Source organism: Corvus cornix, chromosome 1A, assembly GCF_000738735.6.
Source record: "Corvus cornix cornix isolate S_Up_H32 chromosome 1A, ASM73873v5, whole genome shotgun sequence".
Classification (NCBI taxonomy): Eukaryota; Metazoa; Chordata; class Aves; order Passeriformes; family Corvidae; genus Corvus; species Corvus cornix.
The window spans coordinates 59167238-59274285 of NC_047057.1; the positions used below are offsets into that span (position 1 = coordinate 59167238).

Here is a 107048-nt window from a genome sequence, read left to right on the forward strand (position 1 = left end):
AGTTCCATTATCATATAATCCCCTAAGAATTAATACCAAAGATAGTGACGGCAGAATGAACAAATTGGAGAGAAGCTTGGGATACCTCATCCCTCATGTCTTGGGGCTGAAATGAGCCATATTGCCATGTCTCCTATGGCAAAGAGGACTTTCATAGCTGAGAGGCCAGGCAGGAGTCTTGAAATTTCTGTGCAGCAGTCTTGAGGTCTATCCAGATACAGATGGTTGAAGGACTCAAAAGGTGTTATTCCAAGTAACACAGTCCTATGTCTATCCACCATGGCTTTTAATCAGGATTGTGACTTGTTTATCCTCTATTTTGTTGTCCCACCCTCTATTCAGGGCTGTTCAGAGAAGTTGTGTAATAAAACAGAAGAGTTGGTTTGGCTCCAGCTGGTCCTGGTGCCTGTTATCCAGTGTGGGTTTGGTTTAGTTGTGGGCACAACACTTGGGACACAATGAGAGAGAAACTCAAAATAGCTCAGAAGCTTTTGAAGAGCTGAACATTTTATTTACTAGTTAGTTACCACTGCAAATAAAATTTTTAGTACCCAAAATGAGATTAGTTTATCTTTCTGCTGGGAAATTTGTAGCATGCTCCTTTGACTTAAACTGATAGACTCTAAATTTTCTAATAAGCTTCGCTTTTTTGAAAATCAACTGTCTAAAAACAGCAACATGTGAAAGCAAACCAACCCTTCTTATTTTCCCTGTAGGTATAGGCAGAATCCTATCTCCAAACAGCGTTAAAGAAAGTTTTCGATGCCACTTTTCTATTCTTGTTAGTTCAGCATAGCCAACAGTAAAGGCCTTGTTGACATTAGGCAAATGTGCAATGATGCAGCAAAATCAATTTAGTCACACTGAAGCAAATCCCTCACACAGATGTAATGCCTGTGTGCAAAGTAGGGCATTTCTGAATATATGCAATATTTAAAATGAAGTGAAAGAGAGAAATCCTATTCCTCCCAACTGATTCCTTAATGTAATTCATGTAGATGCCCCTGAAAGCCTAAGTTGAAAGAAAGGGACTTTCTGGTCAAAAATAAGGGTTTGTTAGGAGTTAGTGTTGATTGGGAAGGAATATTATGACCTTTAAATTGCAAGCCGCAGAGGCTTAACAGACAGAATAATACTTTAAAAAATACCCTTTATCTTTAAAGTGAGTATATTTGACCTTAAAATCACTAGGAAAAGAAACATGTGATTGCATAACTGCATTATATGGTTACTTTTCAGAAGAGAAGTGAAAATTAATGTGTTTTTGGTCCTGGGCTGGTTTTAGTAATTTAATGTGATCTGCTGTCAACAAGAGGGAAAACAAACCTCTGATGCTCAATAAGACTAAGAAGAGAACAAAATGTACCTACTGTGGGTATTTAGAGTTAAAGTTCTCTGGGCAAAAAATGGCACAGCCTGTGAAGGCATTATTGAAAAACAGGTGGGGTCAGCAAGGGAGGTGACAGTAGGAATACCAGTAATGAGGTAATGACCATCTTCCTTTGCAGTCCGCAGAGGTTTGGGGATTTTTTTTTTCTTTCTCTTTTTTTAAATAAAAATGCTTTAGAAAACTGTAAGGTTGAAGTAAAAGTTTTAGCAATTTTGTAAGTGTCTTTTCCTCCTTTTGGAGGAAAAAAGTTCCAGATACTTCATGTGGCAGTATATAATTTATTTAACATAGTAATAAATGAAATATCAAAATCCAAACAAAATACATGTATTGAAAGCATAGTTTTTAATCAAATCCAGACTATGTTGCAATACTTTTCTTTAAAATTATTTTAAATTTGGGGAAACTCTTTCCCAGTCTGAATGGAAGTGCACATTCTGAAACCTGGGAACCTTTTTGTTAAGAGAATCTTTGATTCTCCTTGCAGCTAAAGACTCATGCTAGGGAAGTGAAAAGATATCATGCAGGGCTTATTTTCCATGTGCATTCACCTACTACCTGACTGTTAAAGCAGCATTTTTCCTCCTCCATTCTCCCTCAAAAGGAAGACTATGAAGTCCGTTTTCAGGAAGGAAGTCAGGGCAGAATCTCACTGTGGTAGATTACAGTCTCCCAGCAGAGCCAGGTGACTTGAGGAAATGCTGTTTTGTTCATACCTTACCAGGAGCTGGCAGTGCTTCATTTTGCTCTAGCAACAGTGCTAACAAAAACCTGAGTAGGAAACCCTCATGAGATAAGGAATCACAGAATATGCTGAGTTGGGAGGCACCCACAAGGATCGTTGAGACAGGGCAAGGGAAGTGCTTAGGCAGGTAGGGAGCTAAGCAATCAATTATTACTGAATTTCAAAGCTACAGGCAATACAACTATACCCCCTGCTTTATAATTACTGAGATTCATCAACAGAAGCTGTGGCCCCCACTGGGCAATTCCCAAGTTCCTTGAAATGAGTCTAATACCCAATGAGGTTACTTGTGCTGCTGCAGAAAGATATTTCTGGCCTTTTATGTGTTAGAAAAGAAACTGAATATGACAGATTTGGAGCTGGCCTGTGATAATTTAGGAATATGGTCTGTTGGCCTGATTATTTGGTTGAATATCTGGGTTTAACTCATCAGAGGTTAGCTTGCAGTTGCATTCTTAAATTATCAGAGCTGATTTGTGCTTGTTACCCTGGGGTGCCCCACTTCCATTGATGCTGCACAGCCAGGGAGCACAGGGACTTTGAAGGGGAAGAGGTTAAATTTTGAACCACAGCATCTCTATATGGACAGGCCTAGCATCCTACTCATCCCTAGGAGAGATACAGGGTTCCAAAGGTCCACTGGGAATTAGAGATGCTACCTGTAAGTGTCTGATAAAACAAGTGGATAGAGCACTGTTGGGAGACATTAACTGGGATATGTTCGTGTATCTCTAGGCTGTTTCCATGTGTTTGTGGTACTTTCTACGATAGTGAACCCTAAAAAATATCTTTTGGAAGAAAAAGAGTTTGTGAATACCACAGTCATTTTCATCATTTTTTATCTAATACTGGGCATTCAGAACTGGCGTGTTGCCTCTCCATTTAGGCAAGCTCCTTTTCACTGAAAGGAAATCTAACAGGATGAACCCAGGGTTAATTTACAAAAGCAGAGTGTCTTCTCTGACCATGAGACCAATAGGAAACGGTGCAGAGGTGATGTTATTCCATAGTTTACAGCATGCTGGGTGGAGAACTGGAAACATGACATGGCAGCTGGCCCACTCCAGAGTGCTGGATCCAGCCTTATCTCTGGTGAGCTTCCAGCTGAAACTGGTAAAGTGAATCTCTTCTCAGTTGTGAAAGTGTCAGTTGTTATTTGCCAGGTGCTGGAGAAATATTTTATTTGGCTAAAGAGCATATATAATAGGACACAAAAAAGGTTTTCAAGAAACCATCCTCCAGCCTGGAAGAAAAGTTTTATGTGTGTGTCTGTGTATGTTAGGTGAGTGAAGTATAGAAAACAGAAAGTTGGGAATCCTAAGAAAATTACCTGAACCTGAGGTTTCTCTCACCCTCTCCTTACTGAAAGGAAAAGTAGTAGTTTACTATAGCTTGATGGGTTCTTGATTGTGGCCAAAAGGCAGCCTACAGATCTAAGCCGTATTCTAGATTAATTCCTAATTCAACCATAAGAGCTAGTGAGGCACTATGCTCAATCATTGGTTGTTCCAGATGTTTTAGTATGTAAAGTTCTCCTTCTTCACTGTTGCTGGAAAGGTTAATATATTACATTTCCCTAACCATGAATTCCTAATGCATTTATCTTGCTTCCAGTGAACATATTTTATATTTTACGGATTTCGCTCAGCAGGAAAACCAACCATATATTAAGATGTCCATTTCTCAAAAGAACACAGACCAGTAAATTCTGTATATTCATCCTCCCAGTGACTGCTTCATGTTGCTGTAATACAGCCTGGCCAAAAAGCTGCCAGATCTACATCCTGGATGACTTCTGTGGCAAGAGCATTTTTTAATGACACATGTGGAGTACTGAGTCTCCTCCCCACCTCCTTCACTGTTGCCACATAAAGGTTAAATTGAGCTGTCACACTGTAAAGCCCCGTGGCTTTATTTTGGTCTGTAAAAAAAAAACTTTGGAAAGAGACTCTTTAGTGTCACACGGCTGTTTTAAGAGGAGGAAGTGCCCATGTTGAGGTTTAGGGGCAATCTGGGAAGGGTTGCATTTGTAAGCCCAAGTGACTGACTGCTAGAAAATCTAGAAATACAGGGAAGAGACAAACTGAACCAGGGACAAAAGGAGGAAATTAGAGCCAGCAAATAAATTCTAAGTGCAAGGAGCTTCTAGTTATGAGATCTCCATTGAGAAGTTCTTCAGTGCAGCTGGCAGCCATTTCTTTCTGCAGCTGAAGTTTCTGAATGATAACATTTTGTGGAGTATATCACAGGAATGTAGATTACAAATGGTAAAGATCTAGATTGCAGCCACAAAGTGTATATCTGAACAGAAGGCAAAATGCTTCTGGAATTTGCTTTAAATGGGATGTCCAGAAGAAGCAGAGGATGTAGTAAAACTCACAAATTGTGAACAGAGGTAACAAGTAGCAGAGCAAGCTTTGAAGTTCTTGTGAGTGTGGAAGAGGGAAGCAACCTCAGTTCTGGATGTTTCCTGTAGCTAGTCATCTTGATTTCTAGCTATCATCTTGTCACCATCTTCATTCTTTCTTCATTGGTTTGACTCATTCCAGTGAAACGCTGGAGAGCCCAAAAAGTTGTCTTCTCAGAAACTACACAAAACCATCAGATGTTTTCAGACTAAAGCAGGTACAGCACATATTGCCTCGTTGAGGGCTTGTCTACGTGACCTTTTCCAACAGCCCCAAGCCAGCTCTGCCTGTGTTCCCTGGTGGCCAGGTGTGGTGTAGCTGTGGCCAAAAGCTGTGCACCCAAGTGACTATAACGGGATGCCACTTCTTTCACGGATCGTTGTCACATTTTGTCTAAACAATGTGGTTACATTTAAAAGCTTTTTCCCTCACTCCCTTGTTTTCACATACTGAATGATTAGTTATCTCAGGGTGGTTTTTTCTGTTCCTCCATTTAGTTCGTCCTTTTAGTTCCTGTCCCATGTACTCCTAATACGATGCTACCACTAACGGGAAGGCTCTACATTTAAATTCAAATTATGCAAGTTCAAACTTTCATTTTAAATCAGATGATGTTCAGATGCCACGCAACTACAGATTTTACAGCACAGTTTGAGCGAGCTTTGCAAACATCCCTGCAAACAAATTTTGCAGGAAACATAATCCTATTATTTTACTAATCTTTGGGACACTGCCTCAGGGGATCATCTTTTGCAACGAAGCGTCTGCTCAGTTCCTTCACAGGGTGATCTTTGTACCATTACACAGTATTGCTATTTTCCTGTGTTGACATCTGTTAGAGAAATAGTTTATACTAGTTATAGAAGCCACCTAGTTTGATGATCTTATGACTTGCTATTACTCCTCACAAATGTATTACTTACCGGGTTTCTGATCATGCTTGCTCTTAATACTAATCAACCATTCTCCAGTTGTTGCCTGTTCCCCAACAGACCCTTTCTAATGTCGTTTTTGATAATTTTCACCTTGCAGAACCTGTACTACTCTCCCTAATTCCAGAACCCATTACATCATTCACACTTGCATGCTCTCAGCCTGTTAGCTCCTGTCACAATGGATTGTTAGCACATCATCATAGGGCGTTGGATAGCCAAACCGGTGGGGGGCAGGAAAGAGAACTACAAGGCTTTATCCTACCACTTGGCGACTCTTAGCAAAGAGACAGAGGTAGCTGAACTGCAAGACAGAAGGTGTACTTCAGGAGACTGCTTCTGGAGGCATTTTTTCCCTATGTGTTGGCAGGTCAAGGGTTGAGAATGCATGGCTTGTCTCCTCCACTGATAGTCAGAGAATGACATTTCCTTCTTAACAATTCCTTGTAAAGCCAAATCCGTTCCTCATCCCCAAAACAACCTGTAGTATCGTTCTCCTGTTATCATGATAAATTATGCATGTGAGACATGCTGAATCATGACAATGCTCCTGTACACAATTGTTCCTTGTGCTGAAGAAATTCATATTTTGTCATGTACAGCTTTTTTTTACGGTCCTATTTATTATGGGACCGATGTTAGGGTCTTGATGAAATTGCAAGGAAGTGGGAAGTATACTAGGTGCTCTGGGAATTTAAGCACAGACATCTGGAGTATTCTGAGGAGCTTGGATCAGTTTATGGTTGACCAATGTGTAGGCAATGCTCTGTGTCTGCATGCATACTTCACAGAATCTCACAGAATCATAGAACAGTTTGGGTTGGAAGAGACCTTAAATATTATCTGCTTCCACCCCACCCTACCATGGGCACATCACCTTCCACTAGACCAGGTTGCTCAAACTCTTGTCCTGATAGATAACACAGAGAACAGAAATTTTCAGTTTCCCTGAAGTTGCTGGATAGAGCTTAAAGACCAACTAACAAGAAAAGATAAAAGAATGTAAAAGTGTGCACACAGGATGATAAATGTAGCTGGAACCAGTAGATAAACAGATAATGAGGAATATAATGGCTTTTTTGGCACACTTATGTAACAAGAGGCAACAGCGCATGCCCCAAGAGAAGTTCAAGGAAAGGTCATCTGTAACATTGGGGGCACTCAGTGAGCACGACCACCTAAGACCCCTTCAGACAACCCTCTAGGACCATTAAAGGACTTCCAGTAGGAGGCAGCTGCATGCAAATTCTATGAAAAGTGATGTTTATGTATTAGGCAGGAAGTACACTGTAATCAATATGTATGATCATGATGGAATAAATATCTTGTTGTACCTTCAGGACACACATCAGATTAATGGAGCTATCTTTCTGATGTGTCCGGTGCAGTAATAAAGAATGTCTGCTGTTTCATACTCAAAATTGTGTTAGAAAGTTTGTTTTCTAGCTGATTTCAGTATCAGTCCAACATTGCCTTGAACACTCCCAGGGATGGGGCATTCACAAATTCTCTGGGCAGCCTGTTCCAGTGTCTCACCAGAACAATACTTAAGGCCTTTGATTAAATAAAATGTTGTGTCTAAACCAGAATTGTACTTTCCTATTGTATCTTTTTAATTGTACCAATCACCAGTTAGCTTCAGTCAGGCACCATGGCCGCATGTGGTGGTATTGCTGTGATCCACCAAGCCAAGCACGGGCCAAAACTTACGGATTCCCACCTGCACACGGGGCAGGGAGAACGGCAACCTCTTTTAATGCCCTGTCCAAGGGACAAAGGTCTTTCACAGAATCACAGAATGGGTCAGGTTGGAAGGGACATCAATGGGTTATCTGGCCCAACCTCCCGTTCTCAATCATGGTCATTCTAGAGCACACGGCATAGGATTGTGTCCAGACGGTTCTTGAGCATCTCCAGTGAGGGAGATTCCATACCCTCTCTGGGCAACCTGTTCCAGAGCACGGTCACCCGCACAGTAAAGAAGTTTTTCCTCACATTCAAGAGGAACTTCCCGCGCTTCGCCTCACCCGGACAGAGCCAGCTTGCCACCCAGCCGAGAGAGGGCGGTCACTGACGGCGGGGAGAAGGCGGTGCTCCCAGGACGGGGCGGGGCTGGCGGGGCGGGGCGGGGCTCCGCGGCCGCCGGGCCGGTTCCTGCGGGGCGGGCGGGGCAGCGCTCGCCGCACGTAGCGGGGGCGGGGGCGCGGTCCCGGCGGGGCGGGGCGGGGCGGGGCGCGGGCGGCCGTTGGCGGCGGGCGCGGCGGGGCGGCCGCTGCCGGGGCGGGCACACAAACACCGCGCGGGCGGGGGCCGGGAGGCGGTGGCGGCGCGGGCGGGAAGCGGCGGGGCTGCCCCGCCTCTCTTCGGCTCTCCGGCGGCGGCCGGCGCAGGACAATGGAAGAGGCGGCAGCGGCGGTAGCAGCCGCGGCGGTGGCGGGGGGGCCGTGCCCGGCGGAGCGACCGGGGGCAGCGGCGGCGGCGCTGAGCGGGGAGAACGAGGCCGAGAGCCGGCAGGGCCCGGCGGAGCGCGGCGGGGACGCGGCCCCGCTCAACCTGTTGGACACTTGCGGTGTGTGCGGCCAGCCCATCCAGAGCCGGCGGCCCAAGCTGCTGCCCTGCCCTGCACTCGGTGTGCCAGCGCTGCCTGCCGCAGCCCGACCGGTACCTCATGCTGCCCCCCGTCCTGACCCTCGCGGCCGCCGCCGCCCCCAAGGAGCCGCCACCGGCGGCGCCTCCCTCCTCGCCCGTCTCTTCGCCGGCCTCACCCCTGCACTGCACGCCCGGTAAGTGGCCCTTCTGCCGTACCCCCCCTTGCCTGCCTGGCCCGTGGGCGCCTGGCTGAGGGCTGCTGCCCCCTCCACCCCGCAACCCGGAGGCATGTGAGTCGCGATTGGTGCGGGGAACGGGGAGCTGTCGCGACCGGGTGCTGTGGGCGGGGTGCGGGTGCCCGGCCGCGGAGCTGCTGGGGCACGGAGCTGTCGGGACGGGCTGTGCTCGCTGCTCGCCAGCGCCAAGGCTGGCGGCGGGGTTGTGCTTTGGTTTGGTTTGTTTTAATCGTTATTTTTTAAATTTCCCACCTCGGAGGGAAGGCAGAACTATTGTGCTTTCCCAGGACCTCTCTGTGTTGATGGAGAGGAGCGGTGAGAGCCGGGCCCCGCTCCCCGCGCCGGGCCGTGTGTGCGGGGCCGGGCAGCCCTTCTCGAGGGGAGCCGGGAGGCTTTGGCCCCTGGCCGGCGGAAAACCTGAACACGGGCTGATAACAGGGGCACAAAAACGTAGCGAGAAAACAGACTTTTTTTGAGTGACGTTTGGAGTGTGGAGCGCGGCCGGAGGGGAGTCCTGCAGGTGTCATCCACCGTGCGCGGCGCTCGGCCGGGAGCGATCCCGCGCCTGGGCGGGGACCGGGGCGGCCGAGCAATAATAACAACACTTGTCCGCGCGATGGGCAGCCTGGATGGCTCTGCTAATGCATTCATGCACCACTTACTTGCTAATTGCCTTGCCGAAGGGAGAATGCCACGAGGAAGTTTTGTTAAGCTCATATACTGACATAGTAGCCTGTGTCAGTGTATTTGAAAAGTGCATATCGCTGTAGAAGATGTGGAATAAACTCCTCCAGTTTGAAACTACTTTCCTAATGTTTTTGATTTTTTTTTTTTCCCTAGCCCTCTTAGGCTAGGTCTAATGGATCACTTAGTTTTGTTAAAGGCAATTTTGTCTTAGAAAAAAGTGCGAACACTCATCCTGTAGTGGAAGCTGGTCAAGGTCTTAGAAAAACGTGAATAGAAGAGAGGAAGTGTGATGGAATGAGCTAATCCATAGGTAATAGAGGAGGTTGTTCTCACTGGGATGTGTAGTGGGGGCTCAAGGGAAAAGTAGTAGCTCCAGGTTGACCGTTCTTAAGTCCTTTAAATGTATCTAGGAAAATTTCACCGCACTGCCAGAGTTCTGACCAAGAGATTACAACTTGAATATGCGAAGTGTTTGCAGCAATTCGTAACGGAAATGCCCTCTTGAGAGAAAGGAATATTTGGGACAGTTAGAGATTTGCTTCAGAATATCGGAGAAATTCCCAAGTATGTTAACAGGATATGCTGAGCCTCTTCATCTGTGCGATTGTCTGTGTTAGTATATTCATTCAGTGTTTAATTTAAGCATGTAATGTATGTCATAGTCAGACTGCCTAATCAAAAGTTACAGAATGGGAAAATCTCTGAGACCTAAAGCCTATATACTTAAGCTTAGTTGATTTACGGCATGTTATTGCTCATGCCTATGAGTAGAAATGGGAAATTCTGCATGGGAGGAACAGAAAAACACAGACTCTGCAGTATGATGAGGTATTTCGAGATTAGATACTTAGAAATAGGAAAGAGGGCATAGATACAAGCTCTGGAGTTCACAACATAGTTTAAGAGGTGATATCATCATCATTGTCGTTTGAGATTTGAGGTCATGAACAGCACAGGTCCATTCCCAGATGCTCCATATAAATATAGCAGAAATAGGGATCTGTAGCTGAATGAGGAATGAGATGTATGATAAGAATGAAAAGATTAGTGCTGTTCAAACATCTGCTTGATAATGAATCATAGCAACAGTAAACTTGTAGCTCTCTTCCCTCCTTTTGATTGTGAGTTGGTTCTGTATGAATGACTTTCACACTACATACTCCTCCTCATTCTACACATACTGCACTTTTGGTGACAATTATTTCTACCCTGTTGACTTATGCTTCCATACTACAGTTCATTGTCCAGTGGGACATTTTTTATATCTTGTCATGTGTTTGCCCTGGTTAAAGTGACAGGGACTGTATATTAGCTAGCTATGGCTGAACCTGGTGATGTGCATTGTCTACTTTCTGTTTTCCAACCGGTACAAAAAAAGCTGTGAACTTGAAGTTAGGATTGGGAAAAAAACTCACCTGTTATTGTCTAAAACTGATTATATAGAGGAAATTTGTTACAGTTGGAGGGGTTCTTAAAATCTTACAACGTGGAAGGAAGGACAAAGCAGTGCAAAACTGTCAGCTCTTCTGGTAATATGTTGTGCAAAATGCTTATGAAAAATGACATGAAGAAATAAACTGAGGAGTATAAACTTAGAAAGTTGGATAACAAATAACTCTTATGATGTAAATTACGAAATTACTGTGACTAAACTGAAGAAATAAACAGCAAGGAAGCTGTCTGCACTGGAAGGAATGTCCTAAGGAAGGAACACAATCAAATTGCAAACTAGGAAATGTCCTGAGAGATAAGCAGGCAGACTGCTTATGCACGTGTGCTGAGCGCTAAGATGCTGCACAAAAAGAAGCTTGAAGAAAGTCCCTCTTGAACAAAAGAGAGGATGTGATTTGAAAAGTGCTTCACCAAACCAGGCTTGAGTGTTGTATCAGTACTGAAATTAGTTGAGAAACAGGTAGCTAAAGAGGTAGAGTTTAAAGTATAATCTGGAGTTACTTTTTGTCTTCATCAAACTGTTTCCAAGAAGAAACATTTGTTCAGTTTAGTAGAATACGGTGTGCCTTCAACTTTCAACACACAGGCAAATTTATTTGGGAAAATGTTGGCTCTCTTTATGTAAAGATTCTAACAACTAATTAGGGAGCTGTGAAAGAAAAGACTTCAAGCTTAAAGATGTAGAGTGAATTAAGAATTCTGGAGTTGCTCACTTGAATACAAGATTCAGCATGGATAACCAGCAGACAAGTGGCAAGACATGCAGAGGAGTTTCATGTGATGGATGTTAGCCAGTATTCCTCCTGCAAAGGCAAACTGGTGGAAAGGCCAGTTGGCATGGATATATTGTATGCTGCCACATGCACTCAGTTTTGAAGAAGAATAGCTTATATAGAAAAGAAAACCTGGAGTTTCTGATTTCTGTACTGTTCCTGAAGTTGGAGGTGTTGAAGAATCATCAGTGTGTCAGACACCAGTAATTTTAGCATTGGAGAGTTCACTGCTTGCTTTCCAAATGTCCAGTGGCAGCTTATTTGCTATAGGTGGTAATTTTGGTGTTGCATTGCCAAAAAATGTGTTGTCAGACAGAACATTATGAACTTCAGGGAGTGCTGCAAGAGCAGCTCTGTAAATGTGACACCCACTTGTGAGCAAGTATCTACAGACACCTCTACTAACTATTTGGCTAAGTTCATGGGGGTTTTCTTTTTGTTTCTCAAATGGCCATTCTTTACTATCTAGTTGTGTGAGTTACAACTGATGCATACAAAAAAAGGCTGTCATTAGAAGTCTGCCATTTGCCCAAATTTTGTCTAAGGTGCACTTCAGTGAGTGAGTACTGTACTTAAAGGGTAGTGTCTGTACTGTGGAGACCCTCATGGTATTCTTCTGGAATTTTCAAATGTGAAACAGGTGCATGAAAGCTGCAAAGTTAGAGATTGAGATTCTATTCCTTTTCAAAACTTTTTAAGTTGCAAGTATCCTTGTTTGTTCTTTATCATAAATCTGTACACGAAATAGACTTGGAAGTGGTGCGCGGAAATACTTGTGAATGGAGCTGCATATAAAAGTTTTATGCAGGTATCATCACAAAATCTTGCTAGGGTCAATGCCAAAACAGTAGACGGAAACATTTTTTTTCTGTAACTCCTCTGTAGCAAAGCTGCTAGCAAGCAAACTTACATGAAGCTGTTAGAAGCTTATAATGTTTGGACAATCCCCTGATCTAAATTCTTGGGGAGTGTCCAGACTAACATTTCAAATATGTTCAATACATGCTGTTAAGTAAGGAATAAATGCTTCAGACTTACTAAACAAGGATTTCAGAGATGTTTATGTTTGAGGTCATTACTTTCCAGAAATACTTGCTTAGCAATACAGTTTAAAGTTCTCTAATGATGGAATGAAGACCTTACCCTTGGCATCCCCTCATATGTGGATGACATCTGCTTTTTTATTATGTCCCACAGTCAGTCCTTTTACAGATAGCTTCAAATTCTTTCAGATTCTCATCTGATCTTTGTATCTGGACTTTCATCACTTCATTTGACCTTGAAAATACAGCTTTTGACATCAACTTAGATTTTGTTACTTGTCTCTTTTGTTACTTTCCTCTTTTAGTTGGATAGTGATTGGGATCCTTATTAGTTAGTTTGAAGGATATAATAGCTTCATTTGAGGTTTCTTATGGTGAAGTTCAATTTTTCTTCCACGCCTTGGTAGTCCAAGAAGACTTAAGATTATTTTTCTACATCTGCTGCTACAAATGATTATTTTCATTTCACCCTTGATATTCTCACTTGCTTAAAGTGAATTCTTTCCATCTTTGCCATTACAAAGAGCCCATGTTTTAGTTGTGTGGCTATACACTCACACTTTCACAAACATCTATGCATCCTTTTCACAAGGATCATGTTGTTTCTGCTGTAGTGCATCAAGAAGTGAATTAACCTCCAGCATAAGGAGATGTGGGAGTACTAATGTTTGGAAATAGTGTATGTTACAGGAGTATGTATAGGAAAGACGTCTAGTTTTCATGTTTTAGATGAAACAAAACATCATGTTTTGGATGAAACATTTTCATGTTCTGATTTCTAGTTATCGTTTTGTGCTTATTTTGAATTGAAAATTCCCAGAGCCCCAGAGATTGCATATGTGAAATGCATTTAGCATTGTTACAGGTGAAATACAGTATTACTGTGTTGATAGCCTGTAACGCACAAATCTCTTGGTTAAAAAGTCACTAAGCTAGTAAAAGCTTAAAATATTAATGAATGAACTACCTAGAGAAAGTTCTAACTTTTCTAGTTATAATACCCTTCTTTTAGAGAAAAGTATGCTCTCGAGAGATGTACAATGGGATGATACTTACTGTACAAGTATAATTTGAAGTAGGGATATATTTGCCAAAAAATTCTGCTTTCTTTTCTACCAGGAATTCCATAAAAATCTGGAGGCCTGCCTATGCAGCCTTTATTAAGGTAGACAACTGCATGTTGTAGAAATAAGCTTGAATCATGGTTGCTCCGATACATGATTAATATAAGTATGTAATAGATGTTTATTATCTTAGGTATATATGCAGAATAGTGTTTCCAGGGTAATTTGGATGCATTTATGTTCTTGCTTCTTTCACTCATAGAAAGTGGGAGATGGAAAAGCTGAAGCCATCAGGAACATCAGATGAGTGTTAAAACAACTGCAGTTGCCAAGCTCATTCCAACTGGAAGCCTTACAGAAATTAAGCTGTACAAGTTATCAAAATAGCTGTATCATTGTGTGAAACTTCTTTTCAGACAAAGATTTCTATCCTCAGAGGCCAACCTAGCTGTGTTTCGATACAAAATCAGCTTAATAATGTCTCTGGTAAGCAATTAGTACTTCTAGCAGGGGAAAAGAATCCTAGATCATAAGGTGAAAGGATCATTAGGAAAGCAAATATGTATTAATGTATTAAAAATTCTCAGGTCTATGTCTAATTGAAAGTGTGTTGGGTTGTTTTAATGCTTATAATAGAGCAATCTCTTAAGAAAATGTCTTGTCTGAAGAGCAAGGGAAAATAGTGGTGTATATGTTCATGAAGAGGCAAGTGGAAGAACGAGTGTCTTCTTTGTGGGCTAGCTCATTCCTAGGAGGAATGTCCTGAAGAACTACTCAGTTATGCAGCAGGCTTTTAGGTTGGTCTGCTGAATTCCGTGTGTACTACAAAGTGACTTCATGCAGTTTGTTAAATTTGAGAAAGAAATTTTGCTGAAACTCTTGATTCCAAAGGTAGTGTTGTTAAAGAAACTTGTCTTTTGTACAGGAAAATCTTTATGCCAGTATTGTGTGTGTTAAGATGCTGTAGGAGGAATTTCCATATTATTTAGTGGAATTTCCCAGTAACGGTAAACTTGTAAAGCTGGTATTTTGCCTGTTGTATCTAATCTAAAAACAAGTCAGGGGAAAACCAAAAGGAACTTAAGGTGAATTCTAAATAGGACTGTATTTCAGGATGAGTAACTGACTAGATTAAAAAATCCATTATTTCTGAAATTGGAAATTTAGACTTTTAAAAGGTTTTTGCAGTAAAATGAAATACTTTAATACAGTAGTGCAGTGGTTTGACCTTGGATGGATGCCAGATTCCCACCAAAGCTGCTCTGTCACTCCATTTCGCAACTGGAAATGGGAGAGAAAATATAAGAAAAGGCTCATGGGTCAAGATAAGGACGGGGGAATCACTCAGCAATTATCATCATGGGCAAAACAGACTTAGTTTGGGGAAATTAATTGAATTTATGACCAATCATAATCTGAGTAGGAAGATGAGGAGAAAAAGCAAACTTAAAAAAACCTTTCCCCCACCCCTCCCTCATTCCCAGGCTTAACTGTATGCTCAATTCACTCCCTCCTCCCCCCTCAGTGGTGCAGGAAGACAGGAATGGGGGTTGTGATCAGTTTGTCACATGGTGTTTCTGCTGCTCCAGTGTGGGGTCCCTCTGACGGGAGACAGCCTTCCACAAACTTTTCCAATGTGAATCCTTCCCACGGGCTGCAGTTGTTTGCACACTGCTTCAGCATGGGTCATTTCCACAGGGTGCAACCCTTCAGGAACAGACTGCTCCACTGTGGGTCCCCCATGGGATCCCAAGCCCTGCCAGCAAGCCTGTTCCGGTGTGGGCTTCTCTCTCCGTAGATCCACAGGTCCTGCCAGGAGCCTGCTCCAGCATGGGTTTCCCATGGGGTCACAGCCTCCTTCAGGCATCCACCTGCTCCAGCACAGGATTCTCCATGGGCTGAAGATGGGTATCTGGCCTCCATAACACACTGGTCAGGCAGGGTTCTTCAGGTGCGTATGGCTGGAAGTGTGGCTTGTGGGCCAGTGTAGATGATCCCTCTGAACTGTTAATAGTATCAAAATCTTCTATTGGACTTACTAATTTTTATTTAACTTTTATGTGCTGTAACAGTTTTATGAAGCATTCTCTTTTCTTTGGCAAATTTAAAGGTCACAGAAAAATTCTTTTCATAGAAAAATTCCAGTGATGCTTTTAAAATTTACCTCAGCAATTAGGTAGCTATGGAGTTGTGTAGTGTTTAAAGTATGTACTTGCAGTTCAAATGTGCTTTGAAGGCATCAGTGCCATAGTTGAACTGACCAAATTATCTACTTTTTTACTTACTGGCCAGAGAGTATGTATAAAACCATAAATGTTTACCATCAAAGAAAGCATGAAACAGTTGTGTGAAGTAAGAAAATGACACCATTTTTAATAGGAAACAGTCTTGTAAAATCAGCTAAGAAACTGAAGGTTGAGCCGAGGAATGTCCCTAATTACTTGATACTGTCTCTCCAGTGATTTAAGTAAATGCTTAGTTGAAGCTTTTATGTGGGAGAAAATTGCATATTACCTTACATACATTACTAACATGATAGAGGACTGATGTTGAACAAGCTTTCTAGTTATTTTTGAAGTTTATCAGTGGGCTGTGGGAAAAAGGATGACAGTAAGCAAGGCTCAGCTCTTTGAACTGCACTCATGGGTTTTGAGGGCCCTTGTTTGTAACATGGATTTGGGTCATGGAGACGTACTCATTTCAAAAAAGAAATCTGCAACTCTAGTGCTAAGTCCTCTGTAAAAGGGGGTACATGGACAGGGGAGCTAAGCCATTTGCCTTCTGAATGTAGAAAGATTTCTGCTTCTGATTAATAACAAGTTGCCACAGGCAACTTTCTATTAAAATGGAGAGTTCCCCTTTCAACTGTAGTCCCTCAAGTGCACATAGTCCAATTTGAATAAAACAAGACTGTAGTGCAAATACCCTTTGAACTAAAGTGATTGCCTAATTTGAAAAGTGGCTGTATAATTTTCCCAATGAGCTGACACATCTGTCTGTATTGTAGCATGTAAAAAAGAAATGGGACTGTATTCACACACATGTTGACTTAGAAAACCCCCTGTATTTTCTAGGATGTCTGCTTGAGGTCAGAAGGCATTTAATAAAACTTACTTGATCGGCTTCATTAATTTCTAGGCATGTGCTGTAGAGTCTGAGCGTGGTCAAGGATGTGTGGAGCTGAAGTTTGTTGACCTAATGCTATAATCCAGCCCTCACGCAAGTTCATATTGTGCTTAGGCAGTTGCTGCTGAACCTGCTATGTCAGGGTACTTGTAACACTGATGCTCTTAGGGGAGGGAATGCTGGCAGCTGCACAGGGAATGAGTAGGTGGAAAGAAAGAGGGAGAGAGCTGCAGCACTGCTGGGACTGGAGAATGAGACATTTAAAGTGGGAGCAAGGTTCTAATTTTAAGTGCTAGGTGCAGTGCCTTGATAAAACAGCCCAGCACCAACAAGTCTGTTACTAGAAATAAGCAGTATGCAAAATTGTCCTGAACAGCAAAAGTGTGGATTGAAATACTTATTTTTTTCTAACCTGGTCTCTGCTGTAAAATGAGTAAACTAGTTGCTGAAATGATGTAGGAGTGTAAATTACATGCTTTCCTCATCAGTTGGTTTAAGGAGAAGGGGTAGTAGCTTTGAATCATCCTTGTCTTTGGAGAAACTTCTGTGACTTGTAACTATTGTTTCAACAGTTTTCAAGTAAAAGTTGAAATTCATAGCATTGCCCAGCTAACAGTAGAACAGAACATCGTTTTAGTCTGAGGACAGTAGAACAGAACAGCACAGCTTTGGAGAAATGGATAAAGAATGTAACTTAGGCAAACAGGAGTCATGCAAAAGGCAAGTAGGATGCCAGCTCAGCTCTGCAAGGCTGACAAAGCAGAAGTTATAGAAAACAATGATATTGTGCTTACTCAAAAGTGGAGGTCGAGGAGCAGCCACCTGAAAAGGACACTGGACATTGAAGACCACTGAAGAAGACCCCCAAAGAACCATGTAAGGACTCCTGATAAGGAGTATGACTATGTCAAATAAAGTAATATGTATGCATCAGGTAAGGGGGGGATAGCTAGTAAGTATGTCATCAGTGTGTATGATGAAAAACTCTGTTTACCTGATGCTCAGGGCACTTGGTTAGAGGAAGAATCTTTCAAGTGACCAGTGCACTGCAATAAAGAGTGCTTGCTTTCTAATACTCTAAACTCTTGTTAGAAAGTTTCTATCTGGCTGATTTCAGTATCACAGCCCCAAAATGCTAAATTAGGTAGCAGGCAACTCATCAGTTATAAACTGAGATAAAGACAATCTGTTTAGCAGACAAGCTTTGTTGAATGAATGTAGAGCTATGTAGTGATGAGTAGTGTCCCATAACAGGGCCTCAGTAATGGCTAAATGTCTGGGAACTTTGAAACCCTGGGGGTATCATACCTCTGGATTAGATTTATCTCTTTTGGGTGTTTGCAGATTCCTACCTTTTCTTGCTTTCAGCACTCAATAGTTCTGTTCCTTATTTGCTTTTGTCTTGTTTGGGGGCTTTCCATCGCACATAAGCAGCTATTGTTCTCACTTGTTTTAACCTATGGACTGTTTGTTGAACTTAACCAACTACAGACTACTTGGCCTTCAATTGTTCAGTTTTCTCTTCCCATTGGGAGTAGGGAGAAGGGACTGTGAAGGTATAACCCACTGGCTAGCATATCTTGGAAATCACTGAATTTAGAGTACTTAGATTTAGTTTAATCATCTGTTAAAGGAACTTTATCTCTTTTGAGAGGTTCTAAACTTTTCCTCAGTCCCTTCTCTATGCAAGAAACTCCAACGTGTTCATGTGTTCAGGGTCCATGTGTTAAATGTTGTCTAAGTATTACCTCAAAACAGAGACATAGAATTCTTTCCTTGGATAAACATAGGTGGTGTTCAGATAGTTTATCTGAACGGGAGTCCAGAGCTACTAGCAGCTCTTTCTTCAAATATTGCACTCCAAGTTGTTAAATAGAATGTTTATTTTCTGCTTCATAGCAAAGGCAGAGTCCAGTGTTGTGAAAGAGTTCAGAAGTTTCTGGAGTGGAACATGTGAGAGGACCTGTTGTCTTCCCAGATCTAGCAGTGAAGTTTAAACAAAAAATGAAACAAAACAAAAACCCCTGGTTTTATCTTGTTTGTCATAACTCCTGTCTATACCATAAGAATGACTTGCAAGTATTGCTTTTATCACTAAGTAAATAGCTATTTGATACATAGACTTTTGGCACTGGCACCATAGGTAAAATTGTGTGCATCTTGATGGATTGTGCAGGGAGACAGGACTCTGTTGCCTTTTGCTTTTCAGAAATGGCCTTACAGCTGGACTAGATACAAGTTAGAAGCAAAGCCATGGTTTGTGGTAGTTTGTGTCTTTTAGATATCACAGCCATTGACACTCAACAGGGAGAATGATCTCACTTCAAAATAATGAGTCTAGAAGCTGTTCTGGCAAAATGAAGATGACCTTATATATAAAGTTGCGTATATATATATACATGTGTATATATATATGGGTATCCCAAATGGATTCAGCTGACAGTCCTCTTTGCTGTATTCCACCCTTTGTGCAAGAGCTGAATGTAATCTGGATTCTTTAAGAGGCTAAATGCTAATCTTGCATCCTTTAAAAGTCCATTTAGCAACAGTATTATTGTATTCTGTTCCAATCTGATTGTATGTATTGTGTGGGTTTTTTTTCTTTTTCCCTGCTCCCAGTTTCACTGAGATGAGGTCAGATTTAATATGGTTTCTTTGGCTGCCTTTTGACTGATACAAATTTTTGAGAGTATAGTGTAGGTGTTGTGAGCTGCAGGATGTCTGACTCAAAACTTTTGCCAGAATCACTGTTGTTCGCTTAAAGTTGTGGCTGTTTGTTTTTGCTTTTCATTTGTCATTATGCCAGACAACTAGACTAAGAACCACAATGTCATGGTGGAACCCTTGTGAATATTCCTTAAAAATAAAGTAGGAATAGAAGTACAGTCCTAGTTCCTTCCCAAACTGGTATTGGATGCTAAGTGTAATATTTTCAGAACTTCATTATCAATCCTTTGAGGCAGTATGGTACCTCAAAGGAAGAAGGTGGAAAAAGATTGAGTGAGTCTAAAGGACAGAAGGTAAATAAATGGCACTTAAGAAGGCCAGTTTTGGTAGAAGATGAATTTTCTTAAGCCTCATTCTTAGTACCGAGAGGGTCATGCTGGGAAAGTGCCTTTGAAGAAGCTCTTCTTTAGTTCTGAGAAAATGGGGGAAACCATAGGAAGATTAGATTTCTTCAGTGGATGTGGATGTTCATTCACATCAGCCAACGGGGTCTGGCTCATGGTTCAGTTATCTACTGCAGATTACAGCAACAGAAGGAGATACACCATGGGAACATAAGTACTATCACTGCTGGCTCTGTAACCTGCTGTTTTCTGAAAGCTGTAGGGCAGCTGTTAGAAATCCCTGTTGTTCTTATTTGATCAATTAGTGCATCTCTTCAACCCAGAAGGAATGTGTTTTATTAGTTACATTCAGTAATTTTCATATTAATGCAGTGTCAGTTGAGAAGATAACACTGCTTCTTAATTAATGCTGGTTCTTGAAGGCTGCATAACCATGTGTGAATCTCACAATGCATATATTGCTCCAGCTTGGTAGTCTTAAAGCTGTGTGGGGTCTGGAAAAAGCTGGGCACCTTGCTTTTTGAACCCTTACAGTGGTGCTGTGGAATACTGGCCATATGTAAGAGAAGACTATAAAGTGAGCTGGCTTTTTATTCCTGAGCATCTACACCCAAAAGGCAATCCCTGTAACTTGCAGGGATATTTGGAGGATATTCTCCTCTCTTAATGACTGGTTTTAGAATATCGGAAGAATTCTTGCAATTGAAGCGGATGCCCAATAACGGATAAGCATATTAGTGTAGTTACTGGAAAGAAGTGGATGTTTTTAAGGTGTGATTCATCTGACCAAGTGTAAACATCTGCTTTAACAATGAGACCACTCATGACCTAACTATTACCTAGGTCTGCAATGACTGTGAAGGGAACTTCGTGTAACATTTAGATGAATCCCACGGAAGGTGTTAAAACTTGGCAACACTGCAAAGAAACTTTATCCATCTTTCAGGTGCAAAATTTTACTCTATGGAGTCAGCATAATAAATCAGTATTAGTTTTGTGCTGCCATTAAGAGTGGCTTTTTCGTAGATGCAAAAATCCTGCCTGTGACAAGCTTTATTGTTGAATAGCTTTTAAATATAACAAGGAGTTAGAATAGACTGGATTTGGGAGTCTTGGGTTGTATTACTTAAATAAATTAAATGGCTTGGAGCCTTACATTTTTATTCCATTAATAGTGTCTTGCAGAGCACTCAGACTTACCTGATGTAAACTGCAGGAAATCGGTATCTTTATTGTTTTCTCTTATTAGAGTGAGAATTTTCATCAAATATTTTTTTTTTTTTTTACTTTTCATTGTCTCTGTCCCTATCCAAGAGCAAGCTTTAAAAAAATAAATCTAGAAAATTTAAAAATACTGCCAGGTTAAAGTATTCGTTGTATAACAGATTTAATTGCAGCACAGATTCAAAATGTACCTTTTAAAATGTTCAGAATTTATTGATTAATACATAAATTCCTCCTTCTTGCTGTTGGGGATTGAAGTGTTGGGCAGTATACTTGGATGGTAAATGTGCTATTACCATACTGTTATTGAAGAATATGTTGAAGAGACATTAATTAGTAAAAAATCTCTTCTTAGTAACAATCAGCCCTTTTTTCTCTCTCCACCCTCTCACCAAACAAAATAACTTAAACAAAGGCAGAGCCTATTATTTTAAATCAGCACATTATTTCTATGTATTTTTGAACATCCATTCCCCACACATATATTTTACAGATAAAGTTGATGGAGTTTTCCATTATATTTTTGCATCACTGTAATCTGTATTTTGAGATAGTTTGAAGGAAACATAATAGAAGTATTGATGACTTCTGAACTCTGTCCTTGAGGATAACCTCAAAATAAATATCCCTATAGCAGAATATGGACAGATGCAGTGAACACTGTAGTTAACAAGTTGATGGCTTTGAATATTGACACTTTAGCGATTTTAACCAAGTTTTCCTGTGGAGCTACAGACTGCAGTTTGTTTGGGTGCAAAGAGCTCTGTGCCTCAATGGTGTTTTCCAACAGGAATTTAAAATCACAATATCAAAAATACATGGTATTGAATAGGCAGGTAAGTTGAAATTCAAGTGTCTGAACTAGAATATCTTCTGCCATTTCTGAATTTTTGCAATGCCTGTAGTATTTTAAAAAGGGCTGGTAGGTGTACTGTACAATCCACAGGAGCCCTATTTCCTTCTGGAATAGTAGCTGGAAGCCAAGCAGGATATTATCCTCAAATTAGGTATGTCTATTTAGGCACCTTAATTGCTCCCCTGAGGCAAGTGGCTGGAAAAATGAGGGCCAAGAGGGTTGTTTGCCAAGTCTCACGGGTAGTTTCCAGTTACTGAGTGGTGAACATATTGAGAATGGAAGGAGACTTGTGAAGGAACAGGTTGCAAGGATGCATCTGAGCACTTGAAGGAGAGCTAGTCAAAGGTCTTGAATTGTGTTATCATTCCTGTTTGGATGACATTTATACTGAAATATTCTGACTAAAGCCTGTTACATACTGTTGTTCCCACTGCTGCTTCTAACTTGGTTCCCTTAATATGATCCAGATTCTTAGAAGTTATTTTTTGAGGCTTTTTTAACCTTCACATCTGCTCAGTGTTGATGGGATCATTAAGGTAGCTGGGGCTAAACAGAAGAAGTGGGCAAAACACTCAAGAGTGTCACATGTTGGAGTATAGTTTTCATCCTTTCAACAAAGAATTAAGAAGAACCAACTCTTTCAGTGCCTGAGAAGGGCTTGGTTCTTCGGGGTGTGACTGGCTCTTAACTGTCCAAATGATACTCTGCTAACCTGCTATTTTTATAACTATGATTTCTGGGAATAGATGCATTGTACTGCAACTACTGAACTAACAGCTGGTGGTAGATAAGAACTCGAAAAGATGAAGACCAGAGTATGAAATGTAGTGCTACAAAGAAATTATTATTAACTGTGTTGTGCTCTAAGGCAGGGTCCATCTTCATACCAGAGATGCTGGCAACAAAATTTTTTTATCCCACTCATCTTTTTTTTTATAATTAGTAATAACATGTTAACATGCTGCTATTTATGGAGAAAGGTACTAATTTCCTTGTTCCAGAAACACATGGATACAAAGGACTTGAGCACTGTTGGCAAGATCTTAAGAGTGTCTGCAAAATGGTATTTCAGTAGAATGTATAAATCTAGACAGCATTAAACCCACTTTCACAATGTTATTTCAAAATTAAATATTTGGCTGATCAGAGAAAATGATGCAAGAATATCACAGAATCTTAAAAATCCTTGCATGTTGTATGTCTGAATTCATTACATACCATTTGGAAATACTTGACAATTTCAGGACTTGAAAGAATGTATTTTAATTTTGATGAAAGAAATGCTCATCACAGTCAGCAGTGACAATTGGCTTAATTGTTGGCAGCTTCTGCATCATCGTTTAAGCACGTTCATTGCAAGACAGTGAGACTTTTTGTTCATCATCTTGTATTTAAACACTGTCTATCCCACAATAACAGTGTTTCCTTTTGTTAACACTATGACACTTCTTGTAATTGTGTTGTTGAAGAAAACGCATTGGACAGCTTCGGACATGAATGTAAACTCTCCCATCAGAATTTCTGAAGGTATTCAGGAGTGGCCAGAGAGTCAATCCTTGAAAATTTACAGTTTTGACGTCTTAACACATGCTATCTAAAATGTTTGAAGATGGGGCACGTATAGCAAAAACAATGAACCATTTCACAGAGCAGCTGAAATATTTTAATTCAGCTCTGCAGTGCTTTCCAAGAAAAGTCAATGTACTGCAGCATAAAAACTGGCCTGTAACACTCTTTCGGAGGGGGGATTACAGCTAATAGTCTTTGTCTGGTTTTCATTTATTTGCATTTTAAAGGATTTTAAATAATTTTGATTAACAGCTAATTAATTATAATTTTAATAAACTTTTTGCTAGATTGGTGGTTGGTTGGAATGTTTATATCTTGGCAGTAGTTGCCAGTTTTCCCTTGAGATGTGCCTGCTTATTGGTTTAACCTATCCCCTCTACTAGCAGCAGCAGGCTGTCACAACTAGATGGGAGCAGCTTTTTCTGGAACAAACTGGTTTGAAGAAGTTGCCAATTTTGCAGCACCAGTAGTGGCTTAATGAGAAGCAAGAGGAAAGCAGTAATTATTTTAAAAATTGATTCAGACGTTATTGCACATGATACTGCCTCTCAAATTAAGTTTTCTAAGTGTTTGTTCTTAACTGGGAAACATGACCTGTGTAAATATAACTAGCTTACCCTCAAACCCATGCATTTTAATGAAAAGGCTTGCAAGTGGTATCTATAGAAAGAGCAAGAGGAGAAAAGAATCTGTAGCTCACAGTTGAAACACCCTAATTTTCTGTGTAGTTATGTTAAAAATCTTATAGCTGGTGCTGCCTTCAATCTGACGTACCTTTTATTAGTTTTCACTAGTGTGCCCATGTTTGAAACATTTTAACTGCATGTGTAACTTGCTGTTAATATTTTTTGTTCTGAAATCTGTACAGTTAGAATCTCAAGCAAAACATCTGTAAAACTGGGAAAGATTGCTGTACGAAACTCTAATTATTTATTCTGTAATGACTATGTCGTTGCAGGTAAAATTGCCAGTTGCTTCTGAGCACTCTATTTAATAAAAAGAGCTCTCTTTCAGAAAACTAGTGGGTTTTTTGACTGATTTGATCTGAAGACAGGGAACTATTAAGGTCTCTTTTTTTAGTAAGGCACTTTGCATCTACAAATAAAAATACCCTCTTGGATCTACAAATGATCATCCAGTGGCTTTATTAAATTGGCTCTGAAACCTGTTTGCAACAGTGAAGACAAAAATGAGCCAAAATTGGGGCAAACCAGAGCAGTCTCCTCCTGGTGTCTCAGGATGCTTCAGTAGTCTTGGATGTACTCCCAGGAAACTGAGATTTGAGTTGGAAATAATACTGTATAAGCTATAAATCCATTCTGCTGAATGGCTTGAGATGCCCTTGTGGATGCAGCGTGTAACTTGTGAAGGAAACTAAGAATGGGCCATGATTTTTCCTACCTAAAATGCAGCCCAGCATTTCATGAAAGAGGTGCACATGTTAGGAGCCTGTAGCCAGTGAGGGGGAACACTTTTTCTCTCCTGGCACAGCCTCACTGAATCCATATTGCAGTCCCTAATCTAGTTCCCTGCGTGGCAGCATAAATCTTTCTGTTGTCATGGGATAGAAATGAATGAGCAAGGGAGCCAGCATTGTTACTTTTGTTAGCAGTGTGGTGTCCTGGCCTGGTTCAAGCAAAATCTGAATGTTAGATTCCACGACTGCTTGGGTTTTGTAAGAATGCTGCTAAGAAGGGTGGAGGTCTTCTCCTTTACTCCTCCTACTCAAGAGCCACATGCTCTTGATGCAGCTCTCTTTACAGCTGAAAAAACAATGCTCCTGGTGCTAAGATCCAACTATTGAGATGTCCCCGTGCCCAAATTAAGGTTCAAACAAGATCATACACTGAAGTCAATAATACGGATTTTATTTAACATGGAATGTCTGGGAGAAAGGTAGAAAGAAATGGAAAAGAGAGCAGAAAGAGATCAGGTAGAAGATAGTCACCACTTGTGGATCCAGTGGTGTCCTTTTGATCCTTCACTCTGGGCTTCTCAGTAGCAGGAATCTTGAGGTCTTTTCCCTATTCATACATTTTAACAAAGAAGTTAATTACTGCTCATTGGGTACACAGTTCTGTTACTCTGTTGGTTAGTTGATGCCCTTGCTTCTAATGCAAATTAGTCCTTGTGCTCAGTCTTCCTCTTTGTTGGGGTTGGTGGGTTTCTGGAGTTGGTGGTCGCGATCTCCCCCTGCCTGAATTACCTTTTACCAAGTCCGAGCTGATTTCAGCACAGTTGCTGAGCTGGCTTTCCTTATGCCCCATAAATGCTGCAGTTGTGTCCATTATCAGTGTTGCATTCTTCTCCCCCAGCTTTGTTAACCTCCCCCTAGATCTGAGATAACACTCAGACAATAGCACCTCCATTATCTTATATCCAGTTCCTGCTTTGTTGGCTTATCTTACAGTCCAAGTTCCAGGTATACAGGGAGGCAGTTTCAGGCGGCTTCAGTGGTTGGTGGTGGTTGCCGATTTTGGCTGTCCCATAATTTAGGATGATCTTTGTTTGACCAGTCATATGCACGTGAGCAGTTGCTTCTTTCCAGAGTTTTCCACAGTGGGAGTGTTTGTCTGGATGCATTACCCAGAATGAGCTAACCAGGTCTCACCTCTGCCAGGCCTGGAGATAGCGCTATACTGTCACTGCATTCTGTGCTTATCTCATGGCAAAGTCCTGTGTGAAACATAGATGTAGAAGAAACACAAAGATTTTAGTTATAGGCTAGCTGTGTTGAAATTAGTTAGAATAGGAAGGAATTTGGGCCCAGCTAGAGTTAATTAAAATAGTTAAGAGAGCTGGACCTGAAATGGGTTTTAAGATGTTCGTACCTGATTACCAAATAACTGATGATCTGTCATTTGTAATGTTTGCTTAGCTGTACTTACAACGAGGAATAGAAACATTGATAAGTTGGTGTAGGGAACAAGGACAATTCCCTCCTTGGTGGGAACCCGTTCAAAAGTCACGCAAGAGGAAACTTGGAGGTCACTAAAGTAATTAGGATTGTTAAAGTTCAGAAAGGCAAAAAGGTCAAACTGAGGAAGATGAGTTACTTCATCTCTTTTGGGACCACTGATCCAATTCAAGACCACCGACTCAATTCAGGACACACACTACGCATGCTTAATGATATTTAAGCTCATTTCCATACGAAGCGGAGAATGGGAGGTGTTAATGTTATGAATATGCATTTGTATTTTGGATATTCATAATATTTGGAAATAAAAAGCTTTGTGTTTGCTTGTATCGGGGCCCTGGGTCTTAGGGAGCTATCCCACGCAGTGCCTGGCGCCAAAAAAACATGCACTTTCTAGCTCTAAACTGTTAGAGAGTTTTTGTCCATCTCAGTTGGATATTGATACTAGATCGATATTTTGGTAAATCATGTGGGTGTAACAATGTTTGGGACCGGCAACTGTGTTCTTTAACTCCTTACACCTGGAACAAAAGAGCAGATAAAAATGTGCGATCTGCTCACTTACTATTCTCACAATTATCATGATGATGATTATGAAACACCTCCCAATTTAAGTAATATGTTTTCAGCCCCCTGTGCTTGCTCCATTAAAAAGAAATAAGAATCTTATAGAATTACTTTGAGGAGTATAAACCCTGATACTTGAGATCTTTTGCTTAAATTCACCATCCTAAGGTTGACTAAACCTGGGTTAAAACTGATTTGTGTAGAGTCATCACTTCAGGATTATAACAAATGCAAGTTTACCCTCACACCGTGGCAGAAGAAACCCCTGACATAAAGCTAGACAGCATAAGGAATTCTAGAAAAGAAAATTCATGAAGATTTTGACAGTCGGCAGTTTTCCTTTTTTTTCCTTCTTCCATCTCACACTAGAAATTCTAAGTGATTTCTTGAGCAGGTAGTTGGCAATATTCTCGTGGTGAAAAGGCACATGAAGCATTTGGTTTATGTTAGTACATTTCCTAATTTCTACCTCCCCTTCCTTGTCGTCCATGTTCTCAATTCAAGCTGACTTAGAAACCCTGGTTAATGCTGCTGATCTGGTTCAGTGGTTCCAGGTTTAATCTTCAGTCGTGGTGTTGTCCCCATCCTTGTGCTGCTTCTCATGTTGCTTCAGTGTAGTCAAGTAGTGCATTTGGTCAGTGAAGCAGAACAGGGGATGAAAGTGAAGCTTGAGAGAGCAGGAAAAATACATCTGTGTCTGAATTGGTTTGCCAGTCTTGTTCTGTGTCTATACCCATCTTCCAAACACGTGCAAAGACCGACTCAGATACCTGTATTGAGCTTGATAAAAGGAACAGAACACAATGATGCCTTACTTGCCCAAATAAGGGAACAGTGTGTTTTAAAGAAGTAGATAAAAGAATGTATACGACACACAGGATGCTCAATGTCGCTGGAACCAGTGGATAAACAGATAATGAGGAATATAGGGGGGTTTGTGGCAGTTATGTAACAAGAGGCAACAGTGCATGCCTTGAGAGAAATTCAGGGAAAGGTCATCTCTAACATTGGGGGCACTCAGTGAGTATAACCACCTAAGACCCCTTCAGACAACCCTCTAGGACAATAAAAGGACTTCTAGTAAGAAGTGGATGCATGCAAATTAGTTCTATGAAAAGTGATGTTTATTAGGCAGGAAGTACATTGTAATCAATATAAATGATCATGATGGAATAAATATCTTGTTGTAAAGTTTTGTGACACATCAGATTAGAGGAAATATCCTCTGGGTGTCCACTGCACTGCAATAAAGAATGCTTCCTTTTTAATACTTCAAATTGTGATAGAAAGTTTCCTCCCTAGCTGATTTCAGTATCAACCCAGAGCACTGTGCTTTGTCAGAGTCAAGAATGAGTAGTGAGGGAACAGAGTGAGGGTGGTTTGTAATTGGTGCTGTTGAAAAATGTAAAAAACAGTCTTTTTTGGCAAGTGTGTAGCTTGAGTATTAGGAGATGTGTTCACTCTTGACTGGGGTAAATTGATTTGCTTAATTAAAGGAGAAATTCAGTACTTGCAGTTCTACTAACTACTTGACTTACCAGAATTGGATTTCTCAATTATCCTTGCAGATGATGGTATAAAAAATATTATAAAAATTGTAGCCAAAATAGGGAATTTGTATATGAAAGGAAGCTGCACAAATGTGTATTGAAATGCAGACTGGTAAAGTGGCACTTAGAGTAAAATCAGGCTTAACATCATAGCTGTTCAGATCAAAGTGAAATGCTTTGATAGCAAGTGAAAAACTGCCTGCTGATTTTCCAGAATGAAGAATTGCTTTAGTAAAACGGGTGGATTTTTATTAGAGCACGCTTTTACTGAGTTGCCAGTTAAATCTTGAGCATCTGTTGAAAGAATCATATGAAAAAGTTACCTAAATCTTGTATGAACCACTTAGAGTAAGGAATTAAGTTCTTCTGCAGAAAGTGAAATATTAACTAGTTTCTGTGCTTCTGCATTTTATTGTGAAAATGAAACAGGAACAGGTTTAAGCCCACACTGGTTCAGTTAAATATGCAAGTGGTGAGTTATATACTGGTGTTGAATTCATTGGGTTAAACAGTGCCTCTGATCTTTTTTAAGGCCCTAAATCTATGTCTCCTCTCAAATAGCAGCTGGAGGTCTAGAATCTATCTCAGTGTGGACTTGCATGACGGTTCTACTGTAGGCTTTTTGCCTGTTATTTCCATGTCGTAAGTGATTATTTCAACCTAACTTAGTTTCAATTCCTTCCTTTTCTGGTTGTAATGACTATGGTAATTTTCTTCAAGCAAGATGTCAGTGCCTAGCATTTTAGAGATATTTCTTAGATATTAAAAACAAGCGTCAGTGCTAATAAGATATTTGTATTTTCTGCAGCTAGAAAAGATGTCTTCTCTAAAATGTTTATATAGATCTTTTCCATTTCAAGCTAGTCTACTCACAGCTCAACTCCAAGTTTTGAACTTTACTTTGTCCTTTTCATTCTGTTGAGAGAACTAACTGTTTAACCCTCTGTGTTACTAGTTCACAGCTCTTTCTTCAGCCTGGAACCTAAGTATGTTGCTGTCTTAGAATTGTGTACCCCATTGTGTCTTGCAGAGGAGAGGAGGGAGAGAACCTTGCTTATTTATTCCTAATTTCTTCTTGCTTTTCCTTGCTTAATGTGAGGGTAGTCATGATATTAATACAGGTCCATTCTTCCTTTCTACAACTCACCTCATTAATTCTGAATGTACTACGTTTCTGTTTCTTGTATGACACGGATGAAGGTCAGTCATGTCACACTGCTGGCATGTATGTATGTGTGTGTATGTAATACCACCCGGTGTCGCTAATTAATATTCCATGCTAATGAGTGTTGGCTTTAATCCATTCTATAACAACAAATTGTCAATGGGAATACATTCCCTTTAGTGTAAAAGGATTAATTTTTTATTAAATTAAGGCAAATTCTTTATGGCATTGAAACAAAGTGTTTGACCTTGGCTGATAGAATATGTCATCAGGGAAGAACAGGTAAATGTTACTTCAGTGATAAAAGAGAATTTGCTTTCTTTTGCTTACACCTTATTGACAGGAAATATTAAAACATCCTTTCAAAAGTATTTATGCTTGCAAGCTCTCTTTGAAGTTGTTTAATATATCTTAGTTTGTACAAGCATAATCAGATATTTTTTTTTCCCCCCAGTCGGTGTTATCCGCTGTCCAATTTGTGGTCAGGAATGTGCAGAGAGACACATCATAGATAACTTTTTTGTGAAGGATACCACAGAGGTTCCCAGTAGCACAGTAGAGAAATCAAATCAGGTAAGTGCATTAACATGTAATCAAGTTAACACCTTTTGGATGCACGTGCATATCCTTGGCTTCTTGCTGTGTGGCCTTTTTGCTGTTTATATGCAGACAGAACTTCAAGTACTTAGACATCACATGGGGTAGCTACTCTAGAAAATCAGTTAAAATGTGTGAAAATGCATGTGAAGAAGGTGGTTCTCTTACCCTAAACTATCTTTAATTGTTGATATAAACTTGCATCTTAATAGCAAAAGATAAAAGTAGGGAATAGGCATTAGAATGGGAATTTCTGTATTTTGGACAGGGTGCTTGAAGCACTCTTTGGAGCAGAGACTTGAATAACATTACATCAGGAGATCTAAATGGACTTTATCAGATTACTGACAGAACATGGCACTAAATAGCCGGAGTCCTGTTGCCAAGGGAGAGGCTCAAAATGTTAATTGGGGAAGATGGTATATTATAGGGGTTTCTTGTCTGTTTTCTTACATAGACTGCCTTTTCTTCTTTTTGCAGTCGAGTAATAGCTATCATAAAAGCTCCTTATCTGGAATAATAATAATTATCTGGGGTAGTTTTTTCTCATGTTTTTTTCAGGAGGCAAGTACTAGCTAGTGTGGAAGCAATACCAAATGAATAACCACATCTGTGTAGGACAATTTAGCAATCTCTGTTTGCAAAATATTGCATGTCTTCATTTTTAGCTAGTAAGAGAGTATCTCATGTATCTCTTTACTTATAAACTTTTTATTAAACTCCAGAAACGTACTGTAAATAATTCAGCCTCTTTGTATGTTGCTGCATTCTTCATAAGGATGGTACAGTAAGGTTGGTATATCAATGTGGCTTGCATTCCAACTCATGCCCTAATATGTGGATGGTGGTCTCCTTTTATTTTGAAAATTCCGCTTTTTCACTTCCCATTTTAGGGGGGACTGTATCATTGGCTCTTGAGCTGTTTGCTTCAGGGCCAGTGTCTTAGAGGTCCTTTATTGTGTGTTCTGCTCGTTTCAAGGCTTAGCTGGAATTTGTGCTTTCATGTGTGAATGGGCACACCTCTCAGGAGCAGATGACAGGACCCTGTCTGGTTTGTGATACCAACTTGCTGACTATTGAAGGCATAAGTGGTGTCATCATCTCTGAGGAAGAGAACTTAATGTCTTGCAAACCATTAAACTGTTCAGATTTTAAGGAATTTTGAAACTGGATTTCTGAGAAATGGTAGACCTTACCAGAAACTGAAATTGAGTTGTGAGTCCCTGGAAGTACAAGCTGTGTTCTTGCAATGTAGGACTGCTTTTTTTGGATTTGGCAAGGGGAAATGTTGTTTTTTTTGTTTGTCCCCTGGGAATTGCAGGATAATACGAATTTTGCAGATGGTTGTGAGATTTACATAGTCTCTCAATACTGTACCAGTAAGATTGACAAATTGAGTAGTACCTGTTGAAAATTTGATCATAACTTTTATAGTGTCTTTAAAATTAGGAAGAGAAGCAAGACAACAAATAATGTTATGCAGAAGCAGTCCTAAAAGGGTTTTTTTTGATGGGGTGGGGCTGTACCATAGCCTCTGCTTAGTTACATAACAAGTCCTCGAAGATACCACTTTGGGGAGTGGTGACAGAAATGGATTTTTTTTTTCTTGGGAGTAGTAACAATTTTTTTTAAAGTCTCTGCTCACCCCCCCCTTTCCCCTTGCAATATTTTTTTTGCTTCCTGTGAAAGTTAAGTGGAGAATTTAATCCATTGAGTGGTGTGAGCAGATATCTGGGAGGTTCTTGAAAGCATTTGTGTTTCCTTACGGTCCCTTCTAGACTTCAGTCTTTCTCTTCCATTCCATATTTGTGTCTCCCTCTCCCTTACACAAACCAGCAGGTTTGCACTTAGAAAGCAAGTCTGTTCTTCAGCTAAGTTCCCTGGCTGAGTTCAGCACACTTTCTGTAGCAGTTGAAGGCAGACCAGCAGACTTTGCTGAACCAGCAGAATAGGACAGTCACGTGCTTTTTTGCTGACTTTTTTGCAAAAAAATGGAGCTAGATGTTTTGTTAGATGCCTGGTAAGTGAGTGTGTACCTTACCTCTTGGAAATGAATGATGTGCAGTTCTCTTCATTTGAAGATTTATTTTAGTATGATGATGAAGTTTTTTGTACATTCCTTTGTACCTCCACATAAGACAAAAGCTACACTGTTCTGTAAAGTTCTCTGTTTACAGCAAAGTTAAATCAATAATAGTTAAACAGATTAGTGTACTGTCCAGGGGGAAATATTATGAGGTCTAAGGATGATACAGCCTTCTAATCAGCCTGTCTTGTTTTGTCTTTGAAGGAGCAAAGAGAAAAGAAAGAAAATTTGCCATTAGCTACATAGGCAACAGATCAGAGAAATTAAAGTAGAAAAGTTACTGACACTTGCAGGAATTATTGCATCAGAGGTCATCCAAATTCTGTCCAAAACTGTGGCTATTTGATAGGATTTTTCTACTGCAATGGTTAGTTTGTCTTCAATAGTTTTGCAGCTTTATTTGAATGCTTAAGAAATTAGAATTGGAGGCAAGGCATGGGTTTTGTGCAAGTAATGTTGTGGCATAGAACCACTGGTCTGTATCTATGACTAGCCTGTATGTGTGTTGTCACGAGGGACTGCCTTATTTCCATCCAAGAGAGACTGCAAGAGACCTCTTGCAAATTAAATGTTCGATTGTTTCAGATTCAAAATCGCACTAATGCTAAAGCAATTTTTAGCATACTGAACTAAAACTGTAGGACTGAATGATGTACCAGGGAGCCTGGCATTGTGGGAAGAGAAGAAATAACCGGAACCCATGAAAGTCCTATCCATCTATATAAAATCATGTTTGCCTTACCTGAGCCTGATTTGGGCAGTTCAGTACGCTACTGGCATAGCTGTGCTTTCTGGCAATTACTACTGCAAACTTCAGGAGCACAAGAAGTGAACCTGAAGAAGGTAGAGAACTCCCTATTACATGTTCCACAAGAGCTTTCCTGTGTAGCATTAAAGGTTTTGTGCTGGCTATTAGCATAGAAAACTTTGCAAAAGAAAAGAAACTCACAGGAAATGCTGTTGAGATCTTCCTGAAGGTAATCATTGTAGGTTGTGGGCAGCTAGGACATAAATACTTTGAAAGAGCAGATGCTTTGTAATTTTTTTCACATTGTGATTTATTTAAAGATTTGGCAAAATTATCGGCTTTTAAAGACAAGTTTGAAAATAAAAACTAATTATATTTCATGCGTAAGAGTGAACAGAAAGGGGCTTCAGACCTAAGAGATGTAGCTGAAGCAAGTGCTAGATTTGAATAAGACTAAAGGGTGGACAAGTGAGGGAAATCTAGGGACTTTAACAGAAGAACATGGCATGTGCAAAGCCATGAAAATAAAAGTGAGAAGTGTGAGATTGATGCAAGAGAGAAGACCATAGTGATAACATGGGTGTTGGTGCAGCATACTGAGCCTCTCCTGCATTTTAGTCCAGGTCCTCATTCTCGTAGCTTCTGTGTCCAAAAGACAATGTGTGTAAAAATATTTTTGATGGCGAGAGTAACTTCCTGTATCTTTACCAGTTACTGACCTGAGAGTTTAAAATATTGTAGTAGGAATGAAGAACAGCTGGGCTTTATGTGAGATTTTGGAAATGTAGTAACAAAACAAGGTATGAGCTTAGATCTGATACTAGATCCAGATACTAGGAAAGCAAGTCTGAGTGCCATAATGAGGTGATTAATGAGGAGGATTTAGAACAGTAAGTTTCTCTAGGTTTGTATGGTGCCAGAGGAGCCACTGTGTGTTTTTCAAAAAAAAGAACTCTTATGCTTGAACAGCTTATAAAAGCTGTACCTGTAGCCAAAACATCTTTGAAAGTCAGTGGTTTATGGTGGTGGGTAATAGGCTCAGGAAGAGTCACAATATGGTTTTGTATGCTTTGAAGAGATGTGGGGGTGAGATGGTGTGGTAAGAAGATGTTGATCAGACTGCATGCATTTTGAGCTATCAGTACATGGTTCATATTTAGAATTGCATGCAGTTGCTGTCTTTGGTGATTTTGTATGTGCCAAGAGATAGTTACATAACTCTTAGCATTAGTGAGGTTTGGATCCAGTAGGGGAAAGCATTGTATCTCATTTACATTGGTGGAGTTTGGAGTTCACTGAATATTCATCTGGTCTACTTTGCTCTCTTCCTTTGAAACCTTTGCTTGATTATTTAATCTCTTCAATACTCCAAGTGTATTTAATTGGAAGAGTGATTACTTAGTACAGTAGCTGAGAAGACAGGTCTATTACCTCAACTCTTGCAAGTAAATGTGTTTTTTCTGTCGTGAAAGCTTGTGTATTTACTTAAAATAGTACTTACCTGCAACATGCTGAGTAATTTCTGTTTTCATTAAATTTGACTGAAGGCTGAATGAACACTTCCCAGGGTTACAAATACTAAAACTCGTAACTGAATTAAATGTAATTACAAGGAAAACTCAATTAAAAATAAATGTCTGTCTGACCAGAATAAAGGGCTTGTAGGTTAACTAGGGAGAGTTTTCTTTGAAATCACTGAAATACTGCTTGTGTGAGTCACAAAAATAAGAGTGAAATGAGTTTTAGGTTTTGTAAGTTCATAACAAATATTTACAGTAATTATACTTCCATGAACTTTAGCTGTATGGCTTACTCTAATAACTAGGAGTTCTAGCAAAATCCAACCTATATCTGAAAATGCATATTTCAAATCAGAAGAGGATAGGAGCAAATCTAGTGCTACCTAGAAGGCATTGCTGTTTTGACAGCTTGAGTTATGATGTCTACGAAAAGCTTTAGAAATCTGTCTCACGTCCACTTGGTGGATTTGGAGAGTATAAAGTTGGGATATATATTTTTGGTGCTACAAAGGAGGAGTTTTGATTCATTTCGCAGCACCTGATTATTGGTTATTGAATCACAATTTTAATCTCATTCCATGTGTAGCAGGTCACAGCAGTTGAAGAAAACCCAACTAAAGCTTATTGAAAAAAGAAAATAGATGAAAGCTCCTGGAATCTAAGGAGAATTAATAGCTTAAAAAGTTCTTTGAACTTACCTAAATGCCCTGGCATGTTCATCTACCTAATTTTGCTAAAGGTGATCTGGAAAGGCTGTTGTTGGGGTTTTGTTTGTTTGTTTTTGGTTTTAATTTCGTTCCTGCCTTTTTTTTTTTTTTTTTGGTCTTTATTTTGCTTCTTTGACTTAAAGAATGCCTGAAAGACTTTTTTGTTCTTTTTATTTCTCTGCTTATTTTGTTTTTGCTGCTGGTGTTTTTTTACACTAGGAAACCAAACATCCAGTATGTTAATTTCCACTCTGACTTTTAAAAATATGTGTGGGTATCTGGGGGCACAGCACAATCACACCTTTCTGGCAACAAGACTGATTTGAAAACTTTCTTGTCCTGCCTATTCAGTTCACTCTCCAGTCAGCGTTGCTGATGTAACTGAGCCTTGGGCTACAATGGTGTAATCAGTCCTGGTTTGCATCAGTCTTGCAGAGGGTTGCATTGGCACAGCAAAGGAGGAGCAACAGGCGAAAGAGAAAGGAGGGACAGGATTTTTCCCCCAAGAATAAGGAATACTTAAAAAAAATTTTTGTTGTTTTTCAAAATGTCATTGAATTTAAGGGTTAATAGCAAGTGTTATGCTTTAACCCCAGCTGGTAACCAAGCACCATGCAGCCCTTACTTTACTTCCCCCTTTCGGTTTACTTCCTCCTTCCTTCCCCATGCCGTCTTTAGTGGGATGGATGGGAGAATCAGGGGGGAAAAAAGGTAAAACAGTGAGTTGGACTAAGAACAGTTTAATAAATGAAATAAAGTAATATTAAATAATTGTAATAATAGTAGTAACAAGAGAGAGAGAGAGGAATAAAGCCCAAGACAAACAAGTGATGCCCAATAAATTTGCTCATCACCCGCTGACCGATGCCCAGCCTGTCCCTGAACAGAGATTGGTCCCTCCCACCCAACTCCCCACAGTTTATATGCTGAGCATGATATTCTGTGCTATGGAATATCCCCTTGGCAAGTTCAGGTCAGCTGTCCTGGCCACACTCCCTCCTTGTGCATGTCCTGACTGGCAGAAAGCATGGGAAGCTGAAAGTCCTTGACTTTGTATAAGCAATGGTTAACACACTGATGTGTTGGTTGTTGCTATCAACATTATTTTCGTACTAAATCCAAAACCACAGCACTGTGCCAGCTACTAAGGAAAACCCCCACTCTATCCCAGCTGAAATCAGGACAGAAAGTAAAAATCTTCAATTTCCTGATTACAGTTCACTCCCTTTAATTGCGTTATTTCCATTTCCTAGACTTTTTTGTAATAGTGTCCTGACTTTGGTGTTTTTCCCTAGTCTACTGGTCTGGATAGGAATAAGAATTTTTATTGTTAAGAGAAGAAGGGGAATTACAAGAAAAACCAAGGAGAAGTTAAATTTTTGAGATTATTTTGAAGAAGAAAACTTTCAGGCCTCATTTTTGAAAAGAAACAGAAAAAGGGGCACAAGCCCAATTTTTTCTCCTTTGCAGGTCACCTTTAATGAAAAGAAACTGCTTCAAACTCAAGTGACAACAGGAGGGGTTGACAGCCCTTGTGTTGTAATTTCATTTCTCAAAAGAGACTTGCTTTGAGAGGTAATATGATCCAGAAGAATAAGCACAGCATTGGGAATCTGGAACTCATGTTCAAATTCCAGTTCTGTCAGTAACTTGCTATCTGGCCTAAGGCAAGTTTTGTGCTAATTTTCCTCTTTCCTGAAGAGGAAACTGGAACATAGTTCTATGTATATAGTTTTTATCTGCATAAGATATAAATATTTCCTTCCTCTTTAACTTAATCTATATTTACCATATGTGGGTACAGTCATTTGGTTGGGGTTTTTTTAATCAAACTGAAAACAAAACTAAAACCTAAAATTTTCTCCTGTTGCTCCTGTGAGCAGAAATCTGTCACTGTGGTCTGTAGGATGCAGCAGTCTTCAGACGCCTTGAGGCTTTGGTTTGCAGCAGTGCTAAACATTGCCAGAAATGGGTGGTAGTTACCTAAACAAGTATCTGCATAAGCATGTTCACTATTTTTTATTACCAAAACCCCATTGAAGGTAGGACTACAGAGGCGTTGTAAAGGAGGGGTAAAAAAAATGAAATAATATTATGAACGTGTGAACTGGTGTTGTCCATCATTCAGAGTTTTCAACCAGTTGTTCAGACTGTGGTACTGTAGCAGTTTTTTCTTGTGTATGTATTTAGTCTGTGCAGAGAGGTTTTGGTCTGCTGACATGTTTGTTTTCTTTAATTATTTTTTTTTTCCTAGGTCTGTTGGGTATAGTCCATAGAGCCTCAGGGGTTAACAGGCCACAGTTTGAAAATTCTTATGCATTGGTTGCAAATCTGTTCTGGGGTAACTTTTTTGACAAACTTAACTGGAATACTGTCTTTAAGTGGTGATGCTAAGATTCTTGAGAGGAGCCTTGCTGCTCAGTACTGTGTGTGCTTCCTGAAACCCAAGCAGGTGACAGGAAGCTAAAATTAGAGCTGCTGTGTGAACTGAGGGAGGCTTCTAAAATCAGAGCAGTGCTGGTTGTGTTCTGTCATTAGTAAATATTTCACAATATACATCTTGTATATAGTAAACATTGTATGGCTTCTGAGTGTGCAGGGAATGGCAGAAAATAGTGGTCTGACTTTCATCATGTCAGGCAAAGATTTTAGGGTAACACTGACAAAATGACCTGTTTCTTTGAAAAGTCACGTTCAATTACTTCTATGCTGTTATTTATAATGTTCCTGTACCTCAGGCAGTTTTCCGTTCTCATTTCACTGTTCTCAGAAAACGATGGAAGTGCACTGATGATGTATGAAAAATAACTTGTGTGTATATTCCAAACTTATTTTGACAGCTACTTTTTCTTCCTCTTGTCAGGTCTGCACAAGCTGTGAAGACAATGCAGAAGCTCATGGGTTTTGTGTGGAATGTGTAGAGTGGTTGTGCAAGACCTGCATCCGAGCTCACCAGAGGGTTAAATTCACCAAGGATCATACTGTGAGGCAGAAAGAGGAAGTATCTCCAGGTAACATATTTATAATTTCACAAAGAATTTGTGTCTGCACTGGAAAATTATATTGGACCAACACACTTGTTTTAAAAAGTGGTAAACTGAAAGCTGGTTTTCTGTCAGTTTTTTGTCTCAGATAAGTTGAGTAGTGGTAAAGGTTGTTTTTCTTTATTTTTTTTTAATGTAATATGTTTTAAACCAATAAATATACATAGATTTTGTCTTTCAGGTGGATTAATTGCAAATTATTTTCTTGACTTTAGAAATCAGCTGCAGAAAATACTTCTTTAGGCATTTGGCTCCTTTAGTTTTACTAGAGGTCTAACAAATGGTTAATATGAGCTTTATTGTTGTAAGGAACAACAGGAAAGGAGCACTGATAGATTAAATTTTTTCAGCATTCTGATAAAAAGCCAGCCAAAATTCATTGTTTTAGCAAAGTATCTTTTGATGAAATGTTTTACCTTAAAAATGTAAGGGAAGTATATTATGAATTGGGGCATTTTTCCTCAGTAGGATCTAGGATAATTTGGGCTGGAAGGGACCTCAGGAGATCATCTAGTCCAGCCTCCTGCTTCAAGCATTCAGTTTTGAGCTCCAGTTGCTTGGGGCTTTATCCATTTGGGCCTTGGGAACCAACAGTGGTGAATGTGGTGAACAGTACAGCCTCTCTGAGAAATCTTGACTACTCTGTGGTAGAAAAGGTTGTATTCCTGTTCATTGAGAACCCCTTTTGTTTCAGTTTTTTCCCCACTGTGTCACGTCTTTTAGTGTCATTGTAGGAGAATAATAAACATTATAGGATGCTGACAAACATTTACTGGTTCTAATATGTTCATTGGACTTCATGATTTTTCTTGTAAAGGTATAATTTTTAAATTTGATTTTTGTTATACATTATTTTAAATATATGTATTATAATATATATTTCATTCCACCCTATCTAGTATTATGAGGTAGTCTGTTGCTCAAATGGTACTTTGAAGATATACACTGTATTCTGTATCCCACGTTCACACATGTTTAATCAAAAGTGAGTAAAGTGTAGTTTCAAGAGAAGACAAAAGTGAGTAAAAGTGGCTGATGAACTCTTAGGCAGAAACATGACTTGGTGGTAGGAATGGTCTCAGTGCATTCAGGCCTCTTTGGGAGGAAGTTTGTTGATGAGTTGAAAAGAATTTTGACTGAAGGACAGAGATCTGAAAATAACTTCTTCCAGATTTCTTGAAAATAAGTAAATGAAGGGGAATGAAAAAGAGTCCTTATTGATCTGCAGTGAAGGATGGGCTGCAGTGTTGTACTAGTTTGAAAACAAACCAGTGGGAGGCACCAAGTCAGAATAACAATTTAATGGAAATTAAAGAAAAGGGGAAAAAAAGGTAAAAGAAAACACTGTCAAACTGACAGAGTCAAGGTACAACCTGACACCCTGTTAGGCAGGGTGGTGGTGGCAGTCTGGTAGAATGGTGGCTGCAGTCCTCTGAAGCAGTGATCCTGTAGTAAAACAGTCTGCTCCTCCTCAGAAGGTCCAGTGGTGGCTGTGTAGCTCCTGTCCTCTGGAAATCCAGTGGGAAGGGTTGTCTCTGGTGGTCAGAGTCCCAGATTATATCCACGATGGGATGCTTGGTTCCTCCCTCTGGGTGGAGCATCTCACAATGGGGTAATGAGTCATGAGGCCAAGTGTTGATTAGGCTCATTAACAGAAGATAGTCCGGAGGGAGTTATCTCTGAGTCAGGCGGCAGGACAATGATGGGCAATTAACAGCAAGATAGTCTGGGGGGAGGAGGCAAGGAAAACACTGCCCCACCTGGTTTCAACAGCTCCTGAGGATGGTAATAGAATACACTGCAACCCAGGACAAGTGTGAAGCCAGTTTTCATTACAGGCCATGTAATCCTTATGAAATCAGTGTCAAACTTAACTCCTAGGAAATGAGGCTTTGTCAGTTAAACTGTTAAAGGAACAGATTTCATTTCTATGATCTGGTGGTGTTTCCTCCACCCTTTGGTATTTGCTCACTAGAAACTGAAGTGAGACCTCTCACCCATCTAAAATGGGGTCCTGAAGGGAAGTTCCTATCTCCTGGTTATTACATCCTGGATGTTCTGCACTTTTGAATGCATGTGTCTTGATATCCTCAAACCCCTTTTCACCAATTCAGCTGAGAAAGAAGACAGAGCACGAATTAAGTCAACCACCTCCTCACCTCCATTTAAGAAAGGAACTTGCTGGTTGTGCAATGTCTTTTGCAGCCTCAACAGTACTGGCTATTCCTTTTGTAAATAGTTTTGTGAGGCCATAAGGAATTACGTTAAAATAGGTTCTAGACATTTTCCATTAAAGAGGGTGCTAGTTCCATGCTTGAGCAACAAGAGTGAGACATTGCAGTTTGAGCTTATGGCTGTTTTAGTCTCAGTGATTGACCTGATACACACTTGCACACGTAAGGAAAAACAGGAGAATGCAAATCTTGAACAAGTTCAGTAGCCTGTACTAACATCTTCGTTTATTCAACAGAGGCAGTTGGTGTGACCAGTCAGCGACCAGTGTTCTGCCCTTACCACAAAAAGGAGCAGCTGAAGTTGTATTGTGAGACCTGTGACAAGCTGACCTGCCGAGACTGTCAGTTACTAGAGCACAAAGAGCACAGGTACCAAAGCAAAGCACATGTTCTAGCTATCTCACTTACAGGAAGGTAGCTTGAAGTAGATTGTACTTCTAGCTGTATGGAATACAGTCAGGTGGAAAAGTGCAACATAAAACTCACAAATAAACTGAGGTTGTGTCCCAAAGAATGTGATTGAGGAGTGTGTGTTGCATTTAGAATAAAACCTAATTCTTCCAGTTGTTAATCTGGTGACTTAAACACAAGACCTTTCTTTACAGTCAAGTTATTTGGTTAGAATTGTTGCTATGCAGCTCTTCAGAGAGTCCGTAGAAAACACAGGGGCTGTGTTATGCAACTGTACACTTACATGTAATTTCTCATTTGTCCTTCAACAAGATGATTATATAACAGCATTACCAAACAGTTTCAGAATGGAGTAAATGGCGATTTTTTTTTCTGTGAAGAGCCCTTTCAAAGGAGGAGTTAACCTACAGTTTGGCTAATACTGTACTTGGACAACACTATGACACCAGAATCTTTGTGTTGCTGTTCTTTGGTCATCTCTTACTGGCCGCTGAAGCTGAAAAGCAGAATTATATACAACTTCTGAGTGCAAGGCAAAGATCTTGCTGGTTGACACATTCAGTAGTGTTTTGGGACAGATGCACTCTGGTTAAATATTATATGCTTGCTGTACCTGATGCAACCACCCAAAGAACTTGCTTGCCTGAGCAGGTGAACGTCAGTAGGTGGGAAAGTGTTGGCTGCTGTTGCTCCTTGGAACAGCCTAAACATTGCTCTTGCAGACTTGCAGTCTTTCTCTTATATTCTCCTTTTCTTAGGATTTATATCCCTTGTATAATGTGCCACCTCTTTTTGTCCTCAAATTTTTAAAGATTTTGGTTCCTTGATTTAAAATGTTGCCAACTTCCGCCAACTCAGCAATCTCTTCTTCTATTTCTGCATCCTTGTCTTGCATGAAGTAATAGCTCACATGCATTTTCACATTCAAAGTGATGACTACCTCAAAACAATAATTTTTCTTTTGCTAAAATTAGGCTATGGTCATACAATGTCCTTTTGTATCTATGAAAATTGTAAATTCTTCCCCCAGTATGACCAGAAATAGACTATAAAATTAAATATACTATAAATAAAATCTATCAGCATTTGCTGGCATATGCTTCCATGATGACAGTTAAATTTTGGATTTGAGCAGCTCCTTTCTTCAATTAAAGAAGTATTATTTGTAAGTCACTCTGCTTTTTAGCAAGTATATCACACTTTTTACAAGTGTAAATCCTCACTGCTTTTTACTACAGGTACCAGTTTATAGAAGAAGCTTTTCAGAACCAGAAAGTTATCATTGAGACACTAATCACCAAATTGATGGAGAAGACTAAGTACATAAAATATACAGGGAAACAGATCCAAAACAGGTATGTATCAGATTTTGAGGTTAAAACTGACAGAAGGCAACTTTACATATACTGTAGTTTCTTGAAATGTTTAAATTAGTGTATTTTGTACCTCTCTCCTTTAATTCTTCCAGAAAGAGGAATTCTAAAATCTTCAGTTCACTGTAGTGACTGTTGCCTGTTCAATGTGCTTGGTTGTGTTAGGTAACTCTTCTGCTCGGCCTGTGGACTTAATGTTACTTGGGTGCAACAAAACAACTTACGCAATAAAGACTGTAAAAGACAGTCTTAAATGCTTCCCCACCATCAGCACATTAATTTTCTTAGTGTAGATCCCTCTTAGAAAGTGAAAGGTTATGACTCATGTTTTCATAATGTTTGTGACATGTGTTTGAAGATTTATGTAATACTTTTATGCCTGGGGCTTTATTCACTGGGTACTACAAACCTGGGAGAAAAATAAATCTGTAAAATGCAGTCTGCAGCGAGCCTTTCTGGTTGCTCCTTCAGGAGAGTTCAGGGGCAGCAGTACCCAGGGAGATTCAGCACAGTCGGGGATGCCGAGTATGACTTGAACTCTTCCTTCATCTTAGCAGTAGAGGTTTCCCCAGTATAACATTAAGCTTTGCTGTTATGAGTTTGAGCAGTGTTGTTGACATGGCTAAATCAGTGCCATTCTACCATAGATGGAAATTAGACTTAAGCAGTTTTGATTTCCAGGAACCATTCCAGAGAAGTTCCGGACAACTGAAAATTGACAATTTCAATTACCACTAGCATTTAACTTTTATCAGTGACAGATGTCAGCAATTTTACCGAGTTATGGCATTAGTTAATTAATTTTATCATAGGTCACTCTTACTTGGTCTGTATTTCTGCCTGTAATTTTCCTGACTATAAGTATCTGATGATACATGTATTAATTGATGCATATGACCAAGAAGTATTGTACTCTAAGCAACAGATTTTTTTTTAATACTGTTTAGAGGGTGGGTTTGTGAGCTAAAGAACATTATTTTCTATACTGTCTACTTACAGAATTCTTGAAGTGAATCAGAATCAAAAGCAGGTGGAACAGGATATTAAAGTTGCCATATTTACACTGATGGTAGAAATAAATAAAAAGGGAAAAGCACTGCTGCATCAGCTGGAGGTAATTTAATTTCTATCATAAGAAAGAAAAATGTCAGTCTTAATATTTTTTTTCTATGTATTCACATTAAAGTAAATTTCTAGCTTCAGTGCCCTGTGCATGTCTTATCATGATTCCTAAGTGGAGAGATGTCCTATACCAGCTACTTGAGCCAGTGGGGTTTCTGGTGGAGACAAGTTTGGCTTTTGAGGGGTGGTTGCTCTTTTGTTTGTAGTTATCTGTGTGCCCTGGTTTGTTGATCAGGGATGTCTCTGAGCCCACTTTCTTTCTCCATGCTTTTGCAATTTATAATTCTATGTATCATGCATGAAAAGTGTTCTATGAGAATTTTTCATAAATTCAACAATCCAGTAGCAAATCATAGGAGAGAATTGTCTAGAATGGACACCTGGAAAAATAGAATCTCCAGTTGTGTTTTAAAAAGTGTGTGTGTGTCGAGAGGCACACACACACATATATAAATATATATAAAATGTGTCATTAGCACAGCAAGTCCTGATATCTTGAGTAAATGTGTACTGACTTTTCTTTTGATAGCTGCATCAGGGGGCAGGAGTCCTTTTTAGAGGAGCTAAGTGAAACCACTTGATCATTGTGAGTTACCAATATGAAAGCTAATGCCTTTTAACTGCCCATTGAACCTTTTGACTGGAACTGCTTTTCTACTTGCAGACTCTGGCAAAAGAGCATCGGATGAAACTTCTGCAGCAGCAACAGGAAGTGGCAGGTCTCTCTAAACAGCTGGAACATGTCATGAATTTTTCCAAATGGGCAGTTTCCAGTGGGAGCAGCACCGCGCTCTTGTACAGCAAACGCTTGGTAAGGTTAGGAAGACAGCTCTCTCCATTCACTTAGAGACCAGAGTTAACTCAGATATGCATGCACATGCTTGTCAGGTGTTCTAGGGTAGTAGAATTTTTCATGATTTTCTACTCATTGGAATATTTATATATAGTTTTTCGTGGTTTTCTCTTTAACATAAATACAGAATGTTTCTATTAATTTGGCTCTCTGGTCATGGTTCTTTCCTGTTACAATACCACAGAACTTCTGTAGATCTGCAGAAGTAGGAACAACTCCTTTTCTCTGGGTTGAAAACTGTGAACCTGTGAAACACTGGGAAAAAATGCTGTGTGTGCTACATCATCAGTGTGCTTCTTTTCAGTACTTGCTACAGCATCTGAGTAAAAACAGTATTTGAAAACAGTATTTGTATATCATAGTATCTGGTATCTAGCATTTTAATGTAAATATTATTGTGTGTCTTTGTTCTGTCAGATTCATCTCCCACTAAAAGTCTTCCAAAACTGATAAAAATTAAACTAGGGCTTTTGTTTGTCCATACAAACAAGTTACAAAGCTAAGTATTTCATTGCTATAATGGCCCTTAAGGTCTGAGTGCACATTGTCTCACTAAACTGACTGTTCATGATGAACAGAAATCCTAGAAAATTTGAAAGAAAAAAAAGCAAACCAAAAGCTTACCTTGATTTTTCCAAAGGTTACTAGACTGTACTTGCCTGATAGCAGAAATCTGTAACAATGCTGAGGAAAGATGCTAGATGCTTTTTTCCCCCCAAATTCCTATAAACTGGTTCACAAAGTTTTTTTCTTTATTTTCTCATTGATTAGTTGAGAACCTACATGGATATTTGTTGGGGTTTGTTCGTTTGGGTTTGGGTTTGCTGTTGGGTTTTGCTGGTGTTCTTTTCCTTTTTTTGATACCCATTGATACTGCAGGCTATCCCAGAATATTGCTTGTTTTTTATCAACTTCAGGTCGCTAAATTCATTGGGTCTGCCTTATTCTGCCTCAGCCAGTCATATTTTTTTAATTGAATCGAGAAAAAGGACATCAGACTGAGTCATGTTGTTTATAATTGCTTGGTGTTGCCACAAAGACTCTGCTGTGTAAGAAACAAGTTGAGTTGCAGGCTTTTTAATCATGTAAACACTAGGCAGCTGAAGAAAAGGACCATCTAGCCCATAACCCTCAGCAAATGAGAAGTACTTTTGAAAAGAACAGATTGAGCTTTAGAAAGCTGGTGCTGCTTGGGAGTTGAGTAGCTAACCTATCTGTGGGCATTTGGAAAAATCTATTTCCAAGCAGTGATATGTAGAGGAGCATGTGAGACTTCTGCTCCAGCATATCCAGGAGAGAGGAAGGAATGCCTGTCAGATTTAAAGGTATCATTACAGCTTGGGGGCTGTACTTTTCATTACAACTAACATGAGGTAACTAGTCATGAGTTTATCTACAATGCCTGTGTGTGTGCACAGTAGTAGGAAAATAATGGAACAAACTGTGACAGGAACTGTGTGTGACCAGTACTGGTAACAGGACAAAAGACTAGAATTTCTGTAGTGTCGTGTACTTGATTCTGTTAGTATACACTGAAATCCTAAGGAAGTCTATATCCAAAATATTAATAATGCACTTAAAATTTTCCATGATCGTTTAAAAATCTTGAGTCTCCTTAAATGTTTTTTGTATCTGGTCTTAAACTGACCTGCCTAAAATTGAAAGAAAAAACTTGTTCGCTGGAAGCTCTTATAAAATTCCTCTGGGGGAAAAAAAAAAAAAAAAAGCCCAACTTGTATTATTTTGAACAGTTAAGATGATTTTGCCAAATATTTATCTTTTCCAGGAAATAATCTATCACTCAAGAAAAACAAGAGGTTTTTTTTTCAGGATCTGCTGTGTGTGATTCTAAAATGAGTGCCTGTTATATTTCTGTATATCAGTTCCTGACATTTCTAGGGAAACAACTGCAAGACAACATTTTCTTTCTAGGAAGTAGATAAATTGTGAGCATTTGGTAGAATATCCTCTTGTGTAATCACAGTCCAGTTCTTGGGAACCAAGGTATTGGAAGAATCTGAAAATATCTGTGAACCTGAGTTTTCAAAGACAGTTTATAAAAATCTGTTCTTTGGCTGTCTGAAGAAAACTTAAATTTAGTACAAAAGAAAATTCCCTGTGACCATACTTGTTGCCAAATGTATGGCATACTTTTCTTTGACAGAAAAATGAATGGGATAAAATAGATTTGTAGGGTAAAAAACATCAATGGTTATGTAAATCTGAACTTCACTTGCAAGCAGTTAAAATCATTGAATATAATGGCCTAGTTTTTGGAAAGATATGTATTTCTACTGGGAAGAATTGTTATTTTTGTTTAGGCTGTGGCTAACTTATTTTTAAAAGTACTTTAGGAATAAGGGGAAGATGTTAAAAATACCTCTTTATTTGTAGCTTGGACAAGTTTCTCTGTCTTTAACCTCAGTTCTCTAGGGGCTTGTTCAGGGGGCTTGGTGGTTTTTTTGATTGGTTGCTTTGTTTGGGGGGTGTGTGTGGTTTTGGGATTTTTATGCTGTTCAGATACATGGCTCTGGCCCCAGATGAAAAAAAAACCCTTGTTTTTTTTCCTGTTCTAGATCACATATCGACTACGGTATCTTCTTCGAGCAAGGTGTGATCCTTCACCAGTGACTAACAATACCATCCAGTTCCACTGTGATCCTAGCTTCTGGGCTCAGAATATTTTCAATCTAGGTATGATAAATTTTTATTAGCCCTTTGGTGTCTTGATCCTATTTTGAAAGCAGCTTTCTTTTTGCAATGATAGCCTCTGCACTGTTCATTTCTTGATTTACTCTGTTAAATGTATTTCCCTAACTGTGAAAAACATTTAAAGTGCATAACATGGGGAAAAGTATTATTTATGAATACTATGAGAAAATATTAACAAACTTACCTTGTTTGAACTGTGTATGTGATGGTGAAAATAGCAGCTTTCAATTTTCTGGTCAATACATATAACTTCTGGCTTCTGAAGCAAGGAACACAGTTTATAACCCTATCCTGAGAATGGGTTCCTGCTGTCAACCAGCACTCACAGGTCCTTTCCCATGGGACAGCTTTCAGCCACGATGATAAGTGCCCTAGAAACTCAACAGCTTAGCAGGAGAACTTAAAAGGTTTTAGAGCTCTTTTAGGATTTTGACTGTTGTTGTGCTTCCTTTCTCTCTCCACTGTTAGCTTGGTGGGCAGTGTTGTTTTTCTGTCACGTGCAGAAGGCTTTGTGAGATACGTGTGGGACCTTTTCTGCCTTTCATCAGAAAGTGCTCTCTCAGTGTACAGAGGGGCAAGTGTATGATTCTCTACAGTGTCAGAGAAAGAAGGTGTTACAGCAGTTCTTCAAGGCAAACAAACTCCTTTTCCCAGACATGAGGACATTGGATGGTAGCAAGGAAATTCTCCGAGTTTCTTCTTTATAAATAATTTTCTTAGACAGGAATTGAAAGTGAAACTTGTTTGCAGAAACCAGCTGTCAGGTTGTGTGGTGATAACTCTGAACTGCTGCTCAGCTGAGATGTTTGTCATGACTCACTTTTTCTTGATTTTGGTGGGCTCTTTCTTTGGTGTGTGTTCATTTAATGAACTTCTGAAATATGGTCCCTTACATTCTGAAAAGTGCTATAATAGAGATGGCACCTGTATAGACCAGCACTGAGGTTCTTGTAAGAGTTTAGGTGATAGATAAAACCATATCATGTTTATGTATATAGTTTCAGAAATCACAACCTTTAGGCCATTTTGTTTATGATCAAATGTGTTCACTTTCTTTAGATAAGCTAGATTTAAGAACCAGTGAAGAAAAAATAAAGCCTGAGTAAAGAAACAAGTTACTTCAGGAATGGTTTGGGTTCTAGTCAGACTGCATATTGCTGACATGTGATGGCATTTCTGCTAACTACCATACTTTGGTATTGATTTTATTTATTTTGGCTAAAATAGGTTCTTTGGTAATTGAAGATAAGGAAACCCCACCACATATGCCCAAGAGCCCTGTGATGGAACCAAACTTACAGCCACCAGGCAGCTTACCTTCCAACCAGCTCTCCAAGTTCCCGACACAGATCAGCTTAGCGCAGCTCCGACTCCAGCACATGCAGCAGCAGGTCATGGCTCAGAGACAGCAAGCTCAACGCAGAGCAGGACCAGCAGTTCTGCCAAACCCAAGAATGCCAGGAGCCATGCAGCAACCTCCTGCTTCTCATCAGGTAAGTTAGGACTGTTTACAAAGAAGAGTCTCTTTTTTTCATGGCACTGAAGGAGAAAGTAAAGTAAGATAGGATAAAAAGGAAAGAACTTAAGTCTGGATACATAATTTCAGATAGCTTCATCTTCAGCATGTGGCTATGTAGATAGAGAACATTTTCTCTACTGAGAATTGAATGGGCATTTTAAACTTGCCTTGCAAAATGCATGGTAATGCTCAGCCTATATTTATTCATTAAAAAAATAAAATCTTGTTTTATCTAGCCATATATAGTGCTGAGCAACATTTTTGAATTTTTGTCAAGTGATGAAAAAGTGAATGTCGTTAATTTTTTTTCTACATCTCTTTTGCATAATACCCAATGATTCTCCCATATATCTTTCCAAGATGGAAACACTCTCACTGGCTCTTGTGATATCTCTTCATATATTAAAATAATTCAAAACTGTCTACTAGGTTTTAACATTGAAAGTCTATGCTTTTGATCATTCTGATAAATGGTGTGATAGTATTTGTTTGCATATAATTTGTGAGGAGTTTCAGAAGAGAGCCATTTAGTAAAAAATGTGTGGAATATTGAATAGATATCAGCTAACTTGCAGAACTGTTTTTATGGTTTTTATGCAGGCACCTCCGCGCTTGATTCATTTCCAGAATCATAGCCCCAAGCCCAATGGTTCAGCTCTTCCTACACAACAGATGAGATTTCCCCAAAATCAGAACCTGCCAAGGCCAGCAGTAAAGCCCAACCCATTGCAAATGGCATTCTTGGCGCAGCAAGCTATAAAACAGGTAGAGTTCTTTCCCTTTTCACTCTCCATTTAGAAGTAAAACATCAAATGTGCTTTGTGTCATATTTTATATTATACTTCTAGAGTGCTTTTCAATTAAAACAGAGGCTGCATTATTTCTCTATGACAAGATACCCATAGTTTTCTTAATGAGGTAACTGTCAAGCTGCTTTCATTTTGACAGTTCTAAGCAGCTGAAGCATTATGGACCTGAGCCTCTGTGTGTGTCGTGTAGGTGTTTCATTGTCTTACTTGCTGTTACTGTGGTTTCTGACCACTAATGCAGAACTTAGCGTGGCCATGGTCTGCACACTGCAGTCCATGAGTAGACAAAACAGATTATAGTGGCTTCACCAGGAACCAGGTAAAACCTTGACTAGAAAGTTAGAGCTGCCACGATTCCCCGGAGTATGGCAAATCTGAACTTTTACAGGTGAGGGGAGAAAGCAGAGTCCACAATTGTGGGACCTCTGCTGAGTGAGACTGATCAGTGCCCAGCTAATCAGCAGCTGAGCTGGGGCAGAAACAAACACATCATATGTGTTCTAAATGTTTAGGAAGGATCATCTTTATTAAAAAGCCTATTATTAACACATGAATTGTTAGGTGCATGGAAGGAAAGAGAAAGTCATGTCACTAGAGGTAAGCAGGAAAGGATCAAACAAATCTGTGACCTGAAAAGTGGTGCATTACCATTTATGTTTGCAGTGCTTATGATATCAGAGAACTAATTCCAACAAAATTGTGTAGCAATGAGAAATAAAGACACGGACCCTCTTGGTTCTTGTTCCGAAGAGAATTGAGTTTATTGCCATCACACAAGGCCTTATATACTGTAGGAGTATGCCTAAGCTTTTATACTATGCTAAAAATACACCATGCAGGCTTTATACTGTGCTAAAAATACACTAGCTAAAATTATACCTGTTAGCATTTTTCTTAACCAAAACAAACACACGTTGGCTGCATGTCAACACCTGTGTTGCTGTCCTCGTGTCTCCTTAACCAGTCAGCACTCTGCTTATGAGGAGGTTACACAACTTATTTTTTCTTCATGCCAGCTGCACATCTTCCAAAGTTCTTTTTGTGAGTGAACAGAAGTGATCAGAGGCCTAGAAGGCTCTTATTCTATAAGATTTTTCTTATCTTCCACAAATTGAAGAAAGCTGTACAATATCTAAGAGAACTTGTAAGAATAAAAAGTAAGTTACTTGTATTCCATGCCTCTGAAAAGAAGACTGGCCTGTCTACAAGCCTTTCTTTCAAGATACCTCATTATTCAGTAATGTCTTTCTGAAACTAGAGGCCAGTAAATAGAAGGACTGACTAAAAAGGAATTGAGCAGAGTCAGATTTTGCCTGCAGTTGCCATGAAATTCCATTAAAGTCATTGAAAACTGCATACATCTAAATGAGAAAGAAATTTGGTCTGACTTGACTGTGCACTTCATATCATGGTGTTAAATATATATGTGGATGGAGATCCAGTCATTTCAAATTCTTAATGACTTTGTTGTTAAGGGAAGCACAACATCAAAGACTTGATGGCATCCAGGTGACACTGTAGCCATTTACTTAGTAAAGCACTGGAGCAGTTGTGCATTCAGCCTGTTACCTGTAGCGCTTTTATTTCACAAAAACTGTTACATTTCTTCCACAACACTGTCAATGCAGCATGAAATATTAATAGATACTTAACACTGAGGTATAGCTTTGAATTGCATTCATTTCTTCTATTCATAGTTTTCAGCTGCTTGTCATCTTCTCTTGTCTTGTGAGGTTGGTTTTTGAAATGAGATAACTTCACAGTAAATCAGGATTTTATGTTTGAATTCAGCTTCCTGAACTGAGCTGCTGGTTTTATCAGTATATTCAGTAGATGCGACCTGTTGCAAAGAAAATAATGCTGAATTGTGGATTATTGTCTCTTCTTTTTAGTGGCAGATCAGTAGTGGACAAACTTCAACCACCCCTTCAACTGCAAGCAGCACGACATCGACTCCATCCAGCCCCACAGTCACCAGTGCTGCTGGGTGTGATGGAAAGAATTACGGTCCCCCTGTGATAGATTTGAGTTCCCCAGTGGGGAGCTCCTATAATCTACCATCTCTCCCTGATGTAAGTGTAACATAGAAGCAATATTTTGAAGTCTTAGTGTTTGTGAGAAATAGAAACCTTTTGGACTGAAATTCTGTTTGTCAAAATGAGACAGTTCTAGGAAATAAACAATGCAGAGTTGCCTGCACATTGCTGGAAATACTCAGAACTGTTCTGGGAGACAGCTGTTAGGGCAACTAAGAAAAATAACATTACAGGTTGTAATTGTAACTGGACTTATTTTGGATGCTGCGTATTTTTCCCCAGCCCTCATAATGATCCTAACAAAAACGTGTTAGCTTACCTTTCATTTACCAGTGTCCATAGATAGCAGTGTTTTGCTGATGGCATTTCTGGTAGATTTTTAACATTTTTAAAATATATTTTTAACTTATTAAAAGAGCTATCTTGGGTAGGTATTAACGGTCAGCATACTGGATATATTCCTTATATCTTTTCCTTTTGGTGCTTCTTTTCTTTATATCTGCTCTAACATGCCTGTGAGCTGATGATAGAGCATAGTAAAATCATCTTTTCTTAAACTTCTAAGCTTCACTTTTATAGTTTCTTCTGAATGGTACATGTTTGCCAGAGGTCCATGTTGGAGTTGTTGAGTTTTAAGTCAGGTGACTTTATTTTTTCACATTACTGCCTAACCTGTTTTTTGTGGTCTAAGGTTTGTAGAAATCTGAAGTGTCATGGTTTTCTGGTCACAGCTTGCTGTTAATTCTTGTATCTCCCATCTATGCTTTGTTTTTAGCAATGTACTGTGTGTTCTCTTTATTAAAATGGAGTACATAGACTACACAATCCCAGTATCTGTCAGACTTAAAGAGGGAACCACACAACATGGTCATAAAACTACTGAGTCTGAGACATTCTAGCATATTTATTTTTGCACACAGTATTATGAACTCTTCTACTTGCGTATGATTGAGTTTATGCTATTAAGCTACATGGCCCAAATCACTGTAAATATGCTGACCTTGCCAAAGCTGCTGCATCCACTTTGTATACATCTGGCTCATGAGTAGAAATTACAGCGGTCAGTGTGTCTGATACCAGGGGATTTATGAGGTGTCCACTGAGAAAACTGATACCAAGGTGAGGTGTTTTCTTGTCAAACATTATCTTATATATTGGAAGAAACCAAACACTTCAGAAAGTCATTCCTCCTTATCAAACTGGAATGTGTAGTTTTTACAGAAAGTTAGAACGCTACATTGGGAGCCCTTAGAATAAAGCTCAGTTTTCTGGCCTGAGCCATGGTGGAAAGAACAAGTGTTGGTTTGCTGTTTCCATTTTGAGCCAATATGCATGGCTCCTGTCCAGAAGGTATGTAGGACAGATGGGATTGAGTGTCCTTTGAGTTTCTTCCAGTCCTGTTAAACACCAGTGGATTAAGGGGTAGTTTGTGTACAGCGTATTATCTTTTTTAGAGTATTTAATGTGAGCATGTCCAAAGAAGGTGTGGAGATAAACTTCAGCATTTACTTCAGTGTGTGAAAGCGCCCTGTTTGATTTAAGCCTTCTCTGTAGCCTCTGGAGAAAAATTGGCACTTACAGAATCATCTGCTCTTAAAATGAAGCACTGTCTGGATTTGGCTATTTTGTTTTCTTTTTAGGGAAAGCAAGATGATGCGTTTTAAAGTAACCATCTCACTTTTGGATGGCTAAACTTAGGTGAAATGCATTTTGGTCTTCACTTTCAAAATAACATTATGGCAGAGGCTTTTTGGTTTTGTTTTGGTTTTGTTGTTTTGGAGGATTTTATTCCCCTCCCAACACTAACTGCTTCCCTTTGCTTCTCCACCTTTTAGATTGATTGTTCAGGAAACATCACACTGGATACTGCTGTAAGGAAGGATGACACTGTAGAGCAGAATCAGCCAAAACCCCCTTCAAACAGGACTGTGCAGTCACCAAATTCCTCAGTACCATCACCAGGCCTCTCAGGTAATTGAATGTGGTGCAATTTTCTATTTAAGTGATGCAATTGAAAAACCTAACGTGGCAATGTTAGCACTGCCATGAGAATTAATTCTGTTTTACATTAAAGATGAGAAATAAGAAAATGAAGGCAAAGTTTTAGAAACCATAGTAGGAGGTAGAGTTGAGACAATAGTTTAGTGTTGTGATCAAAAGTTAAGCATCCAGATCTTAAGAACAGGGAGGGAAAAAAACCAGTAGATTCTAGCAAATTGGGTAGAAATCCGTAGAAAAGTGACACTTTCGGGTGTGCACCAGATTAAAATGTAGCAGCTGTGGTAAGAGACAAGTATTTGAGAAAGTAAGAGAGGATGTAACAGCAGACTAGAAATGGTGCCTTGGGAAAGATAGTGCAGCACTGACACAGGATGACCAGAGAAGTTACTGTGATGGGTGGCTGAATGCGGTGGACCCAGAGGACCCAGGGGATTCCTGTCACCATGCTGGTGGCCCTCAGCAGCTGTTCCTTGCTCCCATATCTGATGTGAGCTGTGGGAAGGCTGTGTGAGTGGGAATTCCCGGGGAGCACTCATGCAGCTTCGACACTGATGCGCTTGCGTGGTGGTCCCACATTGAGGCGGGATAGCAGAGACAGCCGTGCATTCACAGGCAGCACAGACAGCCCTCCCAGGCTTCTCAGGGCTGCTGCTCAGCAAGGTCCTTCACAAGGCTTTCGGCTCTCTGGTCCCCAGACCTTTGGTCTCTCTCTTATCTGTCCCTCAGATTTCTTCCTGCTTGCTGGCTCAAAGTTTCGTGGCAGTTCTCCTGAGAGATCTGCTTGAATTTAATAAGACAAAACAACCTGCAGTGATCAGGTGGAGGGGTCAGCCAGGCAAAGGTACTGACCCATCAGCCTGCTTACATATAATGAGCCCTTTCTTAGTCCTCTCTTTCCCTCTGTTATCTCATGCTTCTCATCCTCTCATGAAAATGTATTAAATGAGATATTTCTCAGTGCAGGAGAAATTTTTCCCAAAACGTGTGTACTTCTCCGAGACTTGTATCTCAGACTTGGCACAGACCTGTGTTCTGTTCTAATCTGATCTTTCTGTCCTAGGAGGAATCAGTGTGACAAACGTACACCCTCCAATTCGTTCACCTAGTGCCTCCAGTGTTGGGAGCAGAGAGAGGTAAGGAAAGAATGTGAGAGAAGAAAATATAACTTCCACCTCCACAGAACACGCCTCAGTCTCTTCTCTCTTTAATGCACATAGATGTCAATTTGTCTCATCTTCTCTGTTAACAGGTCAGACCTGATGGTTGTTACAGCACTCTTTGCATTCTAAAAGCAGTAATTTAATTTGTAATGTATTAATAAAACATGTAAAAATGTATTAACTCTGTAAATGATGGCTAGGTTTGCGTTATTTAAAGAATACCATTTACAAATTAGGTTTGAAGTTCAGAAAAATCAGCTAAAGGAAAAAACTGCATATTGAAAGTCCTTGTGGAACTATAAATTACTTCAGATTTAAGGAACTGATGTTACAAAGAGGGTTATTAAGAATTTTCTGCTGCAGTACAGTTAAGTGAGCACTAGATATCTACTGAGAGTCTACACGAATGTTTTTATCCCTTACTGATGGAATATTAATGAACAAATATATTTACACAGTGCTGTTTGAAGAGTGCAGATCCATTAATGTGTTGCAATAAATTAGAGCATACATCTGACATGAGATTAATTTTTCATGCGGAGAAAAATCAGATGACATTCATCCTACTTGAGTTGGAAATGCAGGTGCTTTTTAATCTAGAATACCTTTTGCTCTATTCCATTTACATGGTAAATTGTGTGAAGGACTCTTATGAACAGTTTAAATGAACAGTTTAAATGGTTGTTTGAAGAGTCTACTTGCATTTAAAAAATGTGATTCAATGTGCTGCTGCTTGAATTCGTTTTGTTAATTTGAATTATTCAGTTTTATTTTAAAATGTAAGCAGGTATTTTTGATTGTTCATTCTCATCCTATTAGGACTAAATACATGAAAAAAAAAAAGATCTGGTTCTAAAAGTAGGGTCTGAGTTTTGGTAGAGCTGCAAGGCTCTAAGAAAGTTTTCCAAGATAATGTAAATACATGTTTTATCTGCCTTACTCGATTGTGTGGTTTATAGTGTTCAGTGGAGGTGCTTTTTTGTGTGTGATCTGAAAGAAACAGAGATTATTTGCAAATCTTGCACTAATGGGTCAGACCATGAGTAATTCTCTAGTTTTGGAGCTGCACCATTAAAATTCTCCCTTTTGGTAATGCTTTTTCAGTATACATCAAAGGAAATAAGCTTGGATGTTGTATTCCATAAAGGGCATATGCGGTGCTCTGGATTCAAAGAAGCAAAGTAGATTACCATCCTGAGGTCTTGGAAAGCATCAGTGTACAGGAGGTGTCCAGTTCTGACTCGTAATTTCCCTTTTTCCCTGCCTCTTGTTGTCATTTACAGTTCTGGCTCCTCCAGCAGGCCACCAGGAGCTGACTCTACGCACAAAGTCCCGGTTGTTATGTTGGAGCCGATCCGAATTAAACAGGAGTCAAGTGCACCAAACGAGAACTTTGATTTCCCAGTTGTTGTTGTGAAGCAAGAGACGGAGGAGGAATCTCAGCCTCGGAATGTAATATTTACAGCTAGAAAGATCTCCTTTCTCTTTGGAGGGTAGTTTGTATTTATGGGGAGTAAAATAACTTACTCATATTGTGTTGGGGACTGTTTCAGGGGAAAACTAAAAAGCTAAAAGGAAGAGGTGAGATTCAAAATCAAATTAGCCCTACTGCCAGTTAAATTAACAGGTGTGATCAGACTGGTTTTATCCATTGAAAACTTGGGAAGTCCAGAAATAACTTGCTGAGATGAAATTTTCAGCTGCTGCTGGGAAGTGTTTCCAGTCATTGTGCAGGAATATCCATAAACAAGTTTGCTAGACTTTTGGGCCATCAGAGATTAGTTTTTTATTAGTGGAGCAGTAAATAGCCTTTTGTAGCTAATTTCTTGTGTTCATTTGCCTGTGTTATAGTGTGGTAGTAATTTCTGCATGCACGTTGCAAGTTTTATGGCTGCTTGCATGTAAATTTCTTACTCAGGTCAGTTTGCACGTTGTTAAGGTCATGTAAATTCACATAAATATTGTAACCTGGCTTCCTTTGTTTCTTCCTGCAGTCCATACTCACTTCATTGCTGCTGGATACCAATCACAATTCCACTTCTGATGAAGCTGTGCTAAGAACAGATGCACCAGACAGCACAGATGACCAGCCAGGGGTACTGCAGGAGAACACATTCACTGGGAAAACAGGATGGATGGGATCCTCCCACGCTGGGGAGGGCAGAAAAGAGGATGATCCCAATGAAGATTGGTGTGCTGTGTGTCAGAATGGAGGGAAGCTCCTTTGCTGTGAGAAGTGTCCCAAAGTATTCCATCTTTCTTGTCATGTCCCTACACTGATGAACTTTCCAAGGTAATTATGACCCCTTCAATTCCATCTAAAATTGCAGCAAAAGACATTAGCCTTGTATTATGAAACCCAGGATAAGAAGTTTCAGTCTCAGAGAAAGAGCAGTGTCTTTTTTAAAGTCTTGTATCCAGAAGTTTTATTATTTGGAGAAAATCTGAATTTTCTTGAAACTTCAGCTTGATTGTATTTTTTTCTACAAAATCTTTTGTAAAACTTCACTTATTTGACAATTAAGTAAGATCACATCTAGGGCATCTATTATTAAAACTGGGACACAGAATTACCAATCTGTCATAAAATGTTTTAAGGGTGACTGAAAAATATTTATACTTCTTAATAATAATTATTTAAAAAAAAAAAAAGAAGAAAAATTAATGTCTACAAGAAAAATCTGAAGTAATATATAGTATTAAATATATTACTTCAGCGCTAAACATGGCTACACTCCAAGCATGGGATGTGTAGTGACTGACATCTTTTATAACATCTCAGTCAGTGTTGAAACAAGCATTAAGCTTTCTTGATTGGCTGTTACAAAACCATTGCTCAGTTTCTTGACTTTCAAAATAGAGTCTTAAATAGGTTATTGTTATAAGCATTACCAGCCTTTGCTTCTGGAATTAGTGTCTTTGATTAAAATAAATGGCATTTTGCAATGCCCCAGCTTGGAAACATCATGCAATAAGCTTGTTTGTATTAAAGGATAAAAACATTGGTCATGACATGCTCATTGGTTAATGCTTTTATAAATATTAGGTTTTCTGATTAAATATCAGCATAGTTTATTGGTGCAAAACATTTGGATAGCAACTTAGATTAGCCCATTGATCATCTCTGTGCTACTCTGAACAGGCATACTTCTGGAACTATATCTTTCTTTTAAATGTCATTTGAAATGGCACATAAAAATGTTTCTCTTAGTTTTTGAAACTTCAAATTCCAGGGTTTTTCTTATTAAAATAATGCTATGTTACAGCTTTGTGCCATAAGGAAAACTCAGTAAGGTTACAGTAAGCACTTAAATTAATAAATATTCTTTCTGGCAAGGAAACAAAAAGTAATCTTGAAGCAGGTAGATAACTATGTATTACAAGACTTGGTTTCTATTAAAATTAAATATTCAAGAACAAGTCTTTAAAATGTCTCATTTTTACTGGATCATTCAGTGGATGATCTGAGGTAACGATGTCTGAGGGCAAGGGAGCCAAGCCAGCTTGGTGGCAGGTGTTCAGATCCATAGAGGTGCATGCTACTACAAGCGCACTGTGTTCCTGGGCTCCAGAGCACAGTTAGCTGAAGTTTCCTCCTGACTTCAGATGTATCAGGGTTTTGTTCTCATCTTTGTGGGGTTGCTTGCTTTTTTTTGTTTCCCAGCTGTAGGTCTGCCAACAAACTTTAGTCCCTCAGCATTAGTTCCTTCAAACACACAAAATAATGTTGTTATTATTATGGCAGCAGGGTCAGTCAGCTGCTTTCATGATTGCTTTTTGTTCCTGTTTCAGATGGATAGAGCAATGTCATAGGTTCATACACTCACAGGATGGTTTGGGTTGGAAGGGACCTTTAAAGGCCCTCTAATCTGAACCACCCTGCAATGCTCAGGGACATCTTCAACTGGATCAGGTTGCTTGGAGCCCCATCCAATCTGGCCTTGAATGTTTCCAGGGCTGGGGCCTCTACCACCACTCCAGGCAACCTGTGCCAGTGTTTCACAACCCTCACAGTAAAAAACTTTTATCTAGTCTGAGTCTACCCTCTTTCAGTTTAAAACAATATTCCCATATAGATTCATAAGGCCTCTGCATCTTTTTTCCTTCACTCCAGCCTACCACATTCTTCCTGATCCTTGGATATTGTAATGCATCATTCCTCTGTCTTTAATTTGTTTCTTGTTTTCTTGTATCATAAGATCTTTAGGTCATGGCCTGTATCAATTTTTGCATGTCTGCCACATCATTTCTGTAAGGCTCATCCAGGCACAGAGGTGACATTGTCATAAATCACTCTGTGAAGTTAAGACAGTAGAAAGTAAAACTTCTTCTTGAAGCAAAATGCCCATCATTCACCCCTGTATGCTAAAACTGGCAGATGGTGAAAATTTTTGGATCACTCTGAATAGGAAACAGTAAGATTTTATTTTTAAATTTTTGAAGTCTTCTGCCTTATTACTGAAATGAAATGAAGGGTGCTGCAGAAACCATTTCCCATTTATGAAGACACTGTTATTATAATGTACCTCTGAGCAAATACATGCAGTTGGATCTCATAACTGGTTATTGCTGGATTCTGTCTTCTGTGTGACTGACTATTCAGCCCTCTGGTGGTTATCTGCAAGCATACAAGTTTCTTCTTTTGTGGAGAACTATATTAAAAACATAGACTCTTCATAGTTTTTTCAAAACTGTGAGGTTCATAAATTGTGTTTGACAATCAGTGGACATAGCTTGCAGAACTAATTATGTCGCAGTCTTATGCTGACCTTTAAATCTCCAGGGTTGTCTTATATATAAAACTGGTAAAATCATGAACATCTGAAAGTTTTAGGGAGTGAAATATTTTCAGTTTTACAAAAACTCTTGTCTGTGGTAATCTCTGTAGATTAGTAGTGTGCTGTAGATCAAGCTTATAGAGAATATGTAATTCTCACCATATAATACTAACACTTTTCCTTCTGTTCAGCCCATATGATTCCTTCAGTAGTTATGGGTTGTACAGGGCTCTTAAAAATGCTTTCCTTAAATCCTGTGAGCTCAAGTGAAAAATTTCAGTATTGACAAAGGTAGAAACCATCTGTCTATCTTTCTGTTAGGACACCATTAATGACACCAGTGCCACTAAAAGGAAACAAAGCTGTAGTAAAGCATTTTGGCCAGCTGTCTCAGCCTTTTGTAATGTTTTAAAAATCACCACCAACAAAACAACAGAGATGCAGAGAAAACCCACCCCACAGATGAGGGACTTACCCAGAAATATGTGGAAAGCCTTCTGTCAAAGGTGTGCTCCCTCACACAAAGTCTTTTTGTCTTCTTTAGTGGAGAGTGGATTTGTACATTCTGTCGGGATTTGTCCAAGCCAGAAGTTGAGTATGACTGTGATAAACCTGCTCACGGCTCTGAAAAAAGAAAATTGGAAGACACCACGGGTTTGGCACCCATAGACCGTAGGGTAAGGATAAAATTGCTATTTAAAACTTTTAAACCGAAGCAGTTTTGAGCTGTGTTAGAAACTTTCATCAGTGTTTTACCTGGTTTCAGTTGGCAACTTGTGTAAATATGCTGAAATTAGTATTTTATGTGGGCTCTTGGTCTACATGTAGAACCATTTATGGCAGAGTACTAGGGGGAAGACTCTCAGGTTCACGATGTATGACACTGATAATGTGGGTGATTTTGATGAGATTTATTGCTAATACAGTACCTAAATATTGCCAATGCAGTGTATTATACCAGCAGGTCTAAAGGGCTGTAACATAAGCAGGTACAGCTGGAAACGTGCAGGTTTGCAGAAAGCACAATTGCAAAGCAGCAAAGCACCCACGGAGCTACTTTAGGATTTTATCTCCACATGTGGCTGGATCTTAGCCCTGTTAACTCCCCTGTCCAAAACGGAGTGTTCCCATCTTCGGGCTGGATGTACCCTGCAGGTGTCCCATCCCTGCTGGGCTGGGATCCACCTGGAAGCTGCCCTGCAAGCTCTGGAGATCAGTTGGCCCAGTCTCCAGGAGCATTTTGTACCCTTTTGCAGGCCCACGTGTACCAAGATCAATCACAATCTTCACCATTCCCCCATCTCTGGAATGCATTGATTATGCAAGCATCCAGACAGTTCCTCCTGCAATTCCCACCTGGAGTTATCTTAGGATAAATCACATTGCCCATCAAGAGCAGTGTGTGTGTTTGTGTGTGTGTGGAGGACAGACTGTCACACCATTATTTACATGTGCTCTATTGATATTTTGCATTAAATGTAAGTTATAAGTCCTGTAAAGATTCTGATAAGGAATCAGCAAGCATAAAATCACACAAAAGTATTTCTAGAATCTCTCTCAAGGCTCAAGATCCAGTTTAATATATTTGTATACACAAAGAAAAAGGGGGAATACTAAGCATCTGTTCCATATCTTCCGTAGTTTGTGATTTTAGAATAAACCGTGTAGGATTCCTGAATTACTTGGGTCTCTATTTGTCTTGACACAGAAGTGTGAAAGACTGCTGCTGTACCTCTACTGCCATGAAATGAGTCCTGCCTTTCAAGATCCAGTTCCTCCCACAGTATGTACCTCACTTCTTCCCATTTTATGTTAGCAGCATATTTGCCATGTTTCTAATGGCATTCCAAACTCCATTATCAGAAGTCAAATTCCACAGATATTGAATACATTTAAACATGTTTAGTTTTATTAAAACTCTGTGAAGGGGGGAAGTTAAAAGTTGAAGCACTGGGTTGGCAGGGGATTTATGAGTAAAATTCCCCAATAGCTGATTTTACTTAATACTTCAGAAATAGTTACAGAAAGTAAGTTCTAACACTGCTAACTTCATATCCTGAGTTGTATCACTGAGAAGGTGAATTGGCATATATTTGGGGGTTTTAAACATTACCTGATTTTGAGAATCAGGGTTCTCCATAGTACTAACATGAAATCGAATTTCTTACTGTTAGCTTGAAATTTGTTCGTTTAAAATGTGAAACAGTACCTGGGTGCATTAGAAGTCCAAGGATACACAGAACTACCACCATGATCAGATGAAAAGATGTTCTTCAAACAAGTCAGTAGGGAAGGAAAAGTCAGTGGGGAAAGAGTTAATCAAAAAGTAGTATGTTCCTATGCAGCCTTTATTCCATTTGAATAAGAATTCTGAAGAACATATCACAGAGTTTAATAAGAAATGGCACAAGAGATTCATTGATTAATCATATCATGGTCATGTGTTACTAAATTCAGGTATTAAAACATTAAAATGTGAATCTAGCTAGGAAAAAGTATCAATATATTACCACTGGATTTCAAAGCTTATTTACTAGTTTCTTATTCTTTCTAAAGAAAAAAAAAAAAGTTAATCCTACAGCCACAGTTTGAGTATCAAAACCATTGATATCACTGAAATTTGCCACCATTTCAAGGACTTATTTCATACGGTGGTCTTGAGAATGAAACTTAATAGATAGCTTATTTGACTACACCTGAAAATAATGTCCAGACCAAGTCATTGGCTCTATTATATGTAGTCAGTGGAGGTTTTATGTGTTTCTCTTTGATTTTAAAATAGGCATTAGAAAGAGTATATTTTAGCCAACAAATTGTCATACATCAGTGTTATTCCAGAAGCTGTCTGCATGTATGTTAAAAGTGCAATTCTTGTATCTTTGAGTTGTACTTTGAAGATGAAACTAAACCTTGCCCACGCCCTCACATCTAAAGGTTTATAAAACAATAAATTATGAATATGATTGCATTTGGGATTTTTTTTTCTCCACTTAGGTCCCTGATTACTACAAAATAATCAAAAAGCCTATGGACTTGTCAACCATCAAGAAAAGACTTGAAGTGACCAATTCATTCTACACAAAGCCAGAAGATTTTGTGGCTGATTTCAGACTGATTTTCCAAAACTGTGCTGAATTTAATGAGGTTAGAAAAGTAGATACTTTATCAGGTTTTGTTGGTTTAGTTCCTTTGAGGAAAACTGTAATGGGGGTAGAACTTTCAACACAAGAATTTATTGTATTAAACTTATTTTGATTATGAGACTGCAGTGAAAACATTGATCAGATTTAACACTGCTGTGGTCTGAGATGACTCTGCAGTGGAGATCTTTCCATGGAGGGGAGGAGGATGGTAACAAACATAGCTGAATGGCAGGACAGCAGGTGAAGAAAAGGACAGTTTTTTATCATGCAGGTTAATGGTGGACATTATGATTTAAAAATTGGTTTCGTCCTCCTTGTCTCAGATCTTAAATTCAGTGGGATTTTCATTCTGGGGGCTCTGTACTCACCCTTATGATTTCAAGTTGCATGTTGAGTGATTATTATCCCCTACTGCACATAAGGGAACACGTGGTGAAATAGGGATGCAGGTTCTGAGTGGACCACAAAATGAGAGAGAATTACAGTGGAATAAAGGCTTCTCCAAGTGGCCTCCATGGGGTTCTCATCCAGTCATCCTTGATAGCCAGGAGTTATTCCCACCACAGTGATCTCCACTTCAGGAAACTAAAAGCTCTGGTGGCTGTGGATGACTTTAGGACTGCCTAGTCTTCCACATTACAGTCATTGTCTACTGAGTAATATTTTCACTGTTACTAAAAAGATCTGTAAGCTAGAGAAGTTTCTAACACCCTGAGGACGTATCTATGTGTTTCACAGCGTAACACAACTTCTGTTCCCCTGCCCCCACCCCAGTCAGGATTTAAGAGTTCTTAGAATCTCTTTACATAGCTTTCAGAACCCAGGCAGGGTGGCTTTTGTGAGTGGCTTCTGTGGTCACCTGTCAGAGAAAAAAATCATTGGGGGGTGTTGAAAGATCTGCCCTCGCTCTCTGTTCTGCAGACTTGTGCTCTTTGGGACCCTGTGTTCTGTAGCCATTCTTGCTGCTGATTGATGTTTTCTTGTCGTTTGTACCTAAAAGTCCTAGTGTGACCTGAGTACAAAGCTATTTCATGATGCACTGATGATGTTAATTCACCCAACAGCCTGACTCAGAAGTGGCTGATGCCGGCATGAAACTCGAGGCCTACTTTGAAGATCTTCTAAGGAACCTTTATCCTGAGAGAAAGTTCCCTGTACAGCCAAGCAGCCAGAGTGAAAAAGAGAATCCAGAACTTACTGATGACTCAGATGATGACTTTGTACAGCCCCGGAAAAAACGCCTCAAAGGAGAAGACCGTCAGTTGCTTAAATGAGCCCCATGTGTTACGACAAGAAGTTTTTTTAAAACTGAGAATATTTATCACTGTTCTCACTGTTTTGACTTGTAGGTTTGTGAATATTTACTAGACTTTCTCCCCATCTGAAACACAAATCTAATGGAGATCAAGGCATGTGAAGAGCTTCTCTGAAGTTCAAACCTTTCATCTCTTTTGTGGATCAGCTCAGAAATTGCCATTTGTGTGGGGTGACAGCTGTTTAACTTTGCTTTGAAGAAGAAGTTTGTATAGAATTGAACTTCAAAACATGACATGGGTTCAACATGTGGCTTTCTGAGTTTGAAGAAAATGTGATCTCACCAGATTTTTAATTTTACCAAAGGCATGTGGCTGGCCATAATTTGATCTCTCTGTACTGTATTCAACACAAACCACGAAAAAAGATGGTGTAATGTTACTGTCCTGCAATACTGATTGGTATAATGAGAGTGTAGTTGCCCCCAAAGAAGTTACTGGGAATTTTAAAATGTAAGGGAGAGGGTATCAAAAATAACTTTAAAAAAAAGGAAGAAGAGGAATTTGTTTGAGAGTTTCTAATGGAGGAAGTAAAGGACAGAATACTTTGGTTTGCACCATTTTTCTCACCACCAGCAGGAAGCAATGGTATTTCTGTACTATTTTGTTTAACAGGTGTCTCAAGTGTGATGTACCTCTGTTTAATGAATTTGATGGGGACGTCTTGAGTGGAAAAAGTTTGTTTGCAAAACCAGTCATTTTTGTGTATTTTTAAAGACGGGAGAAAAAGCATCCTTTCTGTCCACAATCCCTTGTTCTTTTTCCGTATTTCTAAATCTGCCATTGTCGGAATGCAACCAGCATTCACCTGGGAGTACACAAGTTTGAAGAGAAAGAAGGCTCTTCAGCCCTTCATCTATCCTGGTTAAGATCACCACAAAATGAGGATGAAGTACCTTATTTTGTTTGGTCTACTTTCCAGAAGCTCTGACAACAACATTAGGATTGCTTCTGCCCTCCGAGGCTGCAGAGTTAGAGCAGTACTTGTCTGTGGTTGCCCTAGCTATTGTTTTTTAGTCTTCATTTATGTCATCTTAAATGAAAACTCAGTGTTTGGGAGAGCAGACAGCCATTTGGATTAATTGAGCTCTGACTGTGCCAGAATTCTGCAGTTTGACTTGCGAAGACACTTGAGCGTACCCAAGCCTGCTTCTGCCTGGCTCTGGAGCCCTGGTGTGGTGCTGTGCATGGAAGAGACTGGATCCAAGTGCTGCTTGTGCCTCTCTGCTGCGTGCATGTGGAATGAGAAAAAGGCCTGGCTTTGCCTCTCACCTGATGAGATCGTGCCTGTCTTTGTCGTAGGGTGGCACTGCACACTAAAATATAGTGGACACTCCCATAAAATACTCAGTTGTGGTTGCAGCAGGCCTTTTGACATAACCTCTGATCATGTGGTGGATTATTAGGCTGCCCAAAGTAACCAGTTATTTTCCTTTTTTTTTTTGGTGGGCTTCGGTTTGCTGGGTTTTTTAAATTATTATTGCTGTTGTCACTGTTGTCATTTTAAAGCAGGAGAAGGCAGTGGCCTGATGCACTCCTGGCCCATGCTGAGGCAGCCCCTGTGCCCAGGTGAAGACATCTCCCTGCAGAAGCTGATTTCGTTTGAGAGCCTCAGGAGTGGCCTCTGGAAGTTCTTTTCCCTGAGGAAAGGGATGCATGTCCCTGCCTTCAGGGCACCTCCAGCGTGACCCACCTGTGAAAGCTTTCCATCAGTTCTGTAGTTCCAGCCAGCCCCTGAAAAACTCCAAACTTAATCCAAACAAAACTTCATCCAACTCTTGAGCATTTATTTTAAGGCATCTCCGAGGGCTATTGCTTGGGATTTAATTTCTGTGAGGGAGGATTCCCTTGGCTTTAATGCTGGTGATGGATGATGTCCTCAGGCTGGAAGGGAAGGGATTTGGGGTGCATGGGACATACCTGGTAGGTGTGTGGGAGTTCCAGGAGGTCGGCATTGGGAATTGCTGTCTGAGCCCCTCTGCAAACACACAGTGCCGACGTTCCCAGGTAATGCCCAAGCTGTTCCTTGGGGGATTTTTGGGGTGTCAGTGAGGTCTGTCCACAGCGAAGCATCTCTGGGTTCCTGTTCAGAGTGGCCCCTGGCCAAGGAGCTGTGGGCAGCCCTTTATCCATGTCCATCTGAGCACTGCCCGGGCATCCCAGTGCCCGTGCCTGGGATGTGTGTTTTGTATTCTGCGTGCCACAGGCAGGACACTGCAGGCACAGCTGCTCCCCTGGAAATACAAAGGACAAGAGGTGCCAGTTCCTTTCCTGTGGCTCCGGACCTCCCACCCTGCTTTCCCGGCCAGCTGGGACACACGGAGAAAACACCAAGGAACATTCCTGGCAGCGAGCGGGAGTCACCGAGGGCTCTGCACGGCTCTGGGCCAGAAAAGCAGCCCCAGCCTCAGCACCTGCCCTGATTTTGGGCTGTGAACACTCACCTGCAGAAAACGCCCCTGTGCAAGCGGGACCAGCCCTGACACTCCAGAACAACTTCTGCAACGGACCAAGTGAACCCTCAGGACTCGTCCTGCGCTTTCTCCCTGGAAAAGAACATTGCATGAGTACCATTACAGCTGTTGGGTAAATCCTGGAAAGGGCAGGAAATCGTCATTATTTGTAAGAGTTTTGTGCTGTCATGTCAGGTGCCAGCCAGTTCTGCTCTAGAGCCGTTCCAGGGGCTGGTGGGTGAAGCAGCATGAGCAGAAAAGAAGGAGCTGCATTGGCCTAGGAATTCTCTTGCTGGCAGCAGTCATTCTCATCCCAGGCAGGACCTTCCTCACGATCCCGAGATTGGCTCAGGTGCTTGGAGCAGGGTGCTGAAAATGCCAAGATTCTGAGTTCAATCCCCAGATGGGCCAATTACTTACCATGGTTTGACTTGATGATCCTTGGAGGTCTTTCTAACTTAAAATCTCCTGTGCTCTGTAAATAAAGAGTAAATAGTTTTCACTGGCTTTTTAAACCCAGAGGTTTTTTCCGTTGGAGTGCGAGCCACCGAAAAAGGGAGGGAGAGCATCAGGTCTCACCCGGCAGGTGTCGGATGAGCAGCCGGAGCGGGACCGAGCCCCGTCGGGGCCGCAGTCCCCACGCCGGTCGGAGTCGGAGCAGGAGCGGCAGCGCCGGACTCGGCCCTAGCTCCCGCCTCGGAGCGGCTTCTCCCGCCCGCCGCGATCCAGCCGCGCTCGTTCCGCGGGGGCACGGCGGACGGGAGCGGGCACGGGGAAGGCGGGCGCTGCTCTGCCACGGGGGGTGCGGTGGCCCTCGGGGCGGGGGCGGTTCTGCATCCTCGCACCGGCGGCTGCGGGGCCGGGAGCGCGCACCGGGGGCTGCGGGGCCGGGAGCGCGCACCGGGGGCTGCGGGGCCGGGAGCGCGCACCGGGGGCTGCGGGGCCGGGAGCGCGCACCGGGGGCGCTGCGCTCGCGCCGCCGCTCCGTGTCCGCCAGGGGGCGCCTGAGGGAGCGGCGGCGCCTGAGGGGTCCCGGGGCCCGCACGGGCGGTCCCCGCGCCCCGCCCGCTTCCAGCCGCAACCCAGCGCCTGCTCCGGGGAACCGCCGCCCTCCCGGCGGGCCCGGCACCGCCACAGCCCCGGCTCCCCGCGGCCGCAGGGAGACGGCGCGGGGACCGCGCCCGGAGCTCCAGGGGGACCCCAGCCCAGCGCCCGTCCCGGAGCGGCTCCTCCCGCTCGCGGCGATCCCGGTACCGATCCCAGCCCAAAACCCGCCCCGGTCCTCCGGCCCCGGGACCCGCATCCCGCCCGCCGAGGGAGAAGCGGCTCCGCCCGGGACTCTCAGCCGACACCGGCAGGACCCGAACCCGAATTCCCGGGCCCGGATCCCGGCCCCACCTTACCGCCTTGGTCTCCGCGCAGCGCTGGAAGCAGCCCCCGGTCCGGCGCTCCGAGCGACGGTCCCGCCGCATCTCAGGATGAGCATCCAGCACACAGAACGGAGCGGGAGCGAATCCGCCGGGATTTATGGGCGGGGCGGGGCGGGGCCGGCTCAGGTGTGAAGGGCGGGGCCGGCTCAGGTGCGCGGGGCCCCAGAGCGGCTGCGCGGGGCGGGGCCGAAGGGATTTAAGCCCCGGGAAATGCTCCCGGCACTGGGATCGGGCCTTCGGGTCCGGGTCCTGCCCGTGTCCGCTGGGCGGGGTCCCGGGCTCGCCCGCGGGCGGGAGGAGCCGCTCTGGGACGGGCGCTGGGGCCGAGCCCGGCGCTGCCGCTCCGGCTGCGGCCCCGGGACCCCCAAACCCCGCCGCTCCCTGCCGTGCCGGGGGAATTTTTTATCCCGCACAGGCAGATAATTCTCATGGAGGAACCCCAAAAATAAGGATATGGGGCGGGCAGTGTTCTGCTTTGAATTAAAAACGCATTGGGAAAAATAAATCTGTGGAACAGCTCATTTCCAATCCTGGACCAGCTTCTGTGTGATTGGCTGTGATTCCAGCTGCTCCCATGGTATTTTCAGCCTGTGGGACTCTAATGAAATGCCAGGTGCTGAGCATGACAGAAAATAATGGGAAAATTCTCTGGATCAGGCAGTGTCCCAGAGGTCTGGCAGTGCCCAGCATTCCTGGCTGGAATTCGGGGGTCCCAGCACAGCCCACCTGTAGTGGACCTGGCATTGCCCAGCATCGCTGACCAGCACAGCCCCCCCAGCACAGCCCACTGCTTCCTCAAGTCCCCTTTAACCAGGATAATTTTTTGGGGTGGGGGCACCTAAACCCAGCAGAATTGGCTTTAACCAGTTTTGGGGGATCTCCCCTCCTCACTGAATTCCCGCTGCCAAAACCCAGCCTGAGGCTCAGCTCCCCCTCCCCTCAATCTCTCCAAGGAACTGGACTTGGATTTCCCAATCCAGCAGGGCAGCAATGCTGTTCTCCTCATTGCGTATCTTGATTGCAATAACTGCCTAAGAAAGAATTCAAAGAAAGAAGAGACAATAAAGAAGAGCTGCCAGCTCCAACCAAGGGCTGCTCAAACTCCTTCTCAATCATTTGCTTTAATTAACCACACTGACCTCGTCTGTGCCTGCAGCCCAGAGGGAATCTCTTCCCAACAGCTCCAGCTGTGCTTGGTGTGTCCTGATGGTTCCCACAGTGACACACCACCGCCTCCTCCGCCCGCTGCCTTGGGGAGTTTCCCTAAGGTGCCACCAAGAAAGGAGCCTTTTACGGACACAGTCGTGGGATTCAGGGGAAGAAAAGGAGTTTTCAGTCTTCAGCATCTCCCACTCCATCGGCACTGACAGCAAACACGGCTTCAGCCTCGGCCAGACACGGAGAGTCAGAGATTTTACAGATCCTGGTCTCACCTCGGCCTTGCCGCAGGTATAGCCTGACAGGAAGGGTCAGGATGGACAGCCTGCTCCCAGAAAATCATCCTAATCCATACAGCATCGAACAGAGCTGTACGAACTGCCCGAGACGTTCATTTCCCTGCGGACCAAGGGCTCAGGAGGGAAACACGGGCCGGGGTCCTCTCCCTGAATCAGCCTGAACAGCAGCTGGGCCTGGGGGTTGCTGTTAAAGCCCCGGCAGAGGCCACCTTGTCCAGGGCATTGCTGCCAGAGGCCATTCCTGCAAAAGCAGGGAAGAGAAAGGGATGAACCTTGGAGCTCCTGGAGTTAGCCAGGAGCTTTGCCAAAAGACTGGAAGAAAAACTCACATCCCCGGCAGAGATAAAAACAGACAGAAAAAAATGCAAGACATGGTGATGAAAAGAGAACTGAATGACTGGAACCACTTGAAATGGATAAGAGGAAACGGCCTCACATGATCCCAGGGGAGGTTTAGGCTGGATATTGGGAAGTCTCTCAGTGGAAAGGCTGTCCAGCCCTGGCACAGCTGCCCAGGGCAGTGGTGGAGGCCCCATCCCTGAGGGATTTAAAGCCGTGTGGATGTGGCACTTGGGGACAAGGGACAGTGGTGGCCTCGGCAGCGCCGGGGAACGGTTGGGCGCCGTGATCTCTGAGGGCTCCTCCAACCTGAAGGATTCCATGATTCCAAGGGCACTCCATACACGGCCAGCACAGACATACCTGTGCCTGCTGCAAACATCATTTCACTTCCTCTCCTTCACTTGGCTGCCAAGTATTCCCTGGCAACAGGAAACATGGGAACAGTCCTTGCTGTGGGAGAAGCCAGCGAGATTAGATCAAAATCCCTTCAGAAAGAGCTAACAGGATCCAGCCAGTCCTGTCCCCAGCTGCTTGGGAAGGTCCCAGTCCCTTCCAGTAGGAAAAGAGAGGGAAATCACCTCGTGCCGAGGGACAGTGACACGAGAGCTGCAGAGAGAGCAGCAGAGACGGGAGAGGAATGGCAGCACCAAAGTTTCCAAAGGGAATGTAGCAGGTTCAGTTCGTAAACTGGGCAGAAACGCCAATTAAGCGTAGTGGTTTGGTTCAAAATATCCATTACTTACTTTCCTTCTGTGAGATAAGAATTAGGAGAAAGCAAAACAGGTTCAAACTTAAAGAGTTGCAGTACAAAGAAAGGGTTTTATTACTAACAGAATTAAAAGTAAAAAGAAATAACAAGAAATTAAAGCAAACCCCCTGCCCCCCTTCTAGCACTTTCCTCCTTTTACCCAACTCACACAAAGGGTAACAGAACATGGGATTTTAGTCAATGTTGCAGTTCTTGAAAAGTCTCTTTCTCATGCTAAAGGGAAAAAGGGTTTTCTTCAGCTGCACAAGGTTCCCAAACAGCCACCAACAGCAGACCTGCCCAGAAAGAAACAATCTGCTGTGGTGTAAAACATCTCTGCCATGAAAGATCTCACAGTTCCTTCACACTGCCAAACATGGGCCATCACATGGGGTTATTCATCTTTTTAAGGGTAAGTTATTTTGACCTGAACACAAAGGCTTCTTCGCCACAAGTCTCTAAAAGCCTCTCACTGCTTCTATATAGCCTGGCATAGGCACTGTTCACAATCTTCACAGGCCACACGAGGATTCTCCATCCCCCCATGTACTTCAGATGGATTAAAGAGACAGTTTGTGTGTGATATTACAGTTTCTTACCACGGCATGCAAGAAGGTTTTTAAGCTACGCGTGAGACTCGCGGCACCACCCTCTTTTCTCCCGTCGCCATTTCCAGCTGGGTCTCACGTGACTCACCTTCTCCTTCTCTCTGACTCTGAAGCCGCCACGTTGAAGGGTGTTCTTGTTCAGGCTTTATGGTGGAGAAAGCCTCGCTCCCTTTGTGCTGCTGGCTGCGTGGTGTCTCCTTCAGTTCAGCACGGAGTGTGCTGCCTGCAGACAGGAGGCTCTGCCGGCTCCCGTTGGCTCTGCATGGAGAGGAGAGGGACCCGCCAGTCCCAGGGAGCCGCAGCAGATGGGTTCAGCTGCGTGGCAGTCCCTGGCTGGTTTGAGCTGCCTGCGGCTCTGGGACAGTGCCCCCCCAGCGACCCAGGGTCCGTGCCGTGGCGTTGGGGAAGGGGGGGGGCAGGGGTCCTGGCCCAGTGGCTCGGAGGCTCCAAGGCCCCCCCACCTTCTGGCAGGCGAGCTGGGACAAAAGACAATTCCCGCCTTTCCGCGCAGTTTAAATATGTAAATTGTGAGAAGCGTCATCAGTCTAAAAGACTGTCCATCAACTCAGGGTCAACCCACTACAGGGAACACCTGCCAAATCAACCTCCAGGACCTGTGGAAAATAGTTTCCAGCTGAGTCGTGAGTCAAACTATTCCTCTCACAGACCTTTCAGCCACAGCCAGGAGCCACTCTGGACGGAAGATCCCCTCTGTGTCCATGGATGTGGCTTCTCCCTCGCTGCCCGCCCCCAGGGTCTGTGGGGAGCTAAAGGAGAAGGAAAGGAATGAACAGGGAATAAAGTATCCATAAATACAGCAGATATTGCCACATGCCCTCACAGAGGTCATACAGCAAATAATATCCCAAGCTATTGTGACTAAAGTCCCATTTAGCTGGGAAAAGCAAGAGGAAAGATGCCTGTTCCCCCATCTCTGACACCTTCCCTTTGTAGTGCCCGTCACCCTGGAGTGCCAGGACAAGGGGGAATAGCTTCCCACTGACACAGGGCAGGGATAGGTGGGATATTGGGAAGAAATTGTTCCCTGTGAGGGTGTTGAAGCCCTGGCACAGGTTGCCCAGAGAGGCTGTGGTTGCCCCTGGATCCCTGGCAGTGTCCAGGGCCAGGCTGGACAGGGCTTGGAGCAAGCTGGGATAGTGGAAGGTGTCCCTGCCCATGGAACTGGATGGGCTTTAATGTCCCTTCCCACCCAAACCATTCCAGGATTCCATGATTCTACAAAAGATGACAGGTGCTCAGCTTTGAGCTGGGAAGTTTAGGGAGTTAACTAAATGATCAAATTAAGTCCAAGCCACTAATATTTTAGGGAATGGTAACCTCTAGACAGTAGTAAACACTTAGATAGTCAAAGAAAGTGCCCAAATTAGCAAATATCCCAAGGCTGTGGGGTCTGAATATTGGATTGTAATGAGGTGAACCCCCCACCTGACCAGTGACTGCCAGGCAGTGACACAGCTGCGTCTTCCCAGTACGGAATTCCCCGAATAACCCCGTTAGGGACCCTGTTTCTATTCCTCCTGGAAGGAAAATAACAATTATTAATAAAAATTAAAAGGTCACATGCTACAAACTGATATCTATGTATCTAACCCACATATAAAATATTACATTTATATATATATATAATATAAAATTTAAACACTGAATTTGGCTAAAAGTTTCAAAACTAAGAGGGAAAACCACTTGTCATCCTGAGGTTTGTTTGTATTGTGGATAAGAAGTCCAGGTGTGTTTCTGAAGATGCTGAAGAGTTGAAATTGCTTGCTTTCATTTTTGGATTACCAGAGGAATGAGGAGATGGTGATGCCTGGTTTTGTTTTCACTAAACATGGCACGGACTTAAATAAACCAGAAACATCCAAAAACTGAAAGCTCTGGGTCTTGCATCACAACTAAAAGGATTAAAAACTATTTCTGCAGCTTTTAAAATAAAAGCAATTATTCAAGAGCAGTCCTAGAGGTCTTTCATCCAACCAAGACTTGCCTTACATGGTTCCATGCAAAGATCACACTCATGGGAAAACCCCACCCCAAAAACTGAGCCTAAGCAGGAAAGAGAAATAATAAAATGCTGACCTTGAAGCAGCTTATCCAGCTCTTTGGAGCCACGGGGGATCTGGATGATCTCTGACTGCCGCAGGTGGAATTCTGTGGTTGTGGTGAAACCCATGGGAACCAGTTCAGCTGCATCAGCCTGCGGGAAAACCCAACTGAGCAGTGCCAGGAGAGTTCACACCGTTTGTTAACCCCCCAGTAATTAATATTTCCTGCCTTGTGGAGAGGCGCCTGCATCATTCCATACACATTTCACAGACCTTGCATGGGTTGGTACCTCTGCACAGAACGGAAATTCTGCTCCAAGTAAAAGCTCCAACATCCCTTTTGTGTGTTTTAGGGAAATCCTTCCCTTCAGTTCAGTCCTGGTACATTCTGCCTTTTCCCATCACAAGTCAGGTCACACCTCCAATCACCTTTACTGCCCTTTGGAGACCTTCCAAATTCACCACAACACTTTCAGCCAGCAGAAATAAACCTGTGGAATATCCTGGGTTAAAGCTCCAGAACACCCTTACTGGGATTTTGTCAGCTTTGGTTTCACTGATGACTTTAATGTTCAGCAGCTCCTTCTCTGGTGCATAAGCCATGGCCTTCACCATGTGAAATCCAGCTTCTTCCAGCCTCTTCCCATCACTGGCATTTATGCCACACTGCTGGGAGGGAGGGAGAGAGGGATGGAGGGAGGGAAAAAGACACTTGTTAGTATTTTTGAATTGTTCTGGGTTTTTTTCTCACAGAGCACAAGTACAAATTTAGCAAAGAAGTTTGTAGATTCACGTTGTTTTGAAGGAAAAGAGTTTAGGTTGGATATTAGCAAGGAATACTTCCCTGTGAGGGGGGGGGAGGCCCTGGCACAGGGTGCCCAGGGAAGCTGTGGCTGCCCTTGGATCCCTGGCAGTGTCCAAGGCCAGGCTGGATGGAGCTTGGAGCAACCTGGGCCAGTGGAAGGTGTCCCTGCCCGTGGCAGGGGATGGACCGGGATGAGTTTTTAAGGTCCCTTCCACCCCAAACCATTCCGGCATTCCAGGGTTCCAGCTTTAGCGGGGCCCTGCCGGAGCCAGCAGCGCCCCCTGCCCGCGGCCTGGAGCTCCCCGCGTTCCCTGCCCGGGTCCCCTCACGGTGCCCAATTCCAGCCCTTTGTTTAATGCCCCTCGCGGCCCTGCTCGGGAGCGCGCACGGGCACGGCAGGAGCGGGAAGCAGCGCCGGGAATGGGACGGGACCGGGCTGCGGGAGCTCGGCCCTCAGGCTGCGCGGACCTTGCTTTAGTGGCCTTTGTTCTTTTTTCCCCCCTTTTCCTTTTGTCCTTCCCTCCTTTTTCTTTTTGTTTCCTCCTGTATGGAAAATCACGCTATGAGAAGCCAGCGTCCATAAAGGAGACAGAGGATGCCTGAAACTTTATTCGAATAAAGGGAGAGAAACCACTGGGACACTCACTCGTGGGGTTTTCTCTCTCGAGGTTTAGGAGGGTGCAGCCTCCTTTTACCCTAAACTCCCACTTGCTGCCCTCTTCCTTTCCCCATTGGCTGAGGTACTAGGAAGGTACAGCCTTCCTGAACCGCCTACCACATATCCCCCTTTGTACCCGTCATTTTACCCCAAAGCTCAGAAACTCAGGCGTGTGCAGCCCCATTTGTGTGTTTCAGGAGGCAGACTGTCCGGGCTCTGTAACAAACCTGCCGCTTGAAGTTGGTAGAGAACTGCACCCCAGATGACATCCCAGTGTTCATCGCCCGGCTCCAGATGGCTGCAGAGGCATTCCGACAGCTCAGCCAAGGGAAGAAGGGGAGGCAGAACAAGAAGAAAGGGCCAGCAGGGGCAGTGCTGGAACAAACGGGGAGCGCAGAGGGGCACGGATGAAGGTGGGGGGGACACCTCAGCTCCCGGCCCAGCAAGGCCGGATCGAGGCCGGGCACAGCCACGGATCCGGGCACAGCAGCTCGGGAGGTGCCGCTGCTCCGGGGGCACCTCTGGTAGAGCACACGGAGCCTCGGGCACACACAGGGAGTTTGCCTTGCCCTGAAGCCCTGATTCTCGGTAGTTCTGGTGCCAACACCCACTTCTGCTGTGCCTTCTGCACGGCAGGCAGATGGAACCTTCCCAAAGGGATGCTCTCACTAACAGGCCGTGTCCTTCTCTGCCCCTTCTCCGGGCAGAGGGAATGCTGACCCTCCGAGCAAGACCCCCGAGCGAGGCCGAGTTCATCGACTACTTCCAGAAAACCCAACGGGCTTTTAACTCCTTGGTAAGACATGGAAGAGTTTCCATCCCATGCAGGGACAGGGCTTTTCCCCATGTATCCCAGCAGCAAGTGCTTAGAGGGAAATTTGAGCCAAAGAAAACACTGCCAAGGGACAAAGGTGTGAATTCCATGTTCCTCAGAACCCAGGACAAACCTTGTGTCAGGCTTGTGCAGGTTTTCTGGGACAAGCTGCTAAACCACAACTGGAAGCATCAAGTCCAGGATGGGACGGAGCAGCCAGAGGGTTGCAGCGCCTGGGTCTTTTCAGATCCAGGCCTGGGAAGTCTCTGCTTGACTGAAGTCAGTCAAGTAACTGAAGTCCCCCATTGTCCCAATATTCCTGGCTCCTCTCTTTCTCCCCTGCCAGACCCTCTGGATTAAGAAGGGGATGAAAAGCAGGAGCACAAAGATGTTCCCAGTGCTGCCAGCTCTGCTCAGTGAAATACAAGAGGCCAGGAGGGTAGCGAGGCAGCAGGAATTCTGTCAGTTGTGACCAAACTTGTCAACGCATCCTACAAGCTCCTTCCTGGGCAGTTATGAATAAGGAAACCCCAGAGATTGTAAACAACCTTAATGCAGGACACCAAGCTCCAGCCTTTTCTTTGAGAAGCAAATATGGATAATCTGTGCCTGCTCAGGATCGGAAGCAGCAGCTGATCTCCCTGGCAGAGCTGGGACTCCGTGGTGAAGCCCTGCCACGCTCCTCCCCACGTGGCTGCCAAGTCCCAGGGAAGTGCCAGTTCGCTGGGTCACCCTGCTGCCAGCAGTTATTTCCCACCTCCCACTCCACGTGAATGTTTAATCTGTGGCATTTCAAATGCTTCGCTGGGAGTGGGGAGCCTGTCTCCCATGGCAGCAGTGCCAGGAGCCCAGGACAGGAGAAGGAGCTGAATGGAAGCACAAACTGGAGAGGTTTCTCACCACAGCTCAGCTGATTGCTGCTAGTTAATTCTTGCAGTAAATTAATCCCAAGTGTTTGCTCCTCCATTCTGCCACAGTTCACCTCAAATACCACTGGCAAAATGTCAAGATCATAAAAGCCCATTTCCCTTCTCTCTCTCTGGCCCATAACCAAAGCAGCCGTGTAGAACAACATGGAGTATTTATGGGAGAGCTGATTCACTTGGGAAAAAAACCTAAGCCCTAAAGAAACAAAACCACCCCAAATTTCAACCTGAAAACACGTGGGAGCACACAAAACTCTGTTAAGCCAGAGAGGAGATTACAGACCAGAAAAAGCCAAAAGATGGGCTCTGCTTCGATACACTCTCTGACTGATAATTCCAGAGGAAATTCCCCACGGATCATAAGCAAGCACCTCTAATTTTTGCTCTGGAATCATTACTGCCTTGGCTGTCTGTGGAAGTGTTTCAAACATCCAGGGAGGGTTCGGGGGCTTGGCTGGGTTGTTTATGGCTAATCCTGACAGGCCCAGGACACAACACTTGGAATGCTCCAGAACGGCTCAGCTTTGCTACTTCAAAGACTTTCACACCCAGGGAACTGAGCGGTCCCAGATATAAACACCACGTTTGATACAAATCTGATATAAATTTAATTTGGCTGCCAGCATTAGAGCTGGTTCCACGCACAGACACACTGCTGCGAGCTGCCACTTCAGGAGCTCCCGGCGACATGGACACGACCCACAACTCCCACCTCCTCAGCCCAGAGTCCATCCAGCGCCCACAGAGAGCTGCTGGGAGCTGGAATCCTCCCTGCTCCCCACGCCTGGCAAACCCTGCCTCCACCTCCGGCCCCCACCTCTCACCTCCTGGAAAAAAGGAGCTGCGTCCTGCTGGGTGCTCGCGGCTCCGGGCAGAAGCCGCCCTTCGGGCAGGGGGATGGGCCGGGCAGCTCCGGTGACTGTAATTCCTCGATGGTTTTGTGTTTTCCTGCATTTCCCCGGGCCGGGGGGAAAGCGGGGAGAGGCGCCGGGCGGCCAGCGAAGAGCCCGACCCGGCACTGGGTGGCGCCGGGGGCTTTTATCACGTGCGGCGCGGCGCGACCGCGACAGAGGCGTCCCCGCCGCTGCCTGCCGCCCCGCGCGCGGCTCCTGCCCGCCCCCGGCGCCACTGACCCCACCCCCCGTGTCCCCACACTGGGAAACGCCGCGGGAAATCGCGCTGAGAGCGCTGGGTCCGCGTCGGGGTTGGGGTCACGTTCAGGCAGCCAAAGAGATGGTTCGGGGTCCTTCGGGCCGCCATTTTCATTCCTACCCAACGCGCATGTGCGTGATGCCGCCATCTTTGAAAGGACAAATAAGCTACGTACCGAACCGCCATCTTTGGTGTGGCATCACGTGACTTCCCAATTCGTCGCCATCTTGGGTGCTGGCGGAAGTCATTTCCGGCTAGGCCGCCATTTTTGGTATGGTACCATTAAGGCCCCGGACCTCACAAGTGTGTCTGTCTAATCAGCTGCCCGAAGCGCCCCCGCGACCCCCGCCGCCGATGCTGCGCTTTCAGCGCGATTTTTCGCGGCGTTTCCCGATGTGGGGACACGGCTGGTGGTATCAACGGCGCGGGGGCTGGGCGGGAGCCGCGCGAGCGGCAGCAGGCACCGACGGGGACGCTTTTGTCGCGGTCCAGCCGCGTCCGCCATTTCGAGTGTGGCTCAACCCCGACCCGCCCTCTGGAGCGTCCTGTCACGTGATTTTTGCCGCTTCCACCATCTTGAGAGTGGCGAACTGCGACTGCCTTTCCGGGCCGCCATCTTGAGAGTGGCAGAGGGGCAGCTCCATTCCGCTCCCCTCACGGGCCCCGCCGGGCCGCCCCCTCCGCTGCCGTTCTCCTCAGGCACCGCCCGCACGGCGGCCGCTCCTTCCATCGCCACGGCGCCGCTCAGCCACGGCCGGGCCCGCCTGCGCTCCTGACCCTCCTTCACCCCTCCGCTCTGTTTGCGGACATCGCCCCGCTCGGCCCCGCCTCTTGCCCTTCGCACGCTTCCCCAGGCACGGAGGCCGCCGGTGTCTCGTGTCACCCAGCGGGGGACAGCGGGGGACAGCAGGCAGGGCCAGGGCGCTGGGCCGGCAGTGCCGGTGTCTGTCACCCGGTGGCAGCACCGCCGCAGAGCTCAGCCAAGGGCGCGACACGTTTGGGTCCGAGAAAAAAGCGGGGACAGAGCTGGTTTCTTTTCCTTCACCCCCATCGTATTTTCTTACGTTTTCAGGCGCTTTATTGTTTCATTCGTATGTAAAAACGTTATGTCATTATTTTCAAACCCTACAGATCTATATTCAGAGTTTCTTATATTCCTGTATATAATATAGTAGTTAGAGAGGGTTTGTTTCGAAATGAATTAATATATAAATTAGTATTACTTGCCAGTATATATAAAATAAAGACAGAGTGGTAATCACACAGGAAGGACAGAGGGACACAAAGAGGGAAACAAGGACAGAGAGAGGAAATGACCACGGCAGGTGGGTGTGGGGGGAAGATGGGCAAGGCACAGCAGAGGGATGGAGAAAGAGAGGGACGGGCAGCAGCACAGAGGGTTATAAAGAGAAGAGTGCAGTGAGGGAGAGGGACTGAGCAGCAGATCCAGACAGGTACAGGCAAAAGGACAGTGAGAGGGACATACAGTCACGGTGCAGGGCAAAGGAACAAGGAGAGGAAGAAAATGCGGGCAGGGAGGGAGACAGACAAAAAGGAGAGACAATAGGGAGAGAGACTGAGCAATATTTATTAAATAAATATTGAGTATTTACTTAAAGAAAAACAAGAACGAGAGAGTGAAGTAGTGAAAGGGAATGGGATGGGGAACACACAGGACAAGAAAGGAACACAAAAGACACACCAGAGAGACAGAAGAAAAGTGGTGGAAAGTTGGATATAAGGCTGAAAGAAAATCAGGAACAAACCCCAGGACTTATTAGAGAGTATGGCTGATGAACATGTAATGTAAATAAACCACCAGCTCAAACAGAACCATTTACTGCCATGGTTCGGCCTGGGACTCAACATCTGCCTCTTGGTAGGGCCATAAACCCCCTGATAAAACATGAGGTGAAAGCTGATGGATGATGTGCACCAGGTTGGGTCCTGCTCAGCCCTAATCCCAGCCTGTGCCACCTGTGAACACCCTGATCTCCCAACCTTCTCTCAGGGAAATTTCACCTTTATCCTTTCTCTTCCCCTCCCAGTATCTCACTGTGCTCTGAATGAACATGATGAGAGGCTTCTCTGTTGCAGGTTCTTTGGAAATCCTATGGTGACTTTGAGACTGAGCAAGAGGGGCATGAGAAAAGCAGGAACATTTCCTGACGGTTCCTGCAGCACACACAGCACGTCAAGGTGTGTGTGGGCAGCCAGGACACAGAGCTGGCCCTGAACCTGGCCCACAGGCAGGGAAAGCCTGGGCTGCCTTGGGTCAAATCAACCCAAACTCAGTCCCATGCCTGTGCTCTGAAGGGGCAGAGAAGTTTCCCCACTATGGATAACTATGGAGGTTCATCCCCACTATGGAGGTTCATCTCCATGCAAGAATTAATGCATCACCTTCTCCTGGTGGTGTTTCTTGGCATTTTCATTGGTCACAAACAAATGCATTTCAGGAGTTTTTAACTATTACTGACCAAGTATTTTTGTTTTGAAAAACAGCCAAGAAAACACCATGGACAGGCAACAATTCCATTTGAACAGTCTCTGAATTTCCAGTTACTTGAAAGGAAAAGTAATAGGGTAAGTGCAAGAGTGTATAGCCATTGCCAATAGAATCAGTAAGTTTTCCAGCATTGCTTTTGGCATTTCATGGGAAAAAACCCATTCAGCCCAAGATTCTTACATTCTTTCCCTAACAAACAATTTCACCAACGAATAGCTCGATCTGGGTCACCTTCCCTTAATTTCCACCTGTGTCCACAATCCTGGCAGGAGCTTGGAGAGCAGCAGAGTCACTTTGTGACTCTGCTGTGTTCAGTTGTTTAAATCAGGCCAGTCCCCCTGCCAGTTCACACACAGCAGCTTTGGCCTCCCCTTCCCCAGCAGTGAATCCACTCCTCGTCTGTGAAGCTGCACCTCCAGCAGAGACAGAAGGATCCACCCAATGCTGTGCTGGGAAGGCCAAGACCACAGGGAAGGATGACAGTGTCAGCCCTTGAGATTAAAAATAAGAAAAACAACGTGAGGAAGTGACAAAAAGTCCAATCTGACTGAGGCTCCTGCAGGTGGCATTTTATGGTTCTGCAGTGTGTACTTCCTCTGAGTTCAAAAATAATCCCCTCATAGGAGCATTAACTTCTCCATTAAGCCTCTTTGGTTATTAAGATTCAGGGATTTATTACATCCAGCTTTATTTCCTGTAACCTTCCCAGTTACTTCTCTGTTTCAAAAAAAAAAAGAGGGTAATAAATAAAGAGAGACGAACACAACTATAACCTTTTCCTTGCTCTTCAGGATTCCCTAACATCAAACACCTCGCACTGCAGAAGAAAGAACAGCTTGTTTTTACACATCTAAATTCCTTCAAGTTTTAGTATCATCTGTTTCCTGGCATTATGAGAAGTGAGAAGTGTTTTGCACAGCACAATGAATAAAATGGTCTAATTTTCAGAAGACACAATTGCATGAGAACAGACAGCAAACCTGCCTCAAGGTTTGGGCACAGATTTCCCTTTTTGCACTCTGAGCTTTCTTTTGAGTCCCGCCTGAAATTCTGAGTTTCCTAGTACTCTGCCCCAGTCCTTCCCTCTCCTTCAGTGCCACTGGCATATGAAAAGAAAGGAATTTTCTTTAGCACTGGATATCAGCCTTAACACCACAAGGCAAGAAACCTGCCTGCTGCTTCCACGACTGCTCAGGCCAAGAATGCCAACTCAGTGAGAGCTGCCATGTCCTTCCTTTGCTCAGAGCTTGTAGTGGGACAAGCAGCACAAACCCCAGCAGATTAGAATCACCTATACCCGAAACTTTCCAGTGTGAACCACCCAAAACACAGAAGGGTCCCCCAAAACCCACAGCACACAACATCCCAAATTACCAAATACCTCAGTATTGAGGTATTGTTCTGTGCAACACTCACCCTTTACAAAATGAGATACAGACACGTGCCAGGGGTCTCAGGTACACGGCAAACCAACATCATGGGCCTATCTCCATGAGTACAACGTACCTTTGCAGGCACCTGCCTCGTGTCACACTGCTCCCAGCAGGCTGGGGAGAACCCCCCGTCCCTCTCAGCCCTCCCTGCTCTGGCTGGGGTGCAGAGTGTCCCCCACACCCTTGTCTGGCTCGGACAAACCCATGGAACACGTGCAGTCAACACCAACTGATGGATCTCTGCGCACGCAGGACTCGCTTTCCTGTCTTGTCACCAAGTGATGCAGAGCCATGAAATGCTGCAGCACCTTCTGCAGGCCAAGACACACTTGGATGCTGGCAACAAACTGTACAAAACAGTGTTCTCTTTCACGTGACTGAGATCTTTAATCCTCTGCTAACACGAACAGTCCATGGGAGAGGTGCTGCCAAACACCTCTGCAAACCTACACTACTGCTTACATGAAAGTTCCTTACCAACCACCTCCTGTAAGGAGCCTGAAGCAGCAGACTGATGGATTTCAATCCTAAATCAGGTTCTCTACATTCTTTCTCTGCCCCTTCTCTACAACCCTTTCCTTCAATTTGCTCTTCCATTCTTCAATTTTCTCCTAGTTCTGTCTAAAACAATGCATATAAACAATAATACAGATAACAATACATCAAGTTTAGATAAAAGCACTGATGTTACGGCTTTCTTACAGATAACAGAAGTTTCCTAAGAACTCTCCTGGAACAGGGAAAGAAGAGAAACCACATAGACTTTTAATGCAATACTCTAAAACCAGCAAGCAATTTAGTCTTGTATATTAAATGTTAAAAATCACATGCATAATTATAGAATGCTTTATAGTTAAAAAAACATTTCAAAACCCAACCCTGACAGTTTACCTGCAACTGCTATAAAATATCTATTTTATATCTATCTCTAGATGTGTATATATAGAAACATGATGATTTTCTGTAATGTTCTTACAGGCATTTTAAGTCTGCTTGGCTTCACAGGTGCTTTTCTGCCAAAGGCATTCCAATCTATTTTGATCCTAAATAAAGGTTTGGAAAGCTGAGTTTCATGAGAACTGGTTCATATTTTTATTATTCTTAACTTGGGAGTTTCCCTTGGCACCAAAATCAGGGAGTCAACCTACCACGTTCTTGAAGGGCCATAAGATCCCAGATATCCAATCCCCAATTCCCTCAGGATTTGTTCATTGAAGCTTTTCAGGGTTAATTTAGCAAATGTAAGGTTTTGGTGATTTCATGATCAAAACAGCAATAAATCTGTGAAAAAGAAACTTAACTAAAGCCGGCTAAAAGCGGTCCCTGCTGATGGCTCATTGAAACACCTCATGAAAAGGAGGTGGGATTGATTAAATACTCACAAACCCATCCTGCCAAGACCAGAGTTCTCTGCCCACCAGGCACACAGCAGCCAGCAGGGACCTCCTCCCTCCGCATCCAGGGAGCTGCAGCCACTCAGGGAACACCAACTTAGACCTGGGCTGGGAACAAGAGAGGAACAAGGAATATTTTTAAGTCATTTCAACCTCAGTGGTGTCCAGACCTGGGAGAAAACACTTCCCACACCACTCCTGGAATTTTCTGCCCTGTCCCTTCCAGGTTTGGAAGGTTTCTGTGGGAGCCTGACTTACTTGTGCAGTTCAGAAGCTGCACATGCCTAAAGCATTCCCTTGGGAACATGAAGCTTCCCTCGTGCATTTCACTTCTTTATCCCAAATATTCTCCCCAATTATCCACAATCTAGAAAGAAAAAAAGGGAAAAGAAGGAAGACCAATTAATTCTGACGTAAGGAATGTTGATTATCCAACACACTTCCAGGTGAAAAAACATTTCTGCCACTCTAACAAATCCACTTTATATTGTCTCAATTAAATATTAATTATTTAAATGTTGTATTAAAAATCTTACGGACACAACACCTGGAATTCTCAAAAACGGCTCAGCTTTGCTACTTGAAGGACTTTCCCACCCAGGGAACCGAATGGTCCCAGATATAAACACCACATTTTATACAAATCTGATAGGAATTTGATATTGTTTGGCTACTAAACTTTTCCAAAAGCTGTGGAGTCAAGGCTGGAAATCCTCACTGAGGCTTTCCCATGTCACATCTGGATTTACCCTTGGGAAAACCCTGCTCTGAGGACTTGGCTTTAAAGAGGTTCCACTTGATATTATAGACACAGAATTCCTTTGGGATTTGACATTTCCTGCACCTCCAAACACATTAAAAGAATGAAGTGCAGAGTCCTGAGGCTCAATTATTCCCATTCTCCTCGCATCCCTTTTCTCAGCTCCACGTGGATTTGGGCCTCCTCTGAAGGTCTGGAAAGGAATTTAGGAATCCCTTTCTGTTGGTTTGGTTTCCAGCTTTTTCTCTGAGGTGGCCCAAAAGGCAAAAAAAGAAAAAAAAACCCAGAAAAGCACAAAATCCCAGCCCCTCCCAAGATGCAGCTCCTCACACCAAACCTTGGGAGAATCCATGGTGGTTCTAACACTGCTTCAATCCCACCTGGAGCTGAGCTTCCAGGGTGCTCTGCCTAATCTACATCCAAACCTGGATACCCCAAAGCCTGCAGGAAAAGAGGAGGCGAAGTGAAGGGGAGAGGGGAAAAAATGGAGTTTTGGGTTTTTCCTCTGTGCACAACAGGATTGAAGAGTGGGATGGAGAGGTTTTATGGAAAAGAAGTATCAAAGGCTGCTTAATTCCCAGCAATTAGTGCTGCTGAGGTTGAATCCAAGAGGACAAATCCACTAGGATCAAACAGGAGTGGTTGACAGGATGGGTTATGACACAGATCTGCAAAGCTGGAGCCTTCTTTCTTCTCCAGGGCTGTCCCAGAAATTCTCCACATCCGGAATCTCCACATCCGGATGTAATTCCAGTCTCCCCACTGGGGAGGATGGACTTGGATATCCCAGGTTACTGGCGAGGCTAAAACAATAAAGTTATGCAATGATCAAGGAGTTTTTCCCAAGGAAAGGACATATTCTTTGAAACTGGGATAAGCTATCCCATGGCTTTCTCCAGGAAGAGTCACAGCTGGATATGGTCTCCCATAAAGGATTCCATATGGGCTCACCTTTTTCTTGGAGCTTGGCTGAATTCAGCAGCAATGCCAGGGAATGTGGCTATTTGAGGGTTTTGGCAGATTGGGTTCATTTGTCTTTTTAGGCTTTCTTTCTTTCTCTCAGTCTTCCCACTGGATTGTGGGAAGGAATATGTCAATCTAATTAGATTCCTTTTCTTTTGGACAATTTTTGCATGATTCCTGTACAAAATAAGGCCCCCTATCAGGATGTTTTTCCCTGCCATTCCCCAGCAGTTTTATCTGCCAGCCCATTCCCTATGTTAGCTGGGGTCTTCCCAGATTTCTGAGCTTCACAAGGCAGGAGATGGACAGGTGGGAACTGAACACTCCCGAGGAATTGCGTGGTAACACCTCCATGTTTGACAGCTGATCCTTGTGCTGAAAGGATCCCTCTTTCTTCCCTTCAGGCAATTCCAAGGCTCACTGCTCCCATCTGGGAAGAGTCCCCAGTCTGGATCTTCTCATGGAAGAATATCCCTGCAGCCTTCCCTGCTGGGATCCTGCTCAGGAATCCATGGGGTACAAGTTTAGCCCAGTTCTAATTCCAAAGCATTTGGTGTCTGCCTTACCCGGCTGGAGTCTGCTTCCAACTCTGTTCTTGCTGCTTCTGCTGCTTTCCATTTCCCAGGAATTCCACCAACGGAGAGACAGTGTTTTCACCTCCTCCAGGATTCCCTCTGTCTGGGTGCTGGAAGAATATCAAAACCTGGGCCTCCAGAGCTTTACTATCAGGAATTCCATCCCTGGATTTGTTCATTTCCAAATATTACCTCTTCTCAACAAAGCCCTGGGCATCCAAGGAATGTAGAAATGGATGTGCTAACTGCTGGTTGCACCTGTGGAATGTCAGAGCTTGGAAAAATGGGCAGTTTGGGCTTTTCCTGGTGGTACCTGTGAGGTGTGTTTTACCTAAGAGCTCTTCCCATGTCTTTCCCTGTACCCACCAAAAATCCACCTGTTTATTCCCCAGCTGCTTCCTCCCTCTTTTCCTTTACCCAACAGAATTTTAACAGGTGAATATTCCCGTCTGTAATAGCACCCTTCATTCCAAACCTAATGACAAATGAATCATTTCCTTTGACCTTCATTATTAGGATTTTACCAAGAGCTGGTGGATGGAAAATGATCCTCTCCTGGCCCCTGCTGGATTCCTGGAGCAGGGATTCTTTTCCTCTTTCCCCCACCCCCTTTTCGGGCTTTGTTCCACAGCTTTTGCTTCCAATCCTTGGATCCTTTCCTTCACTCCAGGAGCTCCCAGCAGTTCCATGCTTTTTTTTCTCTCATCCTGGTAATTTCTGCAAGAACAGATCTGTGCATTTCAGTTCCCTTCTCTTTTCTCCAACAGCTCCCACCAATCCAGATCTAAAGCTGACACAAGGAGCTCTCAGTGACCACAGATCCAAACCCAGACCTTGCCATCCCTAAACCAGCAACTCCAAACACACAGTACTGGAAAATTTGCATTAATTCAAGCTTAACATTTAGGACACACCTCAGGCTGCAGCACAAGGTCAGTGCAGACACATGATCCACAGGAGCCGTGGGATTTTCTGCTCTTCCTGCAATGGTATTTATGCCTGAGCAGTTCAGAACAAAGCCTGAGCAGACAGGACGGGAGAATAAACACCAAGCAATGACCCTTGTGCTTGGCAGGGGCCTGGGGCATCCCAGTCCAGGATATTTGCTTCTTTTCCCTTTTTTCAATGCAATTAACCTGGCATGGGGACTTTTTAATCCATCCAGACAATGAGACACATTTCCTGAAACACATCCTCCATATAAATGGGAAGTATGGAAAAGCTCACTGCCACATTCAGAAACCCTTCAGCAAAGCACTTGGAAAAGCAAGAGTGGTGGGGGATTACCTGGAGCGCTGGGGAACCAAAGCGAAGAGGCAAACCAGCACACAGCAAACAGCAGCCACTGCTTCTCACTCCAGTTGCTACAGCCAGTGCAGCTTCCCTGGAATTTCCTGCTCAGCTCCTCTTCCAAGCTCAACGGGTGACCAAACAGGCACTCCAATGTCACAGTGGCTTGTGGTGCCGGATGGTGAGGTGCCAACCTTCCGAAAACGTCTCCAAGGCGAAGCCGCCAGGCAGGACCACCACACACTCACACACACATACACGCACATGGATAGCTCCAGAAAACGGGTCAATGACAAAGATGTAGGAAGGGTCTTCATATGGGGTTCCACGGGAGGGGTTTATTGCAGCCACTCGCGTGAAGGGATCCAGAGACGAAGACAAAGAACAATGGAGGGTCCAGGTTTAAATACAGGAGCGGAGGGAGCATCAGAGACCAATGATCTGAGGGCACAGGGGCGGTCCACAGGCGGGGCTAGGGAATGGCAGCCAGTGGGAACCTCTGAGGGAGTGGTGATGGGCAAGGGCCAATGGGGGAACAGGGAGTGGAGAACCTTCTAGGGCACGGACATATAAGGTAACAAGGGGCAGGGAGGCCAATGGGCCAACCAGGAAAGCAGAACTGGGGTACATTAACATAGCAAAGCAGAGAAGTCTAGGGGGAAGGCTTTTTGTCTCCCTAACTTGGGCAGGATCTTTGGTACTAGGGACTGTCCCACTTATGGACACTCTTCGTCCCTAGTACTGCAGGCCCACTGGCCTCCGCACTCCAACATCTCCTTGCTTTGTACTTCGGGCAGCACAGTCCCACCGGGAGGAACTGGACTCCAAGGGTGGATCTAAATGTGGGACTCCCTCTTGCCACTCTCTCCACCTTTTCTCCAGCTCAGCCCTGGGCTGGGAAACAAATGACAACATTTTAAAAACATCCTTGAGGTGTCTTGAGGATGCCCAGGCTTGGGAGAAAGCCCTTCCCACCACCCTCTTGGCCTTTTCCCACTCTGAGGAACTGTGGAAATGCACATCCAGACCTGAATCGGACAGCCTGGGATGTTTTCTGCACACCAAACGCCACAGCCCCAAGCACCAGGAGCCTCAAAATGCTCTGGATGCAATTCCCAGCCTGTAAGGCTGCAGAAATTGTACCAGCAATGATGCATCATTTTCATTCTACCTTGACAGAGCAAAAACCTGAAGGAGATAACACCTAACGCATGTCTCTGTGAAAACAGATTCAAGAACTGATGCAAAGGCTAAGAATTGAGGTCTGCAGCAAGAAGGACTGAAATGTTGCCAAAAGAAAAAAAAAAGAGCCATGCAGATGCAATGGTAACGACATTATTAATCAAGGGTTTGAACACCAAAAGCACAAGCAAGAAGGGAACTGAAAAAAGATCATGAAAGAATGTGCCCTGGCATTCAGAAATTTGGGATGTAGCCATATTGTTACCAGATTCATGGGCTTAATTGTGCTTGCATTATTGCCCATAGATTGTCAACTAATCTAGCAGAAGAACACCAGCAAGGAGCTAATAGAAAGTGGCAATGCTGGCAAAGCAGGTCCCACTGCCTTTGGGTTGTCTTATCAGGGGTCCCATGACAGTACTTTCCAAACATTTTCCAAAAGATGTTGATATCCACCAAAAAAAGCTGAAGAACCAGGTTCATACAAATCAGAACCTGAAAGACAGAAGCCCAAAAATGACATGTCCTGTGCTGCATTAATGCTAATGTGGAAGCTAAGAAAAATAGCAGAGTTTTTTTTCTTTGCAAAGTAGAAGGTGTGGAAATCTGGCTGATGAAACGAACCAAAATACTGGCAAAAACCCACTAGGGGACATATTGGCCTTTCAGAGACTGAGTAATCCTGTGAAGAATCATAGAATCATAGACTATCCTGAGTTGGAAGGGACCCATCAGGATCATCAAGTCCAACACCTGGCCCTGCACACACTTCAACAAAGCAGCCCTATGCCTGAAAGTGTTGTCTAAACACTCCTTGAGCTCTGATAGCCTTGGTGCTGTGACCATTTCACTGGGAAGCCTGTCCAGTGTCCTTTTCCTAATATCCACCCTAACTAACAGGAATAAAGATGTACAGAAACAGACGTCACTTTAGCTCAGCACAAAGGTGGTGGAAAATTATTTTATATGGTTTATCCCCAAAAATTCACTGGGTCTAATGTTAAAGGTAACAAATATATTTGCTTTCAACATTTATTACATAAATTAAGACGTTTACATTCAGAAATGTTTCTGAAACATTCTAACAGCAGTGCCATGTAACAAAGAAATATTTACATTATAAACACCATGAGTTGTTCACAAACATTTTTACCCATGTTGCTGATTTGCTACGAGTTCCAAGTACCCAACTCAGACTCATAGAATCACAAAGATTACTCCTTGAACAGTAAATCTAGTGCAAGAAACTACTTTACCAGAAATACTGAAACTATGAATTTAGAAGACATGATAAAGGTCTACAGGATGTGTTTTTTTTCAATGAAGAAATATATCTACAGGCTACAAGATTTCATATGAATAGACATATAAAATGCTGTCTGCTTGTGCAAGAGATCTTTAAATATTAAAGCAAGAAGGGAATATATTTAGAAATGTACTAGAAAGCATAACTAAAATAAGAGGTAAAATAAATGCCCATAAGTAATTGTTCCCCTTCATCAAGATTTATATCTGTGTACTTTGTAGCTGATCCTGGCTAGTCATTTGTGTTGTTTTATGAACACTTGCACAGCCAGTAGATAAACATTAAGGTTACAAAGAAGGCCAGTGAATTGAGAACTCACACCTTTCTGTTCCTTACAGCCTATTGAATGTGTATTTGCCCCAGCTTGAGCATGTTTCCACTAGCATTCAACCTGGAATGACTCTCCACCCTCACAGGGAAGACTTTTTTCCTCATATCCAATCTAAACCTGCTCTCTGTCAGTGTGAAGCCATTGTCCCCTGTCCTGTCACTCCAGGCCCTTGCCAAGAGTCTCTCTCCATCTTTCCTGTGGGCTCCCTTCAGGCACTGCAAGGCCACAATGAGGTCACCCCAAAGCCTTCCCTTCTCCAGGCTGAACAATCCCAATTATCCCAACCTTTCCTTACAGCAGAGGTGCTCCATCCTTCTGATCATATTGGTGAGACCCTGGCACAGGTTGCCCAGAGAAGCTGTGGCTGCTCCATTCCTTGAAGTGTCCAAGGCCAGGCTGGATGGGGTTCTGAGCAACCCGGGATAGTGGAAGGTGTCCCTGCCCATGGAATAAGATGATTTTTTTGGTCCCTTCCAACCCAGGCCATTCTATGATCCTATGACTCCACTGAATTCAGTAAGCAAACTGACCCTCTGCGCCTTAAAGGGCTCCATGGCAGACCTGAGACCGCAGTGGGGGGACAGCAGGAGTCTTGAGAAGCCCAGGCCGTATCTTCCTAGATGGCTCAGCTGCTGCATGGGCAGATTTTGCCAATCCTGTATTTCTCAGCAGGAGCAGGAAGCTGGCATGGCTTGTGCCAGTAGTCGTGCTGTTTTTTCCACCACCGACAGTCATCAGAGAAGATCGTGCACAATGAATTCAGTAAATGATTTTGTCCAACACAGCTTCTCTGTGCTTTATCTAGTGAAGCCCAGTATCAAACCCTTTCAATAAGGGTTTGTAAAATACAGGACTAGCACTAAAGAAATACCAGGTAACGAAATTCCTCTCAGTAACAGGAAAAGTTTCATGGAGAAAATCACTCTGCACAGCTGGAGGACCACACAGATCACCCTCATTTGCCAGAGTATAGCAATGACTTCATTTCAGTTCATGATGTAGTTAAAACAGGGAGATCTAATTAAAGCTCTCTTTGGATGGAGAAACAGTATCAAGAGCAGGGAGAAGGGGAAGGATTGCTTTTCTTCAAGGCTATCATCTCAACAGAGCTAAGAGACAGACTTCTCAGATTTTAGGTCAGTTCCTTTGGAAGCATCATCTTCTCTTTCCTGCCACATGGACAGGTAGGAGCTGTCGAGAGTCCACGGGAATATCCAGTAGGAGTGGTTAGGAAAGAACACAACAACCACAAAGTGAGTACTGGAGGCAGAGGGAACCAAGTTTATTTTAATATCTGGTAATGGACATTGAACTCCTGCACTAAAGTACAAACACTCACTGTGGGAGTCCAGAGATCTCCCATGGAGCAAACACAGACTTTCCCTTCGCTGCCATCAGCTGCCTGGATTTGTGCTTATGGCAGGAGCTGCTGAGTGTGCCACTGACAGAATGGAAAACTGTGTTAAAGAAAACATCTACACCAAAATTATTGCTCCTGGACTCTGGAAATAAGTCTCTGAAATTAGACTGTTGTTTTTCTCTGTAACTGGGTAAAAAGGTGCTGCCACCCATATTGCAGGTGGGGTGTAGGATTTCTGTCATCTCTGTCTAGCCAGATTTTAAGGTTCCTTGCAAGGGCCTTGGAACTGATTGCTCTTATCGGGTGGTGAAAGAATTTTCCTCAATGGCTTTGGATTTCCTTGTGAACAGACAGGTAGGGAACAGAGTTAGTAGCTAAGTCAGGTAAAAGAGACTGTCTAATAATTTGCAAGAGTTATTGTCAATATCTGTGTATGTGGTGGGTTTTTTTGCCAGTTCTTCATGGTATTTTCTGTGATTTATCTCATCACCCGAATTCTTTTCCACTTACTTGCCTAGTGTTTTCTTTCAACTAATCTCAAAAATTTTGAATATCCAGTATTGGTACAATTCTGTGTCCCTAGAAGCCAGCAAGAGGAATTTTAATCTTTACTAATGTCAGGGAGTCAAGACCTTGCTCAAGATGCCTTACTGCATGTAAACTGGGGAGGGCTAGAAGGGTGCCTGCTTCCTCACTCTGTTGGAAACAGTGTTCAGCCTGATTGTCATCAGGCCATATCTCTGGGCTCAGCTGATGGTCTCCAGGCGAAGCTTCAGAAACTCAAATTTTCAATGAAGGTATAAATCAGCTGGTAGACTCTTACCATGAGTGCTGGGAGATTTATTTGTATGCCTCAGGTTGCAGCAGCAGCAAACCTGAATTTGGAAGTCCCAGCTGAGCTCCAGCTGTTACAGTGGTGCTTAAAACACATCTATCTGATTCACTGTCCTCAATCAGCCAGAAGATTCCTTTGTAAAATAAATGATTTCCAGGTTTTGCTTTCCCACTGAGGATATTATTTAGGATTATATTTCCCCAAGTATGTTAGCATGCATTTTCCAGGCTGAATCCTGTTTTATTTTCAGCCCACATTTCAAATGCCTGAGTGTTATTTCTCTGTCATCTTTCATTTGCAGTTCCTCATCTCATATGTATATTTTCTTAAACTTTAGTTTGTATATAACTGGATTTAAAACATTACTGCACACCTTCCCAAGTTTAGCATGTTCTTGGCTAACACTCCTGTTTGTAGGCACAGAACCCAAGAAGATAAATTTACAGGATGTCTGAAGAGTTCTCCTGCTCTATTCCCCTGCTCCACCATAGCATCAGCACTACCTAAATTGTTCCGAGCAAGAATTAGCCTGGTCTATGCTTAGAATTCTCCAAATTTAAAAATTCCATTATTTCTCTAGACAATTTATTCTGAAAAAGTGTTGCAGTATTTAGTTTCGCTTCCTCCTGAAAGATTTACAATGGCTGAAGAATCACTTTGATCCTTTGTCTTAAGCAGTTTTCATTCCAGTGTCTTCCTTCAGGTTGAACCTGAAATCTCTGTTTCTGACTAATTATCAATGAGGGTGGAAACAAGGAATATTTCCCATTCCTTTACAGTCTCATTATTGCTTTTTGTTATTGTTGTTCTGTTTTCCTGGTTTAACTTAAGAGCTGTCCATAATGGAAGAGTTCTCAAGGAAACACTCTGATTTGCCATTTTAAATCTTTCACAGCACATCAACTGCAATAACTAATAGCCACACAAAGACATCTTGGGAAACATTTTACACAAAACTGACAGTGAGAGCAGGTTCAAAGAAATCTCAGTTGTGTTTGGCAGTGTAGTAGTTGTAGGTCAATTCTTGGATTTTTATTTTAAAGCAGCAGTTCAGTGCTGGTAAAGGGAGTCAGCCTGACCAGCACAGTCACTCCAGCCTGCAGCTCCCTGGATCTTTTGGGAAACAGAGTGGGGTTTATGTCTCACTGTTCCTCCAGACCCCTTGATGGGGGCTGGTGTGGACTGATAAATTCATTATTATTGCCTTCATGCCCTTTCCTCCCTGGTCTTACAACCCCAGACCACTGTGAAGAGTGAAAATTATTTTGTGTCTGCAGCCATTGGTCACTAAACATGTTACTGCAACCATCTTTTTGCTTAATGTGACCCTCTGAATAGTCACCAGTTGGTAGCAACTTCTGGTAACTGTGGGCCTCAATTGGATCTCATCCAGTCCCTCACAGAGCAATTCAACACTCAGAGAGACAGAGAGACAGAATCTTTCCATCGACTTGAAAAAGCATTAGCTTGGGCCCTCTCCATGGACTTCACCTTCCATCACAGTATTCTGAGCCTCTTAGCTGTTACTTCCAACCTTCTATCACTTAGCCATAAGTAGAGCTAAAGGCTTCCTATCAAAATGCCTGAAAATTGCATTTTAATTTTATTTTAATCTGCAAATATTTCACACTGGTGTGTTGCTGGAGACAGTCAGGCCCCAGCCAGCCAGAAGGTTTTAGCAGGATTACATTAGCACAGGTCAAAGATGACCCCTGGAGGACTAATAAATGCTGGCAGAGCGGTGTGCTGGGGATATGGTTGTGTTGGGTCCTTAAGGAGAGATTCCACTGCCTTAAACCAATTGTTCTACAGGTTCAGATTACTGAATGTTTTTTAGGAGTTCATGAACTGGGAACCAGTGTTAGCAGAGGGCTGGTGAAAGGCCGGATGGTTTCCCTGTTCACCTCTTTCTCTGTTTAAACCACTTTCAAATTTCCCTCTGGACAGTGGGGAACTGCAGGCATCAGATGATTTTGGAATGACCATGTTCTGTCTGTGCTCAGTTCTCTTCTGCCACTTGTTAACTCCCTTTTCTCACTTTTTTTTTTTTCCATTTCGGGGCCATTCTTTCCCCCTGTCTTTTCTGCTCCTTCCCATTTTTTCACCCATATCTCATTTCATGCCCATCTGCACTCTTCCACCAGCTGATCTGGTTAGTTTGTGTAAGTTACTTACGTGTGATTTCAACTGCAGTAGCAGAAACAGGCCTGAACTGAGTTCCTGTTGTGCAGTTTAAATGTATAGCAAAGGACAGTCATCACCCTCAGGAATTTATACTATGAATGGGCAAGAAAACAGAAGCAAATTGAGTTTCCCAGGTCCTGCAGCAGTTCAGTGGTGGAGCAGAAGTTAGTGCTGAAGTCTCCCAGCTGGTCTCCTGAGTCTCAGCCTAGTCCCTCTCTTATCTGTCATCATTCTTCCTCTTTTGTGTGTGAAAATGCATAGTTCATTGCTGGCAGTCTTGATCATCTGTCCATGCAGGACCACCCTGGGGAATGTTGGTGGTTTTGTGCTGTTTTGATGGTGTTGTTTTCCCAGAGTTTTGTCCCCAAAGTTGAGGCACCCTCCAGGATTTGCATACAAAAATGTTAGGCTGTGTGTGCTCCAAAGTCTTACAAGCTTTCAGCAGTCTATGGAGGAGCAGAGTTGGAATAGTTTCTGCTCCTTAAGGTGTGTCAGAGCTCCTTTGTGCAAGGCATGGGGCACTGGGATAAGCAGGAATAACACAACCAAGGCTATTTACATATATTGGGTTCAAACCACAGAGTAGACAATCTAAGCTCTTGTTACAATTAGTCTTGTGGATAGAAAGCCACTGAGCCTGACGTGCTTAATGCTGCTTCTCACCTCACAATACAGGTTTAACACCAGCTATTCCTCCACTTGTTACAGCAGCTGGGAAAACTTGGGAATTAACCCATTTGTAGAAGGAATTGTTTCAGACCTGTGTTTCCCTTTGACAATGAGGGATGAAATTATCTTGTTAGCCTCTTTCACCTTGCCCTTGCCACATTTGCCACCTTTGCTAGCTCAGCTTTTGGTGGAAACTCTGCAGATGCACTTCCAAGAGCTCATATGTATCATAAGTAGGGAGGTCCATGCAAAAAAAGTACCCCCAGAAGACTGATCCTGAGAGATTTTCCCCTTTCCCCCTTCCGTTTTCCTACATATTCTCCCCACTATATCCAAACATTGATCCAATCACTCCAACAGTCACCAGGAAAAAAAAAGTCTGTATTTTCAGTGACTGGAACAAGAGTTTGTATAATTTTTTTTTTTCCAGCCTTGTGGTAAGAAAGTACCACAAGGTAAGAAAGTAACCTTGTGGCCTAATTTCTAATCAATAACTTTGTCAAAGTCAGTCTGGGCCATATTAGCATCTAAGAAAGCAAAACAAAGACAAACCCCAAACCCAGGACACAGGCTCACTTGAGAGGAAAACAGAAGGCCCAAAATTAAGAAAGAATCTGTGTGGACAGCTTCCTCTCCACAGAAAATCCTGAGCTTGGAGACATTTTGACAAGCGAAGTGCTGGAGTTGTATGATTTATAGGTGCTGCTGTCAGTAGATTTATTTTGTGGGTCTCTTCCAAGATTATCTCCAGTTCCGTGGTTTTGTATCCTGATGCAGGGCGTTTTGTACTTTGATTGTCTATGTGTTGGAGATGTTCATTAGGCTTTCAGAGGGATATTCCATAGCTGTAAGCCTTTTAAATCACATACAATGTGTTTCTTATTTCCCTATGGCATTCTGCTTGCATCTGCTTGGTATGTGGGATGTCCAGGCCAGCCGCATTTCAGTGGCCCGTTTGTCTCCCAGGGATGGAGCACGTGGCCAATGATACAGGGACATGCAAGCATTCATCATGCTTTTCTTTCGAAAGCACGTGCCCAGTGTCTAATACAGTCAATACTTTTAGGGACAAAAACAAGACAGGATTGTCCCCTGTGCCCAAGAAGGCAGCAAAATATTGGAGCATTTGCATTTAAGGTTCATAGAAAATAGGCTAGAAATTCCTTCTCCTAAGGAAACGATGAGGATTCATAAAGAATGTTGATTATGTTTGTGAGTTTATTTTCTAGCAAAAACCCTGGATCTGTCTCAGAGGCTATGGAATCAGTGCATTGCTGCTTTACAATAAAATTGTTTAGTGAGGGCTGCAGCAGACAAGCAGGATGAAGCCTGAGGAATGCTGCAAGAATATCTGAGGGAGAAATCCTCCTGCTCCTCCTTTTTTTTCTTTTCTGCTCTCAGTGCAAAGGAGCAAGGAGAAAAGCCTAGGACATGGGCTGGGATTCCTTAAATTCCTCAAACACCATGCAGCTGCCTAAGTGCCTTTGCCTCTCCCAAGTGTTTTCCCACAGGTCACTAAGCATCCGAACATCTGCTGCTGGATAGATGTACTTCCCTCCTCTCCCTGGCCAGGGGGAGTGCATTGAACCCTGGTTAAGCTCTGTTAGTCTCTGCAGGAGCTCTCCGTGTAGTTCAGCTGCAGAGTTGAGTCTAATCCATGTTTTCAGAGCACACTTCCTACTAGGTGAGGCTTCCCACAGAGGAGGACTTTCTTTCTTTGCCTCCTGCTGGGCACTTGGACAAAGTAGTTAACATCCAGAATAGTTAAAATCTCTCTTCAGCCCTAAGCACGTGTGTCCCAAAGCAGGTGGTGAATACTCAGGACAACAACTTCAGAAAAAGAGACTTTCTGGGTGCCTTCCTCAGTCAAGGACTGTGATTGCCATTGAATACTTTGGGAATACTAAAAAGCTGAGAAGGCTGTCATGGATCTAGCATGGAAAGCATCCTCACTGGAGTGGTAGTCTTGCCAGAAGAATTCCGCAGAGTTATTGGGACAGCTGTTCTTCCTGCCTTCCCTTTTCAGCAGTTCCCAGTTTTATGTAAAAGGGATGTTGGGTGTACATTCTGCTGTTTCCAAAATGAAGATATTTAGGGAGACAGAGATTCAGCTGCATTAAGCCATAGTACTTCATAAAAATTGGGAGTGTCAGTTCATATTCACTAAGGAACTGTCATGGGTTTTAGCCTTTTTACTGCTTATTAATGTTATTCAAAGATCAAAAAATCTCCATATCATGCTTTTTAATGGAGAAAACTGCAGTGTTTTAGTAACTCAGAACCTTAACAAGATATAACTGTGCCCATTTTTTTTCCCCACTTAAAATTTTGCACGGCCTGACGGAGCAGGAGGCGCCGTCAAATGGGCTCAGTATCCCCTTTCACAAATAAAGCGTGTACAAAGTGTGTCAGCATTTCAACTGGGGCCCTTCTCCTGAAGGCCTTTAATTAGTGCAGAACGCAGACTTCAGTTCTTTTGCCAGGGTAGATGAAAATGATTTTGGAAGACAGCCCAGACAGAGGAATTTGTCATAGGTTAGAACTGTTCCAACTCTAAGAACCAAGTGTACAGCTTATGCAAATCACTTTGCTAAACACAGATTCTGTGTTAATTTTTTTAAGGCTTTTTCTTTGACTAGCAACAAGAGCTCACTTGCCAGATCTTGTCTGAAATCAAAAAGAAGTGATTCCTTCTCTACACCCAGAAAAGAAAAATGTTTCTAGTCTAAAACATGCTGAGAAAGAGCTGGCATGTAAGAATAAGGCAAATGTTCATAGGAAGTAGAAATGGAAAAGTCGGATGACATCACCGCTCCATCTGCCCAGAGCCCTTGGATTCCTCAGGACAATGTGCTCCACAGTCCATTGGGGATGAGGCTGGATGAAGCACTGAGCAGTGTCTCAGACTGAACTGAAGAAATGGGCCTACAAATGGAATGTCAGACTGTTTTCCTAAAAACTGGCAGGTGCTGCCACCATTCCCCCCAACAGCCCTATTCAGAGTGCATCGTGCAGGTAGGTCTGGCACCTGCTTCAAATTATTAATGCCAAATTACATCAACTGTTACCATGTTTTTTCGGTGCTTTAAAATCTGCCAAACCAACATTTGAAAAATTAACAAAATCAGCAAGAAAGCAAAGCTGCACTGGGAATTGCCCAGTTTCAAGTTTTCCCAGTGTGGGTGCATGCTTACATTGGAGATGAAATTCAGCTTCAAAACAAGACCTCGTATACCTTGTTCAACCACACTACTATTATGCCTGCTTTTAGGAGTTCCTGAAAATGCCCCAAAATGGCAATTCTCTGAGCAGTTGGCCATCACCAGTGTTCAAGTCAGTACAGGGCATCAGAGACACTTGCAACCTTGTAACTTCCAGTAGAAAGTTTCTGCTCATCTAGTTTAGATGACATGTGCAATCAGAGGTGAGTACTTTGTCACCCCAGAGTGACCCTCATTAGATTAATTTTGTTCTGATGTTTCCACTGTACCACCTTAAAAACTGCTTTTGAACACTGAAGTCAGGTAATTTCGTTCTGGATCCATAGAAAAAAAGAAATCACCCTCTCCCTGGTAAAGGTGGAGATTCAAATGGGAAGCTGTCCTCAAAATATAACAGGTTTATGTATATTTAAGGTTGCATGTGTGAATTTCCTATCATAAGGATTTAAATATCTCTTAATTCATGACAAGACATAGAATACAGAGTAAATATAGCTAGTAAAATTTTAAAATTACAAAGAAATATGTTAGGATGTTTGGGAGTTAAAGCTTTGACAATTCCATGTGATTATATTTTACATATATAGTATATATAAATACACAAAATATATGTAATACACAAAATATGTATTTCACCTACTATATATTATATACATCAAAAATATGCATATTCTTGTATGCATTTTTAATAACTATTTTAAAATTATGAAGGATATTACACAAACATAAATGGTACTTTATACATTCTCCTAATTTTACATTCCCAACAATCTTGTGAATCTAATTTCTATAGTAATTCCCAGATTTATTGACTACAATAATTTCCAGTTACAAGGTTATATTTAAGATTGAAAATGTTATAAAAACATTTTTATTGTCAAAAAATGCCAACTTGACTCCCCATTTCTGTAATTCTCAGCTTATTAAAATCTTGCTCTGAGATCTACAGAAAAAGAGTTTGGTTATATTGTCATAGACTGATCCCTGTTTCCTGAATCTTACACAAATTAAGGAAATGCTTCAGTCTTTCTTTGAGGCTGTTTTTAATCTCAGACTTCTCCATTTAAACTCAGTAGCCTCCTTCACAAATAAAATCCATTTCTATAGGACCTGGACAATAGGACTCGAGTTCATAGAATCATAGAACTATAGGATTGTTTGGGTTGAAAGGGACCTCCAAAGGTCATCTGGTCCAATCCGCCTGCAGTGAACAGGGACATCTTCAACAGACCAGGTTGCTCAGAGCCTCCTCTGACCTGCCCTTAAATATTTCCAGGGATGGGCATCTGTCATCTGTCTGGACAAGCTGTTCTAGTGTTTCGCTACCCTCACCATAAAAAAAAGTCTTCCTTATATCTAGTCTGAATTTACCTTCTTTCAGTTTAAAACCTTGTCCTATCACCTTCATTAATCTGCTTAGTCTCAGCATGAAACTGCACAGAAGACTTTTTAGTTGCGTCTCCAAACCCAGGCAGGACCCAGGGCTGGCTGCAGGGAATTGCTAAAGTCTGGTGAATGCAACCTAAATGCAGCACAGGTGTGGAAAAAATAAAAATAATAACAAAAAAAAGTAACCATATGAGTCAAACTGGGAATATTTGGTATGTTTATAGATGCAAGGGCTGGAATCCTTACACAGGAGGAAAGGCTGAGAGAATTGGGATTATTCAGCCTGGAGAAGAGAAGGCTCCAGGGTGACCTCATTGTGATATTCCAGTGCCTGAACGGAGCCTACAGGAAAGATGGAGAGAGACTCTTGGCAAGGGCCTGGAGTGGCAGGGTAAGGGGCAATGGCTTCACACTGACAAGAGCAGGTTTAGATTGGATATGAGGAAGAAATTCTCCCCATGAGGATGGGGAGGCCCTGGCACAGGTTGCCCAGAGAAGCTGTGGCTGCCTCATCCCTGGAAGTGTCCAAGGCCAGGTCGGATGGGGCTCTGAGCAAGCTGGGATAGTGGCAGGTGTCCCTGCCCATGGCAGGGGGGTTGAAACTGGGTGGTCTCTAAGGTCCCTTCTCACACAATCCATTCTCTGATTCTCTGATTCTGTGTTTAGTGGCTGCAGTGACAAAAGTCCCAGCAGATGGTGCCAGCACTTCCCTCAGTGAAAGAAATTCAACAAAATTCCAAAATAAGGCACTGAGTGTTCATCAAAGAGAAAGTGGATAAAGGCTTTAGGCTTTGTGGTCTGTCTGGTTCAGCAGAAGCCATGCAGCGATGACATTGGTGCATATAATGGCAGGGTAAAACAAGAAAGATACATTCTTTTTAAAAATCCAAATAATTTCAGAAATATGTTTGGGTTTGGGCTGTTTTTAAAACAGTTTCTTATTTTATTTTATTTTAATCCACAGAATTTTGCTCAGGAAACTGCTGAGTTCAGTGAAAGGAGATGACAGACCTGGCTTTGAAGCAGAGATATTGCTACTGAAAGTAGGATTGTCACCACAAGCAGTGTGCCATAAACACATCAAGGCTTAGGCAAAAAAAAATCACTGGTTGAGGTTAAACCTTAGACTTAACCATGGCCAAAAAAATGTGGGTTTAAAGTTAATTCTTTTACACTAGAAGCTGGTTAGCATTTAAAGCTCTATTAAGTAACAGTGTTTAACTATTGCAGGGGTTTGTTTGTTTGCTTTTGTCAAGTCCAACACCAGCAAAGTTTCAGAGGTACCATTTTTATACTCTTGTAAAGGCAGTGGGAGGATAAGAAGTTTTACCACATTTAACCACAATTCTGCAGTGGGGCTTTAGAGAAATGTTACATTGCTTTCTCTGCTTCCCATGGTGTTTTCTACCAGGAAGGTTAAGTATTTCCTTTTTTCCTGCTTCATCCTTCTCAGATCAGCAGAGATCTGAAACAGAACCTCCAGTTACATCAGTGAGACCACAGTTTGTCTCAAGGTCCTCTTAGTACCACATGGTACTCCATGTGTACTTGCCCCATCCCTTACTGCACATAAACCATTTCAGCTGATTGAACTTACAGGCATGTCAGTCAAAGAAAGCATAGGTACTGACTGCTGCTGGAAACTAAAAAAAAACCCCAAAATACACCAGTTGTGCCTTTTGCAAAGGAAATGTGTTGGCCAGAGAATAAGCTGCATTCCCAGTAGGATCTTTGAAACTGACACAAAGCATTTCTAAGAATTATGCATGTTTCTTTCGATGGCAATTCAATGCATTTCTCTCTCTCTCTCCCCCACCTGCCCAAATCTTTAGCTTCAGTTCACCAGAGTGGCTGAGAACAGCGGCTGACACCCTTCCCCAGACATATAAATGTAAGGAAAACCCCGAGGCCTGATTGTATCTGTCATTTGTACCAACAGTCGTGGGCTGCAAAGGCTGAAAACAATCGTCCCCCCTCCTGTGCCAGGACTGCGCAGTTATTGTTGTTCCCACTGTTTTGTCTTGCAGCAATGACCCCGGGATCCCCAGCACGGAGCGTGGAGAGACAGGGAGCAAAACCCAGGGCAAACCGTGAACCGCTTCCAAAGGGGTTCAGTAGATAAACAAGAGGGGGATGATATTTGTTGCTTCCATTTTGCAGTCAGAGAAGCAAGAGCCGGGTCAGTGACACCAAAGGAAGCCAGAAAACCTCTGGCTTGTAGGTCCCAGCTTGCTCCTTTGATATCACTGGTTTCTCCTGAAATATCTCCTGCCTCTCCAGTGCATGGCTGCTGCTCCCAGTTAGAACCTCCCAAGGCCTCATGCCAGGTGGGTAGAAAGTGCATAGTCACAAAATCATAGAATCATAGAATCATAGAATCATAGAATCACAGAATCATAGAATCACAGAATCATAGAATGGCTTGGTTTGGAAGGGATCTTAAAGATCATCTCATTCCATCCCCTGCCATGGGCAGGTGTGGCAGCTGGTATGGGGTGTGTAGCTCAGACCCAGGAAGCCGTGACCGGTCTGGAGAGATGGTCCCGTCTTCCAGGGGCCGTGCAGCTTTCCCTCAGCCGCTGGAGTGCCTTTGCAGAGAAGTGCCTGTTTCAGCAGGCTAACAGCTCTTTTAGTGATTTTCCACTAGTGATTTCAGCTCTTGCTTTGCGAGGCAATCTCCAGGCCAGACCAGGAGAGAGAGACGAGAGGCCTGTTTGGCATTCCTGCATAGGTGGCTTTATTGTCCTGCACCCGCAAAAGGTGGCCAGTGACAAGCTCGCTCTACTGACTGAGCTAGCCAGGCTTCTTTTATGGGGATACAAAGGTGGGTGTGAGAGGGTAAAAGCCAATGGGTTTCAAAGGATCTACATAGGGTCTCCCAGAGGATCATGGTTCTGTGTCCTCTCTCACCGTAACCGAAAGTGCTGCCTTTTCCAAGGGGATTCTGCTGGGAAGTTGTGCAATCTCCTTATCAGCAGGCCTCCCTCCAGGGCAGGGGCTCAGCATATCCCACAGGCAGGGACACCTTCCACTATCCCAACTTGCTCAGAGCCCCGTCCAACCTGCCAGGGATGGGGCAGCCACAGCTTCTCTGGGCAACCTGTGCCAGGGCCTCCCCACCCTCGCAGGGAAAAGTTTCTTCCTCATATCCAATCTAAACCTGCTCTCTGTCAGTGTGAAGCCATTGCCCCTTGCCCTGTCACTCCAGGCCCTTGTCAAGAGTCTCTCTCCATCTTTCCTGTGGGCTCCCTTCAGGCACTGGAATATCACAATGAGGTCACCCTGGAGCCTTCTCTTCTCCAGGCTGAACAATCCCAATTCTCTCAGCCTTTCCTTACAGCAGAGCTGCTCCACCTCTCTGATCAGCTTGGTCTCCCACCCCTGGACTTGCTCCAGAATCCATGCCTTGTACTCCTTACCTTGTTCATGACTGCAGCTCTCCATGGCTGGGGTGGGAGCAGTTCTGCCCTGCCCCATGACAACTCACATCTGTGCCTCCATCTCTACTCTGGTCTCATTTTTCCACATATAAGCTATACCTTCCCCCTTTATCTCATTTTCTTCTCTGCTTTCAACTTTCTGCCTTGTATGTATCTGATAGTTTTATTAGTATCTTGTATTTTCTATTTATGATCTATGTGCAGTTTAATTCCTATTATGACTATTTGGTTCCTATAAAAAGTGAAGTTTATTGTCGGGACTGATCCAAATCTGGAAGGAAAATGTCATCGCTTTTTTTTCTCCCCATCAAAATTTGAGGTTCCACATTCAGCTCTCTGAGTGGGTGAGGGTTTTGCTATTTTCGGAAACATTTCAGTCAAAATCTCCTATTCTGTTGTCCAATGAAATCTGAAATCGTGCTGAAAGTTTTTGCTGAAGCTCTGAGTTCCAGCCAGCTCTGTCCTATTGCTGCAGTTCTAAAATAATGTCACTTTGTGGCCATTTCCTAAAAAACAGCTGCCAGTATGGAGGAAAAACAGACTATTCTCATTAAAAGGATTGCTTACCCTGCAGAGTCCATCTCACACAATAATAACAAGATGCCTAAAAGAAATCAGAAAGATCCTCCAGCTTCAAGAGACTCAAATTTTGAAGAGAATTTCAAGTTTGTCAACAGAGAGAACAAGGCTCTTTGCAAGCAGAGTTTATTCTGCTTCCTGTCATGGACAGCTTTACACATTTAGCACAGGAAAAACACTGAAATGTCAACTCAAAAGATGAAGCAGGACTTCTAAAAGGTACCAACAGCAAAAGCAGCATGAATTCAGAGGGGTTTCACAGCTGTCATACCATGGGTTAAACCTGTATTTTCTCCTGTGTTCCTAACCTTGCTTCATGACAGGGTGGCTGAGATATCCAGAAAATGGTTGAGAAGACATTTCCCAGGACATGACAGGGTCACTTGGGGGTGTACCACAGTATGCTCAGGAAGGCTTTGTTACCTCCTGGCTGCACCTCCCTGAACTGTGTTACATCTCTCATGTCCATAGTTCAGAAATGGACATCCCATGTGGCAGCGTACAGAATGCTGTTCCTGGTAGATACCAACACACAGACATTGCACAGTGGATCATTTGAAGAAGTGTGTTCCTATGCACCCTATTTCCAAGCAGACCAGAAGAAGTGAGGACCTTGGTTATATCTGGTGTAATACCAAGTTAATACCAGATATTAAGGTAATGAGTGACAGGCATGTAAAATATGATGCTCCCACTGCTCTTCCTTGTAGAAAAAAATATATGTGTGATACTGCTTACCTACATAATGCTGAGGAGATCTGACCACAGCAGCAATGAAAGACCCAGCTTAGCACTTAAGCACACACCAAATTTCATGAAGGTCCGTAATTGTTTTCTGCTGGCTGGATTATTTTTTCAGACCTCTGGATCTCTCTGTCAAATAGAGGGACTCAAACCACTCCACCGAGGTCCAGAACAGAGACAACAAGGGCACAATCCTGCTATTCCTGTGTTTAGAGAAATGGCTGGAAGGGACACAAACCCAGTGGCTGTCATTGTCATGCGAGGCTCTCTCTGGGCACAGCAACATCCCAGCTCTGCATTCTGCACGCGGCTCTCGGGGCAGCTGCTTACAACAATGGGACCTCTATTCCTTCTGGCCCAGGCAAGGAAACAGAAGCATGGTGAAAACATAAGCTACTCAGACAAGATTAAATGCAAACCATGTAGTGATGAATCTCACAAGGAGCATTTAGGTTTCTGTTCTCAGGTCTGTGCCCTACTGCCTCAAGTAGATGCCTCTCTGGGACTCCGGAGCTCACCTCCACCTCTGTCTCCATTTCTGTTTTCATCGTCCCCGGGATAGACATGGAAATGCTGGAGTCCTATTTGAGCTCAGCTAGCAGAAATCCCTTTGTAAATCTGTGAGCAGATTTGCAACTGAATGCAAAGACAACATTTCCACCACTACTGTCATAAAAAAGTCTCCTGGACAGACCCCAGTGTAGATCACAGAGCTCTGCCAGTTCATACCATCCAACTGTCAGTGCTTTCTTCTACATGAGAAGACAAAGATATTTTCACAAATAATCAGAGGGGCAGGAGGAAAAATTCCCACCAAGGTAGAAATTTTCAGAGTATTTCATATTCCTGCTTTTGTGCAGAAATAATTAACAAGCAAATACCTGTTGTATGCCTGATCCTGGAAAATTCTGTCCCAAATCAGCACAGCACTGTGATTAACTGAATGGGTTGCACTGCATAGTCTGTCTTGTAACAGTTGGAAGAACAGTCTTTTCCCTTGATAATGCCTGAGTGTCAGGTTCAGAGAGCCGGTGTAGATTTGGTGGCCATGCCTTCTCCCCTGACTGAGATTAGCCACCATCTGGTAGTGCTTCAGAGAAGAACCTTTCCCCATTGTCACTTCCTTTGTCTGATGGTCTGTAACATCTGACCTCTGCTTCACAGGTCGTGGCCTTCACCTCCTTTCTTTCCAACAGGAATAACGACAGCAGGTTTAAGTTTATATGATACCTCTGGTAAGTGCTACTTCTGAGCACTGGGCTTTTGCAGCACTCCTTTCTTTGATGCTAAAGTTTCTGTTTTGACCTCAGTGCAACATTAAATCAGTCTGCCCTATCTGCCACCAATCTGGCTTCTTGGTTTGCAGGGATCTGTACTCCTCTTTCTCTCTTCTGACTCATGGTCTGTGGAGAGCTTGTAAGGTGTGTGCCAGTTGTCTTTGCAAAGGTAAACATTTTTTTTTTCTTTTCCCATAATCAGAGCCCTAAAATATTTCTCTCATTCAATTATATACCTCTTATTCTTGTTCCATGAGTAAAGGTCCACCAACTATCAAAGCAAGAGATAATCTCGCCCCAAAGTGCTTCCTCTCTGATGTCAAACAGGGGACATCTTACATTTTTCTTTATTAAAGGACTGAATTCCATGGCAAGACTCCCATGAGCTACTGTGAGAACAAGATTTCATGTTAAGTGATCTCCTTAAATTCATGGAGAATGTTCTGGCAAGACAACCCTAAATTCCTGTATATTGAATCCTGTGCCACAGCACTGACAAGAAGGGCACTGAGGGCTTCAGTGGTAAAAGGACACATCATAGTCTTCCAGTGTCACTCTTCTACTGTGGAGTGTCTTCCCATTCCCATTTCCTAGACTGAGAGATTCAGGCTGACAAGGAAGTGAATTTAGATTCCATATAAATGACAAACTTGTCAGCCTTCGAGGCAAACATTTAGCCACACAAGAGAGGTTTAGACATGGAAACAGAAATACAAATGTTTCTTGCATGAACCTGCCAATTCCTGGCTTGGGATGTAAGCTCTCTCTGTACAATAGCACTTTTAATTTCCCTGAATGTTCAGGCACATGTTTTTGAAGAATTTGGACAAATGCTGGTGCTCTGCTCTCCTGGAGACCAGTTCAGGTCAGATACCTGATTACTTACTGAATGCATGGGCAGGTTGGTGATGCACCTGGTAGTATCCTGGGAACCAGACTGTGTGAGTCCCACAGCCAGTCCCTGCCACTGCCTGGGTTCACAGAACAAAAGCAATCTTTGGTTCACAAGCTCTGCTAACACGTGGCTTCACAGCATGACCAGCAGCAAGGACGTGATTGCACAGGGGCAGCTGAACCATCTGAAGCCCTCACTCTGGGAAGAGGCAAGGAAGGATAGGTGAGAGCAACCATCCCCATGTCACCCTGGGAACAAGGCACAGGCTCAGCCAGACCTGCCTCTGTCCATGATGGAACAGGGACCCTCAGGCACCCACTCTGTACCTCTGTGTCTGATTGTGCCCCAGGGCACCTCTTCCCTGGCTCTCCAAGGTGTGGTTTGCTGTCATGTTTTCAGGCAAATGCAGATATTGGTGTGCAGTTCCTGGCTGGGGAAGGAGGGAAACTCCTGAGGTACAATTCACCTCAAAGATGCATTTCAGACATAGGGCCAGACAGTGCCATCACTGTGATCAGGGGCTGCTTCGGGTGCAGTTTCATTTGTAGGTGCTTTTGAGCCTGGTTTCTCTGACAGAGCCATGGAAGTGCCATACAGGCAATATAAAAAGGGCTTGTCACCACTGCTGTTTATCAACAAAGGCCTGGAGTGACAGGACAAGGGGGAAGGGCTTCACACTGACAGAGAGCAGGTTTAGATTGGATATTAGGAAGAAATTCTCCCCATGAGGATGGGGAGGCCCTGGCACAGGTTGCCCAGAGAAGCTGTGGCTGCCCCATCCCTGGAAGTGTCCAAGGCCAGGTTGGATGGGGCTCAGAGCAAGCTGGGATAGTGGAAGGTGTCCCTGCTCATGGCAGGGGGGTTGGAATGAGTGATCTTTAAGATCCTTTCCAGATCAAACCATTCTATAATTCTCTTGGAAGATCTTTTGCATCTCGTTCCCCACTTTCTCATTACTAGGAGCTGGGCTGGAATGCTGCTGCTTTGGCTGGGAGGGGTGAATCTCTTACAGGCATTCTTTTATATATTGGAAAATATCTACCAAATAATTACTGAAGCTGCTTTTAAAATTTTTAAAGTCTTAAAATAAGACTCTTTCCAGTCATTTTAATGGCCATGCAATTAAGTTTTGGAGGACAAGAGAAAAGAAAATAACGACTATGGTTCTGTGCTGGGTGTTTTGAAAGAAGACCACTAGGCTTCATCCCTGGCAGTGTTCAACGCCAGGCTGGATGGGGCTCTGAGCAACCTGAGATAGTGGAAGGTGTCCCTGCAGCGGGGTTGGAACTCGGTGGTCTTTAAGGACCTTTCCCACCCAGGCCATTCCGTGATCTCAAGGTTTTCCAAACTCTTCCAGCAGGCCTCGGGCGCAGCTGCTGACGGTGCCGGCAGGGGCCGCGCGCGGGCCGCGCTGCCGGAGCTGACCCCGTTCCCCACATCCCAAAGCGCTGCAGTCGGCGCTGGCACCTGGCTGCTGCTCGAGCAACAACAAAAAAATCAACAGCCCGTGGCTGAGGCTTTTAAAAAGGAAAGTTTTCTATGTTCTTTTTTCCATCAGGTTTTGCTCCTTCTCTTCTTTCACTTACCTGTTGAAGCTTGAGCTGCTGGGATGGATTCTCCTCTGCAACCAGCCTCCACTCGGCAGAAGATGCCAGCACAAAATACCTTGCCTTTCCTGGAGGGCTCCTCTCTGGACTAGGAGAACCTCAACAGAAAATGAAGC

At 42.9% G+C, this 107048-nt stretch overlaps 4 protein-coding genes and 2 long non-coding RNA genes across 6 annotated transcripts; 1 reads left to right on the top strand and 5 right to left on the bottom strand.

Annotated features, from left to right (window-relative positions):
• Window positions 1-7854: 7854 nt before the first annotated feature.
• On the top strand, window positions 7855-66501 carry LOC104696482 (transcription intermediary factor 1-alpha). Its single transcript, XM_039570344.1, is given in 20 exon segments — window positions 7855-8094; window positions 8096-8258; window positions 29822-29940; window positions 37889-38036; window positions 40540-40672; window positions 41953-42069; window positions 43087-43201; window positions 43874-44020; window positions 46639-46756; window positions 48002-48267; window positions 48894-49058; window positions 50995-51174; window positions 52974-53109; window positions 54200-54272; window positions 55583-55751; window positions 56294-56592; window positions 59622-59754; window positions 60786-60860; window positions 62072-62221; window positions 63285-66501. Coding segments are annotated over 20 exon segments (3141 nt in total). The 5' UTR covers window positions 7855-7869; the 3' UTR covers window positions 63495-66501.
• Window positions 49839-59638, bottom strand: LOC120411856. The gene is made up of 2 exons (XR_005604411.1): window positions 59553-59638; window positions 49839-50942 (listed from the first exon to the last, which is right to left on the bottom strand). It is a non-coding gene; the product is annotated as an uncharacterized LOC120411856 (long non-coding RNA).
• LOC109146158 lies at window positions 65300-70108 on the bottom strand. The gene is made up of 3 exons (XM_039570345.1): window positions 67390-70108; window positions 66407-66461; window positions 65300-66079 (listed from the first exon to the last, which is right to left on the bottom strand). Exons 1-3 carry the CDS (start codon window positions 67456-67458, stop codon window positions 65388-65390), a joined length of 816 nt encoding a protein of 271 aa, XP_039426279.1. The 5' UTR covers window positions 67459-70108; the 3' UTR covers window positions 65300-65387.
• A 672-nt stretch (window positions 70109-70780) lies between these two features.
• Window positions 70781-77175, bottom strand: LOC104696481. The gene is given in 6 exon segments (XM_039571091.1): window positions 70781-71310; window positions 71312-71338; window positions 72018-72109; window positions 72669-72786; window positions 76662-77025; window positions 77165-77175. Coding segments are annotated over 6 exon segments (705 nt in total). The 3' UTR covers window positions 70781-71217.
• Window positions 72786-74732, bottom strand: LOC109146157 (meiotic recombination protein DMC1 homolog). Its single transcript, XM_019292716.3, has 2 exons — window positions 74325-74732; window positions 72786-73303 (listed from the first exon to the last, which is right to left on the bottom strand). Exons 1-2 carry the CDS (start codon window positions 74376-74378, stop codon window positions 73043-73045), a joined length of 315 nt encoding a protein of 104 aa, XP_019148261.1. The 5' UTR covers window positions 74379-74732; the 3' UTR covers window positions 72786-73042.
• A 4527-nt stretch (window positions 77176-81702) lies between the features above and the next one.
• On the bottom strand, window positions 81703-86300 carry LOC120411857. Its single transcript, XR_005604412.1, has 2 exons — window positions 85911-86300; window positions 81703-82433 (listed from the first exon to the last, which is right to left on the bottom strand). It is a non-coding gene; the product is annotated as an uncharacterized LOC120411857 (long non-coding RNA).
• Window positions 86301-107048: the final 20748 nt, after the last annotated feature.

Bases quoted from the DNA above. Each gene is read 5' to 3' on its own strand.
- LOC109146157 (XM_019292716.3), bottom strand. From the start codon at position 74,378: ATGAACACTGGGATGTCATCTGGGGTGCAGTTCTCTACCAACTTCAAG. The intron at 73,304-74,324 runs GTTTGTTACAGA...CCTCCCTCCCAG, and splicing joins CTACCAACTTCAAGCGGCAG to CAGTGTGGCATAAATGCCAG.
- LOC109146158 (XM_039570345.1), bottom strand. From the start codon at position 67,458: ATGCGGCGGGACCGTCGCTCGGAGCGCCGGACCGGGGGCTGCTTCCAG. The intron at 66,462-67,389 runs GTAAGGTGGGGC...CTTTATTTACAG, and splicing joins GCTGCGCGGAGACCAAGGCG to AGCACAGGAGATTTTAAGTT. The intron at 66,080-66,406 runs GTAAGTAATTGG...GTTCTTTTCCAG, and splicing joins GATCATCAAGTCAAACCATG to GGAGAAAGCGCAGGACGAGT.